The sequence below is a fragment of the Lutra lutra genome, chromosome 6 (assembly GCF_902655055.1).
Source record: "Lutra lutra chromosome 6, mLutLut1.2, whole genome shotgun sequence".
Lineage (NCBI taxonomy): Eukaryota > Metazoa > Chordata > Mammalia > Carnivora > Mustelidae > Lutra > Lutra lutra.
Window position 1 is genome coordinate 16,732,539 of NC_062283.1, and position 141,232 is coordinate 16,873,770.

Below are 141,232 nucleotides of genomic sequence, written 5' to 3' on the forward strand. Positions count from 1 at the left end.
GCATGGGGACCGCGCTTAACTAAGATGCTGTTGTTAACACCGAGGAACACTGATATCCTTCCTTGGTAAAAAGCTACAAGTGGTCAATGTTGGTAAAAACCAACACACCTGAAAGAAAACAACCCAAACCAAAACAACAACAAAAAACCAAAAATCACAACTCACTCACACATATTCTTGCTTTTGTGGAAAATACTTGTACAGAGCAGTTTTCTTCGTTTAGAGTGGAAACTGTTTCAGGAACTGATTTCTTCACTGATACCAGCTTTTATTCTATAATAAAACTTTTGCTTTAAAAATAAAGTGGAAAGGGATGCCTGTGTGGATAAGCGACTGCCTTTGGCTCAGGTCATGACCCTGGAGTCCCAGGATTGAGTCCCACATCAGGCTCCCTGCTCAGCAGGGATTCTGCTTCTCCCTCTGTCCCTCCCTCCTCTCATGCTTTCTCTCTCTATTGCTCACTCGCTTGGATAAATAAATAAAATCTTTTAAAAAAACAACAAAGATTTATTTATTTAATTTTAGAGAGAGCAAGAGCACAAGCAGGGGGAGGGGCAGAGGGAGGGAGAGTGAGAGAATCTCAAATAGATTCCCCACTAAGTGCAGAGCACAAGGCAGGGCTTGATCTCATGACCCCGAGATCATGACCTGAGCTGAAATCAAGAGTCAGACAGAGCCACCCAGGTGTCCCTTGCAGGGGCATTTTCATGTCCTCTTCCAGCTTTCATTTTTTTTTTTTCTAGATTTTTATTTATTTATTTGACAGAGATCACAGGTAGGCAGAGAGGCAGGCAGAGAGAGAAGAAGGGAAGCAGGCTCCCTTTGGGGCTGCAGGGCTGGATCCCAGGACCCTGGGATCATGACCTGAGCCGGAAGCAGAGGCTTTAACCCACTGGACACCCAGGTACCCCTTTCATTTTTAACATGGACAGGTCTGTCCTCAGTCTAACTGCTCTTCTTTTGTAGGTCATTTCTCTTTTCTCCCTGGCTGCTTTTAAGTTTACTTTGTCTTTGGCATTCTGCAGTTTTGCTACTTTATGTCTCAATGTGATTGTCTTTTAACTTGCCCTGCTTGGCATTCATTGTCTCTTCTTTATCTGTGGATTTTTATCTTTAATCCAGTGGAAAGTACTCAGCCATGATTTGCAAAAATTGCCTCTCCTTCAATCTCTTCATTCTCTACTTCTTAGACTCTACTTAAATATATATTAGACTTTCTTGTCCTTTCCATCATATCTCTTAGTCTGTCATTAACATCTCCTATCTCATGTCTTTGTGCTACATTCTGAGTGATTTTTGCTGATTTCGTGCCAGTTTCCCAATTCTTTCTTTAGTTCTGATACACTGTTGAACTTATTTGCTTCTTTTAATAATGTACATTAATGATTATTATGTTCATTTTCAACAGTTTTTTCTAATATTCCTCATCAATTTTTGTTCATTTTTGTGATTCTGTATCCTTCCTTGTATACTTTTCATATGTAATTATTTTATATTCAAGCTGATATTGCCAATTTCTGAAACCCTCAAAAGTCTAAACATATTATTGCTTTTTCTGCTGATTCTCATTTGAGGGGGTTCATTTTTCATGTGGTTATGAGCTGATATTTTGTGGAAAACCTGGGTGCCTAAATTGAAGATGCTTTCTCCAGAGATGATTTCTGTTCTTCTGGGATGTGGATGGCGACACTGCCCTGAGACCATTCTGGTCCCTTCCCAGTTTCTCTGGTTAATATTCTAGTTTCTGTTTCAGCTCAGCCCCATGGTCACTGGTCCAGGGCTTTGTCTTCTTGTTGCTGTGCTGAAGGTAGATTTGCCTTTGGGCCAGTTTTGCCTTTCACAAATGTTTATTGTTCCTATTTGTGTATCAGGTACCTTTTAGAAGGAGTTGGGAGTGTTTGGAGATCTGTTCTTCCTAATGCAACAACGAGTTTAAAAACCTTGCCTTAAGCATGATGGAGTTTTTTTCAAATCTAAAGGGCTCTTCAAAGGATCTAGTCTACCATTATATCCTCTTCTTGCTTTTCTCTCTGCTCGTTTTTTTTTTTTTTAATCTACCTGTTTTCATTCTGAAATATCTTTTTTTTTTTTTTTCAGGACCGTCCTGCTACTTCTCTGAATTTTCTTTTCCAGTCCTTCTCTCTCCCACATCTCCATTTTTCTTTTCCACCCTTTAAAGTATTTTAAAATATTTAAAGAGTTTTCCAGAATCCCAGTTTTCCTTTCTTCTTAGTTTATCTCACCCACACCCTTGGACTTCAGCTATAGTTCCAGTGTTTACAGCCCTTCCAACCCTAAATTATAAATCTGTTTCAAATTACTCTCTCTTAACCTCCATTTGGATTTTCCTCAAATTCAAAATTTTCACAAGTTCCCTTATGATCTCTCCCATACAGCACCTACAAGTCTGCTTCTCTTCCAACATTTCCCAACTCAGTTTTGGACACCACTGTCCACCACTCACCTAAGCTGGATGGGCCTGTCAAAAAAAAAAAAAACAAACAAACCCAAAAAACAAAACCAAAAAAACCCCTAAATATCCCTTAAATTCTGTCCCTTTCTCTTCTGTTTCCATCATCCCTGCTGCAGTCAGAACCTCATCATTTCTTCCTGATCAATTGCCATCACTTGCCTTTCCTTCTCTTGCCTCCAGATTCGCTGCTGAAATTTGCCCTGCCCACTGTTGCTTTTGTGATCTTCTGAAATACAGATATGAACACGTCACTCCTCTGTGGAAAATCTCCATCAGTTCCCCCATCAATGCATGGTAAGTCCTAGACTTCATAATTAGACTTCATGATGTAACTTTAAAAGCTTTTTACTTTTCTGCCTATTTTTCTTTATACTGCAAGAGGGCCATGAGCATAACTGTCTAGTTTACTTTGGCATTATTCTGGTGCCAAGCCCGGGGCAGATACCTCATAGATGATTACTAAACGGATACATCATTGCCTCATCTCTCATGCTTCTGATTCATGGACCCTCTTGCTAGGCAATCTGGACATTTTTTTTTTTTTTTTTGCAGTAACACAAGTTTTTTCCTCCTCTCACAACTCTAGACTAGTTACTATTTACTCATTTATTTACACAAACACATTAGTTTATCTTGGAATTACCAACTAATTGGTACTTAGTAGGTTCTCTGAATGAATAAATGAAAACAAACTTACAAGTGTGGCCTAGGAGGTAACACATACCTGAACAGTTGACTGACACAAGGGACTTGCAACCTGAGAGCAAATTTCCCCCAGGTGGTATATACATAAGCAAATTAAGTACAGGTCAACATGTATCTTTCTTCTGCCCTTTCCAATGCAAACCAGATTTAACGAATCAAATTCTTTTGTAGAACGAATCCAAGCAAAACCAAAACAGAATAAAGGGCAGACAAACCAACTTCCGGTAAAAAATCTGTAAAGGTAACCAAGACTTTCCCAAACCCCAAATACAAAGAACGTCAGCAGCTCTCTAGGCGCCCGGGTGTCAACCGAAGCCCTGCCCTGAGGGAGGCGGGGCTTGCGGAACGGGGCGGGATATGTCCGGTTGACCACGCCCCCTGTGGGCGGGGCGTAAGCGGGCAGGAAGCGCGGAAGCCTGCGCACGCCCCCGCCGTTTCCTAGGAGACGAAACACACAAGACGCCAGAGCTTCACAAGGGAGCGAAAGAGGTAAGCGGCCGGTGCTGGGCGGGTAATCCCGAGCGGGCTGCGGGGCTGCCACCCTCCGTCCGATCCAGCCCGAGCCTGTCCTGAGAGGCCCGCGCGGCATGTCCCCTCGGTGCCGCGTCCTACCAGGGCCAACCTCCGCCGAGAGAAGGGCCCTGGACACTGGTAGGGGGAGGGACGGGAGGGAGAAGGACCCGGGGGGCGAGGGCGAAGCGTGGGGAGGGTCCTTCTGCGCCTACCTCGTTCCTTGCTCTCCGACGTCTCCTGGGCCACTTTACCGTGTTCCTTGACCGTAGGGTAGATTCCGGGCGGGAGGAAGACGGCGGGCGTCCCTCGGTGTGAGGACCCCGGCCCCGGAACCTCTCCGTTTTGATCCCCTACGCCCCTAGCCCTTTCCCTCCACCCTCACGTCCAATGCTTGCTCTACAGTTGGGAGTGACTGGAGTGAGGGAGAAACTACTTTAGGAGTGAGGAGTCAGAAGCGGGATCGCGTCTCGGGAAGGTAGCGGAATTGAGTTCAGAACTACTGCAAAATAAAAAAGGAAGGAGAAGAAAGAAAACTGGGTCTAAATTCTGCCCTCATTCGTGCATCCCAAATGACTCCCAAAGGAATCCCGGCGCAGGATGGCCTTGAGGGACTCCAAGCAGGAACCCCGCCAAGCCGGCTGCCGGGGTGCCAGGGGATCACCCGCCGGCGGCCGGACCCACAGGGCCCGGGGACGACCCGTTCCGGTACAGCGGCAGGACCCCGGCCCCAGGCGTCTTTTAAAGAGCCTTAGTTTGCGAAAAAGGATGAGACAGCCGGCGTGATAAAAACTTTCTTACCGCAGATAAGATATTTTAATTTAGGGACAGAGTCTGGAGGGGGCAGAGGAGTAGGGAGCAATAAAACTGATTTTAGGGTCTTATAATTTCAGTTCTTAAGGAGATTAATTATATTTAAATAATCATTTTGAAAGAGCAGACATCTGACCTAATGATAACGAAATTCTTTGAACCAAAGTCACAAATTACTCTCCAGGCTTCGGACTTTACGTCCACCCTCCCCCAATTCACCGCAGCGTCTGGGGAAGGGAGAACCCCCCCACACACCACCACCACCCAAGGCGGGCCGCTTAACTGTCTGTGCAAAGCTGGCCTTGCGCAAGGTTGTTTGATCTCTTCGTTGGGGTGGTTTTTTATTTTGTTTAGTTTCAGAATAATGTGTGAATGTTAGCACGAAGCACAATGCCGGTATTTTTTTAAACATGCAATCTTTGTTGTTCCACTCTAAAAGCTCTCCTTTCAATTTCCGTAAAACATGTATCTTGGTGACTTTGAGACCTTTTTTTGTTTTGCTCTTAAGCAACTTAGTGATTTTTAAAACGTTATTATTTTTTTAAAACGTTAATACCAGCGTTGGAGTGATACCGTTCCAGTGGGATCTGCAAACACAAGCTGAAGAGTTCCAAAGGCTATCTGTTCAGTGATTGGCAGAGGCAAGTTTTACCCTCCATTTGTCCTCTGTGTTAATCTTCTTTAATCCTGTCTAAATCCCTTTAAGCTGGCAGAAGCCCTTGAGAATACAGCTTAAATTTACCGTAATTGCGCATTTAAATACATGGTAATCGTGCACTTAGATAAAAACAAGAAAACTATAATGGGAGAGAAAGTATAAGGGTATTTGTTTAATGTAGGTCTGTAATTGAGGCTCTAAATCTCTTTTCTTTAAATCAAATTATAATGTTGTTTAGCCGTAGGAGAGTCACTAAATATTGTAGGTTAATTGTAGAAAATTCCAAGTTCCTAACAGTTCTGCTAAATTAAAGATCATGGTTGTATTACATTTACTTGTGTCCTGCCTTGTTGCATGTATGTACATATAAATGGAAATAGACAGTTGACCCTTGAACAACGCAGGGATTAGGGGTGTGAACCTTCACATGGTCAAAAATTCTAGTATAATTTTTGACTCACCAAAAACCCAATAGCCCATTGTCCACCAGAAACCTTACTGATGGCATAAACAGTTAATTAACACATATTCTGTATATGTATTATGTGCTGTATTCTTCCAATAAAATAAGCTAGACAAAAGAACATGTTATTAAGAAAATCAGAGAGAAAACACATTTACAGTACTGTCTGGTATTGTTCGGAAAAAAATCCGCATATAAAAGGACCTGTACAGTTGAAGCCCATGTTGTTCAAGAGTCAGCTGTAGAGATGGAAATATTCACATACATAAGAGGTCATGTTACTACATCTCTGTTCGTCATAATTTGTCTTCTGTAGATCAACAGAGAAGAATAAATGTAACCTGTAGAGAAATATTATTCTGTGTGAACTGAGGACCCGTAGGCAGCCTCTGTTTTCTTAACTTATATCTGTTGCTTTGGACTAGTAATTAGTTTAGCAGTTCGCTATGGTACACCGGTTAAAGTAGTTGTTTATGTGCCATCAGCGAATTGAAACATGGGAATTATGATTAAAAAATAAACAAAGTCTTCACCTGGATATCTGTGCCTCTTTACATGAGGCTGTTGTCTTTATATTTTCAAGAGGATACAGGGACAGCTGAAATGGTCAGCTTCTAACCCTGGAAAACTGTTGTGTAATTAATATGGCTCAAAAGAGTCCTCTCTAAGGTTTTTGTTTGGGAGTATAGTATGTAAACTTATTTTACTTAAAGGTTAGGTAGGCTTAAACTGGACAGATTCTCTGAGAGCCCTAAATTAGACCTTCTTAAAATCTATGTCATATCCATCATCTTCATCACTCCACCCCTTAAATGACACAAGCTGAGAAATGGCTGGGTCCCCTGTTTATTCTTCCCTGCATATAAGTAGACCCTATGCTGTAGTCACTCTCACTTGAAACAAAGTGTGTTTCCAGGTTTGTTTGGAAAGTGGTTGGTTAGGCTTGGCATGAAGTTTCTACAATTTCCTCTCCAAAAATGGTTGGGTTTCCAGGCCAATGCAGAAAGTCACCAATGAGTGCATGATCTGTAGTGCTGATAATACTGGTGATGGTGGTGCTTGAGGGTCCTAATAGTGGAAGATAAAGAGATAATTCCACTTTTAGAGGCAAAGTCACTGCGAGGTAAAGTTTGACTGTTTCTTGTACCCTCTCACCTCTGCCTTTGGGTTCCCATCTGGCCAGCTCCCTCTTGCATTCCCTTCTCAAGCAAAAGGTCCTTTTCCAGAATTGCCTACATTACTTCCTGCCTATCAGACCCTCAGTGGTAGTCCTCAGTTAGGTATCAACATGAAAGGAAAGATGATGCTATTATCCCACTGAATTTCTGAATTAAGAAATTAGTTGTCTTAGCTCTACTTCCTCCCTTCCTCCTGCACTACTTTCTTCCCCTCCACTGTTTCTGGCCTATTATTTTTATAGTGTCCTTCTGGGTAAGAGCCAGATGCAGCCTCGGGGTCTAGTAGGCGTAAGGAGTACCAGTCGCAATTTCCATTTGGTCATTAGCGTTTTGGTATTTTAGGGTAAGGAAATGGGTTAGGAATCTTTAAGGGGAGGTGGGGGTGGGTAGGTTTCATTGTGGGGCAGACTCTGCATGGTTTTGAAGGAAAATGGGGGTTGGGGGGCAGTTCCTTTTTCATCAGTGATTGTAAAAGCCAGTAAGAATGGGTTCTTTAGAAGTTGGGGACTACCCTACAAAAAACAAGCAGTCTCAAACCTAATGCAAGTACTAGACTGACTCCATCATTGATTCTCTGATTGATTATCGACACGTTATATTATAGATTACAATCCTACTGATATGATGAACACTGTGGCCTTACGGACAAATATATTCTCTATTTTGTTACTTAACCAGAAGGGATCAGTAAACCTGTAGACAGCACTTTTCCTTAAAAGGGAGGTGTATGCCATCTTAAGTGAGACAAGCTAGAAAAGAGGTCAAACAATTTAACACGTCGATAACAAATTGCAAAATATTGATTTAATAAAATTCTAAACGATAAGGATAAGTGCATTTTAGTCCGTGTTTTGTTTAATCATAATACATAGTACAAAAAACAACCCAGAGGTGCCCAGTTGGAAGAGCACGTGACCTCATGGAGTCATGAGTTCAGGCCCCATGTTGTATGTAGAGATTATTTAAAAATAAAATCTAAAGAAAAAAACAAAACCCAAAAGATCTTTCAAAAATAAATTTCCTTATGCAGATAAAGGAAAAAATTAAGAAAAACAAATACACGTGTGGGTCAGGAACCATGAGGAAGGGGTGTTGACTTCCTTTCTATAAATGCCTTAATATTTCAATTCCATGTATATGTATATTGTAAAGATCACTTACAGAAAACTCCATTTTCAGGCAAATGGGGAATCATTTGCTGGCATCCATTGCTCAGATTTAAGCTGAAAAAGAAAACCTAAATAGATATGGAATCTACTATTGTGATCTCTTTTTTAAGATCCTGGCCACAGTTAGCACAGCCTAAATTAATTCACACATGACTTTCAAGGGGGTATTATCTCTATGAAGTAAAATAAACAATACCCTAATACACCCCCACCCTGTTCCTTAAAAGTCCCACAAGGTTCCTCCCACCTTTCCTGTGGACGGACACATTCCCGTAATAGGAAACAACATAGTTCTATTGTCCTTCCTTGCATTTTTGCTTCTTCCTCCGGCAAGCCTGCTTTTGGAAGTCATAGGTACTTTGATGTCCTGTGGGTCCGAAATTTCTGCATATAATAGAGAAACAATTTCTATAATTTTATTTGCTGGCAATGAAACAGTACTACAGTGAAGGCAAAGCAATCTTTGAATGAAGCATCAAATTAGAAAAGGCATTTGGAAACAAATTATTTGAATCGTGCCAAGCATTTTGTTACCCTCTGGAACTCAGCATAAGGCCTTGTAACAGGATGACAGAGACGTTTAAAAGCAATGTAAGAATGAAATGAGAAGCAGCGCCTTGAAACAGAAGTAGGAGGGAATAACAGGAGGAAACTACTGAATGTCGTAATGGGGTACACAGGAAAGCCAGCGCTCTGTTCTGTTTTTCTTCAACTGCAGTAATACAATCAGGACCTACTGAAACCTGTGCCCTTCTAATATATACGGACCCACAGTCTCTCATCTGCGTTTTCAAAATTCACAAAGCTCTGAACAATGAACATTTTAAAATAAATTTGTGCAACATTGCAACGTAACATGAACTGCATGCTGTGATGCCAGCGTTTATTTTTTACTCTGTGGACTTTCCTTAATTTTATTTTACTTTGTGGACTTTCATCAGTTTTCTGCAGCTACATTAAGATGCTGCTTGGGAGGTGTTACATGACCTATGCTATATCCACCATATTACTTTTCTAAAATGTACGGATTCCTGGATTCCAAACACATCTGGCCCAGGGGTTTCACATAAGGGATCATGGGCCAAATTAAACGTAATGCAAAAAGTGATTCAAGGAATGGATATTATAGTTGTCGGATTCTCCAATGTCTGACTTGGAATAATACCGATTATATTCAGTATAAAAGGAATCCTACAAATCATTAAGCCTGTATTTACTGAATATAATGGCATAAATAGCACGGCACCATGTAAATGAAGCAGTCATAAATGAACATTATCAGTCTGTTATATGTGAACCCCATTCCACATAGCACAAAGGACTTACTGACAAATGTTTAACCCACCAGTATGTATATTACAATTTTTCCCTGCGCTTAGGTTACCAGTTAATGAAATGAAATTTCTTTAATGATATTCTTTCTTCTTGTTCTGTTTTTTTTGTTTGTTTGTTGTTTTTTTTGTTTTTTTTTTTTTAAATAGGGTGTTCATAGGAATGGAAGCACTGTTTCCTTGCCAGATTCCATATCACTCTATCTCATGAACCTTTGTAATCCTGGGGAAGTGCCTGTGTCTAAGGATGACAAACCTGTCACTGGTGTAGCAACAGCAGTCTGAGGGGAAGAAACAACAACAACAAAAAAACGAAAATAAAGAAGCGTTTACATTTGTATTCAACAAAGAAGTCATTTCAACCGACAACCTCTGTTGCACTGTGTTTCCAAGATGAACCGATACACAACCATGAGACAGCTGGGGGACGGCACCTATGGGAGCGTGCTGATGGGCAAGAGTAACGAATCTGGGGAGCTGGTGGCCATCAAAAGGTACTGTGTGCGACGCTGCTGAGCTTGGAGCTCTGATCTTTCCTTTCCTTTAGAAAGAGTTCTGGTGTAGCCCCTGCGCTTGTTTAGCTGATGGGGGAATGCCATTCTGGAGGGATGCTGCCAGAAGGGAGTTCTGCTTGTCCCCACGTACATGGATTGAGTTTTCTGGTTTGTCTGGCTCTACAATTAGGAGCCGAAACTGAAGCTCATGTTTGGAAATTGTTTAGAATTTGAAGTTGAGTGCAGAATAGAGTTTGTTATTTCCTTAAAACGACGGGCCTCAGAATCAGATGGCGTTCATGTATGAAACTGAGTTCTGAAGGGTATGTGCTGTTCTCCTAAGCTTACCAATGAAATAGAATTAACTATTATTAACTTAGTTACTTCTTCTGAATCTACAGTATTTGTTATCTATTATACATTAATAAATTACCCCAAGGCTTGCTGATTTAAGATTTTATTTATTTGTCAGAGAGGAGAGAGAGAGAGAGAGAGCACACAAGCAGGCAGAGAGGCAGGCAGAGGTTGAGAGAGAAGCAGGCTCCCTGTCGAGCAAGGAGCCTGATGCGGGACTCGATCCCAGCACCCTGGGATCATAACCTGAGCTGAAGGCAGCGGCTTAACCCACTGAGCCACCCAGGTGTCGCCACCGTGATTTAAAACGGAAACAAACCATTCTGAATTCCCAATTTCTGGGGGGTCAGGAATTTAGGAGTAGCTCAGCCGGATGGTTTTGGCTCCAGGTGTCTGCTGAGGTGGCAGTCAGCTGCAGGCTGGCCGGGGGACCGCAGCATCCCCTGGAAGGTGGCTCCCTGGGTTAGTGGACTTGGGCTGCTGTAACGAAGTACCGCAGATGGATGGCTTAAACAGAGATTTCTTTCTTCATGGTTCTGACAGGTTCGTGGTCACAGATGATGCTTTCATCAGGGGTGGTTTCTTCTGCGGCCTCTCTCTGTGACTCGTAGATGGCTGTCTTCTCCCTGTGTCCTCACAGGATCTTCTGCTGTGTGCTAGTCTGTGGCCTAATCTCTTCTTCTTTAAGGACACTAGTAATACAGGATTAGGACCCACCCTAAAGACCTCAGGAACCTTAATTGGTTCTTTAGAGTCTGTCTCTAAATATAATCACACTCAGATGTTTATAACTTCAACTATGGATTTGGTGGGGGCAGTTTAGCCAAGAACAGGCTGCTCTAACAAGGTTTCAGCCACAGACTATGTGTGGCTTCAACCAGGCAGACTTACAGATCTACGGTTCTGGAGGCTAGAAGTCTAAGATCAAGGTGTCAGCACGGTGGGTTCCTTCTGTGGATCTATTCTAGGTCTTTCTCCTTGGCTGATGGATGGCATTTTCTCTCCATGTGTCTCCATATCTCTTCTACACGGTCTTCCCTCTGTGCTTGTCTCTGTATCCAAATTTGCCCTTTTTATAAGAACAGTCATACTGGATTCAGGTTCACCTTAATTTCATTTTAACTTCACTGCCTCTGTAAAGACTCTGTCTCTAAATTAGGTCACATTCTGAGGTACTGGGGGTTAGGACTTCAGCATATGAATTTGTGTGTGTAGTGGGGGGGGGGACACAGGTTAGCCCACAACACAACACTTACTCACATGGTTGACAAGTGGCCTGTTCACAAGGGCTTCTACAGAGGGTTGTGTGAGTCCTCTCACGACATGGCAGTTGGATTCTTCCAGAATGAGTCCTGGAGACTGATTACCACATCAACCAAATGATGACAGTCTAAAACTTAAAATGCTTTAACAAATGCTCTTCAAATGTTAAAAACTTTGAAATATGATCTAAAGCATTACACATACAAGGAAATAACTTTATAAAATATTGTCAATAGCCATTATTGTCAAATAAATATACAATGTGCCATAACTGAAATGAAGTATTTACTGAATGGGCTTAATAAAATTCAATACCCACTCATGACTGGGGGAAGAATGCTCTTAGCAAATAGGAATAAAAAGAAACTTCCCTAACCTGGTAAGACTTAAACAATTCATCATCTTTATGTGAAATATTAGAAGGACTGCTGGTAAAGTTGGTTTTAAGACCAGACTGCCTGCTATATTCCTACTAATTAAGATTGCTTTGGTGATCCTAATGAGTGCAATAAAAGAAAAAAAAGGAGGCATCAATATTAGCCAAAATGAGATGAAACCATCCTTATTTATAGATTAAATCATTGTATAAACTCATGCAAATACTTCATTATGCATAAATAAATGTATACATATAAGTATTTTTAGTATATGTGTTGCTGAAGCAAGCACTATATATAAACGTTTTTAAAAAGAACTAGAAAGATGCACATATAATTCATGAAAGCTGTGGCTTCTGGGGACGGGGTAAAAAAATGAGAATGAGGTTAGGCCCAGTGGAATTATGTAAGGTTATTACCATTGTTCTATTTTACTTAACAAAATGCTCTTTATTCCTTGTGGATGGCAAAATCATGTGTTTGTTTCACTGTTCCATTTCACAAGACAGGGAATTGAGTCTCACCAGCATAAAGCCTTGAAAGCATTGAAGGGTCCAAAACTATAAGAGGTCTGAGGGCTGAGAAGAAGCCATAAGTATATAATTTAGGAATGCTTTGGTATGTGAAATAGAAAACCAAACCAAAAGTTACTTAGACAGGGATTTTTCTCACATAAGAAGAAGTCTTGAAGGAGGCAGCCCAGGGCCAGTACCTTGTCCATGCTGTTAACACAGACCTAGGTTCTTCTGTCTTCAAAACATAGCTGCCTCACCCCTCTCCAGAAGACTTCTGGTTACTTGTCATTGGCCGGAAGTGTGTCACACAGCTCACCTGGCTATAAGGGAGGCTGGGAGACCGAGTACTTAGCTGGGTGTTTGTATCCCTGTAAAGAAGCTGGGATAATAAAGACAAAGAGAAGAGTGGCTTTGGACAGTCAACTCAGTGTCTGCCATATGGCGTTCCTAACTTCAGTAAGGACACGGCAAAAATGAATGAGAAGGGGAGGGATCATGGGGAAGACTTGAAGAAAATTTCAGTATTCATTCAGCACACACTTGTGAAGCTCCCACACTGGTGCTCAGGACAAAATGGGAAGGAGACAGAGGAATTACAATGTGGTGAGGAAGACTGACAAATTAGACAAGTTACAATACAAAATACCGTTAAGTCCTCTGATGGGGGAATAACGGTCCTAGGGGAGCACAGAGAAATGATGCCAAAGAAGTATGCTGGAAGACTTCCCGTAGAATGAGAGATCTCAAGAATGAGAAAAGAATATCAAGAAAAAGAGGAGGTGGGGCACCTGGTGGCTCAGCTGGTTGAGCAACCAACTCTTGGTTTCAGCTCAGGTCATGTCAGGGTCATGGGACTGAGCCCCGAGTCTGGCTCTGCACTCAGCGTAGAGTCTGCTTGAGATTCTCTTCATCCCTCTGCCCCTCCCCTTCAATAAATAAATAAGATTTTTTTTTTAATTAAAAAAAAAAAAAAAGAGGATGGAGAAGAATAAGCAGCAAGGATAATAGGTATGAAGACCCGGATGAGAGAATGTGAAGAATGTGAGAGAATGTAAAGGCTTGCCTGGGGCTGAGGAACTGAAGTAGGGGCTGGAGTGTAGATTCTGAGTGGGGCGGAGGAAGGACCTGATGCCAAAGGGTGAAGCCATGAAGCCAGGTTAAAGAGTTTGTCTATCTTGACTAGAAGGTGATGAAGGATTTTAAGCAGGAGAGTTGTTGATGTGATCAAATATTGCTTCAGAATGGTCTCTTTAGCAAAAGAGTGGATACTGATCAAAGGTGACCAGTCAGGAGACTGAAGCAGCCATCTTGGTTAGAGGTGGAAGTGACCTAATCTAGAAAAACATCCCTGAGTATGGGCATAAGTGAAAGTACTCAAGGGACATTTCGGAGATAGGCTCTGGAGGGACTGGTCACTGGACGTGGAGGGAAAGGAGTAAAGCATGTGCAAGAGTCCAGGCTAACTCCTGGGATTCTTAAATGCATGTTGGTGGCGCCATTTACCATGACAGGGGAGATTCCAGGCTTAGGGGTAAAGCTGGGTTCACTTTTGGAAATGATGACTTTAAGAGGCCTGCAGGTAACTGAATATTTGCATTCAAAACAGGTCTGGGCTGGCGATTTAGGAATTGTTAGTCTACAGATGCTAATTGAAGCTACATAGAAGGAAAAGAAAAGAGCTCTTCATAGGGAGCACTAAGAAATCCCATCATATAAAAGTGGGTCTTGGAAAAAAAAAAAAAAAAAAAGAAATGGGCCTTGGAAGAGGTAGGTACTTGTAGAGAAGCCTGAAAAAGAGCCACCAGAGAACTAGGGAGAAAACCAAGAGAGTGTAGAAAATATATGGAACCAAGGGAAAAATATAAAGAAGTGCTCAACTAGAAGACAACTAAAAACTAATGACTGAATAGCATTTAGATTAGTTAGGAATCTTTCTTGCTTTAAGTGACAAGTATGTAAATTAATAGCAAGTGATAGAACCAATGGCTTAAAGAAGTAGATTATTTTTCTTCCATATCAGGAATCTGGATTTTGATGACTCCAGTGAACTGTGTCTAGGTCTTTTCTATCTTCTTCATACTGTGCTGTTAGCATTTGTTTGCCCTCAAACATGTCACTTAATGGCCACATTATGACTACCTCATTTCCAGGCATTACATCTGTGGTTCAGGGTGCGAAGAAGGGAGAATGATACCAGCAAACCCTTCTCTCAAATTCTAAGTAAACTTGTTTCCCAGAAGCCCCATAATGACTTCCCCTTACATCTTATTGGCTAGAAATGGATCAGATGGTCTCCCTTATGTATAAGAGAGGCTGATAGGTGAGAATCTACTCTTCTAGCTTCTATACTAGGAGGCAAAAGGGAGGAAGCTAGAAATGGCTTTCTGGTACCCAAACCAATACTGGTGTTCTTTGGACTTGGAGAACATGGTATAATTAGTGGCTGTGGTGAGAGCTGTTCTAGTGAAATCAAAGAAGAGATAAGCCAGATTGCAGTAGGGCTAGGAGTAGTAAAAAGTGGGGTAGACTAAACTTTGAATAGTCATGGAGTATGTGTCACTTAGTTGCTAAAAAAAGTCACAGAAGGCTTTTCTCAGTACTCTCAAAATCTACTCTCAGAGCGCCTGGGTGGCTCAGTGGGTTAAAGCCTCTACCTTCGGCTCAGGTCATGATCCCAGAGTCCTGGGATCGAGCCCCATGTCGGGCTCTCTGCTCAGCCAGGAGCCTGCTTCCTCCTCTCTCTCTCTCTCTCTCTCTCTCTGCCTGCCTCTCTGCCTACTTGTGATCTCTGCCTGTCAAATAAATAAATAAATTAAAAATCTTAAAAAAAAAAAAGAACCCACTCTCAGAATCCCTGAGTACATGCGATTAATACTAAAATAGAGCTACTGGCAGCGTGTACATGACTTTGTACAGAGTCTTCACAGATTTGCATGGAGATCAGAGACTGAAGGATGGCAGGGCAGGAGTAGTAGAATGGGAGAAGGGGGCATCAGAATATATAGGTGCTCTTGAGGGGGACAGTGAGTGGGAAGGCTGACCATGGGATACAAGCTAGAGGAGGAGGCAGGCAAAGCCAAGTGTGGAACAAGTAGACACATACATTTTATCCAATGGTAATGATGGAGAAAAGACAGGAAGATGTGGTCAGAGTGTGAAGTTTGAAAGGCTGAGATCTTAGAGGGTAGAACCATTCCTCATGACAGCAAGGTGTTTATGAGTGCCCATGGCATCATAGAAGGGAGCAGCTCTTTGGAGTGAAGAACTGTGAAGACAGGCTACCAGCAGGATTATCAATATGAATGTTCACTCATTACTCCTAAAATTCTTGAACAGACATAATCTTAGGATGGTTTTTGACCTGCAAGAGTCATACAGAAGACTATGCCATTTCTCTCGAGTCTGAGGCAAAGCAATAAACTTGGCTTAAAGTATTAGACCCCGTATTCTCCATTCTCAGTGTATCCCTATTTGTTACCAAAACAGCCTACATTCCATAATATCCTATCAGGACCATCATCTTGTGCTTCATGGCATAAAAATTTAGGCACTGCGAATTCAGGCCACAAATATTGTAGGAATAACACTTTAAATCCATCTGAGTTGGATGAAAAATTCTAAATAAATTCCAGTTGAATACATTTTGTGTAGCAGATGAAGAGCTGCTTTATCGTTAATCTTCAAAGAGCAAGAAGCATGTCCTCTTGAAGGGAAACATTATCTGGATGAAGGTATTTTTCATTCTGAAAGTCTTTTAAGCAGAAGAATCAGGAGAATGAAGTTTGAGGAGTGAAATGGAGAAGAGTCTGAGCGCGAGTGCAGTAGGGAGATAGCCAGGAGAAACCAGGGTGTGGCATGGCAGCTGGTAGATGTCGGGGTGTTATAATTTGAGACATGAACATGATAAGAAAGTCTGTACTTGATTCAGTAAGCAGTGGGCAAGCCTTTTGAGCAGTCTTGAAATGCCCTCAAACTGGCTAGGATGAGTTGGCAGATGAGTGGTTAGAAGTTGGGAGAACACTATAAAGAACAAGAGAAAAGGTACCTTTTTGAAAATTTTCTTTGGGAAATTTTAATTTAGATCTCTGGCAAGAAACCTTGTATCTGCTGCCATCAAAAACAAACAAAAAAAGGCTGTAACAATTCATTTCTAGCAGATGGTAGTAAGATCCTCTTATCTCATTAAATTTAAAATATTTATTAAGCTCTCTGCTCTTTAAGGACTTGGCAATTCTATTTTGGAGGGTCTCCTGTTTGTGGGATGGTTCCTCATGAGCCCAACTGTGGGTACAGAAATTCATTGTGTCATTTAGTAAATACTTACTGAGGACTTACTGTATGCCAAAAATTGATGTAGGCATGTGGGAGTGTCTTCAAGGAGCTTACATTTGAGGAGGGAGAGATGGTAGATGGTAAGTGCTATGGAGAAAAAGCAGAGCAGAAACAGCGACCTAGGAAAGTACTATCCTTTTCTTCAGATGACTAGCTGGGAATGGGCAGGAAAATTAGCTCAGGGCATTACTAATAAGGATCAGCCTGAATGGTCTTTTATTTCCTTTGACCAGTCAGCTCTTTCTAGCTCTGTCTGTCTCCTTGAAACTTCTGTTTTTTCCGTCTTTCAGTTTTTCACCTGCTGGTACCTTCTGTCTTTCAGGTCACAGCTGACATACTGCCTTACCAAAAAGGCTGGGCCATTAAATTTTTTAAAAAGAGCCCCTTACCTCATGGTCCTTGTAACTAATTTGTCTGTTTTGTGTTCACTAGTCTAAAGCCTATTTTGTGTTAAATGGGAGGTGCCATGATAACTGTCTCTGGTTCTCGTTTGTGCCTTGCCCTGGCATGTAGTAGGTGTTGAATGAATGGACAAATGAAAGAGAAAAAGGCAGGGAATCTAAAAGGAGGTGCCTTTTCCTATCATTCTAACAAATTGGCTTAATTTCTTAAAATTAAGTTCTTCACATTGTTTGAAGAAATTGGGTAATTGTTTTATAAGGAAACTTCAGTATTTGTTGCATATAGACACCTACATTGCCTTAGGGCAGTAGTGATGAGTCGTAGTAATTGATGGAAAGAAATGAACATATTAGGAGATGTGGATGCAGCTAATACAGAGTTTCAAATAGAATAAAAATTCCAATCTTTACGAAATTGAAAAAGGAATATATTACCTAGTGTCTCAAAATGGATTTTAAAAAATCTTATAATTTTTTTTTTTTTTTGTTTTTTTGTTTTTTTTTTTTTTTAATTTTTTTATTTTTTTTAAGCATAACAGTATTCATTATTTTTGCACCACACCCAGTGCTCCATGCAATCCGTGCCCTCTACAATACCCACCACCTGGTGCCCCCAACCTCCCACCCCCCACCCCTTCAAAATTCTCAGATCGTTTTTCAGAGTCCATAGTCTCTCATGGTTCACCTCCCCTTCCAATTTCCCTCAACTCCCTTCTCCTCTCCATCTCCCCTTGTCCTCCATGCTATTTGTTATGCTCCACAAATAAGTGAAACCATATGATAATTGACTCTCTCTGCTTGACTTATTTCACTCAGCATAATCTCTTCCAGTCCCGTCCATGTTGCTACAAAACTTGTGGATTCATCCTTTCTTTCTTTTTTTTTTTTTTTTTTTTTTACAGCTTTATAAACATATATTTTTATCCCCAGGGGTACAGGTCTGCGAATCGCCAGGTTTACACACTTCACAACACTCACCATAGCACATACCCTCCCCGATATCCATAACCCCACCCCCTCTCCCAACCCCCTCCCCCCATCAACCCTCAGTTTGTTTTGTGAGATTAAGAGTCACTTATGGTTTGTCTCCCTCCCAATCCCATCTTGTTTCATTTACTCTTCTCCTACCCCCTCGACTCCCCATGTTGCATCTCCTCTCCCTCATATCAGGGAGATCATATGATAGTTGTCTTTCTCCGATTGACTTATTTCGCTAAGCATGATACCCTCTAGTTCCATCCACGTCGTCGCAAATGGCAAGATTTCATTTCTTTTGATGGCTGCATAGTATTCCATTGTGTATATATACCACATCTTCTTTATCCATTCGTCTGTAGATGGACATCTAGGTTCTTTCCATAGTTTGGCTATTGTAGACATTGCTGCTATAAACATTCGGGTGCACGTGCCCCTTCGGATCACTATGTTTGTATCTTTAGGGTAAATACCCAGCAGTGCAATTGCTGGGTCATAGGGTAGTTCTATTTTCAACATTTTGAGGAACCTCCATGCTGTTTTCCAGAGTGGTTGCACCAGCTTGCATTCCCACCAACAGTGTAGGAGGGTTCCCCTTTCTCCGCATCCTCGCCAGCATCTGTCATTTCCTGACTTGTTAATTTTAGCCATTCTGACTGGTGTGAGGTGATATCTCATGGTGGTTTTGATTTGTATTTCCCTGATGCCGAGTGATATGGAGCACTTTTTCATGTGTCTGTTGGCCATCTGGATGTCTTCTTTGCAGAAATGTCTGTTCATGTCCTCTGCCCATTTCTTGATTGGATTATTTGTTCTTTGGGTGTTGAGTTTGCTAAGTTCTTTATAGATTTTGGACACTAGCCCTTTATCTGATATGTCATTTGCAAATATCTTCTCCCATTCTGTCAGTTGTCTTTTGGTTTTGTTCACTGTTTCCTTTGCTGTGCAAAAGCTTTTGATCTTGATAAAATCCCAAAAGTTCATTTTTGCCTTTGCTTCCCTTGCCTTTGGTGATGTTCCTAGGAAGATGTTGCTGCGGCTGACGTCGAAGAGGTTGCTGCCTGTGTTCTCCTCGAGGATTTTGATGGATTCCTTTCTCACATTGAGATCCTTCATCCATTTTGAGTCTATTTTCGTGTGTGGTGTAAGGAAATGATCCAATTTCATTTTTCTGCATGTGGCTGTCCAATTTTCCCAACACCATTTATTGAAGAGGCTGTCTTTGTTCCATTGGACATTCTTTCCTGCTTTGTCGAAGATGAGTTGACCATAGAGTTGAGGGTCCATTTCTGGGCTCTCTATTCTGTTCCATTGATCTATGTGTCTGTTTTTGTGCCAGTACCATGCTGTCTTGATGATGACAGCTTTGTAATAGAGCTTGAAGTCCGGAATTGTGATGCCACCAACTTTGGCTTTCTTTTTCAATATTCCTTTGGCTATTCGAGGTCTTTTCTGGTTCCATATAAATTTTAGGATTATTTGTTCCATTTCTTTGAAAAAAATGGATGGTATTTTGATAGGAATTGCATTAAATGTGTAGATTGCTTTAGGTAGCATAGACATTTTCACAATATTTATTCTTCCAATCCAGGAGCATGGAACATTTTTCCATTTCTTTGTGTCTTCCTCAATTTCTTTCATGAGTACTTTATAGTTTTCTGAGTATAGATTCTTAGTCTCTTTGGTTAGGTTTATTCCTAGGTATCTTATAGTTTTGGGTGCAATTGTAAATGGGATGGACTCCTTAATTTCTCTTTCTTCTGTCTTGTTGTTGGTGTAGAGAAATGCAACTGATTTCTGTGCATTGATTTTATATCCTGACACTTTACTGAATTCCTGTACAAGTTCTAGCAGTTTTGGAGTGGAGTCTTTTGGGTTTTCCACATAGAGTATCATATCATCTGCGAAGAGTGATAGTTTGACTTCTTCTTTGCCCATTTGGATGCCTTTAATTTCCTTTTGTTGTCTGATTGCTGAGGCTAGGACTTCTAGTACTATGTTGAATAGCAGTGGTGATAACGGACATCCCTGCCGTGTTCCTGACCTTAGCGGAAAAGCTTTCAGTTTTTCTCCATTGAGAATGATATTTGCGGTGGGTTTTTCATAGATGGCTTTGAAAATATTGAGGTATGTGCCGTCTATCCCTACACTTTGAAGAGTTTTGATCAGGAAGGGATGCTGTACTTTGTCAAATGCTTTTTCAGCATCTATGGAGAGTATCATATGGTTCTTGTTCTTTCTTTTATTAATGTGTTGTATCACATTGATTGATTTGCGGATGTTGAACCAGCCTTGCAGCCCTGGAATAAATCCCACTTGGTCGTGGTGAATAATCCTTTTAACGTACTGTTGAATCCTATTGGCTAGTATTTTGGCGAGAATTTTTGCATCTGTGTTCATCAAGGATATTGGTCTGTAGTTCTCTTTTTTGTTGGGATCCTTGTCTGGTTTTGGGATCAAGGTGATGCTGGCCTCATAAAATGAGTTTGGAAGTTTTCCTTCTATTGCTATTTTTTGGAACAGTTTCAGGAGAATAGGAATTAGTTCTTCTTTAAATGTTTGGTAGAATTCCCCCGGGAAGCCGTCTGGCCCTGGGCTTTTGTTTGTTTGGAGATTTTTGATGACTGTTTCAATCTCCTTACTGGTTATGGGTCTGTTCAGGCTTTCTATTTCTTCCTGGTTCAGTTGTGGTAGTTTATATGTCTCTAGGAATGCATCCATTTCTTCCAGATTGTCCAATTTGTTGGCGTAGAGTTGCTCATAGTATGTTCTTATAATTGTCTGTATTTCTTTGGTGTTCGTTGTGATCTCTCCTCTTTCATTCATGATTTTATTTATTTGGGTCCTCTCTCTTTTCTTTTTGATAAGTCTGGCCAGGGGTTTATCAATCTTATTAATTCTTTCAAAGAACCAGCTCCTAGTTTCGTTGATTTGTTCTATTGTTTTTTTGGTTTCTATTTCATTGATTTCTGCTCTGATCTTTATGATTTCTCTTCTCCTGCTGGGTTTAGGGTTTCTTTCTTGTTCTTTCTCCAGCTCCTTTAGGTGTAGGGTTAGGTTGTGTACCTGAGACCTTTCTTGTTTCTTGAGAAAGGCTTGTACCGCTATATATTTTCCTCTCAGGACTGCCTTTGTTGTGTCCCACAGATTCTGAACTGTTGTGTTTTCATTATCATTTGTTTCCATAATTTTTTTCAATTCTTCTTTGATTTCCTGGTTGACCCATTCATTCTTTAGAAGGATGCTGTTTAGTCTCCATGTATTTGGGTTCTTTCCAAATTTCCTCTTGTTATTGAGTTCTAGCTTTAGAGCATTGTGGTCTGAAAATATGCAGGGAATGATCCCAATCTTTTGATACCGGTTGAGACTTGATTTAGGACCAAGAATGTGATCTATTCTGGAGAACGTTCCATGTGCACTAGAGAAGAATGTGTATTCTGCTGCTTTGGGATGAAATGTTCTGAATATATCTGTGATGTCCATCTGGTCCAGTGTGTCATTTAAGGCCTTGATTTCCTTGTTGATCTTTTGCTTGGATGATCTGTCCATTTCAGTTAGGGGAGTGTTAAAATCCCCTACTATGATTGTATTCTTGTCGATGTGTTTCTTTGATTTTGTTATTAATTGGTTTATATAGTTGGCTGCTCCCACGTTAGGGGCATAGATATTTAAAATTGTTAGATCTTCTTGTTGGACAGTTCCTTTGAGTATGATATAGTGTCCTTCCTCATCTCTTATTATAATCTTTGGCTTAAAATCTAATTGATCTGATATAAGGATTGCCACTCCTGCTTTCTTCTGATGTCCATTAGCATGGTAAATTCTTTTCCACCCCCTCACTTTAAACCTGGAGGTGTCTTCGGGTGTAAGATGAGTTTCTTGTAGGCAACATATAGATGGTTTTTGTTTTTTTATCCATTCTGATACCCTGTGTCTTTTGATTGGGGCATTTAGCCCATTAACATTCAGGGTAAGTATTGAGAGATATGAATTTAGTGCCATTGTATTGCCTGTAAGGTGACTGTTATTGTATATTGTCTCTGTTTCTTTCTGATCTACTACTTTGAGGGTCTCTCTTTGCTTAGAGGACCCCTTTCAATATTTCCTGTAGAGCTGGTTTGGTATTTGCAAATTCTTTCAGTTTTTGTTTGTCCTGGAAGCTTTTAATCTCTCCGTCTATTTTCAATGATAGCCTAGCTGGATATAGTATTCTTGGCTGCATGTTTTTCTCATTTAGTACTCTGAATATATCATGCCAGCTCTTTCTGGCCTGCCAGGTCTCTGTGGATAAGTCTGCTGCCAATCTAATATTTTTACCATTGTACGTTACAGACTTCTTTTCCCGGGCTGCTTTCAGGATCTTTTCTTTGTCACTAAGACTTGTCAATTTTACTATTAGGTGACGGGGTGTAGACCTATTCTTATTGATTTTGAGGGGGGTTCTCTGAACCTCCTGGATTTTGATGCTTGTTCCCTTTGCCATATTGGGGAAATTCTCTCCAATAATTCTCTCCAATATACCTTCTGCTCCCCTCTCTGTTTCCTCTTCTTCTGGAATCCCAATTATTCTAATGTTGTTTCGTCTTATGGTGTCACTTATCTCTCGAATTCTCCCCTCGTGGTCCAGTAGCTGTTTGTCCCTCTTTTGCTCAGCTTCTTTATTCTCTGTCATTTGGTCTTCTATATCGCTAATTCTTTCTTCTGCCTCATTTATCCTAGCAGTGAGAGCCTCCATTTTTGATTGCACCTCATTAATAGCTTTTTTGATTTCAACTTGGTTAGATTTTAGTTCTTTTATTTCTCCAGAAAGGGCTTTTATATCTCCCGAGAGGGTTGCTTTAATATCTTCCATGCCTTTTTCAAGCCCGGCTAGAACCTTGAGAATCATCATTCTGAACTCTATATCTGACATATTACCAATGTCTGTATTGATTAGGTCCCTAGCCTTTGGTATTGCCTCTTGTTCTTTTTTTTGTTGTGAAGTTTTCCGCCTTGTCATTTTGTCCAGATAAGAGTTTATGAAGGAGCAAGTAAAATACTAAAAGGGTGGCAACAACCCGAGGAAAATATGCTTTAGCCAAATCAGAAGAGATCCTGAATTGTGAGGGGGGAGAAAGGGGATAAAAAGGGGTTCAGAAAGAAAGAAAAAAAAAACTATTAAAAAAAAAGAAAGCCGATAAAAAAAAATATATAAAAAGAGGAAAAAAATATATATATATTAGATAAACTATTTAAAAAACGTTAAAAAAAGAAAACGGTAAAAGTTAAAAAAAATTTAGCAGAAGAAGAGAAAAAGAAAAAAAATTGAAAAAGAAAAAAAAATTAAATTAACTGCAAGGCTAAAAAATCATGGGGAGAAAGCCATGAGTTCCGTGCTTTGCTTTCTTCTCCTCTGGAATTCCGCCGCTCTCCTTGGTAGGTGAACTTGGTCCTGGCTGGGTTTCCCGTAGATCTTCTGGGGGAGGGGCCCGTTGTAGTGATTCTCAAGCGTCTTTGCCCCAGGCGGAGTTGCACCGCCCTTACCCGGGGCCGCGCTGAGTCATCCGCTCGGGTTCGCTTTCGGGAGCTTTTGTTCCCTGAGCGCTTTCCGTAGAGTCCGGAGGACGGGAATAAAGATGGCGGCCTCCCGGTCTCCGGCCCGGAGGAGCCGAGAGCCCGGGGCCCCACTCCTCAGTGCGCCCTCAGAGAACAGTGCCAAATGACTCTCGTCACCCTGGCCTCCGGCCGCGCTCCGAGCTGACCGAGCCTGCGACCGGTTCAAGGCAACCCTGAGCTGAGAGTCACTCCTCGGCTCTGTCTCTGCAGCCGGCTTCCCCGTTCTAATACCGGTAAGCTCTGCGACACTGAGACACCCCCGATCCTTCTGCGACCCTGCGGGATCTGAGGCCGCGCTGACCCCGCCTGGGCTTCACCCCAGTTAAGCCTCTGGAGCGATGTCCCTCAGCGGAACAGACTTTTAAAAGTCCTGATTTTGCTCCGTTGCTCCGCCGCTCGCCGGGAGCCGGCCCCTCCCCCCGCGGTCTATCTTCCCGTCGCTTTGGATTCACTTCTCCGCCAGTCCTACCTTGCAGAAAGTGGTTGATTTTCTGTTTCTGTAATTGCTGTTCTTCTTCTCTTCAATCTCCCGTTGGATTTGTAGGTGTTTGCAATCTTTAGATAAGCTATTTAGCTGATCTCCCGCTACCCGAAGTAGTCTCAGCCTGCTACTTCTCCGCCATCTTGACTCCTCAAAATCTTATAATTTTTAAGAATAATAACATTATATGTGCAGTTCTGGATGGATTTGATTATTTTCTTTTTCTTTTTTTTTTTAAGATTTTATTTATTTATTTGACAGAGATCACAAGTAGGCAGAGAGGCAGGCAGAGAGAGAGGAGGAAGCAGGCTCCCTGCTGAGCAGAGAGCCCGATGCGGGGCTCCATCCCAGGACCCTGGGATCATGACCTGAGCCGAAGGCAGAGGCTTTAACCCACTGAGTCAACCACGCACCCCAATTTGATCATTTTCTTAAACTTCTCTTATATACTGTATTTGAATTGACTTTTTTAAAATTGACTTTTAAATTTAACATTGTGCTAGATTTGCCTTATCATATTAGCAATATTTTTATAAATCTATAGCATGGAAATGTATCTTTTGGTAAGTGACTTGTAAACCATCAATTTCTTAAATTTCTAGCACCTTAATGAGAATAAATGAAAGTCTGATTTACTAAGGATGCTTTAGAAATAATAGCAGTGATGCCCTTCATGTCTGTCATAGCTGATCATTGATACTGATAAAAACAAGAACATCCAGTATTTACTGAGCGCTGAACTAAGCAATTTGCAATAGGCTTTTCATATGCAGTAATTTCTACTTGTAGCTATGGAATTTGAGGTACAGAATGGTCAACGGGGAACCTGTACAAGGTCATACATCAGTGAGTCACTGAGCAAGGGTTTGGAGCCAACAGGGCAGTTCCACAGCCCACATTGCTGCCAATGCTTTGTGCTGCCATTCCTTTACTCATTTCCTTACCCTTGTGTATTACACTGTTGAAGGGACTCTGAATAATTCCTATAGGAATTAGTTTAATCAATAAAGATAACTTTAAGCTTCCTGAGAATCTTCTAGAACCCCTCAATAGGAGATTATACTACTAAATGAAAACAGTAGGGCACATAGGTTTTTTTTTTTTTTTTAATTCTTAAGATGTATTTGCTCATTTGAGAGAGAGAGAGAGCATGTGATGGGGGGAAGGGAGGAGAAGGAGAGGAAGGAGATTTCAAGCAGACTCCTACTGAGTGTGCAGCCTGAGGCAGGGCTAGATCCCACCACCCTGAGATCATGACCTGAGCAGAAATCACGAGTCAGATGCTTAACTGACTGAGTCACCCAGGTGCTTTTAGGGTCCTTGTTTTCATAATCCAGCTTTGTAATTTCTATACTTGAAGAAATATTTTTTAGAACATAAATCCTCTTTTTTCTTGTCTCTCATTTTGCATGGTGACTAAAAAAAATGTTCAATAAAAAAAAAAAACCGCTATCTGTGGTGTTTATAGTGGAATTATTTTGTTACCTTTATTACTTTTGGTATATTTATCTCTAATGGTAACATTGGGAAATTTAGGAGGAAAGTAACCTCCTAAATGGAAGAAGATATTTGCAAATAATATATCTGATGGGGGATTAATATCCAAAATATATAAAGAACTTATACAACGCAACACCAAAAAACACAAATAATCCAATTAAAAAATGGATGAGGACCTGAACAGACATTTTTCCAAAGAGAAATACATATGGCCAACAGACACATGAAAAGATATTCATTGTCACTAATCATCAGGGAAATGCAAATCAAATACACAATGAGATATCACCTCACATTTGTCAGAATAACTAAAATTAAAAAGACAAGAAATAACAAGCGTTGGTAAGGATGTGGAGAAAAGGGGACCCTTGTGCACTGGGAATGTAAATTGGCACAACTATTGTGGAAAACAGTATGGAGGTTCTTCAAAAAATTAAAAATAGAACTGCCATATGATCTAGGAATTCTATTACTGGCTATTTACTCCCCCAAAATGAAAAAAAACACACTAATTTGACAATGTATATGCGCCCCTATATTCACTGCAGCATTATTTACAATATCCAAGATATGAAAGCAATTAAAGTATCCATTAATAGATGAATGGGTAAAGAAGATGTGGGGTGTGTGAGTGTGTGTGTGTGTGTGTGTAGGTGTATAAAGGATACATATAAAGGAATATTACTGAGCCATAAAAAGAATGAAATCTTGCCATTTGCAATGACATGGATGGAGCTAGAGAGTATTCTGCTAAGTGAAATAAGTCAGTCACAGAAAGACAAATACCATAAGATTTCACTCATATGTAGAATTTAAGAAACAAACAAGCAACAGGGGGGAAAAAGACAGGGAGAGGCAAACCAAGAAACAGAGTCTTAACTAAAGAGAACAAACTGATGGTTACCAGAGAGGGGGTGGGTGGGGGGTGGGGGAAACGATGATGGGGGTGATTAAGGAGGGTGCTTGTCATGATGAGCACTGGGTGTTGTATGGAAGCGTTGAATCACTATACTGTACACCTGCAACTAACATGCTCTATTTGTTAACTAACTGTAATTTAAATAAAAACTAAAAAAAAAAATAAAGATGACGAAGAACTGGTATATATATATACAATGGAATATTATCCAGCTGTAAAAAAGAATGCAGTCTTGCCATTTATGATAACATGGATGCGTCTAGAGTACTACGCTACGTGAAACAAGTCAGAGAAAACAAATACCATATGCTTTCATGTATATGTGGAATCTAAAAAGTAAAAAAAAAAACACAAATGAACAAAAAACCAGACTCATAAACAGAGGGAACAAACTGGTGGTTGTGGGGTGCGGGGGGGCAGATGAGAGAAATAGGTAAAGGGGATTATGAGGTACAAACTTCCAGTTGTAAAATAAATAAGTCACAGAGATAAAAAGTAGAGCAAAGGGAATAGAGTAAATAATATTTTAATAATATCAGATGGGGACTACACTTATCATGGCGAGCATTTCATAATGTACATAACTGTTGAATCACTATGTTATATACCTAAAACTAATGTAGCATTGTATGTCAGCTAAACTTCAATAATAAAAATTAAGAAAAAAAATTTAAAAAGAAAGATATTTCTATGAAGTTTGGTTGCTTCTAAATTTTTGTTGACCTGAATCACTTAACTTTATGGGCTTCTTGTTTAAAGCAGAGGTAGTCATATAGAAGTCCTCAGTTCAAGTTACATCACGATATTTGCTACCAACATTTGTGATTTTCTTCCCCTCTCCACTTTAGTATTTCATATTCTAGAACTGTAAAGTTCTAGAAAGAGAAAATTCAGAAGAGGTCCTTTTAGAAAAGCACAGTTAAACTGATGAGGGAAATATGAGAAGGCACCCAGAAAGGAAGATTAATGGTAATCCTTTCACCATTGTGTTTAAAGCAGAATTTCAGATAGAACATAATCGTGCACCTGTACCAAACTGCCTTGAAATATACAGAAGGGAGGGGACTTCCTTTTAAAGAGGAGGGGAGATCACAGTTACCCAAAGTGAATACTAGAGTAAGAAAGCCAACAGTGTAAGTTGTGTTTCAAATCCTCTGTCCCTGTACATTAAACTTTTCTTGTTTGATTTCAGAATGAAGAGAAAGTTCTATTCTTGGGATGAATGTATGAACTTGAGAGAAGTTAAGGTAAGATCCTACAGGTGTAAAGAACCCTAGGAGGCCTTCGCTCTGCCTCACCCTGTCTCATTTATGAGGACGGTAGCTAAAGGGATTGTTCTGTTCTTTGTAGGAAACATTCCAAAGATAATTGTATTTCTTATGTTTTTTTTCTTTATCTTCCTAAGTAATTTCTCATTTCTTACCCGAATGTCAGTAGAGGACAACAGAAAAAACTATACACTCATATTTCAATGTATACTCACTTTTAAAAGAGTGTTTTAATTCATGTTATCAAAGGAAAGACAACTTTTAATTACTACATACCATTTCTATTTTATGCTGTATATTTTTGTATATTGTATATGCATAAATTTCTGGATACCTTTGTATGGAACTTCACATAGTTAACTCAGAAAAAACTTAAGCCTAGTGAATAGACTGAGAAAAAAAAGTGACAGATTGAAATGTTTAGCAGGTATTATTGGCTTGGTTTATTTTTGTACTTATATTCATTACTTAAAACAATTACTGCTTACTTTAAAATTGGTATTCTAAGATGTTCTATAGATATTAAGACTTAATTCACTCATGAATGCAGAAGAAATGGAAGATTACTTAAGGTAATTATCATAGAGATTGATGAGATTTTGCCGACTTCAATAACTTTGTTTTAAGAATTTTAATGCTGATTTGCTGTGTTACAGTCTCTGAAGAAACTCAATCATGCCAATGTGATTAAACTTAAAGAAGTTATCAGAGAAAATGACCATCTCTATTTTATATTTGAATATATGAAAGAAAACCTCTATCAATTAATGAAAGACAGGTATGTCTTTATTTTATAAAAACTATAATGTTTTCCCTGTTATCTCCTCTGTGAGTTCCTTGGATCCCTTCAATATGTTACACTTAACAGTGTACAGATTTATCACTCCAAGAGGTGGATGTAAATTGATTAGCTGTTACCTTTATAACCTTAAAGAAGAACCAGTTATGACATAGTCACCATATTTCTGATGTAAACACACATTATCTATCTATACTTTTGAAACAAAATCTATCTATAGTTTGGCTTACTGGTTTTTTTTTAAGTAGGCTCTATGCCCAGTGGAGCCCAACATGGGGCTTGAACTCATGACCCTGAGATGAAGACCTGAGCTGATATCAAGAGTCAGACCCTTAAACCAAATGAGCCAATCAGGCACCCCCAAAATCCTTCTATAGTTTTAATACTAATAAAGCCAGATGTGAACAAAATTGAGATTACCTTCACTGCTCTCGCAAGCAAATTGTGAAAGGTGAATGAAAAAAGGGAGGAAGGGAATGAGGCAGTTTTCATGAAGGGATCGAATAAGTTCATTTGTTAGAATGTTTAAGTGAACGATAAAACTTAATGTGTTACCAATCTCAAAGAAATTCTCATTTTCATTTTTAAACCCATGAACAGAATCTCTAAAGAGAGAGAGCTTCAGGTATGAGCCTTGAGCTTGGGGAGGCTAATATTTTGGTGGTAACTGATGGTCACATGTGGGAGATTAATGACCATTTTACCTGCTTTTAAAGCCAGAATTGTTCAATAGAAGATCCTAAAATACTTTAGAAATAAACTTTGCAGTAGAATGATGACTGCTTTCTCTGTATTTCTTTCATATACACATTATATACACATTCAAGGTAATCCTTACGAATGGTGAGTGAAGTTTTCTTTAATCACATTTTTTCCTTCTTTCAAAAAATACTTACTGAATGCCTGTTAGGTTCCACAAGCTATCATTATAACATTAATAGTTAAAAGTAAAAAAATTTCTACCCCTCAAATCACTGTTTTTCTATAGGTCTTTCTGGCCCTTGGAACCAGCCATGCCTGCTTTTTTACATAGTTGCAATTTTAATGGTGATCATTTTTTTATTTGATTGATTCACTTATAAGCATTTTGTTGTGCTGATATATGATCTTCACAGTTACTATAGTTAGTATGTTCTGCTAAATGACTATAGCATGCTTCACTTATCTCTCTAAACTTCTTAAAAGAAATAACTATTAGGAGAATAGATTGGTAATTATAGTTTATAATATTGATGGAATTATTTTGTAGCCATTAAAGATGATAGTTATGAAAATTATGAAAATGCCCAAGTGGATAAAAAACAGAAATCAAAATTGTAATTATGCGACACTGATACTTAATATAAAAGTTATACATGTAAATGGATTAGGACTGGATTAGAATACTGAAAAATCTGAATAGTTTCTTAATCAGGTGATGGGCAATCTTAAATTTTTGGCTTCTAATAATTATGCTCTTTAAAATGTATGGAGTGGGGCGTATGGGTGGCTTAGTCAGCTAAGTGGCTGCCTTTGGCTCAGGTCATGATCCCCGGGCTCCCTGCTGGATGGGCAGTCAGCTTCTCCCTCTCCCTGCTGCTCCCCCTGCTTGTTCTCTCTTTGTCTCTCTCTGTCAAAAAAATAAATAAAATCTTTAAAAACATAAAATAAATAAATAAAATGTATGGAGTGATAAACCTATGCGTGATATATTAAGATATATGTGTTGAAGAAAAAGAAATTAAGTAAATATAAATATTTGAAATGTTATACTTTCATCTGATTTAAAAACTATATAAGGGGTACCTGGCTAGCTCAGTCAGTAGAGCTTGATCTCAGGGTTGTGAGTTAGAGCCCTACACTGGATGTAGAGATTACTTATATGTGTGTGTGTGTGTGTGTGTGTGTGTGTGTGTGTGTGTTTTCCTAAAGATATATAGATCTAGATCTAGATCTAGATATCTGTATCTGTTATTGGAAGTGGTTAATGCAATAGTAAATGAACACTAAAAAGAATCAACTTTGGAACTTCATGTTTCAATTCCAGATTTCTAAATTAAGTGGAACTAAAAATGATATTGTTTGAATATTATTTAATGTCAAAGGTATAAATTTAACAATTGTTAACAATTAACAATGGCACATGGCAAAGAGCTATCTGAGGTTAAGTGGTATTTTTACACCTTGTTTTTGATAGCTTAACTTCCCGAATATTATTTTAAGGATGAAGATTAATTTAAAAGTCTTTTTTATTCAAGTAAACTTTTTTTAAAAAGATTTTATTTATTTCATAGAGAGAGAGAGAGAGAGAGATCACAAGTAGGCAGGCAGAGAGAGAAGAGGAAACAGAGAGCCCGATTCAGGGCTTGATCCCAGGACTCTGAGATTATGACCTCAAGGGAAGGCAGAGGCTTAACCCACTGAGCCACCCAGAAGCCCCTAAGTAAACTTTGTTATCTATTTTACCTGAAGGCCAATATATATAAATCTTTGCTTCAATGCTAAACTGTATCTTTAATTTATAGCATTCTTTTTATAAATTTAAATTGTTGGCAAGCATAAAAGTATTTAGTTTCTTTTAAAATTTATTTTTTTATGAAAATGAGTTTTAAAAATATTTCAATAATATGTGATCAATATTATTTTCAATTTTGATATAAGACCAGAATTTATCTTTCTTGTCTGTTGTGTGTTCTTAGCCCATTTAGTGGGATATTTTAAAATATTACATAAGCATATAATATAGTTAACGATATTCAGAAATAAGCCATTTTCTACATGTTGAGAACATTTTGAATAAACACCCTAATCTAATCAATCATGCTGTAATAAAGATACTAAAAATGTTGAAATTATGATGAGCTTTCAAAGTTTAAAATTATTACTTCCAAAATAGCATGGTTTCAGGGTCAAAGAATTAATTCAGGGTCAAAAAATTAATGTGTTCATCACATTAATTTGTGGCATGTTAGCAATTAATGTTTGTCTTAATTTAGTCCCTATTAGGCTCTTAAATTAAACTTCATATAAATTCCATATAAGGCCCCTCTGTCCAGTACAGTAGCTACTAGTCACGTGGGACTCTTGAACTCTTAAATGTGGCTAGTCTGGATTGAGATGTGTTTTAAATGTAAAATTAAAATACACATAAGACTTTGAAAACTTGAAAAAAAAAAAAAAGACTTTGAAAACTTGGTACAAAAAAAGGAAATTCATTAATTTTTATATTGATCACATGTTGAAATAATATCTGGTATATATTAAATAAAATATATTGTTAAAAATTAATTTCACATTTCATTTGTTTTTTTAATGTGGCTACTAGAGAAAATTTAAATACATAAGTGGTTCTCATTTGTGGCTCTTACTATATTTCCACTGGACAGTACTAGTAGACAATATAGAACTGAAGTAGTTAGGCCCCTAAAACTCTTAAAGCCTACATTTTATGTATTTGCACACTTGGCGTATCTGACGGATATCAGTTTTCCAATTTACTTTGCTCCTCCCAGGACAGTTTAAAATTTAGCTGAGTATCTGTGCAACACATCCATTATTGGATTTGAGTTTTTATCAAGCATCAAAGCAGACAAAAATTCTAATTGTCATGTTTTAAATGTATAACCTTACAACTATAAAGCTATAAATCACACCCTTAACCATGATCATGAAACCAACAGGGGTTCCAAGGGAAGAGGAACATCTGCCTTCTTGTTTTGGTTGGTTGGTTAACAGAATTACATGACTGTTTATTTGTTCCTGTCTTTACAGAAACAAGCTGTTCCCTGAGTCAGTCATCAGAAATATTATGTATCAAATATTGCAGGGGCTGGCATTTATCCATAAACATGGTAAGTTTAAATTTCCTTTCCCTGCCTCTTTAGATTACTGTCAAGGTCATGCACAGGAATCATATATAATCTGTTAAATAGTGTTACACTGAGTACAGATTTGGAGTATGGGGCTGCACACACTTACAATTTTATTTTTAAAAACCTAGAATTGCTATAATTCCATATAACACAGAATTTCTGTACTCTTTAGCTATCTTCCTCTACAGCAGAATTTGTTAACACTTTGATCATCAGCCTTTGCTCTCAGTTATCATACACCCATCCCACAACCTCATTCCCCAATTTTACCATGGAAATGAAAACAAAACAAACAAAATGCCCTTCTTTTGGAAAAGATTGGAATGCTTTGATCACATGACCACTTATCAACATTTAAACAGTTTAAAGCATCAGTGCTATGGTATTTTATAGTTTTCTTAGTATTTACAGTTAGTTTCTGTTCTTTGAGTGAAATTAAAGTGCTTGTTCTTGTTTCTATGAAATTCTATTTATGTGATCTTCATTTATAGTTTTTTATGTATCTATCAAGCCAAAATAATTCATCCAAAAAGTTAACATGATTATTATGAAAATATTTGGCAAACATTTGTTTAGAATCCCTAGATGTTTAGATATTAAATGGGAAGAGTTTGTGCCAGACTACCGCTGTATTATGAACAGAGGCATTTGAGAATCCCCATCGTTAGCGTCTTTTCATGTTTCATCCCATATTTTGTATTTTCTCCTTTTCCCTTTAACTGTTACAGGAAGTAATTTATTTTCTAAAAACTCTATTTATCATTTGTTCCATATAAGCATTGTCAGAATATTCCTGAACCCCACTTTTTTGTCCTTTAAAAGTCTAAACCCTAATTAAGAAGGGCACGAGATGTGAAGAGCACTGGATGTTATAAGCAACCGATGAATTATGGAATTCTACATCTGAAACTAATGATGTACTACTATATGTTGGCTAATTGAATTTAAGTTTTAAAAAAGAAAAAGAAGGAAGGTGTTAAAAATAAAAAGTCTAAAGCCTATGATGATATACTACAATCCATTGATTAAAGTCATTTATTAATTACATGGAAACAAAGATATATTCTATTTTAATTGCTCATAATGAATTTTTGATATTCAGCCTATTTTCAAACACTGGCCAGCATGGTAACTCATGATATTTGTCTGAGTTAATTTATGCCAGTAGAAACAAGTGTGGTGTGGAAAAATCAAAAGCATTATGAATTATTTGATTTTGGAAACAGCCTTGTGATAATTGATATTTTTCAGGTTAGTAATAAAACTGGTTTCCATTCCTTGGATATATATATGAACTACCAGCAATTTCAGAGTGAAAGTGGTTGAAGGAAGAAGTTAGTTTGGGGGTTAAAAACTGCTGCTACAAGTAAATAATATGCATAACGTGTGGTTGGTTATACAACCGATGATGCAGTGATTGGGGACACCAGATCCCAAGAACAATAGACATTGTAATAATGCTACATTATTCTTGCTGTAGTGGAGAAGATCTCAGATGTAATACTTTGAGTAAATATTTTTAAAATAGTAGCTAACTAAAAACAAGACTATTATTTTAGTTAGAATAAGGACCAAGTTACTGATATATTTGTGAGAATGGGGGAAATGTCAACTGTACAGATACACAATTGGTGTCATTCTGTATGATTTTATGTTGTTTTACTCACCACCATGTGTGTTCCTGTTCTGGTCTTCATGTTACGAAAGTGCAGTGTATTTCCCTTGCAAGTTCGTGACATGGATCTCAACAACTAGTTTGAGTAAGAAGTCCCAGATAAATTGAGTACAAAACTGTTGTAGATGTCACATACATAGAGCCCACACAGGCTTAGCAGGAATCAAAAAGCTCGGGCTTAAAATTCGACTTAAAAACTTTAGGCTACAGCTACATGAAAACCCCCTCACGACGATGACTACAACTGATGACCAGGACCCTTCTGGATTCTCTCACCTTGCAAGGTCATTGGAAGACAGGCCATCTGTCTACAGCCAGCAAGCTTTAGATCACCCTTAGAAATGTATGAAGAGGGGCACCTGGGTGGCTCAGTGGGTTAAGCGTCTGCCTTTGGCTCAGGTCATGATCTCAGGGTCCTGGGATCGAGCCCCACATCAGGCTTTCTGCTCGGCAGGGAGCCTGCTTCCCTCTCTCTCTCTCTCTCTGCCTGCTTCTCTGCCTACTTGTGATCTCTGTCTGTCAAATACATAAATAAAATCTTAAAAAAAAAAAGAAATGTACAAGAGGGCTTTCATATTCTTCTTGATGCCTTTACTGCCTCAGTTTCATTGCTCTGCCTCTCAGCTTCAGTAACCACTTATTTTACATACTGAATTGGTAAATAATTGGATTTTTCAATAAGGCAGCTGCCAGGGGAGAACTGAGCTATTATATAAAGTAATTGTAAATGAAGGAACTGGATAAAATGTGTGGAGTTCTATTTTTGTTTAATGGACTTTTCAAATAAGTGACATAAGCCTGATTATGTAGCTTTGCTCAGGCTTTAATTAGGTTCCTTCTCTCTGGGCTTCTCCCTCCTCATTTACTACACAATAGTGACCATAATACCTTCTTCAAGTTGTGCAAATTACTGGAGATAATTGGAATGTGGCAGTATGTAGCCCAAGTCTTGAACTTACTGGATTCACAAACAGAAATATGTGTTAAGTGGGTATTTTAAATGGCCTCATATACAGTGTGAACTTCCTTATCAAATTTTGAAAGCAGGGTCCCCACCTCCATCAGTTTTTAGATAATAAATATGGATTTTTCTCCCCAAGTTCACATCCCTAATTACAACAGAGAGGCTCAGTTATATTTTGTTGAGAAGTCAATTATGTTTAGACATAATGCTCAATTACTGTTTTTCCTCTCTACGTTACCAAGGTTTTTTTCATAGGGATATGAAACCAGAAAACTTGCTTTGTATGGGTCCAGAACTTGTGAAAATTGCTGATTTTGGACTTGCAAGAGAATTAAGATCACAGCCACCATATACTGATTATGTATCTACCAGATGGTGAGTACCTTTATGCAACTCTGTAGAGGCAGAAGTAAGTCTATGTTAAAGCTTTACTACAGTGTGTCATTAACATAGTTTTCTGGAGGTTCCATTTTGAGTATTTAAAACAAAATATTGAACTGAATTTTGCATTCTGTGGAGAGAGAAGGACTGGGTCACAACTATTCTGAAGGAAAAGAGATTTCATTCATTCATTCAACAAACACTTGTGGAACACCTACTATGTGCTAGGCACTATTTCAGGCATGCGTAACACAGAAGTGAACGAAACAGAAAAACCGTTGATCTCATGCTGCTTACATGACATCCCATATATAAATAAGCAAGTTAGGGCACCTGGGTGGCTCAGTCATTAAGCCTTCTGTCTTTGGCTCAGGTCATGATCCCAGGGTCCTAGGACCGACCCCTACATCGGGCTCCCTGCTCAGTGGGGAGCCTACTTCTCCCTTTCCCTTTGCCTGCTGCTCCCCTGGTTGTGCTCTCTCTCTCTCTGTCTGTCAAATAAATAAATAAAATATTAAAACAAAATAAAACAAAAAAAAAGCCCAAATAAGCTAAAAATATCATGAGTTACAGAAAGACATTCACATGTTCATCAGAAGACATATGCTCATGTCTCAAACTCCAAACTACCCAAATGTCCATCACCTGCAGCATAATATATTCATCCAGTGGGATGACTTACAGCAAAGCGAACCAAAGTCACTACATGCAACAATATGACCGAGTCTCAAAGATATAAGGCTGAGAGTAAGAGGCCAAACAGACCAAAAAAAAAAAAAAAAAAAAAAAAAAAGTATATATGGTATGATTCCATTTCTACAAAATACAAAAACAGAAAACTAATCTCTGCTGTTAGAAGTCAGGGTAGCAGTTACTTGACTAGTGACTGCCAAAGTGCAGGAGAGGGGCCTCCTGGAATGCTGATAACACCCAGTTTCTTGATCTTGGTGCTGGGTCAATGGGTATATTCTATTTGTGACAATTCAGCAAGTTGTCCTCTTACGATACATGCATTTTTCTGCATGTGTATTACATTCCAATAAAAACAAGAATATCTGTATATCAGATGATGATACTTATTATGGAGAAGAATAAAATATGGAAACGGACAGGGAGTAGGAAGGCTAGGGGAGGGAAAGGGCATGCTGCTATTTTAAACAGAGGGTCTCTCTGAGAAGGAGATGCCAAGGCACGGAGCTTTCAGGCAGAGAAAATGCTGAGTGTAGAGGCCTTGAGACAGAAAAGCCATGTGTGAATTCTGCAGAAGGAAATGTGGCAAGATCTCAGGTCCTTATAGGTCATCGTAAGGACTGTGATGGCTTGTTAATCTTAGTGAACTGGGGAGCCCCTGGAGAATGCTGAGAAGAGGTGCGATGGGGTCTGCCAGGTCTTAAAAGTATCACTCTCACTGCTAGGTTAAAAACAGATTTTAGAAGAGCAAGGGAAGAAGCAGGGAGACCAGGTAGGAGACTGTTACACTGGCAGGGAATGACAGTGACCTGGATCTGGTGGCCATGGAGGTGCTATTTTTAAAGTAGGGCAGCTATGATTTCCTGATGAATAGATGTGCGGTATAAGATAAAGGAGTCGATGATTCTAAGGGGGTTTTTGTTTTGTTTTGCTTTGCTTACTGAGCAGCTGGAAGGATGGTGTCAGCACTAATTGAGATGGGGAATACTGGGGAGCTTCCGGGGGGAAGAAGCACAGTTCCATTTTTGGTTGAGTATCTATTTTCAACTGGGTAAATTTAACCACTATACTGAAATGGAATGTAATTGAAAAGACTTTTTTTCAACATCTAAACTTGGCAAGACTTTCAAAACTATTTTATCTCATAAAAATATCAAAATATAGTAACAAGTATTGGCAAGGACGCAGAGAAACTGAATCCATCATACTCTGCTGGGGTGAATGTAAAATGCACAGGAGAGTCCATAGTTCCTCGGTGGTTTAGCATATAGTTCCCATGGGATCTGAAATTCCATACCTCTGCACCTCAGAGAAAGGAAAACACACACCCACACAAAAACTTATATATGAATATTCACAACAGCATTCCTTATAATAGCCCAAAATTGGAAACAACCCAAGTGCCCATCCACTGATGAATGGATAACTAAAGTGTGCGATAGCCATATAATGGAATATTATTTGGTGGTAAAAAGAATGAAGTACTGATAGGTGCTACAGTACAACTTGGATGCACCTAGAAAAAACGTTAAGTGGGGCGCCTGGATGGCTCAGTCGGTTAAATGACTGCCTTCGGCTCAGGTCATGACCCCAGAGTCCTGGGATCGAGCCCCACATTGGGCTCCCTGCCCAGTGGAGAACCTGCTTCTCCCTCTCCCTCTGCCTATTTGTGCACGCTCTCTCTGTCAAATAAATAAATAAAATCTTAAAAAACAACAACAACAACATGTTGAGTGAAAGAAGCCAGTCCACAACGATTGGATAGAATATGGTTCCCTTGGTATGAAGTACACACAACGGCAAATCTCTAGAGACAGAAAGTAGACTAGTGCTGGGGATACAGGGATATTGGAGAGGTGTGGTTTCTTTAGGGCCAATGAAAATGTTCAAAATTGATCGTGATAATGGATTACACACTCATTTATTTAAATATTTATTTATTTATTTATATTTATTATATTATTTATTTTATATTGTTTTATTTATTCATATTTATTTAAATATGAATATATTTAAAGCCCCTGAGTCATACGCTTCTAAATGGATGAGTTCTGTGTTATTCAAATTTTAGCTCAATAAACCTGTCAAAGAAAGGTACTCGGAACAGAAGCAAAAAGACAATACTGTGAAATATTTGGGCTGCTAAATCTACACATTTCAATGTGAAAAAAAAAAGTTAGAATTGAGACTACTTTTCCACCATTAAAGATATTGTCACATGGGGGAACTGAGTCCACTGAAGAAATTAGCACTTTCAATCTGATAAGTAAAAAGAAGAGGAAACACCAGTACTTAAAAGATAGTCTTTGTTCATCTTTTGTTTTCTATCCTTCATATAAATACATCATGGATATATTTTATAAAATTGTACTACAGTTCTCATTCAGAATACCTCTGCTTCTGTTCAGAGTTCCTCCCCAACCCTGTCTTACAGTACTTATTTCCATATTTATTCATTTGAGTTCCTAACTTAGGCCACTTGGACATTTCATTTATGTTTGTCTCCAACTCCACCAACTGTTTGTAGTCAGGGAAAATATGTTTTGTCCAACTGAGCCCCAACATGCTATGCAAATGCCAAATACGTAGAAGGCACTTAGTAACCGGTTCCTTGATTGAAATGTATAACCAAACCCCACCATTTCTCCATCTTTCCAACTCCAACCAAAATGGCCCATTTTGTTTTGTTTTCTATTTCCATAGGTATCGTGCCCCTGAAGTTTTATTAAGATCTTCAGTGTACAGCTCTCCCATTGATATATGGGCTGTTGGGAGTATAATGGCTGAACTATATACATTAAGACCACTTTTCCCAGGGACAAGTGAGGTCGATGAAATCTTTAAGATTTGCCAAGTTTTAGGGACTCCCAAAAAAGTGAGTACTCCTCTCCTTAAGTTGTTATAACTTTTGATTATGATTTTTACTTAGCTATCTGATATTTTCATTTTCAAATAGGCTTATGCTTTAATGGTTATTTTTCTTATCCTTTTTTTTTTTAATTGGGTGGGATAAGAAGCCAGAATCCTTCAAGACTGAAGAAAAAAGGGTTCTTACCTTTAAGAACTTAACGGAACATTCTCTCTATTTAGAATTCTGTAGATTTACTTTGGGTTCATGAGCAGTTGATGACCTCGTGGCCATCCTCGCTTAGACTCTTTCCCATTTACTCTGCAAATATGCATTGGCATCAGTTCTAGAATCCCAGGTTCCTGGACCATTTCTCTTAACCTTTCCTGTTTCATTTTACATACCTCTGCCTTGGGTATTTGCTTCCTCGACCTGAGTACTTCTCAATTAACTACCGCATTCAGCCAGACCTTACTTTCTGATATGTACTTAATAAGTACGTATAATTACAGCCTAATTATGTTAGTATGTGCCTTGTAGTTAAAATTAGACACGTAAACATAGTTATTAAAGCTTCGTGTAATTTGTTATTTCCTAACTATGTGCAGTGTCTAACAGTGGATACAATGTCTAACATAATGAGAGTCTTTGAAATGATCAGCGGTTTGCATACACCACTTGTGCCTTATTTATTCTAAGTTGGCTGGGTATCATCATTAAGATCTAAAAAACAGACAAGAGTTTAATATTCTTTCTATACTATATATAGCACTGAGTTGTAGGTCTGGTATTTCATTCTGTTTCTATAAATCAACACTAAATCACCAGTGATTGTTATATTATACCTGTGTTTTTAAATTGATCACTAAAAACCATTTTCTTTTTGCTCTCCTGTCCCACCCACTTATATATGCCTTAAACAGAGTGACTGGCCAGAAGGGTACCAGCTTGCATCCTCTATGAACTTCCGTTTTCCCCAGTGTGTTCCTATAAACCTAAAAACTCTTATTCCCAATGCCAGTAATGAAGCGATTCAGCTTATGACTGAAATGTTGAATTGGGATCCGAAGAAGCGACCAACAGCAAGTCAGGTAAGAGGAATCCCTCTGGTACAGTGGTTTTTTTCTTTGCTTTGTTTTTGAGATTTTACAATACCAGGGATATTTTCGTTTACAAAGCAAGTCTGTTCTCAACCAGGGTTTTACCAGCCTGTAAATAAGCTTGAAAACGTGAGGCATCCAATAGGTCATGAATTCATTTCTAGGCCTATAAACATCCCTGGGAGAATTGAGAAAACAGCCACTCCCATGATTTTCTGTGTCTTGTGGTTCAAATGAGGTTGAGGCTGAAAGGAATTAATTTCTTTAATGATAAAAATTCAGGCATATGACAGCTAATTAGGAGGAAACTTGTCACTTGGAGTAACAGGGTATCTCTTCAACTGTGCAACGTAGGAGACTTTCTGTGTTCTCCCATGGTTTAGAGGTGGGTTCCTGTTCACGCTACCCAATGGTATCAAGCCTCCATAGGACTGGAATACTGGTCACGCTCCAGCTCCCACAAGGGGCCAGCAGGTGGCGCCCTCCCTCAGCGCCTTTGTGACCAGCCCTGGAACATCTACAGAATGCCATGGTTGTCTTTGCTTAGTTTGAAAAAGTCCTAATGAGCTTCCTTGTATTCTTGTTATTTAAATGTAAATTCGGCATTAAAAGTACCAAGAATTTATGAGGCTTTTTAAAAATTTAACTTGAGAAATGTTTTCTGAAGGTGAAGTGGAAGAACAAATAGGAAAGAATAGTTAAGATAGATTTGAACAAGAATAAGTAAAAGGAGGACAGTGGTAGGGGCCAAACAGCTTGCCCCATCAGATATTAAAATAATCTGTAAAGTGAGAGGATTACAACAGTGAAGGGACTCGCATAAGAATCGACAGAGAGCCCGACTTGCAGAAGCTGTTAAGTCAGGAGTAGGTAAACATGGCATCACAAATTGGGGGGAGGGGGACTGTCACTGGCACAGTTAGTTAATTCTCAGGAAAAAAGTAAATTTAGGTTATTTCTTACCATACTTTTCGTAAATCCCAGAAGGTTTAAATAATAAGAAGGATGAACTAAACTATTAAGAACTAAAGAAAGTATATGTGAGTATTTAATCTCAAGGTAAGAAATAGATGAGTATAAAAGTAACAGAAGAAACCACAAAGGGAAAACTCAGATTTTTTTTTCATCATGGTGAGTGTACTCCTCAGGCCCCATCGCCCATTTCCCCCCATACTCCCACCCACCTTCCCTCTCGTAACCATTGGTTTGTTCTCTGTAGGAAAAACTCAGATTTGCTCACATAAAAATTAAATTTTTTTCTCTTATAAAAATCCCGAGATTGGAAGACAAGCAGCAAGAATTCTTTTCAACAAATGAGACAGTGTATTTTCTAATGTTTCTAAATATTTGTTAACTTTTATAATAAAAGTATAATAAAAGTCTTTAACTCTTACCTAAAAAAGAAGTGGGCATGAGACATTTTTTAAAAATCAGAAAAAGAAATAAAAATTACCAAAAACTATTTTTTTAAAATGTGCAGCCATTGTTCCTTATGGTAAAATGCAAAAACAACAACAAACCAACAAAAAACAGCTAAAAGGCTATTTCTCTAAGTAATGGAAAAAGTTTTGCAATGTAGTATATCAAGAATATTGAAAACAATCAGAAAGTTGGATAATGATTTATGCCCACAGATGTTCAAAGCTAATTAAAAACTGTGCATTGGAGGTATATATATATCCTTAACATAGACTACTTTGCTCCCATTAAAAATGGAATTTTTAAAATAAAATAACCATTTTGGAGACTTCTCAAGCCCAAATGCTAAGTTTAAATGTAGGCTAGGCTATTATACATACAACATGATTTTATTAAAAAATATATATATATTACATGACTAGAAAGAAGTACAAAAAAGCAAAACATCAAAATGTGAGCAATACTTTTTCCCTGGTGTTGGCATTGCAGACTATTTTAATTTCTTCTTGATGCAATGATCAAATATTCCCCAAATAAACAGGAAAAAACCAGTTCCTTCTTAAAGACTCACCTCTTCTTGAAAGATGGTAGCTGATATCTTAAAGAGGAAAAGTTGTTACAGATGAAGCCTTGAAATTGCAAATCACACTTTTAAAGTTTCTAGCTCCAAAATAGTACATTTTTAATTTAGGAGTTTTGACATACTAATTAATAGGACTTAATTAGGAAATTGAGTGCTTTCTGTGCGCCAGGTACTGATGTATTTAAATTGCCTATATTTGTAGAGCTCCACTTAGGAACGTCGGTGTAATTAACGCATACATCAGTTGTGGTAGGGGACATCTCAGAATAAAGGCTCTTTCTACATCTGCTGAAATATACCTCCCGCCCTTAACCTCTTTCTTCCCCACTATTTCATAGATAGCCCTGCTTTTTAGTGGAAACAGGAAGACTGAGTTAGGAGACATGAACTTACAGAATACAGGAGCCATGTACAAGGCTACTTCTGTCCCCTCAAAAACTTCCCTTGCAATTAACTGTGGGTCAGAGCTGTGCTCACACATCAGTGGGAACCGGCTTCGCGCAGCACGTGCAGGGTAATAGGACTTGGCTACCTTAAGGTGCCCTCCTTACCCTCCCCCCATGCATACAAACATAAACTGCAGAACTGGGAACTTTCCTCCTTTAATCCAGGTGTATGATGACTGGGTAGAGGGATCAGTATCCACAGCTGAGCTGCACGAAAGGCTTCAGAAATTCCCTAGACCAATTTTCATCAACTTTGGCCATTGTGACATTTGGATTAGATCCTTCTTTGTTGTGAGGACCATCCTGATACTGTAAGATGTTCAGCAGCACCCTTAGTAGCATGTCTAGATGCCAGTCGTACCTCCCACCCACGGGAGAACCACTCCTGTGGACTGTGCGGCCAGACAGTGGTCAGGGGCCCTCCCCTCCAGCCCACCACCTCCATGCGGCAGCAGCAGCTGGTTGGCTGATCTGGTTAAAACCCAAACAGTGATCGTTTTTTATTATTTTTATATTTTCTTCCCAGAAATATCTTCTCTTTGCTGATACATTACTATAATAAGCTCTAACACATATCCATTTGTAATCTCCTTTTCTAAAATTGTTCTTACTTCTGGTAGGCATGTAGCTATCCTTAGGCTAAGAGTGGCCCTGAATTTTATATTATATTCTAGTTAATCATTTAACATGAACTCCTTAGAAGATTTTCTTAACTCATTCCCGAATGGCTTTGGGGGGACTCTAAACCCATGCTCAGTATCTAGCATTTTAGTTTGAATTAATCACATCAAATTTAGCCCGTGTTTATAAGCTGGATTTTATTTTCATACAAATACAATAGTTGCTTTGCCTGGACATTACCCATGAGTTTTACATTCTTCCTACTATGTTGTACCTTATTTTTTCAGTGAAATTTGTGTCCTAAATCATTATTTCCTGGTTACCTTTTTGAAGGTAGCAGAAAGGGAAAACTGGATGCTTTCTAAGTCTTTGAAGCTGATCTAGGCTAGTGCTGTATGCCAAGCCTGCTGTCAGTCAGTCGTTTATGTGCGGTAAATTTAGGTGCAACTGTTTTCCATTTCTTATTTCCATGCTTTTGTAGGCATTGAAACACTCGTATTTTCAAGTTGGTCAAGTACTAGGCCCTTCCTCACATCATCTGGAATCGAAACAATCTTTAAATAAGCAGGTGCAACCACTAGAATCAAAGCCATCTTTAGGGGATCTAGAATTGAAGCCCCTGCCAGACATAAATGAGCAGACGGTCAGACAGCCCCAACCGAAGAACAGCCACCAGCCACTGGAGTCCATCCAGCCGCCCCAGAACACGAGTGTCCAGCCAGCGCCAAAGCAGCCAGGACAGCAGAAACAGCCGCAAACACTGTTTCCAAGTATTGTCCAAACCATGCCGACCGTAAGTAGCCCATAACGACACTTTGAATGCAATAGTTTCTAGGCTACAGACTTTCTTTAACAGTTACTCAGATGCAAAAGAACTCAAAGAATTTAATAGAATCTGGGACTCAAGAGAGATGATCCTAAATCTTAAGGATTTGAACAGTAATTTTATACTGTTTTTAAATACTAATGAACATGAACAGAATGAGTTTTTTAAGTATCAGGCATTGTCTAAGACTTTCTCTTCCTACTTCTTTTGTTCGGTTCGGGGAGCTCCGTCAGGGGCCACATGAGTTGTATCCTCAAGATAAATACTCCCAAATGCATTTGCATCGTGTGCACTTTAAGGACTGAGAGATCTCAACGAATACTGTCTAATTCCTTATCCTTATATAAGCAGGCCCTGCTCCCTGTAGTCCTAATCCTATTCTACTGTACTATTAATTGCCTCGTTCTTGTGTGTCCTGTTTATTATCTGGCTCTTCCTATAGAATGTAGGCTCCAAGAGCTCAGGAATGTTCGTCTGTTTATCAATACAGGCCCTGAACCCAGAATGGTGCCTGGCATGTGGTTGGCCTCTCAGTTTACCCGTTGAACAGATGAGTTAATTGTCCATACTCCATCTAGGAGTCTGCATCATCTAGGGGCATTTCTTTTCTTTATTTTTTAATATGATTGAGTTATTTTAGAGAGAGAGAGAGCACATGAGCTGTAGGGGCAGAGGGAGAGAGATTCTCAAGCAGACTCCGCACTGAGTGTGGAGCCCAACACAGGGCTCAGTCTCACAACCTTGAGATCACTACCTGAGCCGACACCAAGAGCTGGATGCTTAACCAACTGCATCACCCAGGCACCCCCTCTTTGGGACATTTCTGACTATTCAGAAGTTCTTTCTTAGACTGAGCTAACATCTGGTTTTCTGTAGCTTTCTTTTTTTTTTTTTGTTTTTTAAGATTTATTTGAGAGAGAGAGCACATGCAAGCATGAGGGAGAACCAGAGGGAGAAGTAGACACCCCACTCTCCAGGGAGCCTGATGTGGGGCTCGATCCCAGGACCCTGAGATCATGACCTGAGCCAAAGGCAGACGCTTAACTGACTGAGCCACCCAATGTCCCTTCTGTAGCTTTTAATAAAAGTTTATCACTCTTCCCAAAAGGCAGCCATTCAGGTCTCTAAAAATAGCCCTTATATTACCTGTCCTCTTCTTTAGAAGAAACATCCCCAGTTCCCTCACACTCCACATATGACATCATTCACCAATGATTGAGTAATCCTTGGTTCCTGTGTAGGAAGGAGACTTTGAGTCCCCTCTCCATCCTGCTTCCCATTTAGAAAGAGGCTGCCACAGTAGGGGCAAACCACAGGGAGTATAAATCATGGGTGAATCACCTCCAACATTCCAGAACCATATGTGCACTCATGTCACCAAAGATTACATTTTTATTTCTTTGGTTTTTTCTCTTGGGAGGCACATAAAATGTTGACTTATACTGAGAGGAAAAGAAAAGAAATGAATATTTATTGAATATCTGCTAAGTGCCATGTACTATGCTAAGGCCTTGTATGCATTCACTAAGTTATCGACCCCAGTAACCTAGTGCTCAATTTTTAGATAGCTAATAGGTTCCAGAGAAGGGATTGAACATTCTGTCAACTAAAATTCCCAAGTCTGTTTTCTACAAGTGCGTTTGCTAAATCACATATTCTTTACTTCTTTCTTGTGTGTGGAACTTTTGCAAATTACAAAGTGTGATCTCTAGGATTCAAAAGATTGCAAGACCTTACTTTTACACTTCCAATTTCTAAATTATTTTGTCTTGTCAGTTCAACCATTCTGCCTCGCATGTCACTAACTATGCACTGGTTTAGTTGTTCATTTGCTTTTCTTCCTCCTATATCTTCAAGATGAACAGAATGGCAGTGAGCCCTTGGACAGGCCACTAGAACCTTCTTGTACAGTGACACTGACCCACTGAGAGTACTCTTGGTCAGACTACTGAATAATGTACTTTGTGTGCTTGGGCTGCTATAACAAAATACTGGGAGGCTTTAAGCTGGAAATTTATTTTCTAGATGCTGGGAAGTCCAAGATCAGAGTGTTAGCCAATTTGATTCCCAGTGAGGGCCTTCTTCCTGGTTTGTATAAAATGCCTTCTCGCCTTGTCCTTACGTGGCAGAGAGGGAAGGCAGAGAGAGAAAGCAAGCTCTCTGCGATCTCTTTCAAGAGGGCCCTAATCCCATCATGAGGGTCTCATCCTCAGGACCTCATCTAATCTCTAGTTACCTCCCAAAGGCCACTTGTCCAAATACCATCACATTAGATTTGGGGTATAAATTTTGGGGGGGTGTACAAATTTCAACATATAAATTTTGGGGGAAAATAAACATTGAGTCTGTAACAGTACTGACCCACCTTTGTTGTCCTTTTGTCACTTCATTTCACGGACAGCATCAAAGACTCATTCAGCTACTCTGTTGAAGGCCACAGAGACCACATATATTCATTGTTTGCTTTGTAGAAAAAATGGTGGCCTATACGATCTACCCACATTTTTCCCTCAGTGCTCAAAAACTTTACCTTTAATAACTGAGTTTAGAGTCTTTGCCCTTATCCTATACCAAACATATTAAAGTGTAATTTGCAAAAACCCACCTTCTACTTTATAAACATTATTTATATTTGCCCCTTTCCAGTCTTCTCAGACATCTTGATATTACTGACATGGCTCAGCAGCCTAGAGCATCAGCGCCCCAAAGAACAACTCAACAGAAAGAAGAGGCTCACGCTCCGCTAACTATAACCTTTGCTTATCTGGGATCTTAGATTGTTTCATTCTCCTTAGTCTAGAGTTAATTTTCCCTGGCAAAGAAAACAATAGTATAATAGAAGTCAGCAAACACCATTTCTGTCATCAGCCATCACTAAGGCACCATGGGCTCCAAGCAATAGCATATCCATTCTTTAAACATCTTCTTGCCCGAAACTTAGCTTTATATGCTTCCAAATTCCTTGATTTTCAACTGCCTTTTGGATTTTTCCATTTATGTACCCCCCAACTGCACCAGATAAATTTGAATAAAACCACTGTGTGGTCCAGGGCAGGTTTTCTTCCTCATTCCTTATTTTTGTCAATAGAGCCACCATCCTGAAACGAGCAGGCTGAAACTTTTAGTCATCCCTGCCCTTCCTGTCTGCATCCATTAGGATTACATTCTTCTGTGACTTATGATGGAAAACGGACCACTGAGGCTCAAACAATAATGGGTTTTTTCTCGCATAACAAGAAGTCAGATGGTGGGCCAAACCAGGGCTGGTGCAGATTATAGAAGGAACTACCAGACTGCTTCCGTCTTCCTGTTCTGCCATACTTAGCAGGCTGCTTTCATTCCTCTGGCCACAAGATGGCTGCCGCTCCTTTGGGCTAGCTTCTACATTTTAGAAGAGGGAAGAGTGAAAGCCACTGGCATGCCAAAGGAGTCCAAAAATAGCTCTCCTGGAAGTCCCTCCTGTACAATTAAACTGACAACTCATTGGCTAGATTGTGTCACATGGCTACATAGAGCTGCGAAGGAGGCTGGGATTTCATGTATTTTAAGTAGGTATATTGAAAGCAAGATGGGAAGAATGGCTACTGAATGGGTAACCTGGCAGTGTGTGCCACACTCTCCTCTGACCTCTGTTCAGGGAGATGCAAAGTTCAGTCCTTCTATTCCTTGTTAAGAGCAGATGTATTCTTTCATGACCATGCCAGTATAACCGTAAAGACTTCCTATTTGAAGAGCTTGGCCTTCTAGAATGCTGCCTTTATCTCACCACTTTTTAGCTCAAAGACATCCAGTGTTCTTTACTGCCCATGGGAGAGCTGCAACTCATTAGACATACTGAAGGCCTTCAAATGCTGTCATCAGTCTGTCTTTGCAACCCCATCCTCCACAACTTCCAGCACCAACCATCTGCTTTGATAAGCTAGGTCTACACTTTCTTCCTGGAACAAACTCTGGCACTTTTCTCTTTTTTCTTTCTTTTCTTTTCTTTTTTTTTTTTTTTTTTAAAGTAGGCTCCATGGCCCAATATGGAGCCCAACATGGGGCTCAAACTCACAACCCTGAGATCAAGACCTGAGCTAAGATTAAGAGCTGAATGTTCACTGACTGGGCCACTCAGGTGCCCCTGGCACTTTTCTATTAGAAAGTCATACTCTGTATATTTCCTCTTCCAAACTCTGGAACAACAATAGTAATAACAACCATACCACCTAACCTTAGTATAACTCTTGTTATATGTTAGGCCATATCCTAAGGACTTTCAAGATATTTTATATTAAATTCAGAAACACTAATTAGAGAAATACTGCATATCTCCATTTAAGGAGGAAGAAACCACCAAGGCTTTGAGAAGTCACTTGCCCAAAGAGACACAGTCACACATGACACTTTTCCAAATTATACATCAGTGAAGAATCAATTCTGATCCTAAATATTCAAGTCTCACCCCAGCCCAAATCCAGAGATCTCTCCTCTCTCTGAACTCCTATCATATTTTTAGCATGTGCTACCTGTTTTTGTTAATACTTTTCAACCTGTATATATGTATCTTCTTAACTTTATGGAATCCTCCTTGAGAATAGGTACTTTTGGTATCAACTAGAATAGCTTACGCATAAAAGGAACTCAGCAAATGCTACAGATGATGATGTCTGATTTTCCACCACAGAAGCCAAATGGCACACTGGGTCATAAAAGTGCTAGGAGGCGTTGGGGTCAGACTGTGTTCAAGTCTGGAGATAGCTGGGAAGAATTTGAGGACTGCGATCTCGGAGCCTCCCATTCCAAGAAGCCAAGCATGAACATATTTAAAGAAAAGAGGAAAAAAGATTCTCCATTTCGGTAAGATTTCACATTCCAGGAAAATATATTTTTATCATGCATCAACTTATATTACTCATTACGTATAACTGAAGATGTTAAAAGACAGTAAGTAGCTTACCATTGTTTTCTTCCACATACCCCAGATTTCTACGTATACCTCCGGGAAGGTAAGAATCTTGACTTCTCGCGGTAATGATTCTCAGTATTAATGGCTGAGTGTTGTGTGTGTCCGGCGGGGCAGGGGGAGGGGAAGAGTTCTTGTGAAGTTGTTAGTGTGCCCTACTGAATTATGATCGCCATCATTCCCATTTGAAATCTGTATGCCTATTTGAAGAAAAGCAAAGCACAATCTATAAAAGTAACGGTTTCCTCTGATGGTGCTCAGATTCACTAATTTGTTTGCTATTCTAAACTCTTTTGATCATTTCTTAAACTTTTTCTGGAAGTTTCGTATCTCCAGCAGTCCCTTTTCTAAGTTAAGTCATCATTAGCGCACTTTTCAACTTTGAGGTGAGGGTGGGTTAAATTTTATGAACAAAAGCTTGGAAAAATATTGTCTTTTTTTTTTCTCTTTGGAACAAAAGAGGGAGAAAAATATTGGCAGGAGGCAGGGAATTTTATCTAATAACTATATGGCATTTACTTTGGGACACACATGTCTCTGAAGTACATGGAAGGTTCTGTTAGGAGGACTTACGCTTGAATAATTCTTTGTCAATAGGTTTCCAGATGCTCAAGTTCCATAGGTACTCTTCCGTAAAGTACACGAACTTGAGAACAAACATGCTTAATCCCCCTCCCACTTTATACCAGAGGGTTACTCCTCTCAGCATTTCAAAACTGGAGTGGCATGAATGCATAACAACCTTTGAGATGCTAGACAAAGGGATAGGTCAGAAGACTGCCATCTTCAGCTCAGAAGGCTTTGTTGTTCCTATACGTATTTCTCTTAGGGGAAAGAAAACCCCACATTAGAAATCGAGTATGTTAGCCAGTGTTGGAAAGCATGGGGATTCAGAACCACTAAAGCACTAGAGCCTAATGATGCTTATTCTTTTAAATGTACTAGAATGTTCTGTGAAACTGTGACTTTTTTCAGAACCTACAGATACACATTGTACATAATTTTTTGAAGATTCAGTGTTTTATGGAATAAGGTGCTTAGAACTTTATCAACTCGCACCATGAAATACTCCAATTATAGTTCATCTTCATATTTCATCTTATGAATTATTCACTGTTTTCTATATACTATTAAGAAATAAGAAAATGATTTAATTTATGATTAAAACTTACAGATGTCAAGATAGAGAGCTACATAGTTGCTTTTTTCTTAAATAATTATTTGCATCTGCATTGATGTACTATGTAGATGACTTGAAAACTTTTTTAAACCTATGTAATCTCAATTACAGCTGAATTTTATCATGTGTTAAAAATAAAGGTGAAGGGCGCCTGGGTGGCTCAGTGGTTTAAGCCGCTGCCTTCGGCTCGGGTCATGATCTCAGGGTCCTGGGATCGAGTCCCACATCGGGCTCTCTGCTCAGCAGAGAACCTGCTTCCCTCCGTCTCTCTGCCTGCCTCTCTGTCTACTTGTGATCTCTCTCTGTCGAATAAATAAATAAAATCTTTAAAAAAAAAATAAATAAAGGTGAAGAGATTTGAATCAAAATCTATAGTTAAAATCAAGTTTGTAGTCCATATACTTAATTCTGGCAAGGGAACAATTGGTAAATGTCTTCTATAACATTTATTCCTTTTCTCTTGAAAGTCTTTAGAAAAACTGTATGACGAATTCTTAACGTGTATTTCTTCCATTTTTATTTTTTAGTATCTTCAAATGGCTTTACATAATTTAGACATATAAGAATAATTATTATTATATTATATTTATAGAATACCTAGTTTTCCCTTCCCCTCCCTTTTCATTTTGACTTCAGGTTCACAAAACTGAATTAATCTTATTTCTCTGCTCACGACAGACTCTCACCACAAATGCATACAAGCCTCTGTTTTTTTGCCTGTCCTCTGCTAACGTTCCCATTCCTTTCCTCACCAGAGGCACTGACTTAAGTATTGAATGGATGTCCATTCACCGTGCTTCCACACGTCCCCTTACAGATATATTTATTCTTGAAATATATATAGTACTGTTGTTTATATGCAATATACATACACAGTATATTATTAATATACTCCCACATATTAAGTGCCTACCTAAATTTTAATTTGTAATCTTCATGTTCCAGTAAAAATAGTGTAGAACAGAATACTGAGAGTCAGGTTGGATAAACAGGTCGCCTAAAGTCAGATGAGGCCTAATTCAAAATTTATCTAGATGTCTGCCTCTCTTCTATACAATACTTGGTGAATTGAATGCACTCTGCTATTCTCTGCATAGGCTTACTCAAAAAGAATACAACGGATCAAATACTAAAGTGTGAAACTTTCATTTATTAGGCTGTCATTTTTTTTAGCAAACAAAACAAAAACAAGATATTTATACTTACACTTGTATGCATGCGCGATAGACAGTTACTAAACACCTAGATGGTATTAAGCAAAGGTAGGGATAGGATGTGTCTGTCTTCATCCCATCAAATGTATAACAGTGGAAATATATAACACAAGAACAGAACATGAATTAGGTCCTGCTAATAAAGGAGCTCTAAGGAGCTCCAGAGTTCTGCTCATGGGCAGATCACTTTGAGGAGGAGCAAAGTCTTTTTGGTAAGAGCAGTTTTGAAAACGGGTAGGATTTCAGCAGTTGTTGGTCTACGGTGGGCTGAGGGAGAGGGAAAGGACCCAGAAATGGGTGAGGCTGTTTTTAATGAAAGGGTCCTCCTTGTGTCTAGGGCTACCCCAGAGCAGGTTGGGGCAGCCAGAACATCAAAGGGCCAACCAAGACAGTGTCGGTCCGAGGGAGTCCCAGACAACCTTACTGACAGACATTGCTTTCATAGACAGGTAAGGGGGGCTATGATTGTCTTCCCTTTCAACGTGCCGTCCTCCCCTGTTATAAATCCACAACTGTAGCAGTGGCTGGAAAGCTAGAAACATTACACACAGGCAGTGTGCTGCTCAGTTATAAAGCTTTCTGTTGCATAATGTTTAGTATTAAGGAGGATTGTGTGGACAGCCCAGTATCTGTTGGGGGAGAAGTTGTCATTTAATGTCCCTCTCAGCAAAAGGACTCTGATGGAAACCATTTAAGTGAGGTGACCTTGCCCTTGAAAAGATGAGCAGGGTGTGGGTGAGAACATAGTAGCTGTCCTCTTCACATGTTTTCACATTGTAATGCTGCCTTATGTTGATTTTCAAGGCTTCCAGACTCCATCCCCTCCGGCTCCTACCACTCCGCAGGGGAAAACAAGAGCTTACCTGCTGCTTTTCCCCTAAAATCTGATCCTGAACTGTCAACGGCCTCAACAGCTAAACAGTACTACTTGAGGCAATCAAGATACCTTCCAGGTAAGCAGTGGAAATGAAATGTTTGCCGCCAACCAGAAGACAGGTCAGGCTCAAGTGTTTTGGAATCTTTGTAGGAAGGGCACCAGTAAGATAATAAGTATAATCACAGTGCTCTTGGCTGGCTCTGCCTTGCCAGGACTTGTCTCCAAGGACTTTTCTCAGTCTCCTGCCTCGGTCAAGTCTGCTCAAGAAATGCTTAGTCAAAAATCAGGATGAGAACAGGCTTCAAAAAAATACCACTCTCGCCCACCAAAGCTATGCCTTTAAGTGGTAAATTTTGGTAAAATAATTCTGTACCCCCGTTACACCATTTCATAAAATGTGGGATTTTACACTGTTTCCTAAATGATCTGGATTATGGTTTTGAAAGATCATGGTGGGTTGAGCATACTACACACTCAAGAGGGGCAAGGAGGCTGGTTAGGAGCCCAGTGCATGTGTCTGGATAGAGACGGTAATGGCTTGCTCCGGAGTGGCGAACGTGGAGACAGAAAAATGGGTAAAAGCTCAGTGTATTTCAATAACGGAAAAGATAAGACTTGCTGACAGACCAGCATGGATGATGGTAGAAAACAGCAGGAATTAATGTTGGCTACTGGGTTTTTGACGTGGCAATGACTGGGGGGATGGTGGTGACTTTAGCAGAGAAAAGGAAAATCAGGAGAGGACAGGAGGTATGGAAGTGGAGAAACTGGAGTTGAGGCTGGGATGCCTAGCAAACATCTGAGTTGATCTAAGATGACTGAATATATGAACCTGGAGCTTGGGAGAAAGATCTAGACAGATGGTGGGGACTTTATGTTGTGCCTGCAAACAGCATTTTTCTCCTCAAAATCCACTTTAAAAAGAAAAGTTTAAATTTAATGAAGTCTAAAAGAGAATCAATTTTTAATTGACTGTGTATCTATATAGATATATCTTTAGTCCAAAAAGAGGGAGAGATAAAGTTTTCATCTCTGGGCATGGCTATTTACAGCTTTCTGAATAGTAAAAAGGCCACTGAGTTCATGTGAGGAAGTCTCCAGAAGCAAGCCATGGTTTCATCTCCCAGGAATTTGGGAAGGAGGAATAAGGAAGACAAGACAAGACAAGGGTGAAACTGGATTGTTAGCAAGAGATTGCGGTGTTACATTTTTCCATTTATCTTTTAGGCAACCATATAAATTTCAGTTTTAGGAATCCAGTAGAGATCCACTCCTACTGTCAATAATTGAAAGGAAAAGAATGAAATTACAGAAGGGCTTTAGAAATGGACAGGAGAGAAAACAGAGGCACGATGGCTGTGTAGGTTTAGACAAACATGTCAAAGAAGTTGAAATAAAGGTAGGGAGGACAAGGCCAGCGTTCAGACTGCACTTCTCTGCTGAGTAGTAAGAAGGAAGATACTGTCCTATCCAAGAGATATTGAAGAGACTGGCATGAAGTTATCCAGGAAGGAACTAAAATTGTAACCCTGGGTATTTGGAGATCTGTGGCTTCAATGTCTGTTTTGTTTTAGCATTTAAAGAGGGGGTGACCCAGCTGGTCATTAGTGGATGAGCAGCAGGTCTCTCTGTGTGGATGGAAGGGCAAGACATTGTGAGACCCATGGAGAGCACACACATTCATTCATGGATGCTGTCGATTCCTTTGTTTTATTCATTCACTCAGCAATATATATGCAGCATTTAGTATGTGCCAGGAACTTAATGATCTAGTCACTGAGATATCTGTATAGCACTGAACAAGACACACAAGATCCGTGCTCTCTGGAAGCTTATGTTCTAGTGCAGAGAGAAAAGGCAAATTCACAGGTGGTGATGAGTGTTGTGGAAGCAGAGAGATGACCTGGAGCGTGGCCGTGGGGGGCACTCCCCGATCCCTTCACCTCTGACTTGATGCCAGAAGGAGGAGGAGGAGACATCAAGCGGAGAGCTGAGAGAAGGGTTTTAGGTGGAGGGAACAACGCTGGCTTGAGTAGATCAACAAGCTGCCTATCTGGAGCTTAAAGGGCTGAGGGGAGAGCATTGGGGGAGGGTGGAGCCAGCAGGTCCCATGGAGGCCTTTGAAGGAATCTCAGGAGGTGAGTGACACATGACACATGTGTTAGACTCTGCGTAAAGGATGGATTGCAACAGGGCAAGGCTACATGCAGAGAGACCAGCTGGAAGCTACCGCAGTCCTCCAGGGGAAAGATGACGACGACCTCTTGATAGGTTTTGGAAGTGGACTTGCTGATTGGTAGAAAAGTTGGTAGAAAAGAAGGGAAAAGGGAGTTTGGAGCTTGAATCCGAGCTGGGTGGTGGTGCCGTGTTCTGAGATGGCAGAGTGAGGAGGAATAAAACTGGGTGGGGAAGAGGTAGATAGTCCTGTGCGTGGGCTGTTGTTTTTGAGATGCTTGTGAAACATGTTGGTGTGGAGAGGCCACTCCAATGGAAGGAGGGAGGAACCAGGAATATGGAGGAGGGACCTGGGCAAAGGAGAACAGATGTAGGAGTCTGCAGCAACTCCCAGACAGTACTAAGTCCATGGATTGACTAGGATCACCTGTAGAGAGATTGGGAATGGGAACCATGGTAGCGGTAGAGGAGAAGGAGCTGAGAAATAGGAAAGAGCCAGGCAGATGATGAGACCAGGCACAGGTGGTTTCCAAAGGCCAAGAAGGGAGCGTTTACCTGAAAAAGTTTACTGCTGAGCGCTTATAAGAAGGGAGAGAAATGCCCAATCAAATTTGACAATGGAGAAGTCCCTGACCCTGGGCATGCAGTTTCAGCCTGGAATGGTGAGGGATTGAAATGAGTGGGTTGAAAAGTGATGAGAAGTGAGAAAGTAGCGACTGAACAGGCATACTACTCTTTGGAGATGTTCTGCTGCGAAGAGGAGCTTAGAAAACAGAGCCATACTGGAGCCGGCTCAGGGAGCACATCAATGGTGGGGATTCTGGGTCTTTGGAGCTCATCTACATGTGGACAGGAATGATGGCTTACAGAGGGAGGCATTAATCATGCTGGAGGGGAGGGGGATGCCTGAGGGACTGAAGTCCTTAGGAAGGGGAGAAGAGTTGGAATTAAGACCATAAAACATGGGGGGCACTTTTGAAAGCAACAAAGGCACTTCCCTTGTAATCTCTATCTAGATACCTGGAGGTTTGTAAATGTTGGTGTTGGTACTGTGAGGGAGTTCTGATCTGACTGCAAAAGTAGGAATGTAGCAAAGTTCCCAGAACACAAATTCATGGGGGATACTCTTCCGTTTGGGGAAAAAAACAAAAATCACTCAGCAAATTGGTGTTTTTATCTATACAAGGAAGCCCTCTGGTGGTGGGAAAGGCAACTGTAAATTTTTGTTAGGATAAAGGGATGCAAGGTACCTTGTTTTCATATTTCTGCTCCCTAAAGTGGATTTCTGGGACATATTTTGGGTATCTGAGACTGGTGAGATCACTTCCTTCTTAAAAGAGAGATGTAAGAGTTTCGCAAATTACTGTGGTTCATAAGCATGGCTATAATCGAAACTTAATAAACAGACTTGAAATTAGAAGTGCATGAAATCTCAATTTGAGCTTTACTATTCCCCTGTTGGCCTTTTTTGTCTTGAGGATGCCCCTCTAGAGCTGGATGAGATTTGAAACTAGAACTGAGCTCAGTTCAGTTACCTGGACAAACATTTATTGAGCACCTATCATGACCCAGCAACTGCAGAGGATAGAAACTGTAATAAGAAGTGATCCTTGACATATGTGATCCAAAGTTATTTTTATAATTGAGTATCTTCAGGATTAAAAAAAAAAAAGAAGAAATCTTTGGGGGTCCTTTTTTTTTTTTTTTAAATTATAAATCCAAACATAAAAGGTTTTATTAAGCATCAACTTTTTTAGGATCATGAGAGCTCCAGAAATGTACCATATACTTTCAGGGCAGCATCACATTATACAAGAATTGGCAGATCTGTGACACTGGCCTTCAGGGAGAGAGACGCAAGAGTCATAGTTACTGACCTGCTACTGACCGGCTGTGTACTGGAGCAAGACTTTGAGATTCTGTTTTCTGTTACTTACAATGGGACTGCAGTCATCGCTCAGCTCACCCTGTAAGCCTTACGTATTTAATGATAGCAAGGTAGTTGCAGTAGAGTGTGCGATGCAAGCGCAAAGCATCTCTCGGAGGTGCCTTCTGGTCTCCCGTCCTGCTCCCAGCACCAGGACTGCAGCCCACATGCATGGACGCAGCCACGCTAGCCCAGAGACCGGCTCCCTCCACAGCGCATTTGAAACCCTGCTCCTTCCCGAGTCCCTTTATTACTTCTGTTCCTCCTTCCTGCTCCCCTGGCCTTGTCTTCAATGTCCCATGTCATTTCTACACTTGCCTTTCCTACCGTATTTTAAATGTCTTCACAGGACACACAAATCCCTATGTGACTTGACCCCTACTCCCCTCTCCAGCCTCATTTTGTGCCAGTCCCTGGTCTTCCTTTGTCCACGGGCTCTCTCCCAGGGCTTCCCCATCTCGGGTCCCCAGCCAACACTGTGGCCTCTCCCGACCCCCAATCAGATTCACAGTTCACCTTAAAATTCCTATTTTTTTAAAGAAAGAGTGATAGACCTTTTAAAGAAACTTGCTTCCGTTATTTACCTGCACCCCTCAGCACCAGGTTCTTTTAAACAATTTATATACCACTAATTATCTATTTATAACTTTTAATGTCTCCCTTCCCATTAAATTATAAGAGCCACAAGAGTAGAAACTAGTGTGCTGTGTTCACCACTTTTTGTCCAGTGCCATATACACTGCCTGGCATGTGATAGGTGCTCACTAAATATTTGCTAACTGATTTAATCTCCTCTGAGGCAAGGGATGATGGTATGTTCATTTCTACCTCTATCCCAGTGTTTGCTATATAGAAGGTGCCAAGTAAAAGCTTGTCAACTAAGATGTAAATGACTTAACAGTCTAGATTGTGTCTATTTCCAAGAAATCTGGAATCTTCAAAAAGACAGCAGTAAAGCAATTTTCTTTGCTAATGGATATATTTACTTTAAAAAAAAACAAACTAGGGATATCACAAGACTAACTTGATTAAAAAAATAATTGAGGTACTCAAGAGCCCATTCTTTTTGAACTACACTTATGAAAACAGTTCATTCAAGGTGATTTTTAGTTTGTCCCCCTACCAAAAAAAAAAGATTTTGTGTGTGTGTGAAGATTTTTTCATGAGTTATTGCTATCTTCTTTAGAAAGTGCATCTTCTTTATTGTCAGGTAATTGCCTGCTGTAGTTCAATTTTTAAGTGTTTTGTTAGAAACCAAAATCCGTACGAGCTATATGCCATAAGAAAGGCAAATTATTTACCTGGCGGAATGTTTCATTAGAGAACTGGTGACCAGTAACCTTGAGGTACAAAGCAACCTGGTTTTTTTCTGTCTTCAGAACTAGGGATATTATTACATGCCTCATAATGGGAAACTTTGCTAAGGAGTTCACTCTGAAAATCGAGAGATTGTCCCACCTGGAAAAAAAATTGCTAATTTCCTATACTATTGATAGTTCCCAGTGAGGATTTTTCTTGTATTAGCTGAAGAAAACACTCATGTCCAGCCCAGAGGCTTCGATGGTGTGAGGTCTCTGCTGTCCTGTATGTTACATCCAATTTATGGTCAGTAAAAAGAAAGCAAGTTCAGGAAACTTTCAAATCTCTTAAAAAGTTGAAACACCACCCTTTGACCACTAGTACCAGAGTCCAAAGTTGACTCCACGTTTCACAGATTTCAAAAAATCAGAACTACTTTGTTTAAATTTTACTAGGTCTCATATACAAATAAGCTTCATAGATAGATGCTGACATATCTGCTTCCAAACTTTAAATTCCCTTGAGTTCTTGGTCACACGTCTGTTTTCCTGGCCACACTAAGTGTTCCTCCAGGGTCTGGCCCAGAGTTCATACTGAAAACAAGTAAATGACAAGGAAGTATCTTTTTGAAGAAAATGTTGTTACCATCTCCATTTTTGTAAGACATTTGGCAATGTTTAACCTATTATTTCTTGTATGACAGAAAACATCTTATGTTTATAAAATATACTGTGAGGATTCCAGGTTACTGGAAGTATTTCAGGTTAAGGCAATTATCTGCTACATTGCAACATAAATTTATTTTCATTCTCCTTCTCCATGTTATTTCTGGTCTTCATCTGAAATGTATTATATATTTTTCCTTCAAGTTAATGATCACACGCTAACCTCTGAAATGACTATTTTGCTCTTCTAAGGTGTAAATCCCAAGAATGTGTCCTTGGTAGCCAGTGGAAAGGATATAAACCCATATACTTGGAGTAATCAGTTATTTCCTAAGTCATTGGGACACGTGGGGGCAGAACTTGCTTTCAAAAGGAGTAATGCAGGTAAAGCAAAAATACATTTAAAGTATAATTTTACATTGTTTTTCTTCTGCAGATTTTTACTTTTAACTACATTGTAAGCTGCCTTCTTCCAATGGAGATAATTTTGGGGGTACACAAAAGCTTTCTAACTGGTACTTCAGCACAGATCATTTAAAGGCAATCATTTGCCAGATCTCAACTTCCATATGGATTCTCTCCTAAAAAAAAAAAAATGCATCTTCCTGAACAATGGGTCTCTATTCTCTGATTTTACAAAAGAAAAGACAAATTCTGTTTACTAGGGTATGTTTCCTATTTCCCCAAAGAATAAAAATCTCTGGGGTGCCAGTCAAAGACACAGTTTCGTATGTTGGGATCAATGTTGAGAAAGTGAGTAACTCTTGATGACTGGGGAACAAATCCTGTTTAAGTCACGTGGCTTCCAGTTCTTAGCCTAATTGAATTATCAGCTGACAGATAATGAAAACTCATTTTCAAAATCACTGTATGATTTTTGGTCTAGAACTCTGAATAGAGTTCAAAGACTGTTGTGACAAAGCTATAACAGAACACCTTTCATTCCCAACTATCTGTTTACATTAAACAAGGTTTCTCAGTGCTTCCATCTCCAAAAAGGAACAAGAGAAAAAGGAACAGAACTGGTGCTGAGACCTGATTTTAGCAATAAGCAATACTCATTTGTGGATACAAGGACAGCCTGAAAAGGTGCCTTCTTTCTCAGTGAGATGAATTTCTCCAAAAAATAATACCTTTCAATGTTCAGTAATCAAAATTTATATGCAATGAATTATTGTAATTATAATGAACCTAATCTAGATAAAGATATTTTAACATACTTATGGCTATAAAAAAATTTCTTTAAGGTTTCAATTTACACATACTTTTCAGCGGTCAACTTAAAGACTTTTAAGCCTAAAACTGTATTTGGATAAAATTTGGGAGCTGACATGAATGAAAATAAAATTTTAGAGAGAAATGAGATTAAAGTGAAATTTCCAATGGTTAAAAGAAATGTATTTATGTATTTTGTAAGTCAGTATTGGTAGGCATAAAATCACCATGGTATTTAAATCCCATTGCTTAACGTTAAGTTAGAGATGTAATAGTTTTATTTTAAAATGTCTATAATATCCCACAAATGACAACTTTATGAACTATAAACCTTACAATGAAAAATTTTACACAACAGTTTAAAGTGTATGAAGAAGTAGAGTTCTTAATATAGACAGATAGAGAACTGGATCCAAAAATATCTGAGAAAAATTTCTGATGCAGAAAGTGAGTAGTCTACTGGGGTGTACTGAGATGTGACAACACACTCTGGACATTTTAAGTTTTCCAGATGCTCTGAAGACTCAATTTATCTGTTTAATAGTGCTGAGGTATCAGACACTGCAGCACTAATTTACTTATATTTTTCCACTATTTTAAAATAATATTCACTGAACCAGCTGGTTAAGTACACATGAGTTTAAATGATCTCACTACAACTTTGCGTCTCGGGGGAATACAGAATTGGCTGGCATCAAAGGAAAGCTGTGACCACATGTGAGAACAGTTTCTTATGTCTTTCCTGATTTTTTTCATTTATCTTCTAACCATTGTTTCTCTGCTTTTCCTAAAACATTCTTCTTCTTCATTCTTTCTTTCCACTTGCCTTCTCATCAGAGGAAAGCATAATTAAACCAATTGAAAAACTATCATGCAATGAAAGTTTTCCTGAAAAATTAGAGGACCCACAAGGTAATTTCTGGGCATTGTAGATGAGTACAACTTGTTCTTTGAATATCTTGTCCAATTTTCTTTTCCACATTTGCCCTGAATCCTGTCATACAAGGCCACTATGAAGGCCAACCAAGGTCACCTGCTTTTAGAAGTTAGACCAGAGCTGGGAGAAAGAAAAGCACTCCACGTCATCAAGAACACCGTTCTTTAGCAGTCAGGATTCTAAACTAACTTGCTCTTAAAGCTCTAAGCTCATCTTCTTAAATTAATAATGACACTTTATATAAATGAAGCAAATCTACTGAGAGTAAGAATTAAAAGAATATTTTCTAATTTGTAATCAGTATTCCTGGAAAATCTTTTTTAAAGTTCTGAAACTCATTTCTTACGCATTAGTAATCACTTAAAAGTTAACCAGGTTAATAGAAATGGTGGATTTCCTAGAGATTCACTGTTGCTGATTTAAACAGTGCTAACTATTGGCTTCAGCCTGAAACTTTGAAGCTCACAAGGTACTTCTAAATAAGCCAAAATAATGAATTTTTTGTTCATTTTTCCTTGCAACTTTCTCCCTACAGCCCATCACCTACTCAGCTCATGGCTTTTAGAATCTGACCTATCCCATCCCCATTCTGTCACTCAGTAGCCTTGTGATTGTGGACAAGTCAATTAGGCTCCCTAAGTCAGTTTCCCTGTGTAGCAAATGAAGGACATGATATTTACCAAGGTATTACTATATAGCCATCCCTAGGATTTTTGTCACCGTAAGCATGTAGCATCTGCTCTGAGGAGGCGGAGGAGAGCCGGAGCTGCCGCTGAATGGGATCACTGCCGTGAACTGCCTTTCAAAAATCTTTTGACGTAAAAGCCTGACTAGTGATTTAGAAATGGGTACTCAAGAGCTAAAAGAAAGGTCAAATTAGGCAGTTGTGCATATGCAGAATTCTGTAGTGCTAAAAACTGTACAAATTGACGTGTTCACTGTCTGAAGTCTCACTTCTGCGGTGACGCTGCTGCTTGGCATTTGTTGGTTCAAGAGCACACACTTACTGAGGGCCTCCTGTGCAGAGCGCTATGACAGACGTCAGGGACAAGAGGTTCAGAGGCCAGACTTGTGAACCAGTAGCGCTGTAAGAGATGCTTCAGTCATAGCTCACCATCACCGTCAGAGACCTGGTCTACCTCCTTGCTGACAAATGTGTCTCCTTTCCTGCATAGCGAGGCTCCTTGAAAGAAAATTATATTCCTTTTCCTCTTATTTCCAGTTTGCTTATCAGCTCACTGTGGTCTGTCCTCACCTGGACTCAGGCCACTGAAACCGCTCCTGCCAGGCAGTGGCCAGATCCCACAGCTGGGCTAATCCCATCAGATCACTGCCTCCTTCGGTCTTCCTCCTTTCTTCACACACTGTGTGCTCCTGGATGTTCAGACCCTGCTCGTCCTATCATCGACCACCCTCTCTCTTCCCTTTCCTCTGCAGGTCCTCTTCTTTCCTATCTCTTAATGCTGGTGTTCCCTGGGCCTCTGTTCTGGACCTTTGCATATCCCACAAGCCCTCCAAGCTGGCTCCTCCAAGCCATAGCCCCGTAACCGCCATACCTGGCTAATTCTGTCTCCAGGCCCGTTTAACCACAACTCCGGTATCCCACAGGCACCATGTCTTTCCAACAAACCTGTAGCTGTTCTTAGTCACCTAAGATACAAACTGAGGGGTTTGTATTTCTCTTTCCCTACCCCGCCTACCCCATACACCCACTTAGTCCTCTTCTCCATTGCCTTTGTGACTCCCTTAGTTCAGACTCTCATTTCAGCTCAAGCAGTGACCTCCTGCCTTCTGCCTTTAGCTTTTCCCCCTTTGCCCATCACTCTACTGCCCCAAGGCCGATCATTCACTAACAGTGATGAGGATGAGGTTGATGATAGCTGACATTTACTGAACACCGGATTCTATGCTAAGTGCTTTGCATACATTTCATTCACTCTCTACAGCAACCCTATGAGAACAGGTACAGTTACTATAGTGATTTTACAGAATGAAGAAAAGCAGAGAGCATAGGAGGGCCGGGGGCCTCCTGGCAGGAAACACACTCAGGTTAAGAAAGAAGTCATTAAAAAAAACAAACAAAAAACTGGTATGTTCAGGACAGACAGCCTTGGGTTCACATTCTAGCTTGGTCACTTACGGTGATCATTTAAGCAGGTTCTAAGAGCCACAAGGTGTGGATAAAATAGGAATGTAAAGGGGCATTATACGGACTCAACAGGATTATCTGTAAAGCTATTATGCAGCGCTTGAAATAGTCAATACTCGAAAAACGGAATCCAGAAATGGGAGGGGTGTAGTATTCGTTACTCTCTGGTGCTTTAAAATATTCACCTTCTGACTATGAAACTTTATGATGCGTCACCAGGAAATCTTGGAAGCTTTGCTACTTACAATCAGTCAGGATATATTCCTTCCTTTCTCAAAAAAGAAGTGGGCTCAGCTGGCCAGAGGATACACTTAGCACCTCTCAGTGCAACAACGTCAGGTAAGAACAACTTTATAGTTTTTGAGATTTCTGATCAGAAAGGAGCTCTTTTGAAGTTTATACCATCACTTTCCCCAAGTGAAGACTTTTAAATCAGTCTCATTAACACAGTTTTAATCGTTTTTGGCAAAATGTCCTTTCTTCTTCTGAAGCTGTGGTCTGAGGGTCTGTCCTAAGTGCTCCCTCTGCCTAAATGGCTCCTCTCTGCCAGGCACACATTATGCCGTTTACTCTTCACAAGACTGGACGAGGGAGCCCTTCTACAGAGGAGGAAACTGACATGAAGCAGTTTACCTAGGGTCACACAGCTGGTCAACAGTGCGGCCGGGACAGCAACTGGGTCTGGGTAATTCCAAGGAACATGCTGTGCTAGCCAACGAGACGGAAGATGGCATCCTTCAGAGCTTTCCACCTGGCACCTAGCCCAGAGGGGAAGTTTAACCAATGCTGAGACACTATCCGTGTGCCATTTCCTCTGCAGTTCCACTGCACTGAACCGAATGGTGACAGGACTTCCACACCACACTGGCTTTGCAACAGTGAGTGGTAAAGGACTGATTCCTCGGTAGCGTGGCAGGACAGCCACGTTCAGGGGTATGCCCTTGATCATCAGGGTCGGGATTCTCCCATCCAAGTACTAACCAGGCCCGACCCTGCTTACCTTCCAAGATCAGATGAGATGGGGTACGTTCAGGGTGGTATGGCCAGAGACCAGGGTCATGATTCTGTACTTGAGCTTGACTAGATCTGGCTGTGAACATTCTCGAAATTATTCTAATCTAAAATAGAGGTCCTCATGAAAGTGCCTAAAGGCGAAGGCAGATAGAAGTTTGGTAAGATACAAAGTTGTAGTGTAATAGCGAAGTTCACTTGAAAAGTAATCTTGGGTTGTGTCCTAGCCAGGGGCTTATGTTAGAACTCCTGATCCAAGCTGCCAGTCTTTAAAGGTCACACTGTTGGAGCTAAAACTGTAAAAAGCACTGGACGTCTATAATTTACTCTCCCTTAACACAGAGTAGAAATAAATAGTACTTAGTTACCTTATCTGTGAAGAATTGCCTCCTTATCCCTCTGCTAAAACAAAATATGTAAGTGAACACTTGATATACAGCTATGTTGTTTTTGTTTTTTTTTTTTTCAAAGCCTCAGGTATTTTAAGCCAACCTTATGGTAAGTCACCAGCCATGGCTTAATAGCAATTTTAAAAATAAAAGCAGAAAATCATAATGTATCAAATAATAATTTGTTATCTGAGTACCTGCTCTTACAAAGTGAAAGTAGGTGTCTTTAAGACTATTTTTAGGGATGCCTGGGTAGCTTAGTGGGTTAAGCCTCTGCCTTCGGCTCAAGTCATGATCCCAGGGTCCTGGGATCGAGTCCCGCATAGGCTCCTTGCTCAGCAGGGAACCTGCTTCTCCCTCCGCCTCTGCCTGCTGGTCTGCCTGCTTGTGCTCTCTCTCTCCTTCTGACAAATAAATAAAATTTTTTTTTTTAAAAAAGACTATTTTTATAAGATACTGAAGGCCTTTACATGTTAAGTATTCTGTCAGATTAGCATGCATAGTCCTATCTACATTTTTTTAGTAAATGCTTTCTCATAACTTTTTATCTCTTCATTTACTCTGCTCATCAGATTTTCCTACAGATGGTGGTAGGAGGATAGGTAAAAAAAAGAAGTAAATAATCATTCTCGTGGTCAAGGCAAATGCTTAGGAAACCACTGTTCTGTAAGAGATGAGTCCTCCAGCACTCCCACCCGGGTGGCAGTTTCCCACAAGAAAACAAAACCAGGTCATTACCTTTTTTACTCAACTATTTCCCCTTCTCACGTAGCCTGCCTCCCTCTCTGCTCCTCCTTGTCCTCACTCTCCTGTTTTGAGAAGAAAATGCAAATTGCTTCCAGCTTTCCCATGTAATCTCTCATCCCAGACTTCCTAACGCCACCACCTCCCCTTGCTCTGACGGTAACAAGGACTTTAAGGAGGGACTTCTTTCCTGGACAGCCACCCTTTACAAGGGCAGGGAGGGCCCTGATCTAAGTGCACTACATTCATTAACTTGACTACAGAAAGTACTATTATCATGATCTGTTTTACAGAGGTTCTGTTTCTTGCTAAAAATGACACAGTGGTGGCACTGATTAAATTCTTAACTACAGGTGAACATCTTTCCTTCAGCACACGTTATTTTTTACAAGAAGTTAAATGCCCCTGATGGGAGGCATGTGGTTCTTAAATGCACAGCAAACCTTAGAGGCTTGTCTGCCCCATGCTCAGGACGTGCGGGGTCTGGTCCGGCAAAGACACAGAAGCATATCTTGCCCTCCCACCAGATCTCGGATCCTTTGTCAGGGCCTAAGTTCTTCAGCAATGGTGCTTGAATCCTAAAACTATTATCTTTCAGATAGGAATCTAAATGTCAACACTGTACCCTTCTTGGCAAAACAATCCCCTCTTCCAAGAAGGTTTTAAAAGTATCTGCCTGGACAGGGTTTCAAATTCATTTAGGACTTGACATAGCTATGTCACGACCCCAAATCCCTCATTTTGTACCCCAAGGTCCTCACCCTATTAGCCGAAGGGTTTCTCTGAATCACCAGGGCTTATGGCCTGTCTCCCTCCCCACCTGCCCTCCCACCAGTGCTATCATCCATGCCCAGTACCATTTTGGCCTATAGACCTCAGGTTTGGGTTCACAAATTTAACACACTGGCGCTTTTCTACACTCCCATGGGTTAGAAGTAAAGGGCCATTCCTGGAAAACTTGGTTAGTGGTTTCATCAGTTTTTCCTTAACAGTTAAGGGTTGTTGGCTCTTCTAAAACACTTTGTCCCTGCTTCATTAGGTAGCTTTCTGTTAGCTTTAACCCGGAGAACTTTAAACCTGGTAAGAGTGAGAGGACAGGACAGGGTGTTCCCTGGGCAGTTCCTCACTTAATGCTATTCCCCGTTGAGCGGAGGTCAGAGGGACAATGGACCCATACTGCTCCTATAATGTTCCCTCTACTCCCAGGTTTAGAGAAAGTATAGATATAAACAACAACAAAAACAGGGAAACCATGTACGTGAATATGGTATAGTGCTAGGTGTACAAAAGGGTTAAACTCATTTCAAAATTGACCCTTAGAAGTTTAATCCAAGTGTGACAGCCACCACACAGTGTGAAAAGATACTTAAATCTCAAATGGACAGATCAAACATCCTCTTGAGAGAGAACACCTGACAATCTGCTGTAAATGTGAAGTGAGGGTGGGTGAGTGAAGGACTGGAGAAGAGACTGAAGTTCTCTACAAAATGATTTACTGCTTTGTCATTAAGATGTTTAAGCAAGTGTAGCTTGTAAATTGTTCAGGTAACAACAAATATTTAACAAATTAAAATTTCACAAAGGTTTGGGATCTTAGGAATGGCTCACCTTTTAAAGGAATTGTTTTCATCCATCATTTTCCCAATTAAAAAAATGAAGTTTCTTGCCTCTACAGACCCCATTTTCATGTTTAAAAGAAATCTACAATGGGATCCCATCCCTGGAGCTCCATGAGACCAGAGACTTATAGGATTGCAAATAAATTTTCTGTAGTGGGTATTACATTTGAGTATTAGATGTAACCACTGTGTGACTTTACAAAGTCACTGACACTGTGGGTACTACCTGTTGAACCTGACCCAGAATTTCTTGGTCATCCTGGTTGATGTTGCCTACCTAAATGTGTTAAGGCATTTGAGTAAACCCAAAAAAGAAGTGGCAGCAGTATCAGAACTGTAAACCAGAAATATTGGCTCTTAAGCTACTAAGAATTCTTTATCAACAGAAGAGTATACTAGAATTTTTAGTTGTAATATTTAAAAAAAACTAGAGACCACTGAACTAATCTTTTAAAGATAAACTCTGGATTCCCCCATAAAATAAAAAAAGATAAATTGCTTGATTTTAAATTTGTTAATGAAATGAATAAAATTCCAACTTCCAACTCTTATTTCTTCCAGAATATACCTGGAACACAAAACCTGGTCGGGGGCAGTTTTCAGGACGTACTTACAATCCTACAGCCAAGAATCTAAATATTGTGAACCGTGCACAGCCGGTTCCCTCCGTGCATGGAAGGACAGACTGGGTGGCTAAGTATGGCGGCCACCGGTAGGAGTCTCGTGTGAAGCCCCGCAGCACTGCTCCAAGGAACCCTGCAAGTCCCCTGACCCTAGGAAATGTCTACAGATGTCATGTCTATTTCTACTGAGTTCTGGAAGAAATATGCAGTAGTGGGTACTTTGAAGAGCAAAAACCACCTATTTTCTTTCCTAGAAATGAAATGCATATTCTTAGGATTGGTTGCCCACAGTGCTGATATACGGGTAGGACTTTACAAAGTGTTGAATAAACTATTTGCCAAAGTATCAAGTATTTGATCTACAAATTAATAGTTACTAAGTATGATAAGAATCTTTTTTTTAAAAAAAGGCCTTCAGAAAGTGTTTAGAGTGTTTTATCTGTTTTTGCTAAACTAATTTAAAATTTTCTCAGTTGGCCTCAAAGGATTGTTTTTTTAATAGCAATTAGGTGGACTTCTGGGGGCTGTCAGTTATGGTTCTTATCTGGCTAAGGCTCTACCCTACCAGTTTGGCAATGGCAAAAGACGCTCATTTATCATATGCTTTTCTACTTTGAAATTATGGAAGCGATGGTTAATTCCATCTTGAGCAGGATATCTTTCCCAGGAATAAATTTATCTTTAATAATAAAGATCTCAAAATTATGTCACCCAATTTTAGTGGAGAGTCTGTTGTTTGATTTTGACCAACACAACTCCCATGAATTCACGGTGACTATCAAACCCAATGGCTTGAAGACTCCCAGATCAACCAAGTCAAGGTTCTCTCATCTTCACATCATTAAGAAAGTTCTTGAAACTGTGATGTATGTTCACCATACTTTCAAAGTTTTTTTCATATATTTCATATATTCATATATATTTGAAAGTTCACTTTCAAAATACTTTGCTTCCATGTTCCTACTAGACACAAAAATGAGGTGTGCCAGCTTGTCCCCCAAAGCAAACTGTTGCTGCTGCAGATCACTGACCTGGCTCTGACCTTGACATTAACTCTGAAGAGCAAATGCATTCAGTTGCTATAGCAGTGATTTCACTTAGTACAATTTTTTTTTCCTTTAATTTCTAAACTGGCACTTAAAATACACATTTTGAACTAGGGACTACTCTATTTAAACCTGCCATTTTATGGACTGGACATTAGTACTGTATATTCTTTTTAAAGAATAATAATGTTATCAACTGCTATTTTTATGTATTTTCTGACTTTGTAACAAATCCTAATGTAATTGGTATCATCTTGTGGACATTATCCAAAGACATCATAAAATGATAGTAATATGGTATTTTTGTATAGAAGATGCAGCTCACCTTGTTGAAAAATGTTAAAATCTGAAGAGTTATTTATGTTGATGGTAATGGTTATATATATTTGTACAGTTCTAATTAATGTCTCAAAGCTAAAAAATTATTTTGTGTTACTGGGAAGCTTTTATACTTCTCAAGAGATATTAAAATAAATATGGTTAACTGGTATGTTTTCTTTATACTTTTAAACTTTATACTTATACTTTGAGGGCTATTTGTCATTTTCATTATAGACTTTTGTTTTTCTAGCAGTTTTAGGTTTATGGAAAAATTCTCTGCAAAGTACAGAGTTTCCATATACCCCCCTTCAGGCCCGTCCCCAAATTTTCCCTATTATTAACATCTTGCACTAGTGTGGGACATTTGCTGGAACTGATGAGCCAGTATCAGTACAACTTTAGTCCACAGTTGACATTAAGGTTCATGCTTTGTCTTGTATATTCTGTGGGTTTTGACAAAATACATGGCATGTATCCACCATTACAGTATCCTAGAAATTAGTTTCATTGTCCTAAAAATCCCATGTTCCACCCATTCATCCTTCTCTCCCACCCCCCAAACCTCTAACAACCCACCAATCTTTTCATCTCCACTGGGCTCCTGTTACAGAATGTCACATAGCTGGAATCATACACCAGCGTCTTTCATTTAGCAAGATGCATTTAAGTTTTTTCCATGTCTTTTCTTAGCTCGATAGCTCTTGTCTGTTTATTTCTAATACTTCATGGTATATATGCACCACAGTTTGTTTATCCATTCACCTACTGAAGAACATCTTGTTTTGAAGTCTGGGCAATTATGAATAAAGCTGCTCACCCCAGTAGCAATCTAGCATCCAGATCTTGAATTCTAATACCACCGTCCAGTAAAAGGAACCAGGGCTTTCTGGAGAGATGGCTGATTCTAGTACTGAGCATGAAATAAACAAGCTGATACTGGAGATCTTATAGTGTTAGAAAGTAACAGTTACAAAAAACAAAAACAAAAAGCCAACAAGCAGAAGCAGCCCACACTGATGGTCTAGGTAAAAGACATAGGAGCTCCTAACGGAAGAGCTTCTAATGGCCCAAACTGCAACAATTTGAGAAAGAAAATGAAGAAGTAATTGTATTATAACCCAAAGTGGGAAATACATATCCTGGAGTCCATACTGATATAAGTAAATAACTGAGTAGGGAAAAGAGACAAATCTCCTATGCAGAATCCCAAATAATTTATATAGACACTCTGCCCTCAAGGAGGAAGAATACAACTCCCTAGTCCTTAAGTACAGAATGTGCACAGTGACTTCCTTTCAAAGAGTACAGTATGGGAAGGGGGGAAGAGGAATAACTTCACAGTGGGGAAGCCTGACTGAATACTACCTGAAGCCAGATGATCAAGGTCAACAACAATAATACCTCATTCATATATGTCACCTTAATATTCTGTGATGAAAACAGCATTTTAACTCTGTGGTCTTCCTCCTAAAATTTCCTAACTCCAGACTAACCATAAGGGACACACCAGACAAATTCTAACAGAAAAGCATTCTACGAAAGACTTGGTCTGTACTCCTCAAAACTCTCAGAGTCATCAAAAACAAGGCAAATCTGAGAAACAGTCATAGCCAAGAGAGCTTAAGGAGATATGACATCTCATTGTAACATGGGATCTTAGGTGAGATCCCATAAAAGAAAAACAGTATCAGTTTTTAAGAACTTAGAAAATCTGAATAAAATATGGACTTCAATTAATTTACCAATATTGATTCATAAGTTCTAACAATTATTTCATGCTAACCTAAGATATTAATGATAGGGAAAACTAGGTGTGAGGTATGTGGGAACTCTGTACTGTCTTCTCAAAATGGTCCTAAAAAGTGTATTTTTAAAAAGAAGATTTGATCAATTTATAAATGCAGCAATATTTACTAAATGCCTACTAAGTACTAAGTATAGTATATACAGTAGTGACAAAATGGTCATTTTCTCTGACCTCACAGAACAAATATTCTGGAGGTAGACATTAAATAAACACATATGACATTGTATACTGGCAAACTATGATGGGGTTAAGGAAAAAAAAGCAGGACATTAGGGAGACTAAAGAAGAAATCTACATGTTGAGAGACAACCGAATGGTTTTAAGTGCAGGAGTCAAAATATACTTGAAATATATGCCTCACCTGCTGGGTAGAGAAAGAATTGTTGAGCCCAACCACGAAAACGAGTCCTACTAGAAAATTAAAAAATGGTGAGGTTTAGACTTCTATACTGGCAATAATATGGAGCAGAGTAAGTATGACTGTTAATAGAAAGCTACTGGGTTTTAGTGTTACTCTTTCTTGCTGCTTTACAGAACTTTCTCATTAGTTCAGTATGCTTTTAACTGCTTGTCTTGGGTTTTCTAGATAGATAAATACATTAACTATTTAAAATGTTTAATTTCTTGATTTTTCCAGCACTTATACTTATTTATTTCTCATGTTTTATTGTTTTGTCTGGTGTCTCTAGAATAATGTTATCTTGTCAGTAGCAGCAAATATATGATTATTTTTAACTTTAACATAAAGCCACAAGACTAAATAAATGGTAGCTAATAAGAACCTAAGGCACATAATATGCTCGAGTGAGTCAAAAAGTACTTATATTACTGTCAAATTAAATTTGCTCAGACTGTTACCTAATTTAAAAATACATAAGAAAAAGGTTCTATTTATCATAGTAACAAAAGCTAAAATATCCTACAATCTTAACAGAAATACAAAAAACTAAATGAATGTAACTCTAAAATATGAAGATATTAGAAACAAAACAACCAGAAAACAATGTACAAAATGGTAACAAGGATGTATCAATAATTACTTTAAGTTACTTTAATTGGCCTTAATGCTCCAATCAAAACACACAGGGTGAAAAGATTAAAAACAACAACAACAAAAAAACCACACAAGGTGGCTGAATGGATAAAAAAAAAAAAAACAAGACCCATCATACTGTCTACAAGAGACTCAGTTCAAATCTAAAGACACATGCAGACTTAAAGTGGAGATGGAAAAGATATTCCATGCAAATGGAAAGAAAAAGCTAGAGTAGCAATACCTACCAGACAAAACTTTTTAAGCAAAGACTGCAACAAGTGTTATTACATAATGATAAAAGTGTCAATCCAAGAGAGGATAGAACATTTGCAAATATTTACATACCTAACACAGGAGTACCTAAATACGTAAAGCAAATATTTTAACAGACATAGGGAAACTAACAATAATAAAGTAATAATGGAAGACTTTAATATCCCACTTACATTAATAGATTATCAAGACAAAAAAGTCAAAAGTAAGGAAAAACTGCCCTTAAGTGACAGATCAAACCAAAGAGACTTATTAGATATACACAGAACATTTAATCTTCAAGCTGCAGAATACACATTCTTTTCAAGTGCACATTAAACATTCTCCAGGATCACAGTAGGATCTCATGAAACCACAAAACAAGTCTCAATAAATTTAAGACTTAAATCATATCAAACATCTTTTCTAAGCCCAATGAAGCTAGAAATCAATTATAAAAATAAAATTGAAAACAGGGGTGCCCAGGTGGCTCAGTGGGTTAAGCCTCTGCCTTCAGCTCAGGTCATGATCTCAGGGTTCTGGGATCGAACCCCACATCAGGCTCTCTGCTCAGCAGGAAGCCTGCTTCCCTCTCTCTCTGCCTGCCTCTCTGCCTACTTGTGATCTCTATCTGTCAAATAAATAAAATCTTTTAAAAAAATAAATAAAAAATATGGGACGCCTGGGTGGCTCAGTTGGTTGAGCAGCTGCCTTCGGCTCAGGTCATGATCCCAGCATCCTGGGATCGAGTCCCACATCGGGCTCCTTGCTTGGCGGGGAGTCTGCTTCTCCCTCTGCCTCTGCCTGCCATTCTGTCTGCCTGTGCTTGCTCTCTCTCCCTCTCTCTCTGACAAAAAAAAAAAAAAAAAAAAAAATCTTAAAAAAAAATAAATAAAAAATAAAATTGAAAACAAAAAACCCACAAGACATGGAGACTAAACAGTATGCTACTAACCAACCAATGGGTCAACAGAAAAAGAGAAAATCAAAAAATACCTTAAGACAAATGAAAATGGAAACCAGACTTTCCAAAATCTACAGGACACAGAAAAAGCAATTTTAAGAGAAAAGTTTATAAAAATAAGCAAGAAATAAAAATCTCAAATAAATAATCTAACTTTACACCTAAAGGAACTAGAAAAAGAACAACAACAAAAAAGCCCAAAGTTAGCAGAAGGAGGGAAATAATAAAGATCAGAATGGAAATAAATGATCTAGGGAGAGAGGGAGGAAGGAAGAAAGAGAGAAATGGAAGGGAAGAAGGGAGGGAGGGAAGGAGAGAAGGAAGGAAGAAAAGAAAAAAAAATTATGAAGCTAAAAGCTGGTTCTTTGAACAGATAAACAAAATTGGTAAGCCTGTACCCAGACTCATCAAGATGAAAGAGACCAAATAAATAAAATCAGAAATGGAAAAGAAGTTAAACTGATACTACAGAAATACAAAGGATCGTAAGAGACTTCTAAAATTATATGCCAACAAACTGGAAAGCCTAGAAGAAAGGGACAAATTCCCAGAAACACACAACCTTCCAAGACTGACAATGAAGAAATAGAAAATATGAATAGACCAATTACAAATAATGGAATCAAAACAATTTAAAAACCACCCAAAACAAAAGTCCAGGACCAGACAGCTTCACAAATGGATCCTACCAAACATTTAAACAAGAGTTAGTAACTATCCTTCTCAAATTATTTCAAAACACTGAAGAGGAAGGAGCACTTCCACACTCATTTTATGAGGCCGGCATATCACTTAAACCAGACAAAGACATTACAAAAGAAAATTGTAGGCTAAGAGCCCTGATGAACAAGGATGAAAAAATGCTCAAAAATGATCAGAAAACTGAATTCAACAATACAAAGGACCATACACCATGATCAAGTAGGATTTACGCCAGGGATACGAGAACGGTTTCAAGATCCTCAAATCAATCAACATGATACATGTTAACAGCAACAACAACAAAAAAGGATAAAAATCGTAAGATCATCTCAACAGATGCAGAAAAACCATTTGACAAATTCAACATCCATTCATGATTAAAAATGATTAAAACTGTCAACAAAGTGGGTATAGAGGGAACAAACCTAAACAGAATAAAGTCCATATATGACAACCTACAGCTATCACCATGTTCAACAGCAAAAAAGTAAAAGCTTCTCTAAGACAAGGAATGAGACAAGAATGCCCACTCTTACCACTTTTTTTTTTTAATTTCTTTTCAGCGTAACAGTATTCATTGTTTTTGCACCACACCCACTGCTCCATGCGATCCGTGCCCTCTAATACCCACCACCTGGTTCCCCCAACCTCCCACCCCCCGCCCCTTCAAACCCCTCAGATTGTTTTTCAGAATCCATAGTCTCTCATGGTTCACCTCCCCTTCCAATTTCCCCCAAATGCCTTCTCCTAACTCCCCATGTCCTCCATGCTATTTGTTATGCTCCACAAATAAGTGAAACCATATGATAACTGACTCTCTCTGCTTGACTTATTTCACTCAGCATAATCTCTTCCAGTCCCGTCCATGTTGCTACAGAAGTTGGGTATTCATCCTTTCTGATGGAGGCATAATCCTCCATAGTGTATATGGACCACATCTTCCTTATCCATTCGTCTGTTGAAGGGCATCTTGGTTCTCTCCACAGTTTGGCAACTGTGGCCATTGCTGCTATAAACATTGGGGTACAGATGGCCCTTCTTTTCACTACATCTGTATCTTTGGGGTAACTCTTACCACTTTTATTCAACATATAGTGCTGGAAGTCCTAGCCACAGCCATTAGGCAAGAAAAAGAAATCAAAGGCATCCAAATTGGAAAGGAAGAAGTAAAACTATCACTAGTTGTAGATGACATGAAATTATACATAGAAAATGCCGAAGACTTCACCAAAAAACTATTAGAACAAATGAATTTCAGTTAAGTTGCTGAATACTAAATTAACACATAAAAATCAACTGTGCTTTTTTACAAACTAACAACAAGCTATCAGAAAGAAACTTAAAAAACAATCCCATTTATAAGTGCATCAAAAAGAATAAAATACCCAGGAATAAAACCAAGGAGGTGAAAGACCTGTACCTATAAGATACTGATGAAAGAAACAGAAAATGACATAAATAAGTAACATATACTAGGCTCATAGATTGGAAGAATTACATTGTTAAAATGTCCTTACTACCCAAAGCAATCTTAGCAATTCAATGCAATCCTCATCAAAATATTAAATGTATAATTCGTGGAACTAGAACAAAGAATCCTAAAATTTTTATGGAACTACAAGACCCCAAACAGCCAAAACAGTCTTGAGAAAGAAGAAGAAAGCTGGAGGTAAGGTCCCTGATTTCAAACTATACCACAAAGCTACAGTAACCCAAACGGTATGGTGCTAGCACAAAAACAAATACATAAATCAACAGAATAGAGAGCCCAGAAACAAACACTCACACATATGGTCAATCTATGACAAATGAGGCAAGAACAGACAGTGGGTAAAGGACAGTCTCTTCAAAAAACTGTGCTGGATAGCTACATGTGACAGAATAAAACTGGATTTCTATTTTATACCATATACAAAAATAAATATAGATTAAAGACAGACATAAAACCTGAAACCATAAAACTCCGAGAACACCACCTAGGCAGTAAGCTCTTTGAAATCAATCTTGGCAATATTTTTTAGACCAGTTTCCTATTCAAGAGCAGCAAAAGCTAACACAAATAAATGGGATTACATCAAACTACAAAAGCTTTTGCAGAGAAGGAAACCAACAAAATGAAAAGGCAATCTAATGATGGAGGAAGATATCTGCGGCAAATCATGTATCCGATTAACACGTTAATATCTAAAACACATAAAAATCTTCTACAGCTTAATATCGAAACACTAATCTAATAAGAAACAAGCAGAACTTGAATAGACATTTTCCCAAAGACATACAGATGGCCAACAGACACATGAAAAGATGCTCAACAGCAATAATCATCAGGGCCATGCAAACTGAAATCACAATGAAATATGATACCTGTCAGGAGGGCTTGTATTAAAGAGAAAAAAAATAAGTGTTGGTGAGGAGGTCAAAATGTAAACTGGTGCAGCCTCTATGAAAAACAGTATGGAGGTTCCTCAAAATATTAAAAATAGAACTACCATGCAACCCTGCAATTCCACTTCTGGGTACTTACACAAAAACCCCGATCCCAAGAGATTTATGTACCCCTATGTTCACTGCACCATTATTTATAATAGCTAAGATATGCAAGCAACCTAAATGTCAAGACAATCACGGAAAGGCTAGCTTAGAACCCAAAATGTATCTGATCAATTAATAGACGAGTATTGCCTTTTTATTTAATTCTTTTCTGTGCCTCTGCTCTTATAGCTTGTATGACTGAAACACCTGGGGAATAAGAAATGAGAACTAGTGTTCACTTCTACCTGGCCCTCACACAGCAAGGGTTTAGCGGGGGGGGGGGGGCAGGGAATAAAGGTTAGCTCCATGAACAAGGATAATACACAGACTGGTCCTCACTGCTCAAGAGAACACCTGGGCCACCTACGGCATTCTGACCTTTGTAACACTACCTATATCCAGTTATTTTTTTTCCCAAACACATGTCCATAAGAATCAGTTTTTAAAATATCAAGAAGATCATGCAATGTTCTGCCTACTTGGTTTTTTGTCCATTTTCCTTTAGTCTGTACAGGACTAATGTTTGAGAAGTTCACAATAATCTGATTCACCAGGGCATGAAGTCATTACCACAGGCCAATTAGCTATTTACAAATGGATCGGTCCTTATAATTTAAACCATGAATTTGGTACAACTACATGACAAAAAGGCGACTACTAACTATGCCAGGAACCACGGAACATTTTTTATTTAATCAAGCATTCACAAGTATGTGACATTAAGCGCCAACCCTTTCCTATTTAGGAGTAGTTATTATTAATAGTGTGTGCAAGAAAAAGACATGAAGTCTCAGTAGGTCAAAAGTTTAATGAGTTATTGCTGTGATGAGGCAATCCAAAAATCTGATTTTGATCCCAGCTGTATTAACAGAAATGCATAGTCTAGAATACACTACCCAGTCACACCCATCTTGTGCAGAGCTCTGGGCATTACTTGTTTAAGAATGGGCCCTAGCAGACATGTAAAAACCACATCACATTAAATGAGGATGAGAAAACCAGGACTCCTTTCAAAAAAAGTTTAAGAAAACATAAACTTGATTAATAAGAGCCTAAATTATACTATAGATCCAACCGATACCAGTTAGGGAGGAGGTAAGCAGCAAATATCCCTTGTCTTTTGAAACTGGAGAAAACTAAAGCAAGGAGTACCAGAATGAGTTAATGCTCAGTGTTGAAAACAAAAGAGGGAGGTGGAAATGTGTCAGTGTCCCCTTAATGTTGTAGAGACCACACCTGGTAATTCAAGTATCAGGTGGTTTAGTTTCATACTTATAGAATAGCTAGTTAACCATATTTTCATTTTTCTTTTTTTTTTTTTTGTTACACAGTCCTAATCTTAGAAATCCTCACTAAGGGATCAGTTCTAAAACAAGCAGCAATGCAATGTATAATCAAGTCATAACTTTCCTTGGTCCTTATTCAAAATAGGTAATTACGAAATAAAATATTAACAGAACACTTTCACATTCCTATAGTTTCCTGTTATTCAGATCTCATTCTACATCTAGACAGCTCTGGCAACGAAGACACCATAGAAAGTATTACTTACAGTAAACTTTATTTTCATTGATATTTCATTTGACATAATTCCAAAGTAGGTCTGTGCTCTAGGATGAGCCAAAGAACAAAAATCCTAAAGCTCTTGAGAATTTTTTCATACTGTTCTGAGTAGGGCATGGGGTTTCAAGGACCCCAATGTTGATACCTAACATTTTACCCCTTGTGACTTTACCCACAGGTACATAAAGAAGAGATAACACTACGTACAAGAATCAAACTGTACAAGAATATATAAGAAGCTCTTGGGTTACATACCACGACCTCTTTAAGGTTGTAATGATAATGACTGATTTCTTTTGGAAAGTTCAATATTATTTTTGTTGTGTTTCATTAAGTAAAATGTCAGAGTATGTTAAAATGCTGCACTTGTTTCTCTTAATACACTAAAAATAGTGGAAGTTTTTAAATTCTTCATGAGTCCAAGTGGGACATGGCTACTACTGATGGGGTCTATTCAAAAAACTAACTCCAAGTTTGGCGACCATCAGCAAACTGTTCAAAAGAAACACATAAACAAAAAACATCAGGTAAAGGACAGAACAGGCACTTGACTATTTTTTCAAGAACTAAAACTGCAGGTCTTTCAAAACTACATGGTGAGGAGATGCCAAGGCAGAGCAGGCACAGGTGAACCTCCATTCCTGGAACTACCAGAGGAGTAACATGCCAAGGGGCAGTCTTGTACCCCACTTGCCTTAAAATAGTACATGTGAATCAGGAGCTCCTCATCTAACAGCCAATAATTCAAAGAGATGAGCAAACTGAAGCCTGGGAAGACCAAGGTCTCTCCAGGGTCACAGAGCTGGATCATGGTACACTTCCAGTCTCCCAGTTCACTGCTCTTGACCTTGGTCTACACGGACTATAAAGCATTATGCTTGACAGCATCATAACTATTATCAAGGTCAGGTAAGGGATCTTCTTCCAGATATTTAAAAATTCTGTTCTCAGAGTATCTGTATTATACTTAAGGAATATATATTTTTTTAAAATAATCTGGTTTGAGACAATAGGATTTAATCAAAATTCCATTGGAGGAAAATTCTTAATAATAACGGATGCCCACACGATTCAGAAATATGGAACTCATGCTGAAAGTCCCAGAAAGAGCTGCGGTCATGGCTTTGCATGAAGCTCCTCCCACTGTAGGCAGGAGCCAGGACAGACCAAAACACATTATGTGAGGGCAAATTCATGAACGCACTCACTTCATTCTGGCATTAAATCAACTACTGTTTCTGCAGTCTTCCCTATTTGTGTGTAAATTACATCACTTCAATTGATATCCAGCATCAGGCACAGCAGTAGTTAAGTCTTTGAATGCACAGAATCTTGGGGGGCATGAAACTAAATTCCATACTGGTAAAGAACAGCAAGAGAAAAGAAAATACCTGGCACCGGCAATTAAGCCCGCAGGCATAAATTTTCCAGAGTGGTAGAATCTCATTCCCATAATGCCAGCTAAGGTTCCAGATGTAGCTGATGGGAAAGAGAAAAGAATCAAAGATCATTACATCTTATATGCGGGAGAACGGACGTCCCACCCATCTTTCAAGGGCCAGACCCCATCTCATACTATCATCTCCTTCCCCGTGGCCACCCACGCTCTATGGGGCTAAGAACAAATACTGGAATGTAAGGCCCTCACAGGCTGAGCCAAACGGCCTTCTTGGCCTTACCTCTTACCACTCTTCAGCCACAGTTTTCTCCAAATTTGCCACAGATCTTTTTTTCCTATCCTTGCTGATGTATTTATACTGCATGCTCTTCTTTTCAACATCTGTTAAAATACCTATTATATGCCATACACTGCACTAGGGGCTGGAGGACAAAACTATCATCAAAAAAGGTATTTTTTTTAAAGATTTTATTTATTTATTTGACAGAGATCACAAGTAGGCAGAGAGAGAGAGGAGGAAGCAGGCTTCCTGCAGAGGAGAGAGCCTGATGCGGGGCTTGATCCCAGGACCCTGGGATCATGACCTGAGCCGAAGGCAGAGGCTTTAACCCACTGAGCCACCCAGGCGCCCCCATCAAAAAAGGTATTTAAACAGGGGTGTATGGGTGGCTCAGGTCATGATCCTGGAGTTCTGGGATGGAGCCCCGCATTGGGTTCCCTGCTCAGTGGGAGTCTGCTTCTCCCTCTGTCTCTCACCCTGCTCATGCTCTATCAAATAAATAAATAAAATCTTAAAAAAAAAAAAGGTCTCTAAACAGTGGGTCCAGCCTATACGGAAAGATCAGGAAAGGACTTGCCGAGGAAGTAAAGATCAAGCGAAGATCTAAAAAGTAGGAGTCAATGAACTAAAGGGGGAAGAAAGCACATTCCATGCAGAGGGAATAATACACCCAGGACCTTGTGGTGAGAGGGAACTGAAGCTAAAATATGGCTAGCGAGGAAGAGGGGCCAGACCACAGAGCCTTGACTGTGAAGACTGTGGTCTTCATCCTCAGAGAAATGAGAAGTCATTTAAAGATATCAAGCAGAGGGATACATGAGCAGAAGAGAACTGTAAAAACAAAATTCTGGCTGTTCCATGGGGAACTGCAGCGAAATCAGGGCATGTAGGGATACCAATTAAGACACTTCCTCAGGAATGCAGGCAAAATACAGGGATTCCTGGGATGGGGACAGTGGCCATGGAGACAGAGGAGACAATTCAGGATACGTGCTGGAGGTGGTGTCAACAGGACTTCCTGGTGAATGAGACAGAAAGATGGAGGGCAGGAGAGCAAGACCCAAAAGGATGGAGAACACCAGAAGACCAAGATTATGTGCGGACAAGAGGTCAGGTTTGGGTAGATGCCCTGAGACAACTAACAAAATATTTCAAGCACGTAACTGTATACCTAAGAGTAAAGCTTAGAGGAGAAACCCATTTGTGAATCAATGACCTGTTTCAATAGTAATTTAAGGCCTGAGCTCCAATGAGCCAAGCAAGATGGTATAAAGAATATAAAAAGAGCCAGGTCTTGGGGCACCTGGGTGGCTCAGTCAGTTAAGCAGTCAACTCTTGATACTGACTCAGGTCATGATCTCAGGGTCCTGAGACTGAGCACCACATCAGGCTCTGTGTTCAATGGGGAGTCCACTTGGGATTCTCTCCCTCTCCTTCTGCCCCTCCCCCTGCTCACTTGAGCTTTCTAATAAATAAACAGGTCTTAAGGAAAAAAAAAAAAAAAGAGCCAGGTCTTAAGAACTTCAACATTTAATAGCCAAAAAGGAAGATGGGTTAACAAAAGAGAACAAGTAAATAAAAAGGAAAACAGGAGAGTGGAAAATGTATTGGTCTATTATGCTAAGAAAGCTAACAGGCCACTAGAATGAGGATTAAAAAACGTACACTGCAAGGCCTCGTGCGTGGTTCAGTCAGTTAAGCATCCAACTTTGATTTCAACTCAAGTCCTGATCTCAGGGTCCTGGGATTGAGCCCCACGAGGGGCTCCTCCGTGTTCAGCGGGAAGTCTGCCCAAGATTGTCTCCCTGTGCCCCTCCCCTGTCTTGTGCATGCACGCACCCACTCTCTCTCTCTCAAATAGACATCTTAAAAAAAAAAAAAACACTGGATTCTGGAAAAATTCAGGTCACTGGCACAATCAGGGAAAACTATTTCCATGGACAAAGGAGACAAAAACATGAAACTGAGTGGGTCGAGAATGTGAAAGGGGAAGAAGGGCATCAACTGGAGAAGGAAGTGGGGTCACAAAAGGTCCTTTTTTCTTCACTGGGTGAGAGAGGACACACATGAACATAGGCAGGAGGGAGCCATCTGCATGGTGGAATCAAGTAAAAGATGGCATCTGTGGCAGAATAACACTCCAGAAGGTCAGGGAGAAGAGACCCAAAGGCTGGGTGGAGAGACTGGCCTTAGAGAGAAGAGAAACCGCACAGCGGAAGGTATGGTTACTGACAGCACGCTGGAGCCCCCAGGTGAAGACTGCTGCTCTTCTTTAGGTAGGCAGTGCTAAGAGTGGAGGAGTGGAAGCAGACAGAAATGGGAAAAAAGTGAGCCACATGGGTGGCCCAGTTGTTTAAGTGTCTGCCTTCGGCTTAGGTCATGATCCCAGGGTCCTAGGATCGAGTCCTACATTGGGCTCCTTTATCAGCAGGGAGCCTGCTTCTCCCTCTGCCTGCTCTGCCTGCCATTCCCCCTGCTTGTGCGCTTTCTCGCTCTCACATACATACATAGATAGATAGATAGATAGATAGATAGATAAATTCTTTGGGCGCCTGGGTGGCTCAGTTGGTTAAGCGACTGCCTTTGGCTCAGGTCACGATCCTGGACTCCCAGGATCGAGTCCCACATCAGGTTCCCTGCTCAACAGGGCGTCTGCTTCTCCCGCTGACCTCCCTCCACTCATTCTCTCTCAAATAAATAAAATCTTAAAAAAAAAAAAAAAGAAAGAAAGAAATGGGAAAAAAGAAGTCTGAAAGTCTTTCAGGAACTTGAGTGAGGGAGCTGTGAGGCAGACGGAGAGCTGGGTACCTCCTCCTCTTGCAGCACACCCCACATCGGCCATTGCTGACCTCTACTGCCCAGCCCATGGCAACTCGTGCAAACCACTCCGTTAACATGCTTGCTCTCCCCACTATACTTTTAAAGGCCAGAACTATAAATTTCCCAACTCTGTGGGTTTGTGGAGACAGTGAGATGCCCACAGTCCTAACACAGAGCCTGATACACGGGTGAAGCTCAATAAAAATGCCCCCAAAGCCACCCTGGTAAGTAGTAATCTTCCGTTCCCAGCATTCCTCACTCTCTGTGCAGCTCACAGGGCACTCTGGCAGCCCCGCAGACGGTTTTGTGTCAGTCAAGGTAAAGGCTCCTTGAAGGCAAGGCCTCTGCCATACGTTTAGCTCAGTGCTAAAGGGCTAATATTTTCAAATGTGAAAAATTAATATTGATGCAAACCTAAGCCTGACATGTGATCCTCTGCGAATGCTCAAGCACAGTCTTCAGTGGGTCATCATAATGATTAAGAAACATATACTTGCCTTGCATAGCTTTATTATTAATTTCATTGGTTAAACCAAAATTCATGAGGCATGAAAACCTTTCCGTATTCTGTACTTAGAAAACAAACAGAAACCAGCACAACTCCTCCCACCTCCAATTTTAAAACTTCCCTAGAACTTGGCAGAAGTAGTAAAACTGTCTTCATGTGAAGAACCTGCCAAATTCCACCAAACCAGAGCCTCTTGGTAGAGGACTTTGGATACATAATTGTACAAGGGAGACAGTGACACTGACATACCTAGGAACACCCAAATGTTCCTCGGATCCTGAGACAGCTGATAAGCACCCAGGCCTGCTAAGCTACCAAAAAGCAGCCCAGCAGCCAGTGATGGGACACTACCTGTAAGAAAGCAAACAGAGTCCTGCATTATAATGTCAGCCACTCATTTCATTAACAGAATTCACAAGATTTCCTTTACCTTTTCCCACCAAAAAATTTTTTTTTCTCAACACAGTTCATAACCAAGGAGCTCTCAGGCAGGAAAACGTTTGGGGAGTTTGCTATTTTACAGAAAAGGCAGGGTAACAGCACACTAATCCTATTTTTAATTAGACAGATACTTCTATCTGGGGTGAAAAGAAGGGCTCCTAACCAGGCCTGACTAACCTGTCAAGGGCTGGAACGGTCTGTAGTTAGAACTCAGGCAAATCCCCCAAAGGAGAGGGAAATAAGGGCAGTGAGTTAAAAAAAAACAAAAAACAAAAAACAAAATGAACAAATAAAAAACAAAACAAAACTGGAGAGTAAGAATTCTGGGGTGTGTGTGTTGGGGTGGAGATGCAGGCTAGAACTGAGGTAGAAACAGCACATTTACTGATAGACCTATGTCTAAAGAGGAGACTTCAAAAAAAATGAGCAGGGAAAGAAAAGAGGTTTCTTCCTACTTAGCACAGAGATGACACTCTGGGTTCAAGGCTGCTGTGTGGTAGTCAATGATAATAACAACCTACCACCACCCCTGCCCAGCAGCTTTAGATAAAGAACCCACGGACAAGTGAGTATACAAGAAGCCTGACTTAGGTCAACCAGATAATGGAAATGGAGTGCAAGAGCCACTCTACTGAGAAGAAGCCCGCCCTCAAGCTAGTGGGCTTAAAGCAAACTTGACTCAAACGAGATCCCACTTCAGGGACTCCTTCTTTACCAGCAACAATGTGAAAATCTTAGGAGGTTTAAGTGGCTCCAAACCATACCTGCTTTTGCATAGCCAATGATGCCACCAGAAGCAACCAGGGCTGCATAGCCAAAGCCAATCCAATGTAAAGGCACTCTGAAAATGAAAGCGTAAGAAATCAGTGCCAATCGTGGCTTAAAAAATAATAAAAAATTACAGGACGGGATTAAAACATCATTCCAGAACAGTGACAGGACTGTACAAATGAACATAAATCCCAGAGGTCAGATGACTTGCTGTAGTCGATGACAGAGGTGGAATTCAAACCCAGGTCCCTGGCCTACATGTCCACCCTCCCACATACCCTGTGCTCGCCAGCAGCCTATTCTTACGGTCCTTTCCAGATAAGGAAGCTAGCTCTGGTTTTGAGAAGTTGCTGGCTATTCCTCTCCCATCCAGTGTACTTACAGTGGGCCAGAGTCCTTCTGCATTGTTCTCTTTCACTCTGACCAGACAGAGTACACCAGGCCAGCACCTGCGGAGGCGGGGACTAGATCAGAGATGGTTAACTTCGGGGCTCTCTAGCAGTCAGAAGGAAATGGACCCAAGTTCCAGCTCCACCCCTCAGGAGCTAAGAAGTAGCAGTCAAGCTACCAAGCTCTCTTAGCCTCAGCTTCCCTCACTGTACAGAAGGGTAAGAATGGTAGAAATTTCCCAGGGCTCCTGTGAGCATTAAACAGGGTAATAGGAAAAGTGCTCAGCACGTAGTAAAATGCCGAGCAGATACCAACCGTTCTGGTAATAACCTCCATTCTAATAACACACGCCTACAGGAAATGGAACGCAATTCACTGACCAGCTGTGTACAGATGAGTTTTTCTTCTCCTCAGCTAACCAGCTTATTACTAAATCAGAAGCGAAGTATCCCCTGTGTCCTTAATCGAGCTATTTTAATTGCCCCTTTCAGCCCTTGCCCAAAGAATTCAATTATTGCAACACTCAACATCTGCAAAACTTTTAGATGGCTATTTACTCTTGCATCCAAATCACAGCTCGTTCGACTGAGCTCGGCGAGGGGGTAAAAGACTGGAAAGCCCAAGTCCTAGTTAACGTGGGACACTTCGTTCTTGGCGAAGCAGGGTGTAACTCCTTTAAAGAAATGCATTTGGTATCCAATGAGTTTTAAAGCTTGGAAGCAATTCATACCTGTTTTGTTTTAAATTTTTAATTGTGCGGCAGGGGAATGCCAGTGATTAATTCCAAGTAGCGCCGAGTTACTGAGACTCTCAAGGAGCTGGGGCAGTAAAATCCACAGGAAGCTAGTCACCACCACGCTACATCGGTAAGCATTTGTCTCAAGAGCACAGGGATTCTGCAAGGCTCACAGTTTTTAAGGAAAGCACAAAATGCGCGACTAGAAAGGCAACTATGACGCAGCCTAACGCTCCTGCCTGGGTCTGAGGGACGAAGAGTGGGCGGGAGCAAAGCCTCTCCTGTAATCCCCCAAAGTCAAAAAGGTATAGAATAAAAACAATTCCCAAGTACCGAACCGCTTTGCCGTAGGTCCACACCGGCCTTCTGGGGCGCACAAGCTGCGAGGCGGACAGTACTGGTCCCCCCCGGAAGCGACGCCGCGCGCTCTGCGTCCCTGGGGCAGGGCGGAGCGTGGGGCGGGGCGAAGCCCAGAGCCAGGGTAGAGGAGGGGTGGAGTCGCGCCGCGCGCAGGCGTCCCGGGAACCGGGGACGCATGGGGCGGGGCTTGAGGGGAGGAGTCGAGGCGTGAGCACTGCGTCCGGGAAGCGGGGCGGGACCTGAGGCGGGGAGTTGTGCTACGCCCCCTGGGTCCCAGTGCCGCAGCTCCCACAGGGCAGCTGACCTTTGAAGCTCGGCTCTCTAAAAGCGTGCCTGAAACCCAGAATTTGAGTCGGATCTTGCAAGAGGCATCGCGAGTTGGGCCCGGCCTGAGGTGCGGGGCGACGGATACGAGAGAAGGGCACCTGAGGATGAACTCTGAAAGACCCTTTTAGTGGAGGGACTTGTGGTTTACCTGGTGTAAACCGGAGGCGTGCTCTAGCCAGATCGCGTTTTTTGCCTACAGTGTAAGTACTTTCTTCCTGCAAGATGGTGACCGCAAACCAGGGTGTTTACTTGAGCAGCATCTTAGAGGAGGAGAGAGGGTGAGTTAAATATAATTTCCCACTACCTCTGTATGCCCTAGTGTCCACAAAACGTAATCTCCATTCCGCTACAGATCGGCTTCTCTTAACTCGCGTTTCCTGCAGGACCACTAACTCGATTGCTGTACAGCAAAATTTGGGTGTTTATCCTTGATAAGTCTCTCTTTATCCTTAATCTTTATCCTTAATCTTCTACAAGAATTAATGTAGATAAATCTTACAAATACAATCTTGAGTGAAAAAAGGAAACTGCAGCTCATGCATACTCCCAAACACTTTCGTTACAGCAGTTCCTGCATTTGAGATACCAGAACTGAAGCCTGTGTTTATCATAACTAATTCTAACCAGGGAAATCAGATTAGGACTAAGAAGACTTTGAGTAATTCCAGTATGCCAGACCCTCACTGAGTTACTGGTACTTAACAATGGGACTTAACTTAAAACTAGCTCAGAATGGATTTGGGGATGCCTTCCTCCCTATTCAGGTGTAAACTTAAACCTTAGTTTTAACCGCAGTGATCTTACTCCTGTCCTTTAGACTTAAAGAAATTGAACCACAGAGAAAATTAAGGAAGTTACCTACAATCCTCATCCTGGCTGGAGCTGCTATTTTGAAGTAAGGTCTTTTGAAATCTACACCCTTAACTTATGTTGCCTCTAGGTCATTCCTCAACCAAAACCTAGTGGCCCCCTTTCTCATGTAATGGCCTGTGAAGTCCTACACATCTACCTCCCTGCCCTCGGCTCACTTTCATCCCGACTTTGCTCATGCTTCAGCCTCCCTGTCCCCACCTCTGAGCATTTGCACCTGTTGCTTCAGCTGCCCAGCACTTCCCAGATAATCTCCCAGGTCATCACCTGGTCTCCTTTATGTCTTTATTCAGCTGTCACTTCCTCAGTGAGGCCTTCCTGGATCATCTGGTTTAAAATGAGTGGCTCATTTGGTGAAGCGTCTACTTTGGCTCAGGTTGTGATCTCAGGGTGCTGGGATCAAGACCTGCATCCAGCTCCCTGCTCAGTGGGGAGCCTGCTTGTCCCTATTCCTCTGCCTCCTGCTTGTGCTCTCTTGCAAATAAATAAATCTTCAAAAATAAACTAAAATAAAATTGCAACGCATATGCAATTCTCAGCGTATTTTCCTCCACGGCACTTACCTCCATATTTAGTGCTGTATAACTTACGAATTATAAAATCATCTCCCCACCCTAGTATGTAAGTTCCTAGAGAATGAGGGTGTTTATGCAGCACTTAGAATAGTGCTTGGCACACACAGTGGATGCTCAGTAAGCATGTGTTGAATGAATGAGCAGATGTGGAATAAAAGGAGAGGCTGGTGTGCAGAAAGCAGAATGAAGACAATATGCAGAGAGAGAAAGAGACAAGAGGGAGAGATTGCCCTGATCACACCCTGTCCCTTTCTGAGCTCTGGTTCTCTTCCTACCCTAGCTTCTGTCAGAGGCACCTGTGTCTGTTATAAATCCATCCCCATGCCCTCTGTTGAAGTTTGGAATAAACAAAGTTGCTCTTTGTTTCTTGCAGTTAAATATCTCTTAGCTGAGATAGCACCCCGTTTCTTCTGCCAGAAATACCTTTTTATCCTTGTCTAAAAACTCAATCTCATTTTTAAAAATTTATTTATTTGACAGACAGAGATCACAGGTAGGCAGGCAGGCAGAGAGGAGGAAGTAGGCTCCCTGCTGAGCAGAGACTGATGCGGGGCTCAATCCCAGAACCCTGAGACCATGACCTGAGCTGAAGGCAGAGGCTTTAATCCACTGAGCCACCCAGGAGCCCCCTCAATCTCATTTTTTATTAAAAAGTCATCAGTCAAGCTGCCCCTGGCTATCCCAGGCCATTACGTGTGTTCTGTGAAAGGGGGGTGTATGCAAAAGGACCACCAAAGGTCAAAGAAGTCACAAGACCCGAGAGAAAGGATGACAAGTCTAGCTTGGCAAGTAATGGCTTATTAGGGGGACAGATGTTTCTTTGGCTGCCACGGTACAAGTAGACTTGCACGTGTCTCCTGTCTCCAGGGCAGATCAAGGATGCTATGCCCTAAGGGTATACTTAAGGATGTGGTTAAACAAAAGGAAAGAATGGGGGGACCTGTGCTCAAGAAAGTTTCAGGTCACAAAACAGTCATCCTGGCGGATTTGTCCAAGATAGACATGAAACATGAAACATTTACCAAAACTTTTGTCCTTCGGGTGGGGATCACTTTTCCTTCCTAAGGTAGTGCCTGGCACATGGTGAACACAATACAGGCTACCGAATAAACAAAGGAGGGAGGAGGTCTAGGTCTGGCACATTCTAAATTGGGAAAAAGTGAATTTGTGATGAGATTCTGCTCACACACAAGTATCAAAGTAGACAATTCAACATTTGGATGGTGAAGACTATATGCAGACTATACATTTCTACATGGAAAAAAGAAACAGAATGAAAATGAATTTCCCCAAATAAATTATAGTTTGTTGTGTTTTTTTTTTTTTTAAGATTATTTATTTATTTATTTGATAGACAGAGATTACAAGTAGTCAGAGAGGCAGGCAGGGAGAGAGGAGGAAGCAGGCTCCCTGCTGATGCGGGGCTCGATCCCAGGACCCTGAGACCATGACCTGAGCCAAAGGCAGAGGCTTTAACCCACTGAGCCACCAGGCGCCCCAAGAAATTATAGTTGTATATGACCTGTCGTCAATGTAATGGCTTCCAAGGATACTACCAGGTAAGTTCTGCCAGAGGTCACAGACTAACCTAAAATGCTTGAATCACATGGTTTATTAAATCAATTTTAAAAACGTGAGGAGAGAGGTGGTTCAAGATGGCGCCATAGGAAGACCCTGCATTCACTTTACCCCATGGACATACTCAATCTACACCTACATGCACAGAATTACTTCTGAAGAACTAATGTTGATTGAATAGCTTCTGCACAATGAATAGAGGGACCACACAGAGAAGGGCAGAAGAGACAGAGACATGGTAACAATGAGACCGCACCACCAAAGCAACAACCTGCAGCAGGGAGTAGTATCACTGAGGAACCCACATGTGGATTTCCTCATCCCTGGAGCATGGCAAAAACCCCGAAGTTCGGGCGCCTGGGAGGCTCAGTGGGTTAAAGCCTCTGCCTTCCGCTCAGGTCATGATCCCAGGGTCCCAGGATTGAGCCCCACATCAGACTCCCCACTGTGTGGGGAGCCTGCTTCTCCCACTCCCTCTGCCCTTCTTCCCTCCAAACACTTATATTCGCACTCTCTTCCACACACTTTCTCAAATGAAATCTTAAAAAAAAAAAAAAAAGAACCAACAGTTTAAAGGCAACTAAACTATTAAGTAAAGGAAATCCATTTATTAACCCTAGAATGTCTACCAAATGGTGGGAGAACTACTGGAATTCTCTGTGGTAGGAGATGCCAATGAGAGCCTTGGTTTACATTCCCCCTTCACCTGGATAGCATGGCAGGGAGCAGGGTCCCGGTGCTCTAGCCCACCTGCTTGGGTTGCTCCAGTGAGCCCTGGGCTCCTAACACACCAACTCCAGCTGTCCACCAAGGTGGCCCTAGCACAGGGTGTTCTGGGACCCAACAGGCCTGCACCTGACTTCAGCATTTCACCAGGAATGCCCCAATACCTCATGCACTGGGACACTCCCAACCAGCACCCATTCCACCTCAGCCATCCCACATCTGATAAAGGATTGCTATCAAAAATACAAAGAACTCTTAAAACTCAATTAGTAAGAAAACAATTTTATTAAAAAAAAAAAAAAAAAGCCAGCTATTCGGACACCTTACCAAAGACATACAGATGGTACATAAGCATATGGAAAGATGCTCCACATATGTCCTCAGGGAAATGCAAAAGAAAATGAGATACCACTACACACAAAACTGGCCAAAATCCAGAACACTGACAACACTTGATGCTGGGTGAGGATGTGGAGCAACAGGTATCCTCAGACATTGGTGGTAGGAATGAAACACGGCACAGCCACTTGGGAAGACAGTGTGGTAGCTTCTTACCAAAGTACACATACTCTTACCATACAGCCCATCAATCATACTACTTAGTATTTACCCAAAGGAGTTGAAAACCTGTCCATCCAAAACCTTAGGCATGGATGTTTACCGCAACTGCCAAAATATGGAGGCCACCAAGATGTCCCCCAGTAGGTGAAGGGTAAACGGTGGTACACACAGACAATGGAATACTACTGAGCACTAAGAAGAAATGACTCGTCAAGCCATGAAGACATAGAAGAAAATTCAGGTTACCAAGTGAAAGAAGCCAATCTGAAAAGGCTACAATACTCTGATTAACTACAGGACATTCTGGAAAAGACGAAACTATGGAGGCAATGAAAAGATCAGTGATTATGAGAAGTCGGGTGGGGGAGAGATGAACAGGCAGAACACAAGAGGTGTTTCAGGGCAGAGGAAGTAGTCTGTGGATCATATTAGTATGTCATTATACATTTCTCCCTACAGTGTACATAGCAAGAGTGGTTCCTAACGTAAATTATGAACTTTGGGTGCTTATGATACATCAATATACGTTCATCCTTGGTAAAAAGTGTACCATTCTTAGGAATGATGTTGATCATGGTGGGGGGCTGGGCGTGTGTAGAGGCAAGGGGCATACAGGACATCTCTGTGCATTCCTCTCAATTTTGTTATAAACCTCAAACTGTTCTAAAAAATTATTAAACAAAAACGTAACTAAACCCCCAAAACCATATTCATCTTTGCTGGTAGGCCTGAAGTTAACGAAGAGGTGGACTGACATGTTGGAACACAGAATTTGGCTCATTGCCTAGATTTTCTTCCTGTGAAGGAAGTGGCAATTCAGTGTCCAAATGTCAGAGGTCTCATTTTGCCTGAGCAGGAGGGATTCCCTGCTGACCTCAGGTATTTGGCAGCCGGTCAGCTAGTTCAAATCTATGAATCTTCTATTAATGTGTCTTTTCAAACCACCCAAGAATCCACTGGAGGATATGGTAAGAGATGACAAGATTATAATCAACAGGCTGAATTTAGGATTACTTTTGCTGATTAAGTGAATTTGGGTTTTTTTGCCTGAAACAGATGAAAAAAACCCTGAAAATGTCATTTTCTGACCCTTCACTTCTCTTATCATCCACAGTTTGGAAGCCAAGTAATTTAATGAGGTTTGGTAATCTCCCTCCTAACTTTGTTATGCGCACAGCTCTAAGTTTAAACACATGCTTTATACATCCATGCTTCATGTGTCTGTGACTTTTAAGTTTGTCTGAAATTGCCTCCTGGAATGAAAATCTTTTTATACGGTTGTTACCAAAATGAACAAAATCTGCATTGAAATTATTAGAGCCATTTGAACAAGCCAAAGTAAGGCAGTTTTATCGTATTTCCCCCATTTAGGAGGATAACTTCAACTCTTACCCATCTCTGATAAAGAATGTGTTCAAAACTGTGTATATTTTAGGGGCGCCTGGGTGGCTCAGTCCATTAAGCGTCTGCCTTTGGCTTTGGGTCGTGATCTCAGGGTCTTGGGATCAAGCCTCGCATCGGGCTCCCTGCTCATCGGGAAGCCTGCTCCTCCCTCTCCCTCTCCAGCTCCCCCAACTCGTGCTTGCTTGCACTCTCTCTCAGGTGAGTAAGTAAAATCTTAAAAAAAAAAAAAAAAAAAAGAAAGAAAAAGAAAAATCCTGTGTATATTTTAAATTACATTATTTTGAAAAGAACTTTATTTGCTTCATACAACAGTAAAAATTAATGTATTACACATTAACATAGTATATATCACCATGATATATAATTAATAAAATGTTGCCTACCAAAAATAGTTTTGCCACTGTTAAAAATAAACACATAAAAGTGTTTTTTTGTTTTGTTTTGTTTTTAAGCTGTACATTTTCTCCAAAAGAAGAAATTTCTAGCTTTTACTTGGGGGATAGGGGAGTACATCTGAAAAAAATGATTCCATCTAAGAAGTTTTTCTCATAGGAGAAATGTGGGATTCAGTGTGTCATTCGTATTTTCTTCTTTTTTCTCTTCTGTTTTTCTGACATTTCTACCATTTTCCTCTTCTTGGCTGACACCGGAGTATCTGCTTTCATTGGCTTATTACTGTCACCAGTTAAACCACATTTCTTTGAGTCAGGTATGGACTGCCTTTCTTCTTCCTGCACGACATCGCTGGCTTCCTTTTTGTTGATTTTGGACTGTTTTTTACTTACTAAAACACAAGAGACAGAACATTTAAAGACCACTTTTCCCCTCTTCAAATAAATAAGGTTGACAATAAAGTAAAGTTACCTGGATCTCCTCCATTTCAACAATTCAAGAGCTAGCAAATTTTCTAAAAATGTTGACTTTCACTTACCAGGAGAAGGCTCTGCAGCTGAAGGAAGGCTTTTTTGTGTGTCTGTCATTCTGTCTAGCCACACTCCAAGACATGTTAGCCTGGCATTAGTTTTTACTTCACAGAGTAAAGATGGGGGAACTTTCTAAAACAGAAGAAAAATTCACGATAATATAGGGGAATTTTCAAGAATTTCTTTTTCCTTTAACAAGTGAACTTTCATTTTCTTAAGATTTTATTTTTTTTAAGTAACCTCTACACCCAATGTGGGGCTTGAACTTACAACCCCAAGATCAAAAGTTGCATACTTTTCTGAGCCAGCCAGTCAGAATTTTAAGTTTTTTATTTAAAAGTTATAGTATTTTCTTGAGAATAAAACACGCTGCTTAGAAGAAATCTATTATCTTGATTCACATTTGTTTTGGCTGTGTCCTTCACAGAGCATGTTTCTGACTATTCAGAAACTGTAAATTCATTAAGGAAAAGGACCAAGTCTTGTTCATTTCTAGGTTTTAATGGAGAACCCTGCACAGACACGCAACAAACCACATTCACAGAATGTGTTTATAGGACAATCAAAAATAATAAACCAAGGGGATCTGTAAGAGTGGACTACTAAAGGGAATTTAATTTTCCAATTATCTAGTCAAAACTATTGTTAGTTCCATTATCAATCAGTAATTTTCAAATTTTTAGTAATGGCAGTATTTTTAACTAAAAAAATCTTACAGAGAATATCGATATACAAACAAAAGAGAAAAAAGTAGCACTTCTCTGCCTGTAAAAGCAGGAGTTCTGGTACCCCGCCAGCTCAGACTCACCAACACTAACTGCCCAGGTAGCTCTCAAAGCCCAACTTTAAAACTATGACTATCAAACATGCATGGAAGAGACTAAGTTTCTTTAAAGATTTCTGCCCTGAAAATTATTCTGCCTCCCTTAATTCAAAGCAACCCTGATAGTAAGACTTGCATTAAAGTGCATTTATACTGATTTATACTGTGTTAAGACACTGACCTTATCCTGCTTAAGCTTCCACATTTTGATGAAACCATCACTCGAGGCTGTAACAATAACATGATGCTCTGGAACTTCAAAACTGAACATGTCTTTTACCCTAGAATAGAAATATGAACACCATAAAGGCTCCTTTCTCCCAGATAGTTTGATATTGTCATAAAGCTTCTATGCACGTCTCTTGATTTTTCAGTGTTTCAAGTGCTTCCAAACTGCATAAGGAACAGGACTAAAATCTAACTATGTTTCACATTCCCATGAGTCAGTAAGTCCTTTTCAGGGTCCAAATTCCAAGATAAAATGGACTGTCAACCACTATCACTGCTGCTGTTCAACATAGTACTAGATGTCCTAGCCTCAGCAATCAGAAAACAAAAAGAAATAAAGGCATCCAAATTGGCAAAGAAATCAAATTCTCACTCTTCGCAGAGGACATGATACTCTATGTGGAAAACCCAAGACTCCACCCCAAATCTCCAGAACGCATACAGAAATTCAGCAAAGTGGCAGGATATAAAATCAATGCGCAGAAATCAGTTGCATTCCTATACACTAACAATGAGACAGAAAAAAGAAACTAGGGAGCCAATCCCATTTCCAATTGCACCCAAAGCCATAAGACAACTAGGGATGAACCTAACCAAAGAGGCAAAGGATCTGTCCTCAGAAAACTAATGGAAAGAAATAAAGGAAGACAAAGAAATAGAAAAATGTTCCATGCTCATGGACTGGTACAACAAAACGTTACTAAAACATCTATGCAACCTAGAGGCACCTCGGTGGCTCAGTCGGTTAAGTGTCTGCCTTCAGCTCAGGTCATGACCCAGGGTCCTGAGATCGAGCCCCACATTGGGCTCCTTGCTCTGCAGGGAGCCTGCTTCTCCCTCTCCCTCTGCCTACTGTTTCCCCTGCTTGTGAGCACTCTGTCAAAGTAAAATCTTCAACAACAACAAAACTCTATGCTACATAGAGCAATCTATACATTCAGTGCAATCCCTACCAAAATACCATCAGCATTTTTCACAGAGCTGGAATAATCCTAAAATGTGTATGGAACCAGAAAAGACTTCAACTAGCCAAAGGAATGTTGAAAAAGAAAACCAAAGCTGGTACCATCACAATTCTGGACTTAAAGCTCTATTACAAAGCTGTCATCATCAAGACTATATGGTACTCCCATAAAAATAGACATACAGATCAATGGAATACAACAGAAAACACCGAACTGGACCCTCAACTCTATGGTCAACTAATCTTTGACAAAGCAGGAAAGAATATCAATGGAAAAAAATTTCTTCAACAAATGGTGTTGGGAAAACTGAACAGTCACATGAAAAATAAAACTGGACCATTTCCTTAACACCATACACAAAAATAGACTCAAAATGGATGGAAGACCTAAATATGAGAAAGGAATCCATAAAATCCTAGAGGAGAACACAGACAGCAACCTCTTCGACCTTGACTGCAGCAACTTCTTACTAGATAGGTCTTCAAAGGCAAGGGAAACAAAGGCAAAAATGAACTATTGGGACTTCATCAAGATCAAAAGCTTTAGCACAGCAAAGGAAATAGTCAACAAAACCAAAAGACAACAGACAGAATGGAAAAGATATTTGTAAATGACAAATCACATAAAGGGCTAGTATCCAAATCTACTAGGAACATATCAAACTCAACACCAAGGAACAAATAATCCAATCAAGAAATGGGCAGAAGACCTGAACAGACATTTCTCCGAAGACTTCCAAACGGCCAACTGACGCATGAAGAAATGCTTCACATCACTTGTCACCAGGGAAATACAAATCAAAACCACAATGCAGTACCACCTCAAACCAGTCAGAATCGCTAAAATTAACAAGTCAGGAAATGACAGACGTGGGAATACAAGCTGGTGCAGCTACTCTGGAAAACATTATGGAGGTTCCTCAAAAAGCTGAAAACAGAGCTACCCTACAATCCAGCAATTGCACTACTGGGTATTTAACCCAAAGATACAAACGTAGTGATCTGAAGGGGCACGTGCACCCCAATGTTTATAGCAGCAATGTCCACAACAGCCAAACTATGGAAAAAGCCCAGATGTCCATCCACAGATGAATGGATAAAGAACACGTGGTATAGAGTACACAGCCATTACAAAAAAAAAAAAAAAAAAAAAAACAATGAAATCTCATCATTTGCAATGACATGGCTAGAACTAGATGATATTATGGTAAGCAAAATAAACCAATCAGAGAAAGACAATTATGATATGATCTCACTCATATGTGGAATTTAAGAAACAAAACAGGATTATAGGGGAAAAGAGGAAAAAATAAAACAAGATGAACCAGAGGAGAAGACAAACCATAAGAGACTCCTATGCATAGGAAACAAATGGGGTAACTAGGTAATGGACATTAAGGAGGACATGTGATGTAATGAGCGCTGGGTATTATATAAGACTGATGAATCACAGGCCTGTACCTCTGAAACCAATAACACATTGTATGTTAATTAATTGAATTTAAATTTTAAAAATGTTTAAAAAGGAGTCAACGGGATGATCATAACTATAATTATGTTATCATAAAGGAAATAAAGATATTTAAGTCCCTAACCTCAAGAGTCTCCAAGTTCAGGATGAAGAGACAAGTAGGACAAGAGAGATAAACATGGCTTCCTCTTACATAGCCATTTATTTCACCTCCAGTGCCACCAACCCTCATTCAAGCTACTGCCATTGTTTTTCTGGACCACCGGGCAGCCTAACTGGCTAAAATCATGAATCAAATCATGTTTAAAATCCCAGGTTTAAAATCCTACAAAACTAGGATCCTTTTAAAAATAACACAGGGCGGGGCGCCTGGGTGGCTCAGTCGTTAAGCCTCTGCCTTGTGCTCAGGTCATGATCCCAGGGTCCTGGGATCAAGCCCTGCATTGGGCTCCCTGCTCGGCAGGAAGCCTGCTTCTCCCTCTCCCACTCCCCCTGCTTGTGTTCCCTCTCTCACTGTGTCTCTGTCAAATAAATAAAATCTTTTAAAAAACAAACAAACAAAAAACACAGGAAGGAGGAAGGGGCATATATAAAAAGCAAGTCTGGCCATAAACGGACAACTGCTAAAGCTGGGTGGTGGGTCTACGGGGGGTCGCTTCCTTAAACTGGTCTGTCTGCCTTTCAATTTTTCCACAGTGAGAAATAAAACAAATTCTACAAAGGCCTTTGGTATAAAATCTAAACTCCTCACCCGTTTACAAGGCCTTGCAGCGTTTGGCTCATTCTGATCTAGTCACAAAGCTCTTTCATCTGTTGCTAAGATACACCCAGCTCTTTCCTCCCTGGGGCGCACTAAGCCTTTGGTTCTCTCCTCCCTTGGGAAACAGCTCTCTTCATCTGTGAAGTCCTACCCTCTCCCTTCCCCTTGATCATACAAATTACTGCTATTATTCTTAAGGCACACCTTTCTGTTTCCTTCCTGTTATAATTATCTGCTTACTTGTTTATCATCTGCTGCTCCACTACAAGAAACACAAATACAAGCCCTTCTCTTTTTTGTTCATCATTTAAAAACTTAGTTCAGCTCTAAACGGATGCTCAAGAATACCTGTTAAATGAGTGGACGGAGGGTTACCTTAAGTGTTCTAGTCTTAACAGTACATTTGAAATGGCCTTGAACGAACACTTCCCAATGCAGGGAAAAACCAGGGCCTGTACACTGGCTGTAGTATTCAGAGTATTCAAAAAGAGTTATTTAGAAAATAAAAACTAGAACTTTTTTAAGACACAGAAGAACACACAAATGAAACATATTACAGTATAACTGCACGTTATCACCTTTTCTAAAACAGTAGAAAAAGCAGAGGCAGACAGAACTGGGTTTGGGTCCCAGGTCCCTCACCCAACAGTGGGGCAATCTTGGCCAAGCCACTTAGCTGTTTACTCTGAGAATCAGTGTCTCCCCCTAGAAATACAGTGAGCAGTAACAGGTTAAGAAAGACAAGCACACAGCAGAGAGTCTGCTTCCTCCTATCTCTCTCTGCCTGCTTCTCTGCCTACTTGTGATCTCTGTCAAATAAATAAATAAAATCTTAAAAAAAAAAAAAAAGACCAGCACAAAACAGAAGTCAGTACTGTCATATATTTCTCCTGTGGGAAAAACGACTAGTGTACAAAGGGGGAAGAAGTGGACAAGGGGAATAGAATAAAAGGACAAGAGAGGTCCTGGCAAAGCTCGACTGCTTGATTTCTTTGTTCCTCTTCAGATTTGGTTGATTTCAGGCCCCAAGTTTAATAATATTAGTGGGAAAAGATCTTGTGCGATCACTAGTCCTGGTGCCAACTTCCCCACTTTTGCATTACTTAATGCCAAGAAGACATTTCCACCATCCTCTCACACACCAGAAATGTATATATATAGAAAGTCTATCTCCATATTTGTTCATGAGAAAACATGTACCCTGCTTTATGAAACCACTACATATGTAACATTTATTGAAGACTCTACACATATATACACACAGAAACTGGCAAAAAAATACCTGTTTTCGTGAGCTTTAAACTCACAGAGGCACATTAGTGAATCACAGTCAAAAAACCTTATGACTTCTTCATCTCCAGCCACTGCAAGGACAGACTCCTAGCAGAGAAAAAGAATATCCAGAATGTCATCCCCAATTCCAAGCATCACCACAGACACTAAGATTCCACCACTGATTTCTGATCACTTACTGAAAGAAACGTAACAGAAGATATTCTCTTTTCATTTGTGATGGTGCCACTAACAGACGCAGTGTCAAGCTGATAGACATCTATTTTATTTAGTATGACGACTATGTATTTCTCTCCTCTTGGGGACCATTCCACTATGTGAGCATCTGTAAGTTAAAAACACAAAGCTTTTTGATTTCATAAACAAAAAATGAAATGATCGGAGTAGTAATAAAAAGAGCAAATAGTTGCACTGTGCATTTTCCCATCCAATATCCAATTTAACCTTCACAATGAACTTCTGTATATATTTTGCAAGTTAAGTTTTAGAAAATGAACTGGAGTCAAAAGAATCATTGTCATAGAACTAGTAGGTGACAGTCATGACAAGAATTCCATCTACAATGGGAAAGGAATGGGGGGTGGGCGCGCCTGGGTGGCTTAGTTGGTTAAGCATCTGCCTTTAGCCCAGGTCATGATCTGGGGGGTCCTGGGATCGAGTCCCATATTGGGCTCCCTGATCAGTGGGGAGCCTGCTTCCCCCGCTCCCTCTGCCTGCCACTCCTCCTGCTTGTGCTCTCTCGAATAAATACATACTCTTAAAATGGGAAAAGAAAATAACCTAAAGCATTGCCCTAGGAGATAACCACCATCATGAAGGGATATAAAGGTATATATGTAAAGTATATATTATCATATTCTATGAAGTTATAAAAAACATTCCAAATTAAAGTACTCACTTTGTTTTATATTTTTTATGAATGCTGATCTGCCTTCCACAAGATTCCACGTTCTGCAAAAAAGGAAGCTCACTTATGGCATGATCACTTTTACTAGGTGTAAAGGAAACATAATGAAGACCTACTCAAACGACAATGTACTACATAGCTAGTTAGAATGATCGTGTTTCTTACTGCAACACTGAAATATATACTATCAAGCAAGATTAACTCATCCATTCCTAGACCCCTGTCATATATTTAAAATGTTTAATATATTTTCCCAAATATTTCACCTAAAACATTTGTTTTTAGGACCCCCATCCTCTTCATTTCACAGCTTGCAATGACTGGAATGTACAGTGTACATGTGAACACGGAGATTGTCATTTTTTCTCTACCATTGTGAAAAGGTTCACTAGCTTTGCACCTTTTCTTGTACTGCATTACCTTTCAATAGCTGAGAGCCATGAGATGAGACAAAAAAATGAATCTAATTATTGGACTAAAATATACCCTGATGGTAGCTTCCTGTTGCCCCTGGACAACAAAGACCACAACTTAGAAAAGATGCTCTCGGCATTAATGACTTACCTTAACGTCTTATCAGTACCCACAGACAGGGCCAACTTGCCAGATGGGTGAATAGAAAGGAAGGTCACATGTCCTCTAAAAGGAAACCAACAGTTAGTCCCCAACATGACTGGCTCCTAGAGACCACCAATGGGAAAGGGCCAGACTCACTTGTGAGCTTTAATGGACTTTAGGCACTCCCACTTCTTTGCATCCCACACACAAATGAGTCCATCTTCTCCCCCACTGATTAAGTGCCTGTTGCCAAAGAATTTCAGGCAAGTTATTGTGCCTGTGGAAAAACCAAGAAAGGCAAACTTAATAGTCATTTTGAATGCAAACTCCATTTCCGGTTTGAAAATAAGTAAACATCTAATGTCTTAGTATTACTGAAATATACCTTAAAGTCTTAGGTGAAGAGATCCATTTTTTTTTTTTTTTAATATATAAGAACATAAAGTTTCAAGGCTATGCAAATATATTCAGCAGAATTTCTCTAGTTGTAGACATAGCAAATCAGTTCACTTTCTGGCTCTGTATCTCCACAATCATAAATTTAGGAGATGGCTGGTGAGGACTATTTGATCAGAAGTAAAAAAATAACAACTAGTAAACCAGCTAATCTGGGGGAAAAACCAAGATGTACAACCATATGACTTATACTTTTGAAACAGTGAGTTAGTGACCTAATCATCCACAGTCCAATTACTATCCCTCCAGACCTGCTTTTGATTTGTACATAGTTCTCATTCACTGTCATAAGAATTTATTAGAGGGGTGCTGGCTGGCTCAGTTGGTAGAGCATATGACTCTTGATCTCGGGGTTCTGAGTTTGAGCCCCACGTTGGGTGTAGAGATTAGTTAAAAATTTTTTTAAATTTTAATTAAAAAAAATTTTTAATCTTTAAAAAAGAATTTACTAGAACCATTTTATAAGTTGTTCCACTATTCAACTATGCCCTCTGTAATCTCCCTTCTGTGGTTCACAAAGTTTCCTTTATCTTTTCAACTTCACAACACACTCCATTCCCCTCTGCCCAGACTAAAGCCTGCATCTCCCATGAATTTCTCCTACAGCTCTTGAAACTGGAAGACATACGTATTCACTGTCCTCAAATATTAACCTCGCTGTAAGGATGAGGTGATAGAAGAAGCCAGCATTCTTTTAACTCCCCAAAGCAATGCACACCATTATACATCTTTCCTCAAGTCAAATTCCCTATCCTTTGAAGCCTGTCACCCAACTTAACTGCCCTATGGCTCAGTGGTCAACAGACTATTGTCTGTAAGCCACACCTGGCTGGTGGCCTATTTTCATAAATGCAGTTTTACTGAACACAGATTCACTTGTTCAGTTCCAAAATGTGTATGGCTGTTTTTACACTGCAAAAGCAGAGCCAAATAAAACCGAAAACACAGACACAAAGCCTAAATATTTACTTTTTTGTCCTTTTCAGAATAAGGGTATGAACCCTGGTATGGTCACTGTTGTTCATCTGCCACATCCTACTCAAACCTTTATGTTGTCCTTTATATTGAAAGAGTCAAAGATCTCTGATGAATAATTTTGCACCCCTCCACCTCAAAAAGCACTAATAATATATGGGGTTACATACAACTTTATCAGAGCGTGAGTCTTTAGCCATCTTTGCCCCTGTTTTCCTCTTTCCTATTATCCTATTTCCCACTTTGGAAAAGAGCTGTTCTATTACCAACTATTAGAAAAACAGGAGTTGGGGGCGCCTGGGGAGCTCAGTTGGTTAAGCATCTGCCTTTGGCTGAGGTCACGATCTCAGGATCCTGGGATGGAGCCCCACACTGGGTTCCCCTCCCAAGGGGGAGTCTGCTTCTCCCTTTCCCTCTGCCTTTCCCCCACCTCATGTGCTAATAAATAAAGAAAAATCTTTTAAAAATCCAAACAAACAGGATTTACGCGAGGAATGAAAGAAATCAGGAACCATACTTCATCCCCATCCAAACTCCTTCTCAGTCACTCCTTTTCCTGTTGGGGAACACCTGATCCAGTGGCTTTAGGCAGACCAGACTTATTTTACTTATTTCCTCCATGCCCAAGGAACAGAAAAACTTTCTTGTGTGAACTGGGATCAGGAGACAGAATGGAAAAGGAACATACGTTGAATTCACTCAAAGCCTAGCTTCTGTTGAAAAGGAGAATTCAAGTGCCTGGGTGGCTCAGTGGGTTAAGTCTCTGCCTTCAGCTCAGGTTATGATCTCAGGGTCCCACATCGGGCTCTCTGCTCAGCAGGGAGCCTGCTCCCTGCTCTCTCTCTCTGCCTGCCTCTCTGCCTACTTGTGATCTGTCTCTCTCTGTCAAATAAAAAGAAAAAAAAAATCTTCAAAAAGGAGAATGCTTGTCAAAGTAGCAAAGGCCCTAAAAAAGACACTGACCACTCCAAATATACTGCTACAACCAATGCGTGGTGGCCTCATCTGCCTTTAATTGCGGGAAACCAACATCCTTAGCAGAATATCCCTAGGAAAATATAATAAAAACATCATAATGTTCAATACTGGGGGAAAAAAAAACAAAAAACAAACACACACACCTACCACCATGCTGGACAACTTCACCATAGCTGTGGAAAACCCAGGCATGACTTGAACTTGAGAATCACCAATACTGACCTCCTCAACTCTAGTGGCTTTGCCTCCTCTCTGGTTTCGTGTCTCATGTCTTATACCCCAGACAGAGTTACCACCTAGACCTGCTCCACACTGCAACTCCTGAGCCTCATCCCTGCCTACAACCTCACCACTTGGCAGCCCATTCATGGCCCCCTTCAGTCACAGACCATTTCTTCCTTTATTTCAGAGATCTGCAGACTCTTGACACCCCATTTTCTCTAGGCCAACAAACTCTTCTTTCACCAAAATCCTGAATTCCTTTGTATATCAATCTACCTACTGCACACACTTAGTAGCTTTCCGCTCCCTATCAAAATGCCTGAGGTTCCTGCAAATAAATGTTACTCGATCCAGAGCCTCCAGCTTCAATCAGGAAGACTCTTCTCAGTCTTTTGCTTGTTCGTGGCAGCATGTCTCTCACATCCTGGGAGCCAACACTTTCCTCAAGACCGCACAGCCCCTCCCTCCCACTCAATCCCTAACCTCTTCTTCTCAAGGACCACCCAGGACCAGGGCAGTCTACTTCTCCAGTCACCCCACCCTCTGTTTTAACCTTCTCATAATATCGACTTGCTTACAGTTCCCCAGGTACACAGCGGTTAAAAACATGGGCTCTAGACCTAGTGTGAGTTCTTGTTCCCTTGTTTTATAACCATGGGCAAGTAAAGTTAACATCCTTGAATCTCGGTTTTCTCTTCTATGAACAGAAGGTACAACTGTAGCTTCTTGACGCATTGCTGGGCACGTGATACTCTCTCAGTAAAGTCAGCTATGAACATGAGGCTGCTCCCATGCTCCTCATGCTTCTGCTCTGTCTGGAACACCCTTTCTCCTGCCTGGCTAACTGGTACTTCTCTTTTAAGACAATTCAGTCAGATGTCATTTTGGGGAAGTTTTCAGTGAAAAGTCGCATCCTCCCACTTCCCCCCAGTGTGAGTGAAGTGCCTCCCCTCTGTCTCCCAATATGGACTGTGAGAATTTAAGGATTAAAAAAAAAAACACATTTTTCTCATTTCTGTATTTCCTAGCACAGAACCTGCTACAAAATAGACACCTAATGAGTTCCTTAACTGAAGTCAAATTGTAAAGTAATGATACCTCAACATAATTAGAGGATATAATTTTCTCACCATTGTGATGCACCAGAGCCCCATGGTCTATCTTCTTCTTCATGTCATATATGTGAATTGTTTCATCTTTGCTCCCAGTGACTACAAAACGACTATTTACAGCCACCGCTGACAAGGAGGCAGTGTGGGCATGGTGAGTGAAGTCAGCCGCAGAAGTCCATTTTTGCTGGAGAGTTAAATACACAATGTTACAATCGTATCATAGTTCTCTAGAAACATGTAAGTGGTTCCACAATTCATGAAAACTACCAGTAGATACTTATAACAGGGAAAAAATTATGCAATGATAGCAGATTAAAAAAAACAAAGAACCTGAGAAATAAAGCAGGCAGCAAAGAAATGAGAGGGCAATGCTGGGTATCATGACTCCAAAGCAATTATGGAGACCAGACTACTTTAAGGCCCTACCCAAATCCTTAACTGCTTATATATTTACTTATATGCGAGACTTGCATACCATTCATTTGTTCAGATAGTAAATGACTACTGTGTGCTTGGCATCATTGTAGACAGTTGATACAGAGCAGTGAAGAAAAGAAAGTCCTTATTCTAATAGAACTGCCATCCCGGTGGGAGAGACAAACAGTAAACAAATATGATGTCGCATGCAGATGAGAGTATAATGACAAGTCTTATAAAGAAAAATAAACAGGATAAAGAGTATGTTTCCTTCCATTAGTACCAATATAAGTGATTAGAATGACCAATGATTAGGTCTCAAGGAATCTATGCTTATTGATATGCAACTTCTGGATTGAATAAGTGAGACTGGTTGAGTGCAAAGAATGACTGACAGCTGAGTGCATATACACACTTCAAATTGAAGGAGATGCATCAAAAGTATTAACAAAGCAAACCAAGGAAGAAAAAAACCCATCAGACCCCTCTAAACACACTTAAGAAGGGTTACTGCAAAGTAATTTCTAAAGAACTACAGCAATGTCTGTTGCTTCCATCAGCCAGGATCAAGGGAGTCTCCTTGAGTAACAGCACAATATTCCTGTGCGGCTGCTACAGCCACAAATCAAAAATAACCTTTGCTTGTGCATATTATAGAAGGAATGTTGATTATCTGAGCTATTGTCTGTCTAGGTTTAGCAGCAGTAGTGGACAGTGTAAGAGCTTTGTGTTTCAGAGACACCTGGACTTGAGTCCCAGGTCTCCTGATTATTAGCTGTGTGGCCTTGAGCAGGTCACACAATAGATCTCAACTTCAGGTTCCTCATCTATAAAACAGGGATACCTCAGGAGGTTGCTGTGCGGAAACAACGGAGCAACTTTTTTACAATGAGTAACACAATAGCATCATCTTTAAGCACACAAGAGATGTCACCTTTCAGCCAAAAGCAGCTTAATAACCAGGTAGAAACAAAATAAACAAAAGTAATTAGTCAAGTTATATACTTCCAGTTTTCTGGTTCATTCAAGACTGACACCTTGACTTCATAAAGAAGTATTGAAAAAATAGATTTCTAAGAGATACTTAGATTTGCTTAGGGAAAAATATTACTGGCTTAAAAGTTAAAAGACTTTATTTCTAGTCCTGGATATGTCCTAACTACTTGTTTCACTAATGACAATTTACTTGACCTTTTTTCCTCACACATCTAGTGAAAATACTTATGTTTTGTTGTCATTTTCTCCATGCGTTTGTCTCCTCTGCTCTTCTCCTTATGTTTGCAAACTGGATCCATTTCTTTGGCTTCTTTGTACCTCCACTGCCAATTAATGGCACCATGGTAAAAGGTCCAAAAGTACTGAATGAATCGGGACACTTTTCTTTCTTTTTATCAATGAAGGGTTTATCCTGACCTGCTCTAATATTTAGTAAAATTCCAAGACAAAACTCAGTAAAAGGGCGAACTGTTCTTCCATTAAGTCCTGAGCCCGTAAAACTGGCTGTCAACTTACGGGAGCGAGGCGTAAATCCATAACCTATGACTCATTGGCCCGTTGGCTGGAATGCCAGCTTCCTTCTTGTACCATGCTCAGAATGTCTACTAAAACCAAGAGACATGATCTCGTTTTAGGAAACGCCTACTCTGTGTTTTAAAAACCAGATTACACATTTGAGTTTGATTCATCCATTAATCCCTAAGAGATCAATGCGTTTACTTACCTCTGATGATGTGCCTACCTCCACCGTGAGGTAACGCGACCAGACTTACCCGCGCACCTTCTTACCTCTCCGGGGTCGCCGCCTGTATCCGGCTCCGGGTGTATAGCGAACCCAAAAAGGACCTGTTCATAGCAACCAGCCACCAGCTCCATTCAGCAGCACACGTGCCTCTTCCAAGAGCCCCGCTCAGCTGAGAGTGACGAAAGCGGATGCCAGAGGCAGTAGGGTCCTTCCTGCGTCGCCGCTCAAATTACGTCACGACCTCAGGCTGCCTTTGGGGCGCCTACCTCCCTGGAAACGGTTTCAGCACTTGAAGATCACGCGGAGCTTCCAAGAGGAGAATAAAGAAGGACGTCACATGAGGAAGTTCTCATGACGAGGAGAAAAAAAGTTAGGGACAAGCAGGCATATCCTAGGTGGCTGCGAGCTAGGCACACCTAAGGGGAGTAGGGCGGGACATCCTCTGCGGAAGCCCCTCATTTCCGTAACGTCACGGAGGGGGCGGGGCCTCTTCCAGTCTGGGCGGGGCTTCTTGCAGTGGCCCGGTGTTCGTGTGGAGGTACTTCACCTGTCGGTTGTGAGACGGAGAACAGGAATTGGGTTTCCTTTTTTCGCCGGAAGCACGAGCGAGCCTTTCTCACGTTCTCTCGAAATAGGGCAAAGAGGGGGCGGCGTTCAGGGTTAGCGGTTTCTAGAGCAGACCGCGAAGTCAGCCCCGGAGCTCCGCTTCATGCGCTTCTGTCTGCCCGTCGGGAAAATCCAACCTTTCGCCCCTTTCCTTCCCGGTGGATTCGCCAGTCAGATTTTGGGATCCCGTTGTCCTACGTTGCCGCACACCCCTGGGAGGGAGGAGGACGCTTTACTTGAAAGGTGTAACGACGGACTGATGGAGGAAGAAGCGCGCAGTCAATCCTACGTGAACGTTCCAGAAGGAAGTCTCCCGTTTCACTTTCCACCACCTCCCGGTTCAGGTGCAAAACCAAACATTCGTGAAACCAAAGACTGCCTTGATTGACGTTTTAGATTTTCATAAAGTGTGGACATTCGGAGTCTGTTAGAAATGGCAGCTTTGCACAAACCTAATGGGAAACAATCTGGCGTCATAATTTGTGTCTTCAGTGCCACAGCAGGTGCATTGACAAGCAGGAGGTTGATGGCATCCGTCAGTGTCAGTTCCTCAACCCCCGTTTAGCGCTGATCTGTAGCACTTTGACCCGCCCCCCCCTTTTTTTTTTCAATAATACTTGTTCTCGGGGAGCCTGGGTAGCTCAGTGGGTTAAATCCTCTGCCTTCGGCTCAGGTCATGGTCCCAGGGTTCTGGATGGAGCCCTGCATGGAGCCCCGCATCTAGCTCTCTGCTCAGCAGGGAGCCTGCTTCCTCCTCTGCCTGCTTCTCAGCCTACTTGTGATCTCTGTCGGTCAAATAAATAAATGCAATCTTAAAAAAAATATATTCTCTGGGATTGTGAATTGCCACTATGTATCTAACTCGGGTTTGTTTTCATTGACTGGTCTGAGTGTTGCAGAAATGATTTTGCGTGCTTTGGGTGCCCTTCAAGCGCAAGGAAGGCCCTGTCTTCTACACACTTTGGCGACTCCACCTGAAAGCCCTCCTCAGGCATTGAAAACGCTGTAGTCTAACTCTCGGTCTTGGAAACGCGTAGCCGTTTACGGTTTTATCTAATGCCTTCACTTTGTGCTAGTTACCTACAAAAAGTCAAGTTATACTACTCTTTATTTTCTGTTGACGCTTCTTGACTTTCCATTGGAGAACCGGTCAAGTCAAAGAGTGAATTGCTGCAGTGCGTGTCCCCTGGGCATGCGAGAAAGAATGAGTAAACAGGACATTTTTTTGAAGTCTCATATTTTGTCTTGAAGAATAGGACTTACTGCATTTGACTTCATGATCTATCCATTTATTTTAATGTAAAAGTGATATTCTCTCATCCAAAAAGAAAACAATCTTTGAACAAACCTGTTTCAAGGGGCGCCTGTCTTCGGCTCACATTAGGATCCCAGGGTCCTGGGATGGAGTACAGCGTGTGGGTCCCTGCTCAGTGGGGAGTCTGCTTCTTCTGCCTGCCCGCTCCCCTTGCTTGTGCATGCTCGCATGTGGTGTCTTTCTCTGAGAAATAAATAATGTGTTGTTTTTTTTTTATATTTTCTGTGTTCTTTTGTCTCTGGAAAGCCCCTGGGGCTCTGCCTCTTTACCTCCAGGGAAATCTCAACTACTGTTTGATAAGAATTAGTACTCATTCAGTACATTTTTTTGAAATTAATTTTAGCACTGTAACAGGATAATTAACTATATTCAGCATCTATTACCAGATTGTCACACTTTAACCTGCTTGTCACATTTTAAAGAATACTATGGCTAGAAAAAGTCTTCTGCTCCAACTAGGAATCTTTTAGAATACAGCTGATTCTAGAATGAAAGTCATAGTGTAAAAAACATAATTCAAAGTGCTGCTGTACTTTTTCTTTTTTTAAAGATATTTTTTATTTATTTGACAGAGAGCGATAGAGGGGGGTCACAAGTAGGCAGAGAGGCAGGCAGAGAGAGGGGAGGAAGCAGGCTCCCTGCCAAGCAGAGAGCCCGATGCAGGGCTCGATCCCAGGACCCTGGGATCATGACCTGAGCCGAAGGCAGAGGCTTTAACCCACTGAGCCACCCAGGTGCCCCTTTTTCTATTTTTTTAACTGTTAGAAATTACTGGAACCAGGTACAGAGCTCGGAAGACCTTAAAGAGCATTTATCCAGGTGATCCCCTCCTAAGGGAGTTTATGGATAAGTTTTGGAGGCTTTGAATCCCCTGAAATTATATGCAAAATTGTGTATGTATCTTTTTGGAGGAGAGCACTGATAAAAGTTCATTACATTTTCGGAAGGATTCATCCCTCTACAGTTAAAATGCACTTATCCAGTATGAGGTTATAAATGTGAAATTAGTCTAGAAAAGTAACTTTCAGAACCACACAGCTAAGTAACAGGCCTAGTGCTGCTGCTTCATATATATATATATATATATATATATATATATATTTTTTTTTTTTTTTTTTAAGATTTAATTTTTTGACAGAGGCACAGTGAGAGAGGGAAACAAGCGGTGGGGGAGGGGGAGGGGGAGGCGAGGGAGAAGCAGGCTTCCTGTGGAGCAGGGAGCCCGATGCAGGGCTTGATTATGACCTAAACCAAAGGCAGCCACTTAAAGACTGAGCCACCCAGGTGTCCCAGCTTTTTACATTTCCTTGGGCTCAAACTTGCTCTTTAACAAAGAAGAAAAAAGCAGTTTTTCACTGTCTAAAGAGAAACAATACAGAATTACATACTTGTTGGACTGGATTCAAACTGAGCACACTTCCTGCAAATGTCCTGTTCTCTTTCCAAACGCAGGATGCAAAAAGCCATTTAATCTCATTCTTGGGAAAACTACAGTTGCTAAGAAACAACCAACTGTTAAGAGTTCATTAACTCTAAAGCACCACAGGATTTTTTTTGTTTTGCTTTTAAATTATTGATTGAAAAGCTTTCTACACTTGAGCCACGCATTGATTTATTCATTCATTCAACAGATATTCATTGAGAGCCTGGCTTTATTTGGTTGGCTAAAGGAAAAACAGCCAGTTTGTTTTGGGGGAGGGTGCGGGCAGCGGTTGGTAAGGCGGATATACTGGGCTAAAAGCTGGGTATAGCAGGGGAAAATCAGCTTTGTTAGAAAGATGAGAGTCTAATATTCCTGCTCAATTACCCTCCTTTCTCCCTGTGGCAGGCAGCAAGTGTCAACGTGTAGGACGACAGAGGTGATTGATCTTGCCGGAGGATTTTGGTCTCCTTTGCACATACAGCTAAGGGAAGCTGAGTGCGGGTTATCTCCCCTGGACACTGGCCAAATGGTCTGCCCTGGGATAAATTTGCTTCACCTGCTTCATGGGAATAATGCAGGTGAAATATGAGAAGTCATCATTTGGGGCTTTTAAGAGACGAAAACAATATGAATCCTTCCTTGTCACTGTCATCAACAAAGCCCCTGAATGTTCCATCTTCTCTGGAACTCCGCTCAGGGTCCTCTGTACCCAGCTCCCATCATCATGCTGAGTGATTTCAACATGCAACACTGACCTCCCTTCCTCAGCCTCCTTACCACCTTCTTACCAATGTCTAGCTTCTCCTTTCCTTTCTACAGGAAAGGAAAGAAGCTAGACATAGCTCTACTACAGCTTCATCTCTCACCCATTCAGAGCAAAAATTCTGATTTTTCCTTTTATGAAATACAGCCCTAAAATAAGGAACAGAAAACTCATTAGTTTTACAAAAAGAATCCTTAACTGGTATGTTTTATTTGATGGCCAAGCTGCTATAGGAGTTAGGAACTGTGTTTAACTACATATAGCAACCTAAACAGCTGTGGCTTCAATAAGACATTGATCTCTTGAGAGGAGAAATCTGAGGTAGTGCTGGTACCAAGAGCCCACAGTCATCAGGGACCCAGACCTATTTTCTTTTTCAGATCCTATATTCTTGTGGATGACTTCCTACATGATGTTACCTCATAGGCCAAAATACTTGCAGAGTTTGGGTTCCAGCCATCGTATCTACGATCTCAGCACTCTGCCTGGGGAAAGGGCCAAGAACAAGAGGTCTCTTTCCAGCTAGACAAACCCCCACACAGCTTTCCTCAATCCCCTTATCATCATTCTATTTACATCTTACTAGCTAGACTTTGGCCAGTCAGCGCACGGGCAGTTACCTGTGCAGGGAGAGCTAGGAAATGACTTCTAAGTGAAGCCTACCTCTGTGTCCAAATAAAGTCAGGGCTCTGTTATTAAGGAAGAAAAACTTGAATAGTGGGTGGCCCTAGCAATGTGGCCCCCAGCTATCCATCAATACCATCTCCCAGGCAACATGGGGAGATCTAGAGACACACCCCGGCTTTGTGTAAGGAGGGGTTCAGTAAATAATGGGTGAATGAATGATTTGAATTCACGATGATGATTTTTACATTCTGGGTGAATATAGACTACCTCAAGCACTTTTTAATAAGCTGCTGGGAAATGGCCAGACCCGAAGTCCCTCTATGTGTACTCAAAAGTTACCTTCTTAACATTTTGATGCTTCGTATAGGCTTGCTACTTAGAAAAGCAGAATCTGACTGAGGTCTAATCCACATCTACTAAATTGGGACCTACATTGTAAACACGCCGAAGTAATTCCTACAGCACACTGAAATTTGGGAAGGCATACTTTACTGTGTTTCGTTTTTGTTTTTGTTTTTACTTTACTGTGTTTTTAAAAATAATGCTGAACCACAGAAATATTCTTTAAAATGTTTTTCTTGTACCGGCTTTAAGGGGGTGGGCATGACACGTGTGTGTGTGTGTGTGTGTGTGTGTGTGTGTGTGTGTGTGTGTGTTTTCCTAATACACATTCTTTCCACCGGCTGGTCAGCATAATGATTTCAACCAGTATGGGCTATAAAAAAAAAAAAAGTCCACTAATTGCTGGATCAAATAGTTAGCAGATAGCAGAGCCGAGGAAGGAAACATCAATTTGTGGTTTTTGTCTTAAGGTTTTAGTTATTACAAATGACTAATTATTGTAGGGAGTGGGATGGAAACTTCAGTTGGTCCCTCAAACACACCCTCCTCTCTGTCCCCGCTGCCTTCTGGCTGCCTTCCCGGGGGGGCCAGCAGTTGGAAGAGGGGGTCTAGCCGGATGAAAGCCAGCTCCTTACTTTGTAGAAGTCCCTACCAGGTGACCCCTATGGACGCCTGCCCCAGCCACACCTTAACCCCATTGTAGTGAAAATCAAGCCATTCATTGCCTAGCAGGAATTGTCACTAAGTGTGATTACTGTTCTCAGGTATCTGTGAGAGGTATTTGCAGGCAGAAGAGGGGTTAGTCCCCTGACCTGGAATTACTGACGCAGGAATAAAAACTGTGGAGACCTGGTCTCATTTTGTCAAGTTTCTAGATAAATGGCGGGACAGGAGAGTTTTGCAGGTTTTGGCGTAGCTCCACAAAATCATTATTACTGGTACTGGCAAAGGTAAGCTGTTTTTTCCCTACTCTGAATAATGAAAATGAAGGCCATCCGTGCTCGATTTCTTACATGATGTTTGGCAATTTACAAACTATCGCTTTGGAAATAGGTGTTCCTAAACAATTGATGCAGAGATCATCCTTACTCTTACCCCTTAGTCCCTGGGAAAGAAGAAAGAGACCTGGGGTTCTGAATGAGTCTGCCTCGGTTGGTGATGTCATTCCTGTTGTCTCTCCTCCACTATTAGGGGGAAGCCAGTGCTCCAGCCCTGCCAGGCTTACCACTCAGGCAACTGGTTTGAGCAACAGCACAGCGGTTACTCCCTTTCTGTCTATAGCTGTGGCTGCGCAGCACAAGGAAATGGACTTGACCTTTCTGTGCGGGAGACCTCTGGACCCCCAGCTGGAACTCTGGTCACGCCTAAGGTATCCCTCCCTGAAATGATTCCTAGATCATCCACGTGCCCAACCTAGAAGCATCTTTTTCCTAACTTCACACCCCCCAGATGCTCTTATTCTAATTCCCACAGCCATGGCTTTTGCTCCCCATTTTAATACCAGAGAGTAAAAGCGGATGACTAGAGAAATTTGCAATTTAAGTCATGACTATCTTCCCAAAACAAAAATCCTAGGCTGGTGGCGTGTGTGCCCAAATTCTTACTACTAAATTTTAGATTATCATTCAGTTTTACTCAAAATAGGAGTAGAGGTAGTTTTGTTTTGCAATAGCAGAAAACATTAACATGCTTTTCAAAGATATTCTGATATTTTGGTTACTAAAGTAAGCAATTTCTAAAATCGCACAGGAGTACTGGAGTAAGGAAGGGAAAACTGCCCTCAGCCTTCTCCCCATCCTTTCCCTCTTCCCCATCTCCTGCCCACTTAGAAGAAAGTCTTGTTCAAGTGTATCTGTGTTCTCTACATTTTTCTCTTCTATTCTTCTTAAATCAGCACAATTGGGCTTTATTTTTGTTTAGGGAGATGGGGGATACTTGAGCAAGAACAGGCTGAGTAGTACATACTGGTTTACTCTTTGCTTGCTTCTGCTTATAGGTTGCCTTAGGAGGGGTCCCCTCCCCACCCCCCAAAGATGGCCTTTTTAATAAAGAGCTTTCTTTAAAAGTTGCCCATTTGGGGACGCCTGGGTGGCTCAGTTGGTTGGACGACTGCCTTCGGCTCAGGTCATGATCCCGGAGTCCCGGGATCGAGTCCCACATCGGGCTCCCAGCTCCACGGGGAGTCTGCTTCTCTCTCTGACCTTCTCCTTGCTCATGCTCTCTCTCACTGTCTCTCTCTCTCAAATAAATAAATAAACTCTAAAAAAAAAAAAAAAGTTGCCCATTTGGATGTTCTGTGATATTAGCTCATCCCTTATTGACTAACACTTTGAATGTTCTCAGTGCTTTAACAAACTTCCACCTATCTCTGAGTATTTGAATGTTTTTTGGTTAAGAATAAATTTCTAGAGGGGCGCCTGGGTGGTTCAGTTGGTTAAGGGTCCCAACTCTTGATTTGGGCTCAGGTCATGATCTCAGGGTTGTGAGACCAAGTCCCGCATTGGGCTCTGGGCTCAAGGCTCAGTGAGGAGTCTGCTTGAGGTTGTCTCTCTCCACTCCCCCTACTTATACACTTGTGGTGGGCTCTCTCTCTCTCTCTCTATCTCTCCCTCCCTCCCTCTCTCTCCCGAATAGATCTTTAAAAAATTCTGGAAGTGGAAGGTCTGGATCAAAGATAGAACATTTAGAATTTCAGACAGCAAATTACACACAAAAGGCTTTCCTAAGTTTACACTTTTCATGGCTGCTGTGGGTATGCATGCCTATGTTTCTGTGTGTGATTAACCAGTGTGACAGGTGTGGAAGCCGTTTGCCTATTATTGAGAGCAAAGACCTTTTAAACTGGTTTCTTGGTATCTGTGTTCGGTGACCTCCTCGATGTCTTTTGTGCACCTTTTTTTTTCCCCATTGGTGGTGCCCCCCTTTTTTAAGATTTTTATTTATTTGACAGAGAGATCACAAGTAGGGAGAGAGGGGGAAGCAGACTCCCCGTCAAGCAGAGAGCCTGATGCAGGGCTCGATCCCAAGACCCTGAGATCATGACCCAAGCTGAAGGCAGAGGCTTAACTCACTGAGCCACCCAGGCGCGCCCCCTTTCTTCTCACTTTGTAGATACTTAGATATTATGGAAACTAGCACATAGCAGTTGAGGTGTTAGCTTTGTCTCCAATCTGTTGGTAATGTCCTCCTTGTGGCATGGCCTGTGCCTTAAGCCCAGAGTTAAATTTAATAATTAAGCCCTCGGTTTTTAACCCTAGCATTTGTTTGTGGTTTGTTTTCTTCCAAACTTTTCATTTTCAGTTTTTCAAGTCTGTTTTAGATGTGCCTTCTTCTATAGAAAATACCTTGTTAGATTTCTTGGCTTTTTTCTTTTTAAACCCAAATCAGGTTTTACCCTGTTAGTAGACGTTTGCTATTGCATCACTTACAAAACAAAAAAAAAAAAAAAAAAAAAAAACTTGCTACATTGCCTGAGGTTTTAGCACATTTTTTTTTTCTTTCCACCCCTTCAGTTCTTTTGACCTTTTGGAAAATGGTCTAGGTCTCTTCTGGTGGTTAACTTTATCTTAAATAGAAAAGTGTAGGTTTGAGTAGATCAGCAACTTCGGAAACAAAAGTATTTCCTGATTTCTGTGAACTCCGAGAAAATGAAGAAATTAACACCAGACAGAGAAATAAAAGACAGTGAGACACAGCAACAACAACAACAACAACAACAACGAAAGAACAAAGAAACATAAGTAACATTTTAAAAAGAAATTAACTCCTCTTTTTCTCTTCTTGTCCACCCTGCCCCCCACTTTCTTCTCTCCATTTTTGTTGACGCCTTCTGGAATTTTCAGCCCACTCACCATGCAAATTACTACTATGACATGCAATTTCAAGAATTATAAATATATTCTCTTTGGTGGCTGTGGTGAGCACCCTTGTGCCACCTGCCTGCTTTCCTGGGCGGGTTTTGGTTAGGAGCAGATCATCAAGATTCCAGGTGGTAAAGCTGTGTGCGGTGGGTCTCTTTCAATCACATGCCCTTGTTTTAGTCTTGCCTAAGGAAGCGTGACCTCTGCCAGATGTCACAGTTTATTGCCTATTTCCCCTACTATATAGCACACCTGTGTTCTTAGCTCTTCTTCAAGAGCTCAGCCTCCCAAGAACCCCCCCCTGCCTTTTGACAGTGTGTCTTAAGATCAGAGGAAGTGGATGTCTTCAAAATGATTCTCAGATCTTTGGGCTCCATCAGTGCTTCTGTCCCAAACTATCGCTAGCAGAAGAAGGTTACTAGAGGTGCCCTTCTTCAAGGACACCGGGCAGTGCCCAGGTGCCCCCTCACACAGAGAAACTGTCTCTAGAGAGCATCTGTTCCCCGCACCCTGGTAGTGTAGGATCCACATTTACCAGAACATGTATTGAAAAAGAGGAAATGTGAAGTTATTTGGAAATACTGTATCCTAAGAAAGGCCTCATTCAAGCACAGATTCTGGCTGTCTTTGCCCTCTCTAAATAGGAAAAATATGCCAATGGTGAGATGAAACTTAGGGTAACCGTATAATTTATTTTCCAAACCGGGATCTATTTCTGAGGGGAAGGGAGGCATACTTTCGGATAGATTGAAAAGAAGAGCTAGGGGTTCTTTGGCTTTCAATATAATCTCATCCATCTTAGCAAGGGAGGCTTAATTGACTTCTTCAGTGCCAGGAGCTACCAGGGCTCTTACTGGGTGGGCTGGTTCCTTGGAACAGCTGTACATCCTTGACAAAGACACTTCTCAACAGGTGACTGGAGAGGAATCATAAAAATTTAACTGTCCCAGGAGGGCCAGTAGGATCTGGGTTAACCAACCAAGATTCATCTGGGGAGTGCTTCTGGAATTTACTTCTCTGACTGACTGGTTTGCTTTTCTATGGTCTCTTTATCTGCTTAAGCATATACCGTCCTGGTCCTTAGCTGAGCTGTGGGCTTGGGGTGTGATTAGAAGGTTACAAGGAGAATATGCTCATGAAGATTTTGTAGATTGTCACCTGGAAGGAAGGGCAGAGCCCCCGGGAGAGAGTTGGGCATTTAGTGCAGGGACTGTGGAGTCTGGATGCCTGGGTCCCTGGTGTCCAGTTCATGTGCGGCCCTGGAAGACCAGTTAGTTCCCAGAAGCTTCAGAGATGCCTGATGTCTTTGTCAGGCATGCTCCTCCTTGATGATTTTTTTCTTCCTTTGACTTCATTCACCTATTTCATAAGTATAGTCCTTCATAATTTTTTTTGAAGATTTTATTTATTTATTTGACAGAGAGACAGCAAGAGCAGAAACACAAGCAGAGAGATTAGGAGAGGGAAAGCAGGCTTCGTGCTGAGCAGGGAGCCTGATGTGGGGCTCGATCCCAGGACCCTGGGATCATGACCTGAGCGAAAGGCAGATGCTTAATGATCGAGCCACCCAGGCGCCCCTAGTCCTTCGTAATTTTGACAGCTGATGTTTTCTTTAAAAGCATGTGTTGATAGTAAACCTTTAAGAAAAAGTGATTTTCTTTTTTCCCTCAACATCCTGATTTCTTTGTAGGAAAGCACAGCACTGGCTGAGAAGCAAGATGAAGAGCCACTGGAAGGTAACAGAAACCCTGTGTGCCATGGTCGAAAAGAAAGCTAACCCATTTCCAGGTTACTCATTACTCAGCTGGCTAGGAGCTGAGAGATTCTACTGGAAAATCCCCACGAAGGTCCCGTAAGCTATTTTCTTCAGCAGTTTGTCTGGTCTTGGGAAACTGCTTCTGTGGGAATCTTGAGTAAAGCCACCTGTTTGGGTTTTTCTGAGGGACTAGGAAATGGGGACATTTCCAAATGATAATAAGTTGTTTTTAAGATCCATTTTCTCCATAAATGGAAACGTTGGGATTAATTCTGCTTTATTTAAAAAAATAAGTTATTTATTTATTTATGTATTTGAAACACACACACACACACACACACACACTGAGGGCCAACACACAAGCAGGGGGAGCAGCAGAGGGAGAGGGAGAAGCAGTCTCCACACTGAACAGGGAGTCTGATGTGGGGCTCGATCCTAGAACCCTGAGCTGAAGGCAGAGGCTTAACTGACTGGGCCACCCAGGTACCCCTTAATTTTGCTTTAATTTTGATTGCTAAGGGGAGAGGTATGAGGTGATCACTATGGTCTGGCTTCCTAGCTTCCCTCGGGGTTATTGGCTCCTGGAGGATGTCACAGGCCCTGTCTGTGGTGTCAGGAAGTGCCCCTTGTGGTTCTTCATGTGTATGAACAAAGTGCATCTGCTCAGAGCAGAAGCTGTTTCTGACCGTGTCTTCTTCAAGGAAGGGAAGAAAATGTCTGGCTTATATTACTTAAGTTATGGGAAAGAGAAGTGGAAAAGACAGGCAGAGATAAGACCTTTGTCTACTTCTTATCCCTTCTCCCATCCCCAGGACACCCCCACCAGACCAAACCCACCCACAGCCTTGTGACTTTGTAGTCACAGGTTAGCCGTGCTCAATGTTCAAATGAAATGCAACTGTTGTTCCAATCTTTAAATGCTATGGGGCAGTTTTGGTTTTATTGAGATATGTTTGATTGACATGTGAGCATAAGTCAAATCTCCCTACTTGGGTCAGTCCCACAGACAGTGTAAAGATTAAAGGAAAACCTACAAAGAGTGTGCTTTCTGGGTGCAGACTTCCAGGGTTCAAATCTCGCTTACGAGCGCTGTAATTCCAGACAAACTCATCTCCAGGGCGTCAGTATTCCCATCTGTAAAATGGGATGTTAAAATCGACCTCCTAGAAAGTGTGGACAATAGCTCTGAAGTGCTTGGAAGTGTTTTAACAGCATCTGGCAGGGAATAGCCCCTTCAGTGGTTAGTGTAAGCTCTTGGGAGAGCTGGAGCAGCTCTGTCCAGGGGAAATGACTTGATATACCAATCCACCCATGTAGACAGTTTTAAATTTTCCAATTTAAATTAAAAAACAAAAGCTAAAAAGAGACAGACAGATGAAATTAATTTCAATACTTATAACCTAACATACCCCAAATATTTCATTAAACATGTAATAAATATAAAAATGAGATTTTTTTTTAAAAAATCTTAATAGCAAGTTTTCAAAATGCAGTGTATATTACATCACATCTCCGTGAGGACTAGTCTCATTTTAAGTGCTCAGTAACCACAGGTGATGAGTGTCTGCTGTGGTGGACAGCTTGGTTTCGAGGGCCCACGGGTTTAGGGAAGCTGTAATGAGCTTGTCTTTTGTATGTTTCTTTATCACTAGGGCCAATGTCACTGGGAGGGCCTAGATCATTAGTCTGGGGTTCATAGCTAACCACACTACTTCTGTTTTCTAGGCCACATAGACCATACAGTCACGAATGACTCCAGTGAAGAAAGTGGGAAGTGGCTCATGAAACGTACAAGATGCATTAGAGTTACTTGATGGTCTTGGTTCTAAAATAAATATAGAAGGACGTTAGTCAGCCGGGGTTGCTCTCACAAAATGCCACAGACTGGGTGGCTTGAATAACAAAGTTATTTCTCATAGTTCTGCATACTAAGAAGTCCGAGATTAAGGTGCCACTTGATTCAGTGCCTGCCTGCTGAGAGCTCTCTTCCTGGCTTGCAGATGGTCACCTTCTCATTATATCTTCACCAGGCAGGGGGAGAGAGAGTGCCCCAGCACTGGTGTCCTTTTTTGTAAGGGCACTAACCCCATCAGACTAGGGCCCAACGCTCAGAGCTCAACGAACCCTAATTATCTCTCAAAGGCCCCATCTCCAAACACCATCATGTTGGAAGTGTTTCAACATATGAATGTGAGGGGGACACAAACATTTAGCCCATAACACGTGTAAATACAAATGGGTATCATGATCCCATGTGAGTATTTGGAAGTAGAGGAATTACGGTCCTGAATGAGCTAAGGCTTGCAAAAATTAGAAAGGAATACGAGAGGGCTTCTTTGGTTCTGTTCAGTACAAGGAGAGAAAACAAGAGGTGGCATTAAAAATCTTGGAAACCCAGCAACTTGGGAAGAAGATTTAGGTCTGATGCTTTCACGATAACTTAACACCACCTGATCACAGAATTCCAGGTTTTATTTTTTAATTTTTATTTATTTTTTAAAAAGATTTTATTTATTTGACAGACAGAGATCACAAGCAGGTAGAGAGGCAGGCGGGGGTGGGGGGGAAGCAGGCCCCCCACCGAGCAGAGAGCCCGACATGGGGCTCAATCCCAGGACCCTGAGGTCATGATCTGAGCCGAGCGCAGAGGCCCAACCCACTGAGCCACCCAGGTGCCCCGAGTTCCAGGTTTTAAAGAAGGAAGTCCAGGCCTCCCTCTGTTTCTGAATTAGTTGCTTTATATAGTTTGTATCACTCACCTCAGTCTGTTAGTTAAGCAAATAAAGCAGCATATTTATTGTTTCAAAGCCCCGTCCTATGGATTTTTTTCTGGGCTCCCTGGCTCTGTGTCCCCCTGGGTGCTCATACTAGAAGCTCCGGGCTCATCCTTGACCCTCCTTTTCTCTTTGGCCCCAATGTGAGTCCATTTCCAAATCCTGTCCACTCCTTTTCCAAACCTCGCTCGATTCCATCCCTCCCCTCCATCTCTTCCACCACGCAGATCCCCTTGAGTCTGGTAGTGGTGATTTTCCAGCTTTAATTTCTACTTTCAAATCTTATTGAAAGAAAGCATGCATTTTAAAAATTCTAACACGAAATGTCTGCAATATTTTCCTGCTCATTTTTTGGGAAACTCTGATTTTTAAGCCATTGCCAATATGTGTTGTGTAAAACTTTTTTGTATTGCCTTCGCAGATCCAAACTTTCATGTGAATATTGAGGAATTAAACAAGGAGTTTATGGTGAAAAGTGAGGAGCTCTACGACTCTCTCATGAGTTGCCACTGGCAACCTTTGGATACAGTTCACTCCGAAATCCCACATGAGCCCCCAGAGAAGCATGATGGTCACTAAGCTTACCCCACTATTCTATTGATTGCCTCCTGTTGTTTTTGCAAAAAAAAAAAAAAAAAAAAAAGTCTTCTGGGAATGTACTGGATGCTATATGTAAATGCAGATTTCTGGGACTTGAATGTGACTGACATGATAAAATGTGATGTAAATAAACTTTACCAGCACATCCATTTCTGGAAGTGTGTTATATTAAGTAAGTGCCAAAAGACATCCCACAACTATCCTGGTAGACCAAGCTGAACTATAAGACATTTAAAAATAGGTCTAATAGGAACATGGGCCTGACCTGAACTGGTTGGGACATGAATGGATAGACATATAAATATATAAAGAGTATGGTATCACATCATCTGGCTTGATGGGAATTAATAGCAGTGATTAATAGTAATTAATTAACTTAATTAAGTTAGCAAGTGAATGATGATGCTTTTAAGTTTGGGGCAGTTTTGTAATTGAAACTCAGTTTGGTGGAGCAATATATATCCTGCCCCATGCAGAAATTGAGAATATTTGATTAAGAAGGTCTAGATTTAGAATAAGAGAAGAACTAAGCGAAAGAATGAAAGCATCAGCATAAATGTATATGTTGGTAAGTCTCCTGCCCTGTTGCTGGAATAGCCCGCGTTGCCTCTGATCTCCTCTGCTTCTTATTAGTCCTACAAAAGGGTAAACATCAGCTTAAGCATGAGAATGTCTTTATATTGTCTATTACCAGATGGGACAAGGGTAACATGGAGGTAGCAAATGCTGGGTTGTGGAGCACAGAAAGCAAGAATGACCAGCTATCTCTGTTGGAGATCAACGATTCTTCAGAATTTTCAGGTTCGTGATGATAGGGTCAAAGTCAAGTGTGAGCAGAGGACTCCTCTCCTGATAGTAACAGATTGTGGCAGACTCAGTATGAAAAGCAATGATTGCTGCTCACTGGAATGAGCTGCAAAAGGGGTAGGAGCTCTCAATTCTAAATAGGGGAAAATGGACAAAAACACAGTTGTTTACACTGTTGACAGTGTTTATAAATATTAGGGGCTGGTGTAGTTGGATGCCTCTAGGAAAGTTCTGGGTAACAGTGGTCATTGGTCACTGGTTGGTGTGGCCCCATGAAGGCCTCAGACCTATTCAAGTCCTTCTGTTGAGAGTTAACAGTGAGTTAATTCGTTGTGATAACCCTCACTGGGACCCTATGTTGGGTCCTAGATAATCAACTTGGACTTTGCTGTTCTGCTTGTGGTTCTTGTGTCCATGCAGATGAGTACCTAAGAGCAAGGACAGGCAGTGCTGCAAGCAGAGAACTAAGAAAACCAAAGATGGAACCTTGTGCTCACCCAGTAATGACCGCTGCTTGGAAAAATGCTTTAATTTCTGGCATAGCTATGTTTTACCAAAGAACAAGAAAACCATTGTGCCAACGGGATGGCTCTCCAGTGTCTGATGAGGCAACTTTAGAATTGTGTGGACCTATGGATCCTTGCTTCTGATCAAGTAGCCTTCTTGGTGACGGGGGCTGGGGGAATGGGACTCTTTCTTGTGACAGAAGAGGGAGGAAATGCTGCGAGCTGACCATGGTGTGGGCCCATGGTGTTGTCCATTGATTGTTCTAGGGTGTTTTAAGACCTCATGGTGAGCTTCAGTTTTCCCTGAGTGAACTCCATTGGGGTTTAAACAGGAGTCTGCATGCCAACAGGAGTCCTAGAGTCACTGAGATGTGACCTGTCAAGAGGGAGAGGGGACGTGGCTGGCATCATTGCTTCCTTTATCCGCTGTACCTTTGGTAAGCAGGCCCCTGCCTCACCAGTCTGCATGTTGTACAGTGGACATTTACTTTTGTCTGTCAGCCTATCTTTTCTAAGAAATGTTTTTCTGACTCAAATCTTGGGATTCTCCTTCTCCTCCTCCTTCCCCTTCTTCCTCCTCCTTCTCCTCCTCCTCCTTCTTTTAAGGTTTATTTATTTGAGAGAAAGAGAGTAAAAGAGAGAGAGCATGCATGAGTGGGAGGGGAAGAGGGAGAAGGAGAGAGAATCTCAAGCAAACTCCACACTGAGCTCAGAGCCCAATGCAGGGCCATCCCCACAACCCTGAGATCGTGACCTGACCTGAAACCAAGAGTCAGGTGCTCCTCAATCTTGGATTCTGATGAGGTCTTTCCTATCCTCAATGACCCTTCTTCTTCTTTTTTTTAAGTTATTAACATATAATGTATTGTTTCAGGGGTATAGGTCTGTGATTCATCAGTCTCACATGATACACAGCACTTCCTACAACATATACCCTCTCCAAAGTCCATCTCTCAGCCACCCTATCCCTCTCAGCCACCCTATCCCTCTCATCCCCCTTCCCCTCCAGCACCCCTCAGTTTGTTTCCTGAGATTAAGAGTCTCTCATGATTTGTCTCCCTCTCTGGTTTCATCTTGTTTCATTTTTTCCTCTCTTCCCCTATGAATCTCTGCCTGGTTTCATAAATTCTACATATCAGTGAGATCATATGGTAATTGTCTTTCTCTGATTGACTTATTTCGCTTAGCATAATACCCTCTAGTTCTATCCATGTCATTGCAAATGGCAAGATTTCTCTTCTTGATGGCTACATAATATTCCATTGTATTTATATACCACATCTTCTTTATCCATTCATCTGTCAGTAGACATCTGAGCTCTTTCTATAGATGGGCTATTGTGGACTCTCAATGACCCTTCTTGATCACAGCTAAAGACTGTTCTATCCCTGGGCTCCAACACAGCCTAAGCCAGAGTGATCTCATAACCTAGTTGAACCCATCAAATCTTCATTCAAATTTTTGAAGACACTCAGTCCTCTGATGGTAAAGCTGGGAGAGATGGGGCCCAGGAGCTACTGTAGCAATGTCTCCAATTCCAGGATAAAGCTAATTTACAGAGAGAAGCAGGTAGTCATGCTAATGGGAGAGAGTCAGGTGGTGTGTACTCTCCAGTTTTTTATTTTTGTACCCTTTCCTTTTTAGGAAATCATTCAGTTTCTAATACAATTCCTTTCGTCCTTCACTTTCCTTCATTGCAACCCAAAGTGTCCATATTTAGTCAGGTTCTTAATTTGCCCATCCCATGTGAGCAGGTTAGAAAGACTTGGGTGGTAGTTTCCCTTTTAAGTCTGCTAGTTAACAACGTCCTAGTGCTGCAGGTTCTGTCTCTGCATTTTTCTCAAAGTGAGCTCATCTACTCCCATTCCACTCTATGCGTTCTGGGCAAGAAGCCCACATTTATGTTTTCAGCACAGACGTTTCTTTGGAGCTCCACATTACGTGTATCTTTATCTTACTGCTTACTTGATTACTCACCTTGTATGTCAAATAGGTGTTCCAAAATTACCAAATTTGTAATGGACTCTTCTTAGTCTTACCACTATTAATAAATGCCACATTCAATCAAGCAACGCTTGAGCCCCACGCACTTCCGCTGGAGGGATTTAGACATGGGGGAGGGGAAATGGACAACTTTATGAGTCTACTGCTATTACTGGAGGGTAAGTTTTGGGCCTTTGACTGTAGAGAAAGGTAGAGATTGGGGTTGCAGGAGGGCAAAGCACCCCCCCCACTCTAGTGAAGATCTGGCCCAGGTGGGGAGGTGGGAGTTGACCCCTGCGGCAGTGGCTGCCCTCACGGGTGCTGGAACAGAACACTTTTACAGCAGGGTTAAAAAAAAATTATTATTATCTTTGCTGGTGAAATACACATAACGTAAAATTGACTATCCATTTTTTTCTTTTTTTTATTTGTTTATTTGACAGACAGAGATCACAAGTAGGCAGATAGGCAGGCAGATGGAGAGGGGGAAGCAGGCTCCCTGCTGAGCAGAGAGCCCGATGTGGGGCTCAATCCCAGGACCCTGGGATCATGACCTGAGCCGAAAGCAGAGGCTTTAACCCACTGAGCCACCCAGGCCCCCCTGACTATCCATTTTTAAGTGTACAGTTGAGTGGCATTAGATAATTCATACTGATGTGCTGCCATCACCACCATCTCTCTCCAGAACTCTTTTCAATCTGTAAAACTGACATTCTGTACCCAATGAACAATAGCTCCACATTTCCAACTCCTCCTAGCCCCCGGAAACCACCATTCTACTTTCTGTCTCTATTTGCCTCTTCTGGGTATTTCCTAGAAAGGGAATCATATAAGATGTGATCTTTTGTGTCTGGCTATTTCCCTTAACAGAATGCCCTCAAGGTCCATCCCTGTTGTTGCAAATGGCAAGATCTCATTCTTCTTTATGGCTGAGGAATAGTCCATTGTTACATACACACCAGAGTTTGCTTATCTCTTCATCCATCAATGGACACGTGGGTTGTTTCCATGTTTTGTCCATTGCAAATAATGCTGATATGAACGCAGCAGGTCCGGAAGTCAAAGCAGTGTCTGGGGGTTACATTCTGTTACTAGGGCATCTTGTACAAAGAGGCCTGAGCTCCAAGTAATAGGGCTTTTGGCCATCAGTGTTCTCAGCTCACTAGCCCATTCCCCAAGGTGCCATCTAGTCATGGAGGACATAGACCACAGCCACCTCAGAAGTCAGTTCCACTGTCTTTCTTCTGGTGACCAATGCTTCCACTAAGAAGTGAGACCGATTTTTACAAAGTTCTTGAAATTCAAGGGGTTTGGTTGTACCTTTCTCCTAGGATAACAATGCTCTTATTACTTCCATGCATGTTTAATCCTTTAATGATGTTTGGCACAACAAGAAGAATCTGCTTTGCTTTACAGTGACTTTCTATGTATGAAATAGTTGGGCCCTCCTCTCATGAAGATGGGGAAAGGCAGTTTTATCTCCTTCTTCGGGGCAACCCACGAAATCATAAGGACTTTGATTAAATGGGTTAGATTGGTAGTTAAACACTGGGGAACAGCCATTGGTGACGAGGTGCCAAGACTGAACTTTCTTCCAATGTCATCTGCCTTCAGAGCGACCTGAGGATATTCTTACTGCAAGTTCACGGATAGGCCACAGGTCTGCAATGGGTTCTAGGCAAGATCTATGATGAAAATAGGGCATGTATTCCAAAATGAGAGTTATTGGTCTTCTTATTGCACTATATTCATATATTGTAGTATATTCTTCTTTGTAGGATATTCCTTAAAGTAGCTCATAATTTAGGAGCAAATACTGATCTGGTTCCACTGGGACTTCAATATGATTTGGGGCTCTCTCGTCAATTCTCACTTCTAGGCATTCCTATAGCTATGATTCCAGCGCAAACTTGTTAACAAACATGCCAGAAGGTTTATAGACCCTGTCAGTCACCAGGTCCACAGACACTCATATATTAACAGCAGCCGCGAATGAATAAGACATCAAGAAACACAGAGGGGTGGGGCGCCTGGGTGGCTCAGTGGGTTAAGCCTCTGCCTTCAGCTCAGGTCATGATCTCAGGGTCCTGGGATCAAGCCCCGCATCGGGCTCTCTGCTCAGCGGGGAGCCTGCTTCCTCCTCTCTCTCTCTCTCTGCCTGCCTCTCTGCCTTTGTGATCTCTGTCAAATAAATAAATCTTAAAAAAAAAAAAAAAAACACAGAGTAAGGGATGCCTGGGTGGCTCAGTTGGTTAAGCATCTGCCTTCAGCTTCCACACCAGGCTCTCAGCAGGGAGCCTGCTTCTCCCTCTACCTGCTGCTCCCCCTGCTTGTGCGATGACTCACTCTCTCTCTCTGACAAATAAATAAAATATTTTAAAAAAGAACAAAACATCTTACATCCTTGAGAAGGAAACCATTTTAGGTTCTTTGGATTCTCTAAAATGAGTGCTTATGTAAGATATGCTTTTTCCTCACTTTGCAATGAACAGGTCATTGCAAGGGAATCTATCAACTGCCTTTGTTTGCATGAGCAACAGAGGTGAATCTGAAATAGAATTTTGTGGGAAAGTGCAAGTTTCAAACTGAGAAGTTATAGCAGTAATTTCTTCAATAAACAAATATTAGACATCCCACTTCAGATTTGCAAGATGAATCAGGCATCTGGTCACACCTGGAGAGGCTCATGAGCTTAAGGAAACTTCCCAAACTGCTGAAATACAAGATAAAATAGAACGCATGCCCCAGGGATGTAGAGAGTACTGTGGAAGTTATGATGAGATCAGGAGGTAGAAATAATTCTCTATTGGAGGTGGTGGATTTTATTTAATTTTTTATGGTCTCAAATTGGACCTTAGTCCCACCTAATCATCTTTGTATAGTCAAGAAACAAGGGTTTGGGTGACTCAGTTCACTGTGAGTGGATTTCCTTAAAGTCGTCCGTGGCTTCATAGCCTCCATGACCATGCTTCTTGACCTCACTGCAGTTCTGCTGTGTATTGTTGGAAGTTCTGGAAGGGAAGGATTTCCCTTCTCCCGGTGGATCTGTGGTCATTACATCCTTCCCAAGGAGCCAACTCCTCTTCTCTTCCCTTCTTGCTGAGTTCCTCCTCTGTCCAAGCTAGAACTTTAGAAGCTGCACGTTCCCGTCTTCCTCCCCACAACCCTTCACCTTGACAGAAATCTAAGGTACCCTATGGGTCATGCTGTCAGTCCCTTGAGAAGCCTGATCTCACAATGTCCTGTTCTTCTCTAGCCTTTTTTCATCTCTCTTACTCCTTTCACTGCCATCCTACCCTGTGGGGAAACATGCCGGAAGGGCTCCGGGGTTCTGAGCACACAATGGCTATGGGGCTTGGTTCAGGGTTGGGAGGCCCAATGCTCTCGTCCCCTGTTATGGGACGCTACTGAGAAGGTAGGGAAGCGCTGTAAGCAGAGCTGTGGCATGCTTGGATTTGTGGCTCTGAAAGAAGGCTCTGGCAACAGCGTAATGGGGGAATTTAAAGGATAAAGATGGCTTTACCTGACCACCAAGTGGTGAATTCATGGGCACAACAGGAAAGGATGAGAGAAAATGGCTAATGGTGGAACTAATTAGAGAAAGGTGAAAGGTATCAAAGGTATCAAGGCTCAGGAGTCTCATTAGAGCAGCAGGTGGAGGGGATAGAAACGAGGTTCAGAAGTGGTATCAGTTGGCACAGGGAGAGGAAAACCCTGGATTGATTGTGCATCATAATGAGGTGCAGTCATGGGAAGAAGTGTGAGCACACCAGCACATCCACACATTTCTAGTATGGCTCGTTTCGAAGTTCCAAACGGAGAGTTAGCACGATGAAGATGACATCAGTGGTTTCCTCCAAGTCACAGGCATATGCTGTGTTTCAGAGCACTGTTTCCCAAACTGTGATCTATAGAACACCAGAGTTCAGAGAAGGACATTAAAAAGATAGCTGGGGGGACACCTGGGTGGCTCAGTTGGTTAAGCAGCTGCCTTCAGCTCAGATCATGATCCCAGCGTCCTGGGATCAAGTCCCACATTGGGCTCCTTGTTCTGTGGGGAGCCTGCTTCTCCCTCTCCCTCTGCCTCTGCCTGCCACTCTGTCTGCCTGTGCTCGCGTGCTCTCTCTCTCTCTCTCTGACAAATAAATAAATAAAATCTTAAAAAAAAAAAAAAGAAAGAAAAAAAAAAAGAAAAAGATAGCTGGGGTGCTTCAGTGGCTCAGTTGGTTAAGCTTCTGACTTCAGCTCAGGTGGTGATCCCAGGTTCCTGGGATAGGGCCCCGCATCAGGCTCCCTGCTCAGCCAGGAGTCTGCTCCTCCCTCGGCCAGCTGCTCCCCCTGCTTGTGCTGTGAAAACCACCGACAGAGACACAGAGAGGAAGAGGGAGGCGGAGAGAGGAAGGGCTTTCCACGAACTGTTCCCTTGAAGCTGACTGAGAACAAAACCAGAGCGAACCTCTCTAAGTTCACACTTAGGAGGTCATTTTCATACCTGCACGTACCTTAAAGACGATACATGAGCCAGGAAAACAAAACATGCCCAAGAATTTTGTCAATGGTCCTACATCAAACAAATACATATGTGAGTGGGTCAAATGTTAACACTTAGAGTGATCTCCTAGAACTTCCAGGAATCTCTGGGTTCTATGTAGTTATTACTACAAAAAAAAGTTTTAAGGGAAAGCGGATGATAGGGACACAATCCTAGATTCAAAGTAAGGATGGCTACGTTCTGTTCCCACTTCTGCCTCTCGCTGGCTTGTCATTTAGTCTCTGTCTTTTCATATCTATGAAATGAGGGAGATCAGAGGATTTCCAAAGCTTCTTAGAGCCCTAAAACTCTAAACCTCTAAGACAAAATAATTACTGGAGATCTGCTGACATTTTTCAGAGCATTAATTCTTGGCCACTCACTCTGTGACCCAGACACAATTCTTTCTAGCTAGACACTGTCTTTCTCAATCCCATTCCTTCCTCTCCTTTCATTCTAATGCTGAAAATGAAGTCCCAAAGAGGGACCAAAAAAATGAGAGAGAAAGTGTTCCCATGGCAACCCTTATGAATATTTTCCTGGAAAATCCACTTCATGGCCCTAAGACTCATATCTGAGAATCCTTGGGCGAAGGGTCCAGGGGCACCTGGACAGTCAATGAAGAGAAAGACAGAAGAGTTGAAATAAGTCACTGGGACTTATGGAGTTTCCCTGAACAAACCATGTTTTGGGGAACCGTTTATGAATTTGCATGTTTTCTTGCTTTGCTATTTGTCCTTCCATGGGCTCTTTTCCTTAAAAAAAAAAAAAAAAAATAGACAAAGCAACCAACCCAGAACCACCCTCTCCTGGATCCACCTCTGTTCACCTTTTACTTAATGAGATGCTGAAATTTAGTACATCAGAGAGTTCATTTTGTAGATGTAATATGTTATTAGCATTTTAATAAATATGACTTAACATATACAATATGGATTGAAACACATAAGCTGCTTCTTTAAATTTCTCATGAAACAATAAAGGAAAATGTTAGCAATGACGGCAGTTCTCAAAGGTCAGCATGCATCAGAATACTACCTGGCCAGGTAGGTAAACACACATGGCTCTTCTCACACCCCTGGGGTTTCTGATTCTATAAATCTAGGCTGGAACCTGAATATCTGCATTTCCAGCAAGTTCCCAGGTGGTTCTGATGCTTCTCCAGGGACCCTATGTATTCTGAGAATTGCTGGGGTACCAAAAAACCCTACATCTTGATGAATTCTTATAATGCCTATTGTACACACTTATTTTGTAGAGGAAGAGAGACGATCCCAGCAATACCCTTCCCCCACTGGAAACACACTGTCTTTCTTAGACAAAGCAAGTCTGAGGAGTTGGGGGAGATTGGGTCCTGTCAAGTTCCCCTTTTAACTAGAAGTTTCACACACAAATACTAAATCTGCCACTTCCCCCATCTTCTTCCTCTCTCCTGGTATTTCTATGGCAACAACTGTGAAGTGATCTGTCCTCAACTCCAACTCCCCCCACCCCATCCTCCTCTTCCTCTTTTAAACTTTTTTTTTTTAAGATTTTATTTATTTACTTGACAGATAGAGATCACAAGTAGGCAGAGAGGCAGGCAGAGAGAGAGAGAGGAGAAAGCAGGCTCCCCGCGGAGCAGAGAGCCCGATGTGGGGCTCGATCCCAGGACCCTGGGATCATGACCTGAGCCAAAGGCAGAGGATTTAACCCACTGAGCCACCCAGGTGCCCCCTCTTTTAAACTTTTAAACTGAACTTAAACTGCCTCTCACGGATTTATAATTGCCCTCTTCATATAAAAAGAGAATATTAAATCTTTGTCCGTCACATAGGCTAAAACTATTTTTTCCACCTTGCCTTTTATCTTGACCATATCTCATTCAGATTATTATGTGTACTTCATGTTGGTGGGATCTTTCCCCATTATATTTCTTAGAGATACTCCAAGAGAGCAATTGAATTTCCCATGTTTTAGTTTGTCAATTTGGCCAGCTTCGCAAACTCTTTTTATTTCTGAGGCAGTTAACTTAGCCCGGTAAGATGTACTAATATCCATCTTTATGGGAAGTCACATAAGGATGGGCAGAAATCAGTAGTCACCGGGGTTCCAGGTAACTCAGAGATCACCCAGCCCTCTGGCCAGTTCTAAGACAACCCTTTGGCCAACCTCTGCTCTCCTAAGGAAATGAGTGTTCAGTGGATGGTGTGCAAAGGGGTCCAAGGCCTTGAAGAAGAAGGAATTTGTGTCATAATATTCTGGTGTGTTGTGATATAGCTTACTAATGTTCAGCTAGAAGGAAGGCTGTTGACAGCATATCTGCATTTAGTCCCTGCATGTACCACTATCTGTGAATGAATTATTGATCTTTCTGAACGCTCCCTAGAATACACAGTCCCCAGGTTGAGGGAAAATGAATTACTCTGTCTCTTATTGGCTTCTCCATTTGTGGTCACTGTGTGGGACCAACATCACCAGAATGGAAGGGCTCAGATCATTAATCTGGGGTTCATAGCTGACCACACTGTCTGTTTTCTAGGTCACAGGTTACACAAGAAAGAGTGCTCCTCAGCCTGGGGTCCTCACACATTTCCTGTGACCAGAAGCACACAGAGTCTGAGGCCTTTTAGCAAACAACTGCCCTGATGGTGAAGGAAAGGATCCTGGGGCATGATGTTAAGATAGAAAATTTCAAAAAGTTCAGGAAAAAAAAAAAATGTCTAATTTTGTCACCAGAAGCTCTCAAAGGAAAGATGATTTAAAAGGGAATGGGGAGTTCTAAAGAACAAGAATCAGGGGCCCCTGGGTGGCTCAGTGGGTTGAGCCTCTGCCTTTGGCTCAGGTCCTGATATCCGGGTCCTGCCTACTACTCCACGGGGAGCCTGCTTCCCGCCGCCCCACCCTCACCCCCACCTGCCTCTCTGACTACTTGTGATCTCTGTCTGTCAAATCAATGGATAAAATCTAAAAAGAAAGAAAGAACAAGAATCAAACCACAGGGCCATGAATGACTCCAGTGAAGAAAGGTGTGAAGTAGCTCATGAAACTTGGATAAAGTCCATTTGACGATCCCGGTTTTAAAACGATAAGTATAGAAGGGCATATAAGGAAAAATGAATTGTGGGAGCCCATGTAAGCATTTGGCAAACAAATTTTGATCCTGAATGAGCTAAGGCTTGTAGAAATTTGAAGAAAAACAGAAAGGGCTTTTAAAATTTTCTTTAGTTCCAGGAGAGAAAGAAAGGACTAGATTAAGCTTATAAGCCCGATGATTCCAAAATAGCCAAAACTATCTTTAAAAAGAAGAGTGATAAAATCAGAGAACTTATACTTCCTAATTTCAAAATTTACTGCAAAGTGATGATGTTGTACTGGCACAAAGTAGATGTATAGATCAATGGAAAAGAATAACCACTCCAGAAAAAAACCCTTATGATTATGGTCAATTAATTTTCAGTAATGTTGCCATGACAATTTGATGGAAGGAATAATCTTTTTTTACAAATGACACTAGAATTGGGGCCCCTGGGTGGCTCAGTTTGTTCAGTGTCAGCTCGGGTCATGGTCTCATGGTCATGAGATTGAGCCCCTTGTCCAGGTTCCAATTCTCTCTCTCCCTCTACCCCTCCCCCACCTCTAAAAAAGAAGATACTACAATAACCTGATAGCTACATGTAAAAGTATGAATTCAGACTCCTACCTCACATCATTAATACAAATTAAGTCACTTCTCAATTAAATTTTATATCTTCACAGTCAAAGGCAAAATCCTAAGATTCTACATAGAGAGGAGAGAGAATAGATTACCTATAAAGGTAAAGATCTCATTGGTAACAGATGCCTCACTAGTGACACTTGTTGCTAAAAGTGATCAAAGAAAAGCTCCAAGGGAAATTATTTAAAATTCAAAATTATCTGTTCAACTAATCTGTCATTCAAGAGTGAAATCAGTGCAGTAACTCAAATAGTGTATACCACTTTCAGAACATTTATTAAAAAATTGCCCAGAGGGGCACCTGGGTGGCTCAGTGGCTTAAAGCCTCTGCCTTTGGCTCGGGTTGTGGTCCCAGAGTCCTGGGATCAAGCCCTGCATCGGGCTCTCTGCTCGGTGGGGAGCCTGCTTCCCCCTCTCTCTCTGCCTGCCTCTCTGCCCACTTGTGATCTCTGTCTGTCAAATAAATAAATAAAATCTTTTTAAAAAATTGCCCAAAGATATAATCCAAGTCCAATAAAATATTAATCTAAAATAAAATGGGGAGCCCCTGGCTGGCTCAGTTGGAAGAACATGGGACTCTTTTCTTTTTTTTTTTTTTTTAAGATTTATTTATTTATTTGAGAGAGAGAGAGAGAGAGAAAGCTCATGGAGCAAGAGAGAGGGGCAGACTCCACTAAGAGCTCTATGCGGGACTCCATCTCATGACCCAACCACCCAGGTGCCCCAGAGTGTGGGACTCTTGATCTCAGGGTCGTAAATTCAAGCCCCACATTGGGTGTAGAGATTCCTAAAAATAAATAAATTAATTAACTTTAAAAAATAAGAGAAATGGCATATAAGAAGAAAATAGCGGAGACATTAAACTCACAATTAAAGTCTAAGTCGTTGTTAATGCATTGTTTTTAGGTTCAGGGTAATTGTGGAGAAAATTTTCCTAGGAAGTAATAGATATTGGGTAAACACTGTGGATCTTTCCCTTTTGCCCTAAAACTTACCCATAACAGCAAAGATTTCTTTCTTTGTTAAGAAAGATATATATATTTTTAGATAGAATTAGCTGTTGACAGCACAGGAAAATAATAAGAGTAACATCAGGATGGTCCTTTGGAAGACAGAGAGCAGTAAATCAAGTTCAAAGCTTATATAAGGATGTGTTCTGGTCGGAGTAAGATGGGCCCAGGGATGACACCAGGCACAGAAACAGGAGTGTTCAAGAGGAACAAGGTAGGGCCCTGCACAAAAGTCAGAGTAATTGCTTAGAAAAATAAAATTAGGAAGTACCTGATAAGTAAGTCCTCTTTTTCATCTCCACTTATGTTAAGCAACAGGAAAGAGACATTTGTCTCAGGGTAGAGGAACAGGGGTAGAATTGGAGCAAAGGCCAGCAAAAACCAGAGTCCACAAGCCAAATCCACCTGTGGTCCATTTGTGTTTTGTATATTATCTGCAAGCTAGCTATGATTTTTCCATTTAAAATATTTTTTAAAAGGCAAAGAATACATGACAGACCTTGGTGGCCAGCAAAGCCTAAAATATTCACTATTGGGAATTTTCCAGTTTGTTGGCCCTTGGTGTAGACGTCTGGGAAAAAGAAGTTGTACCATCTCTGAATGGCTAGTGATGCTCTGGAGGAAAAGCAAAGATTTAAGTGAAGGGTACCATGTCGTCTAGCTGAAAGCTCATCCCACTGGCTCCCCATCATCACAGGCCATGAGGGATATTAACCGATGTGCACAGACAGGAGGAATGAATCTTAAAAAATAAGAAAGGAGACATGCCAACAAATATCAAAACAACCGAAGAAAATGGAAACATAAAGAATCCTCAAGTTCAAAAAACAGAAGCATTAACACCTAAGAAAAACAAATAATAAAGAAAAGATGGGGCGCCTGGGTGGCTCAGTCGTTAAGTGTCTGCCTTGGGTTGAGGTCATGATCCTGGGTCATAGGATCAAGCCCAGCATCGGGCTCCCTGCTCAGCGGAGAGCCTGCTTCTCCCTCTCTCACTTCCCCTGCTGTGTCTCTCTCTGTCAAATAAATACATAAACTCTTAAAAAGGTAAAAAAGAAAAGACGACTAAAATAAAACTAGAGAGACATTCAGTTTGGGGCTCTTTTACTTGCAAATTAGTACTAGGAACAGCTTACAAAGGTCTGTTACAAATCCTGCTGTGATTTTTATTGGAACTGCATGGAATTTGGAAATTAATTTGGGGGAATTGCCATCCTTAAAATATTGAGTCTTTCAATCCATGAAAATTATATATCACTCCTTCTAAAGTTTTTAGTAACATTTATAAATTTATCTGTTAAGGTCTAGGACATCTGTTAGATTTCATTCCTTAGTGAGTTAGGGTCTTATCATTGCTCTGGATATTCTTTGCTGGTACATATGAACACCATTCACTTACAAATAATGGTCTTATATGCAGCGAACTACTGACCTTGCTTATGGATTCTAAAAAATTTTTGGAGATTCTTAGGATCTATATATTATATACTCTTCATTCGTTCATCAGTGGACAGTTGGGTTGTTTCCATATCTCAGCTATTGTGAATAATGCTACAATGAACATGAGAGTGCAGATATCCTTTTGACACCCTTTGATGTCTTTTTGATACTCTTTTCATTTCTTCTGAGTCTATGGACAGATGTTGAATTCCTGGGTCGTATGGTAGATCTATTTTTAATTTTTTGAAGAACCTCCATTCCTGTGGAGGATGGGAATTTCCATTCCCATCCCCAGTATAAAAGGGTTTCCTTTTCTCCCTGTCCTCACTGGCATTAATCTCATCTTCTTCCTGAAGAGTCATTTTAATAGGTGTGAAGTGACAGCCCATTGTGGTTTTGATTTGTATTGCTTTGATGATCAGTGATGTTGAGTGTCTTTCAATGTACCTGCTGGCCATTAAATCTGGCTGATCTAGGTTATCTCTAGTTTCTCTCTGAATATGACCATGAACTTTGTGGACCCTAGAGTTAATCATACTGTAAGAGCCTGACATAAGCTTTTTGATTGGGAAGTAGGTGCCTGACAGTGAGCTTTTGGTTACTGAGGCATCCATTTCAAAAGGCGTCCATATTGAATATTGCCATATAGTGCCAGCTGTGGGACACAGCTACTGGCAAAACAATAAGTAAGGAAATTAGGTTGCCCCCATTCATGAAGTTTCTTCTTTCAGAAAGCCCCGGATAACCTAGATAACTGATCTCTTGAGTGACTCTGCTTCTCCCTTCTTATGCCTTAATTCTTCATTTTATACTTTAAATTAGCTAATAAAGATTGAACTCACAAAATCCTAGATACCCCACCCTTGGATCCTAATAAAGGCAGTGCCCGACACCCTCTGTGTGTGTGTGTGTGTGTGTGTGTGTGTGTCTTTCTCTCTCCCCCCGTGACCTTGCTGTGTGCCTCTTGGATACACCACATACATTTTGTTCCTCACCGTTTGCAATGACATGGATGGAACTAGAGAGTATAATGCTTAGAGAAGCATGTTAGTCAGAGAAAGGCACATAACAGAAGATTCGACTCATATGTGGAATTTAAGAAACAAAACAGATGAGCATAAGGAAAAAGAGAGGGAGGCAAACCAAGAAAAAGACTCCTAGTTGTAGAGAACAAACTCATGGTTACCAGAGGGGAGGGAGGGGATGGGCACTAAGGAGGTGATGGGGATTAAGGCACGCATTATGAGCAGTGGGTCATGTACAGAAGTGTTGAATGACTGTACTGTACACCTGAAAATAATACGACCCCATCACGGGGCTCCCTGATCATCAGGGAGCCTGCTTCTTCCTTTCCCTCTCTCCGTCTGCTGGACCCTGCTTGTATTCTCTCTCTCTCTCTGTCAAGTAAATAAATAAAATTTAAAATTAAATTAAAAAAAAAAAAAAAGGAATCACAAGGAGGGGTTCCAGCCACAACATTGGCCCTGTGAGTAATAGGGTTGGGCGAGTGGTTCAGGCATTGCTAACCCATAGCATCATTATCAGTAGACTGGGACCCACACCACATAAATAATCCAAATGTGGCCCCACATCTTCATGAGCATCCTTGTTCTAGCCTGTGAAATATTAGGTTGTAAATTTTTCCTACATCGTACATCAGATTAAGATTACTCACATAAAACTGGATTTAATATTTTAAACATTTAAACATAATTTAATAACTGATAAAAAGAACTGGAAAATATACTACTTATTTAAATGTTAGTATTGCCTGGAAGGGAAACATTCATTCAACAGTGAACATTTAATGTAACCAGGTATAAGGAATTCAGGGCATCGAATAAAACTTAGTTTTCTCTAAAAGGATTTCCACCCTGGATAGGAAGAGAACTAGACATTAAATATGTAATGGGATAAATCCAATCACAGAGGAATAACAAAAGTGTCGTGGAAATAGAGAAGAATGATGATTATTCTGTCTGGGAGAGTCAGAGGAATGAATCTGTGTCCTTAGTTCTACTTACTTCAAGCTCAAATATCTCCATTCTTACTCAAATATCTTCATTCTGGAACCTTCTGTGGCTAAGGCAGTGTGGTGTACATAGAGGAGAATCTGATACAAGAAATGCTCCTTGTTTAGAAGCTAAGCTGGAATGTGGGAACCAGTGGAAAAGGAAGAATGCAGGATGTCTCAGGACATTTTGCCTTGAAAATGAATAAAGGAGGAAGAGCATTTGGGGGGAGGGGATGAATTCTCCTGGGGATACGTTTATGGGTCAGTTAAAGGAAGTGAATCTTCCTGAAGTCACTTGTGAATTTTTGCATCCCTACAATGGAGACAACCAGACATTATATGTATCCTGATTCCATGCAAGAGGACCCCCTTGCCCTTCTGGCCAATCTAACCATAATCACACTTTTAGATCTAACTTCTAGTCTGTAAGAAACGTGTGGGATAGAGTAACAATTGAAAAACGAAACAAGAAAGCAATCAGTGAAATCTAGAATGTGGGATGTTCTACATGACTAAAGATCTGTTCTAGAAGAAAAGAAACTTAAAAGAGTTTTGAGAGGTCAGAAACAAATTCAATGGGTGAAACTTGTTCAGATCCTTATTTTTTTTAATTTTTAATTTTTAATTTTTTATAAACATGTATTTTTATCAGATCCTTATTTTGACAAACTAATAGTATGAACTTTTTTTAGACAATTAGGAAATCTGAATTTGAATTCGGTATTCAGTTACACTGAAGAATTATTGCTAATTTTCTTACGTGTTAATGGCATTATGTTGAATAATAAAATGGTGGGGTTTTTTTTTCTTCTTTTGAGATGCATCCTGAAGTTTTTAGAGACCAAAAGACAAAATGGCCTGGAATTTGTTTTCAAATATTGAAGTTAAGGAAAATGTGGAGGACAATAACTGAATCAAGTATAGATATCATTATATGTATCATTTTTTTTAAGGATTTTATTTATTTATTTGAGAGTGCATGTGCACCAGGGGAGGGGAGATGGAGGGAGTGGGCAAGCAGACCCCTCACTGACTGTAAAGCTGTTGTCGGGCTCAATCTAAGGACCCTGAGATCATGACATGAATTGAAATCAAGAATTAGACACTTGGGGCACCTGGATGGCTCAGTGAGTTAAAGCCTCTACCTTCGGCTTGGGTCATGATTCCAGGGACCTGGGATCCAGCCCTGCATTGGGCTCTCTGCTTGGCAGGGAGCCTGCTTTTTCCTCTCTCTCTCTGCCTGCCTCTCTGCCTATTTGTGATCTCTGTCAAATAAATAAATTAAAAATTAAAAAAAAAAAAGAGTTAGACATTTAACTGACTGAGCCACCCAGGAACCCCTGGGTCGTTCTTAAAGCTGATTGATAGGATTACGGGGTTCATCATCCTCTATATTTAAAGTATGTTTGGATACTTTTGCATTAAAACATTAAAAATAAATTGCACAAGAGAAAAGGCTGGACTTGAAGCTGAGTAGGGAGGTTGAGCTGTAATAGAAATACAATGCATTGTTTTATCACTTAACATGGACAGCAGCAGCTTCATAGTGCCAGTTGAGGGTGACTCTGAAGGACAGTGCTAATGGGAAATCCTCCAACAGGCAGAACTTTGAGGACATTTGGTAGTTGGCTTTGTCTGGAGGGAGAGGTGACCAGAAGTATGGATCTATACTCACTACATGGGCAGTTGCATAATTGGGCAGGATGTTAGGGACTTGGGAGAAATGGGATTGGAAGATTGGTGACAAAGAAGTTTAGGGACGAGGTATATGGATGGGTGTCTCACAACAGGAAAAGACTATGAAGATATTTGTGTCTAATGTGAATGCCTACCCAACGGCATATACTATAGAGAAGGCTCTTAATTATCAGGTGAAGCAAATGACTCATTCTGGGTCTCTTAGCCAGACACTTTCCCCTATCATCCAATCCTTCTTCTTGGGCCCATGAACAAAGGGGCTCTGGTGGCAGGAATGGAAGCTAAGCATGGGCTCAACAATACGGACTTTCCATTACCAAGGCTGACTTAGCCGGTGCTACTGCTGAATGCCTAATCTACTAACAGCAGAGACCAACACTGAGCCCTGAAATGGTACTTCTCTCTAGAGGGTCAGCCAGGTATCAGGCATCAGGGTGATTACACTGGACCTCTTTCATCACTGAAGGAGCAAAAATGTGCCCTCACTGGAACAGACATGGAATATGGATTTGCCTTCCCCGTCCATAATGCTTCTGCTAGCACCACAATCCATAGGCTTGTAAGATGACTTATCTATCATCATATCATTTTGCATAAATAACCAAGGAACTCATTTAGAGCAAAGGAAGTTTGGCAATTCACTCACGTCCATGGAACTAACTGGTCTCACCACATACCTCATCAGGTACAGGTGGTAGGCCTAGTTTAAATTTGTAATGGCTTTCTGAAAATTCAGTGCCAGCTCCTGAAAGAATGGAATTCTCTTATACAGGATGCTACAAATACTTTGAATCAGGGACTGTTATATAGAATATTCTCCATAGCCAGAATACATGGGTCTGGGAATCAAGGACTAGGTTGAATTCTGTGATTTGGTTTTTAAGTTGGAATGCTCCCTCTAAGGGGCACAACAATGGTTCCACTGAATGCAAAGATGAGATTTCCCCTTGGTCATTCTGGATTCCTTGTGCCACTAAACCAACAGAGAAAACAACAACAACAACAACAACAAAACAATCACTCTAACAGAGAGGAAAAAAGCACATCACTCTTCTGGCTGGAGTGATTACTATTTTCAAAGGTAATTTCATCACACTACTCAGTAGGGGCAAGGTGGACAGTTTTGGGAACAAAGGAAATTCTCTGGGCTTTGCCTCTTAATATTTCTATGCCCAATAGTAAAGGTTAACAGAAAACTATAGCAACTAAAAAGAAGTAAGATGATAAAGGATTTATAACTTTCAGAATTGAAGATTTGGATCACCCCACCAGGTAAAGAACCCTGACCACCTGGAGTTCTAGCTGAGAACATGAGAAATATAGAATGGGTAGTGGAAGAAGAAAGTCATAGTTATAATATGCAAATTTGTAACTGATTATAAAAGTGGGGACTATAGTTGGGAATGTAAAATGGTGTAGTCACTATGGAAAACAATATGGAGTTTCCTCAAAAAAATTAAAAATAGAATTATTGTATAATCCATAAACCCCAATTATGGGATCCAAAAGAATTAAAAGTAGGATCTTGAAGAGGTATTTCCATACCCTTGTTTTTTTCAGCGTTACTATTCTTAATAGCCAAGAGGTGGAAGCAATTCAAATTGTCCATCAAAGGATGAATGGATAAAGAGAATGAGGTCTATACATACAATGGGATATTGTACAGTCTTTGAAAAGGAGATCCTGTCCTATGCTACAGCATGGATGGACCTTGAGGACATTATGCTAAGTGAAATAAGCCAGTCACAAAAGGGCAAACACTGTATGATTCTACTTATATGAAGAATCTCTGAAGTAGTTAACTCATGGAAACAGGAAATAGGATGTTGGTTGCCAGAGGCTAGCAGGAAGGGAAATACAGAATTATTGTTCAATGGGTATAGAGTTTTGGTTTTACAAGATGAAAAATTTCTAGAGCTCTGTTTCACAATAATGTGAATATACTTAACACAGTAGAACTGTGCACTTAAAAAATGGTTATGATGGTACATTTTATGTCATATAATTTTTTAAGATTTTATTTATTAGAGAGAGGGAGAGAAAGTGTACATATGGACAACCAGGGGTGGGCAGGGGCAAAGGGAGAGGGAGAGAATCTCAGGCGGACTCCATGCTCAATGCAGAACACAACGTGGGGCTGGATCTCATGACCCTGAGACCATGACCTAAGCCGAAACCAAGAGTCAGACACTTAACCGACTGAGCCACCCAGGTGCCCCAACGCAATGTAAATAAATGATAAAAACATTGAGGACTATGGTAGCTTTGCATCTTTTCTCATTGATTGTGTTTATTTGTACATACTAACCAGTTTTTCTCATTCTTCCCATTATTTTTATTATTGTACATGTTTTTATGTATACAAGTTATTGAAGGTTAACTTCGCAATGCTTTCCTTAGGTAATGGAATATTCAGTGGGTCTGTGACTGCACTCAAGTAATTAATATAGCCAGTGATGGATACAGTAATTGTTTAGACTGTGTCTTCCTGTTTTGGAGAAGTATGAGGTCCTCTTACACAAAGGTTAGCCAGATCTTGTTGGATGGAAGCATAGTTATTTCAGTTGTTACAGGGAAGTTCAAATGTGTGTAGCAAAAATTCCCTCTAAGGTCTAAATGAATCCTTTGTGATACTAGAGCTGGACCCTCATGTTCTCTCATCATTTAGCTAATTTGGCTCTGAGGGAAGACTTGAGTAGCTCACATAAGAATATAAAGGAGAGGCAGGTTTTCCTTCAGAGATGTGTGTGTGCCTGTGTCTGCGTACATGTGAGTGTGTGTTCCGATTTCTTGACACTGGCTTGTGTAGCCCAAAAGACTAACTACATAGACTCCAGATTAGTGAGATGTTACTCTACATGGGTATTTAGTTTTTGAATAATCTCAACCCCAGGATATAAACACTAAACCTTTTCCTCCGAGCAATCACGGCTCCTAAGTCTACTGCTTTATATCTCCCTTTCTTCTCATAGCAGATTCCTTAATAAATAGCACCTTGAGCGGATTCCAGAACTTTAAGGTCACCCTCGTGATGGAAAATCCATTCCCAAAAGCTACAACCTCATTCCAGTCTAAGGCTTTCCTTGCCCTGCCACTGAAAAAGTTCCCAAATCCAGGGAAGCTGAAGTGTGGAGGAAAGCAAGGTGTGTTCTTTGAGGTCCCCTCACTCCTCCTCACCTCCACGTGTGTAGTTTGGTGGAGAAGAGAGGACATGTACTCTTGCCCTTTCTCTTCTTGGGAACAGATGAGTGTCTCCTACTGATTCAGCTGCTGGTGTGGCTTTTTGTTGGCTGTGGCTACTTCTCTTTTTCACGCCAACTGGCTGTGGATACCTACTTCATGGCAGGTCACCAACCACTCTTTCTTTGTGGCATGGTGTGCATTCTTGGGAAAGCCTAGAAGCCTCCCTATTGAGCATGTTCTCTGACCTGGGAAGTCTGGTCCCTGCTCAAACTCTTTCACAACTGATTGGGTCATCTTTGGGCCAGGATACAAGTCATGTTAGATAAAATTAGGACAAAACCAATCAAATCCAGTTCCCTTCCCTGATGACCCTTGGAATTAAGGGAATCTTACACATATTTGTTACAGCTATGGTTGCTCCTTCCTCTTCTATAGCCTCTTTCTCTGTCTTGCCAACTCTCTCCAGTCTGTTCCTTTGTTTAGCTAGATGAAGTTCAAAGCTTTAAGTTCACTCCTTGGAAATAGATCTAACTAGAGTAGGAGATGCCAGTCTTCCCTTTGGGCTTACTTTGTTTTTTCAAGTGATTCTCTTGTCTTCCTCATTTTGCTTAGGAGTAGGAGGTAGGGGTAACCACAACATTTCCACTGGGCTGATAATTCACGTTTGTGACGATCTTTCTCCCTTATCAATCTTAGTTTGATATTAGGGAGGAGGGAATGTTTAGATCAGGAGTCGACAAACTACAGCTCATGGGACAAATCAGACAGAGGACAAAGTCCTCTTCCCCTGTCTTTCTCCCTCTGCCCCTCCCCCATTTTTTGTAAATAAAATTTTATTGGAATACATGCATGTTCACATACTGTCTATGGTTGCTTTTGCACTGCAATGCAGAGTTTCACAGTTTTAACAGAAACCATACCCGCAAAGCCTAACCTATTTATTATCTAGCCCTTCAGAGAAAAATACTGCTGACCTCTGAGTTAGAGAATCATGGTTGATTGTAATAAGACTGGTTTTGGGGGTGTCTGAGCGGCTCAGTCTGTTAAGCATCTGCCTTCAGCTCAGGTCATGATTTCAGGGTCCTGGAATCTGGCTGGCATTGGGCTCTCTGCTGGGTGGGGAGTCTGCTTGTTCTTCCCCCTCTTCCTCTGTGATCTCTCTCACTCTCTCTATAATAAAAATAAAATAAAAAGACTTGTTTTGCCATGTCTTAAGAATCTCTGATGGAGATTTATGAGCCTCGTAATGTGGGACTTAATGCTCTTTTGACCTCCATTCTGGCTCTTGTCACTAATTCCATGGACAAGAAGCTAAATCCTATTTAATATTTTGTTACAGTTGCTTAGACACACACACACACACACACACACACACACACACACCATTTGAAGTTTGACACTTTGCTTGATATTTTATCTTTTGGCTCATAGACTAAAGTGACCCATTTAAATAATATTAGTTGGATTTTTTTTTAAGATTTTATTTTTAAGTAACCACTACACTCAATCCGGGGTTCAAACTCACAACCCCGACATCAGGGGTCGCATTCTCTA

The 141,232-nt window shown here is 40.7% G+C and overlaps 4 protein-coding genes and 1 long non-coding RNA gene across 14 annotated transcripts; 3 read left to right on the forward strand and 2 right to left on the reverse strand.

The window, feature by feature from the left end:
* The first annotated feature begins 3,586 nt into the window (after window positions 1-3,586).
* MAK (male germ cell associated kinase) lies at window positions 3,587-68,463 on the forward strand. Of its 6 annotated transcripts, XM_047734740.1 has the most exons (15): window positions 3,680-3,829; window positions 9,451-9,794; window positions 27,699-27,753; window positions 28,431-28,552; window positions 32,324-32,403; window positions 35,306-35,438; window positions 38,838-39,009; window positions 39,906-40,073; window positions 43,633-43,944; window positions 48,644-48,816; window positions 52,121-52,269; window positions 58,512-58,643; window positions 60,312-60,386; window positions 62,780-62,899; window positions 66,885-68,463. In XM_047734740.1, exons 2-15 carry the CDS (start codon window positions 9,694-9,696, stop codon window positions 67,037-67,039), a joined length of 1,947 nt encoding a protein of 648 aa, XP_047590696.1. In that variant the 5' UTR covers window positions 3,680-3,829; window positions 9,451-9,693; the 3' UTR covers window positions 67,040-68,463. The 6 variants fall into 6 exon arrangements, with proteins under 6 accessions (XP_047590692.1, XP_047590696.1, XP_047590691.1 ...); XM_047734736.1 differs by lacking the exons at window positions 3,680-3,829; window positions 60,312-60,386 and adding an exon at window positions 3,587-3,667 and having other exon boundaries at window positions 66,885-68,462; XM_047734735.1 differs by lacking the exon at window positions 60,312-60,386 and having other exon boundaries at window positions 66,885-68,462.
* Window positions 68,464-77,148: 8,685 nt separating this feature from the next.
* LOC125102945 (transmembrane protein 14C) lies at window positions 77,149-84,981 on the reverse strand. Of its 4 annotated transcripts, none has more exons than XM_047734614.1 (6): window positions 84,848-84,981; window positions 83,771-83,837; window positions 83,382-83,458; window positions 82,426-82,527; window positions 78,561-78,648; window positions 77,149-77,661 (listed from the first exon to the last, which is right to left on the reverse strand). In XM_047734614.1, the coding sequence occupies exons 2-6, from the start codon at window positions 83,791-83,793 to the stop codon at window positions 77,607-77,609; spliced, it is 345 nt and encodes a 114-aa protein (XP_047590570.1). In that variant the 5' UTR covers window positions 83,794-83,837; window positions 84,848-84,981; the 3' UTR covers window positions 77,149-77,606. The 4 variants fall into 4 exon arrangements, with proteins under 4 accessions (XP_047590570.1, XP_047590571.1, XP_047590572.1 ...); XM_047734615.1 differs by having other exon boundaries at window positions 84,853-84,946; XM_047734616.1 differs by having other exon boundaries at window positions 83,771-83,852; window positions 84,848-84,942.
* A 144-nt stretch (window positions 84,982-85,125) lies between these two features.
* Window positions 85,126-88,021, forward strand: LOC125102946 (uncharacterized). Its single transcript, XR_007128238.1, has 3 exons — window positions 85,126-85,479; window positions 86,019-86,096; window positions 86,365-88,021. It is a non-coding gene; the product is annotated as an uncharacterized LOC125102946 (long non-coding RNA).
* Window positions 88,022-91,174: 3,153 nt separating this feature from the next.
* On the reverse strand, window positions 91,175-105,122 carry PAK1IP1 (PAK1 interacting protein 1). 2 transcript variants are annotated; one of them, XM_047734821.1, is made up of 10 exons: window positions 104,788-105,122; window positions 102,604-102,769; window positions 98,999-99,119; window positions 98,849-98,923; window positions 98,276-98,328; window positions 97,557-97,702; window positions 97,367-97,464; window positions 92,843-92,942; window positions 91,851-91,970; window positions 91,175-91,700 (listed from the first exon to the last, which is right to left on the reverse strand). In XM_047734821.1, exons 1-10 carry the CDS (start codon window positions 104,872-104,874, stop codon window positions 91,482-91,484), a joined length of 1,185 nt encoding a protein of 394 aa, XP_047590777.1. In that variant the 5' UTR covers window positions 104,875-105,122; the 3' UTR covers window positions 91,175-91,481. The 2 variants fall into 2 exon arrangements, with proteins under 2 accessions (XP_047590777.1, XP_047590776.1); XM_047734820.1 differs by having other exon boundaries at window positions 91,175-91,699; window positions 91,847-91,970; window positions 104,788-105,105.
* Window positions 105,123-110,698: 5,576 nt separating this feature from the next.
* On the forward strand, window positions 110,699-118,824 carry C6H6orf52 (chromosome 6 C6orf52 homolog). The gene is made up of 4 exons (XM_047731960.1): window positions 110,699-110,769; window positions 111,011-111,188; window positions 115,370-115,415; window positions 118,631-118,824. The coding sequence occupies exons 1-4, from the start codon at window positions 110,699-110,701 to the stop codon at window positions 118,786-118,788; spliced, it is 453 nt and encodes a 150-aa protein (XP_047587916.1). The 3' UTR covers window positions 118,789-118,824.
* The last annotated feature ends 22,408 nt before the right edge of the window (window positions 118,825-141,232 follow it).

Excerpts from the sequence above, each read along its gene's own strand:
- MAK (XM_047734740.1), top strand. The coding sequence starts at position 9,694 with ATGAACCGATACACAACCATGAGACAGCTGGGGGACGGCACCTATGGG. Across the intron at positions 40,074-43,632 it reads AGCGACCAACAGCAAGTCAG|GCATTGAAACACTCGTATTT; the intron begins GTAAGAGGAATC and ends ATGCTTTTGTAG. Across the intron at positions 43,945-48,643 it reads TTGTCCAAACCATGCCGACC|AAGCCAAATGGCACACTGGG; the intron begins GTAAGTAGCCCA and ends TTTCCACCACAG.
- LOC125102945 (XM_047734614.1), bottom strand. The coding sequence starts at position 83,793 with ATGCAGAAGGACTCTGGCCCACT. Across the intron at positions 83,459-83,770 it reads CAGAAGGACTCTGGCCCACT|AGTGCCTTTACATTGGATTG; the intron begins GTAAGTACACTG and ends TTTCATTTTCAG. Across the intron at positions 78,649-82,425 it reads GAACATTTGGGTGTTCCTAG|CTACATCTGGAACCTTAGCT; the intron begins GTATGTCAGTGT and ends CTTTCCCATCAG.
- PAK1IP1 (XM_047734820.1), bottom strand. The coding sequence starts at position 104,874 with ATGGAGCTGGTGGCTGGTTGCTATGAACAGGTCCTTTTTGGGTTCGCT. Across the intron at positions 98,924-98,998 it reads AAGTCCATTAAAGCTCACAA|AGGACATGTGACCTTCCTTT; the intron begins GTGAGTCTGGCC and ends GTTTCCTTTTAG. Across the intron at positions 97,465-97,556 it reads CTTCTGTTACGTTTCTTTCA|GAGTCTGTCCTTGCAGTGGC; the intron begins GTAAGTGATCAG and ends TTTCTCTGCTAG.
- C6H6orf52 (XM_047731960.1), top strand. The coding sequence starts at position 110,699 with ATGGCGGGACAGGAGAGTTTTGCAGGTTTTGGCGTAGCTCCACAAAAT. Across the intron at positions 111,189-115,369 it reads GAACTCTGGTCACGCCTAAG|GAAAGCACAGCACTGGCTGA; the intron begins GTATCCCTCCCT and ends ATTTCTTTGTAG. Across the intron at positions 115,416-118,630 it reads AGATGAAGAGCCACTGGAAG|ATCCAAACTTTCATGTGAAT; the intron begins GTAACAGAAACC and ends TTGCCTTCGCAG.